The sequence below is a fragment of the Chanodichthys erythropterus genome, chromosome 12, assembly GCF_024489055.1.
Source record: "Chanodichthys erythropterus isolate Z2021 chromosome 12, ASM2448905v1, whole genome shotgun sequence".
NCBI classification, from domain to species: Eukaryota; Metazoa; Chordata; class Actinopteri; order Cypriniformes; family Xenocyprididae; genus Chanodichthys; species Chanodichthys erythropterus.
This window is the reverse complement of record NC_090232.1, coordinates 34,827,882-34,971,686: the sequence shown is the minus strand read 5'-3', so window position 1 is coordinate 34,971,686 and position 143,805 is coordinate 34,827,882. Positions and strand designations below refer to the sequence as shown.

General features: G+C 37.7%; 8 protein-coding genes across 22 annotated transcripts; 6 read left to right on the top strand and 2 right to left on the bottom strand.

Moving 5' to 3' along the window:
- The first annotated feature begins 19,709 nt into the window (after positions 1–19,709).
- cabp2a (calcium binding protein 2a) lies at positions 19,710–29,524 on the top strand. The gene is made up of 7 exons (XM_067403332.1): positions 19,710–19,751; positions 21,015–21,233; positions 24,348–24,378; positions 25,073–25,207; positions 25,332–25,441; positions 28,400–28,547; positions 29,293–29,524. Exons 1-7 carry the CDS (start codon positions 19,710–19,712, stop codon positions 29,316–29,318), a joined length of 711 nt encoding a protein of 236 aa, XP_067259433.1. The 3' UTR covers positions 29,319–29,524.
- A 561-nt stretch (positions 29,525–30,085) lies between these two features.
- On the bottom strand, positions 30,086–41,996 carry slc43a3a (solute carrier family 43 member 3a). Of its 2 annotated transcripts, none has more exons than XM_067403331.1 (13): positions 41,926–41,996; positions 38,629–39,326; positions 38,393–38,522; positions 35,749–35,795; positions 35,581–35,657; positions 35,418–35,510; positions 35,131–35,270; positions 34,054–34,193; positions 33,818–33,958; positions 31,957–32,064; positions 31,672–31,858; positions 31,471–31,591; positions 30,086–30,389 (listed from the first exon to the last, which is right to left on the bottom strand). In XM_067403331.1, exons 2-13 carry the CDS (start codon positions 38,819–38,821, stop codon positions 30,246–30,248), a joined length of 1,521 nt encoding a protein of 506 aa, XP_067259432.1. In that variant the 5' UTR covers positions 38,822–39,326; positions 41,926–41,996; the 3' UTR covers positions 30,086–30,245. The 2 variants fall into 2 exon arrangements, with proteins under 2 accessions (XP_067259432.1, XP_067259430.1); XM_067403329.1 differs by lacking the exon at positions 41,926–41,996 and adding an exon at positions 41,692–41,796.
- A 5,256-nt stretch (positions 41,997–47,252) lies between these two features.
- Positions 47,253–79,750, top strand: ctnnd1 (catenin (cadherin-associated protein), delta 1). 9 transcript variants are annotated; one of them, XM_067402571.1, is made up of 20 exons: positions 47,253–47,345; positions 59,579–59,730; positions 62,040–62,111; positions 63,226–63,351; positions 63,447–63,730; positions 64,023–64,298; positions 65,279–65,534; positions 65,710–65,932; positions 66,572–66,764; positions 67,569–67,686; positions 69,995–70,148; positions 70,544–70,561; positions 71,475–71,540; positions 71,620–71,747; positions 72,181–72,331; positions 72,482–72,677; positions 72,825–73,015; positions 73,128–73,181; positions 74,684–74,766; positions 75,062–75,160. In XM_067402571.1, the coding sequence occupies exons 2-20, from the start codon at positions 59,584–59,586 to the stop codon at positions 75,119–75,121; spliced, it is 2,796 nt and encodes a 931-aa protein (XP_067258672.1). In that variant the 5' UTR covers positions 47,253–47,345; positions 59,579–59,583; the 3' UTR covers positions 75,122–75,160. The 9 variants fall into 9 exon arrangements, with proteins under 9 accessions (XP_067258672.1, XP_067258674.1, XP_067258671.1 ...); XM_067402573.1 differs by lacking the exon at positions 75,062–75,160 and adding an exon at positions 77,643–79,750 and having other exon boundaries at positions 47,300–47,631; XM_067402570.1 differs by having other exon boundaries at positions 47,300–47,631.
- Positions 79,751–84,806: 5,056 nt separating this feature from the next.
- LOC137032880 (uncharacterized) lies at positions 84,807–90,852 on the top strand. Of its 3 annotated transcripts, XM_067404873.1 has the most exons (4): positions 84,807–85,330; positions 87,668–87,945; positions 88,023–90,224; positions 90,311–90,852. In XM_067404873.1, the coding sequence occupies exons 2-4, from the start codon at positions 87,705–87,707 to the stop codon at positions 90,619–90,621; spliced, it is 2,754 nt and encodes a 917-aa protein (XP_067260974.1). In that variant the 5' UTR covers positions 84,807–85,330; positions 87,668–87,704; the 3' UTR covers positions 90,622–90,852. The 3 variants fall into 3 exon arrangements, with proteins under 3 accessions (XP_067260974.1, XP_067260975.1, XP_067260973.1); XM_067404874.1 differs by lacking the exon at positions 84,807–85,330 and having other exon boundaries at positions 86,877–87,939; XM_067404872.1 differs by lacking the exon at positions 84,807–85,330 and having other exon boundaries at positions 86,877–87,945.
- A 596-nt stretch (positions 90,853–91,448) lies between these two features.
- timm10 (translocase of inner mitochondrial membrane 10 homolog (yeast)) lies at positions 91,449–95,253 on the top strand. Its single transcript, XM_067404875.1, has 2 exons — positions 91,449–91,684; positions 94,083–95,253. The coding sequence occupies exons 1-2, from the start codon at positions 91,614–91,616 to the stop codon at positions 94,276–94,278; spliced, it is 267 nt and encodes an 88-aa protein (XP_067260976.1). The 5' UTR covers positions 91,449–91,613; the 3' UTR covers positions 94,279–95,253.
- Positions 95,254–98,272: 3,019 nt separating this feature from the next.
- On the top strand, positions 98,273–114,592 carry unc93b1 (unc-93 homolog B1, TLR signaling regulator). 2 transcript variants are annotated; one of them, XM_067404782.1, is made up of 13 exons: positions 98,273–98,454; positions 98,804–98,954; positions 100,152–100,293; positions 100,700–100,853; positions 101,119–101,280; positions 102,694–102,823; positions 103,063–103,156; positions 104,882–105,006; positions 108,130–108,312; positions 109,220–109,493; positions 109,628–109,746; positions 111,254–111,376; positions 112,464–114,592. In XM_067404782.1, exons 2-13 carry the CDS (start codon positions 98,835–98,837, stop codon positions 112,716–112,718), a joined length of 1,881 nt encoding a protein of 626 aa, XP_067260883.1. In that variant the 5' UTR covers positions 98,273–98,454; positions 98,804–98,834; the 3' UTR covers positions 112,719–114,592. The 2 variants fall into 2 exon arrangements, with proteins under 2 accessions (XP_067260883.1, XP_067260882.1); XM_067404781.1 differs by having other exon boundaries at positions 98,274–98,454; positions 98,778–98,954; positions 112,464–114,588.
- Positions 114,593–115,495: 903 nt separating this feature from the next.
- On the bottom strand, positions 115,496–136,298 carry cryba1l2 (crystallin, beta A1, like 2). Of its 3 annotated transcripts, XR_010896695.1 has the most exons (7): positions 131,989–132,128; positions 130,865–130,941; positions 130,401–130,519; positions 129,681–129,822; positions 129,126–129,268; positions 115,895–116,135; positions 115,638–115,660 (listed from the first exon to the last, which is right to left on the bottom strand). XR_010896695.1 is itself a non-coding variant. In XM_067404301.1 (6 exons), the coding sequence occupies exons 2-6, from the start codon at positions 130,931–130,933 to the stop codon at positions 115,988–115,990; spliced, it is 621 nt and encodes a 206-aa protein (XP_067260402.1). In that variant the 5' UTR covers positions 130,934–130,941; positions 136,188–136,298; the 3' UTR covers positions 115,496–115,987. The 3 variants fall into 3 exon arrangements, 2 of the variants coding, with proteins under 2 accessions (XP_067260402.1, XP_067260401.1); XM_067404301.1 differs by lacking the exon at positions 131,989–132,128 and adding an exon at positions 136,188–136,298 and having other exon boundaries at positions 115,496–116,135; XM_067404300.1 differs by having other exon boundaries at positions 115,496–116,135.
- On the top strand, positions 130,464–138,293 carry crybb1l2 (crystallin, beta B1, like 2). Its single transcript, XM_067404299.1, has 7 exons — positions 130,464–130,469; positions 133,671–133,699; positions 134,861–134,964; positions 136,033–136,151; positions 136,247–136,379; positions 136,949–137,091; positions 138,071–138,293. Exons 3-7 carry the CDS (start codon positions 134,866–134,868, stop codon positions 138,240–138,242), a joined length of 666 nt encoding a protein of 221 aa, XP_067260400.1. The 5' UTR covers positions 130,464–130,469; positions 133,671–133,699; positions 134,861–134,865; the 3' UTR covers positions 138,243–138,293.
- The last annotated feature ends 5,512 nt before the right edge of the window (positions 138,294–143,805 follow it).

Genomic DNA, 143,805 nt, shown 5'->3' with positions numbered 1-143,805 from the left:
GTGCCGTAGAACGTCTTTTTAAGAGATGTAATACCCTGAATGGTGAGGTGTCCCCTGAATGTGTCTGTGAAGTTTCAGCTCAAAATACCCCATAGATTTTTTTTTATTAATTTTTTTAACTGCCTATTTTGGGGCATCATTAAATATGCACCGATTCAGCATGCGGCCCCTTTAAATTCTCGTGCTCCCTGCCCCCGGATCTCACGCTTGCCTTAAACAGCATAAACAAAGTTCACACAGCTAATATAACCCTCAAAATGATTCCTTACAAAGTGTTCATCATGCAGCATGTCTAATCGCGTAAGTATGGTATTTATTTGGATGTTTACATTTGATTCTGAATGAGTTTGATAGTGCTCCGTGGCTAACAGGCTAAAGCTAACATTACACACTGTTGGAGAGATTTATAAAGAATGAAGTTGTGTTTATGAATTATACAGACTGCAAGTGTTTAATAATGAAAATAACGACAGTCTTGTCTCCGTGAATACAGTAAGAAACGATGGTAACTTTAACCACATTTAACAGTACATTAGCAACATGCTAACAAAACATTTAGAAAGACAATTTACGAATATCACTAAAATATCATGATTTCATGGATCATGTCAGTTATTATTGCTCCATCTGCCATTGTTCGCTGTTGTTCTTGCTTGCTTACCTAGTCTGATGATTCAGCTGTGCACATCCATATGTTACTGGCTGCCCTTGTCTAATGCTTGAACATGAGCTGGCATATGCAAATATTGGGGGCGTACATATTAATGATACCGATTGTTACGTAACATTCAGTGTTATGTTGTGATTCGCCTGTTCGTCGGAGGTCTTTTAAACAAATGAGATTTATATAAGAAGGAGGAAACAATGGAGTTTGTGACTCACTGTATGTCATTTCCATGTACTGAACTCTTGTTATTTAACTATGCCAAGATAAATTTAATTTTTAATTCTAGGGCACCTTTAAAGAACATGAAAGTATGGATCTATCCTGCCTTGTATAAACAGTACATGCTGGTGCTGGTGGTATAATGGTGTGGGAAATATTTTCTTGGCACACGTTGGGCTCCTTAGTACCAACTGAGCATAGTTAAACATCACAGCCTATACCTGTAACTATTGTTGCTGAACATGCCCATCCCTTTATGCATGGATAACACATCATGCCACAAAGTTTAAATCATCTCAAACTAGTTTTTGAACATGACAATGAGTTCATTATACTCAGTGTCCTCCACATTCACCAGATCTTAATCAATAGAGCACCTTTGGGATGTGATGGAACAGGGGATTTGCATCATGGATGTGCAGCCGATAAATCTGCAGCAAATATGGACAAAAATATCTGAGGAGTGTTTACAGCACCTTGTTGAATGTATGCCAGGAAGAATTGAGGCAGTTCTGAAGGCAAAAGTGGTCCAACCTGGTACCAGCAAGGTGTACTTAATAAAGTGGCCAGTGAGTGTATATTATGTTATCCTCTTCCCAGACCCAGACTTGGAGACTTACACTATTAAAATTCAGCATAAAATATTAATTAAAAATGAATTAATCACATATAAAAGTACAATACTTTAAATTCAGTGTAAAATAATCATAAAATATTTAAATATAGGGTCAGATTTTAGAGGGGGGGGGGGGGGGGGGGTCAAGGAAAACACCATTCAAGCTATAATATTGTCAAACTATAAAGTAAAAATGAAATGAAAATAATATTTCTGTGAATTTAGGATACATCACATGCTAACAGCCACACAAACATTCAACCTTCAGTTGACATCCTTTTCCCTCCCTGCTTGTGTCTGCCTGTTGCGTGTCTCTACTCATGTTTTGGCCTTAATCCATCGACAGCCCACCAATATACAGCAGACAGCCCAAATCTCCTCTATAGCCCACACACATATACACACAATTACAGAGGCTGTTTGAATCAACCGAAACGAGACGCTCTACATTTCACCGTAGGTCAGTTGTCTGGCTGTCTTACAAATAAAATAATTTAATCCACCAATCAGAGGCCAGGTATCCATGGGTAACCCAATTAGGATCCGCTCTGTACAGGGTAGCCGACTGGTTCTTTATTACATGAAAAACAATTATGATTTAGGTAAATATATATATATATATATATATATATATATATATATATATATATATATATATATATATATATATATTTATATATTTTTATTTTTATTTTATTTATTTTTTTTGTAACCTATTCAAGCAATCAGCATCAAGTGCCATATATAATTTTTAACAGAACTTCTCTAGCTCATTTAAAGTCCTAGTTATATCTGAGAATAAATTACTTTACCAGAATTTTCAGAAAAATGCCAGCAACAATGTCCTAAGCCATTATAGCCATTTATTACAAGTGATTTTCAGTAATAATAATAAAAAAGAATAATTAAAAAAAAATAAATAAAAAAAAAAAATATATATATATATATATATATATATATATATATATATATATATATATATATATATATATATATATATATATATATATATATATATATATATATTTACTGACAATGTAGATGTCCAAAATAATTCAAGGAAAAAAAATAATACAAAGATTAAATCTGTAATAAAACATTTTCATTTGAACATGAAAAACAAACAGAGTAACAAGTAGTGAAAACTGTGTTGTGCAATATGTATGTGACATTTTACGGTCGAATGCCACTAAGAAGATACTAATCTGCATGTGTTTAATGCATGAAGATACTAATCTGTATATCCCCTTTACTCACCTTCATGTGTGAGTAAAGGGGATATACAGAAAGTGGGAGTTAGTGTATTAATTAATGTGCTAATTAGTGATGGACGGTATGACCAAAAAATGTTTATCTCTGTATTTTTTAAGATTCAGGTGGTTTCACAGTATATCACGTTTGAATAAATTTTCATATGTTCACGCCTCATTTCTTTACAGAGGATGATCATTTCTATTAATGTTCCACTAAATTATGCAAGATGTTTTGAGTGCTCTCTCCCATCTCACTGCCATCACACTAAAGTGGGGCAGAAATGTTCAAAAATATTAAAAAAATAATAATAATAAAGAAAAATATTCCCAACTAGTAAGCTATATCGCGTGTGTGGATGCTGCAGATGGCGGATCATTCATAGTAGATTGTATGGTATGACAAATTAACATTAGAGATTAGACTGTACAGAAACTGAAATCTACAGGTGATGTTAAAACACACAAAATACTGCGGCTCGTGACGACACATTGATGTCCTAAGACACGACAGTGTCTCAGTTTGTGTGAGAATGCGAACAGTATTTATATAATTTTTTACCTCTAAAACACCACTATGTTCAACTGCCCTGTGCATCCGGTGTGTGAGGTCAGAAAACGCATTCTGATGGCGGAAGTGCTCTCTCGCACTTTGCTTCAATGAGTGCGAGACATCACCTCCGTTGTCAGAGCGCGTTCAGACCTCACACACCGGATGTGCAGGGCAGTTGAACATAGTGGTGTTTTAGAGGTAAAGAATTATATAAATACTGTTTCATTTTTGGGTGAACTATGCCTTTAAGGATTTACTTACTCATTAAAACAGTGACTTACTGGCGGATATAGTTTTATATTTAAAAAAGTAGCCCTTATTCCATTTTTCCAATCATTTAATATTTCTACATTAAAATGTTATATTTAAAACATTTATCTCTTACAGGTCCCGTTTTTTGTGTTTTTTTGAAGCTTTGATTGTGTTTATAGTGTGCGATATAACATGTGTTCATCTTTCGCGTGTAAAAAAACGTACTCGGTTACTAACGTAACCTCGGTTCCCTGAGATACGGAACGAGTACTGCGTATGGGGAAAGGTCTCCCTTTTTCCCCGCTGCTGAAGCCTTTTTCAATAACGCAGTGTAACTGCACCGTCATTGGTTCACTCATAGACAAGTTGTTGAACCAATGACGGCGCGGCATAGCTGCGCGGCCTATGGCGACAAAGCGCGCGAATATTCCCGCCGAAATGGGCGGGGTTAAGGGCTATATAAGCAGGCGTTTCGCCATAGGATTTCAGTGTCATTCGACTGAAGCGACGACCCTGAGCCGCAGCCTCGTGGCACGGCAAGTATCGCAGTACTCGTTCCGTATCTCAGGGAACCGAGGTTACGTTAGTAACCGAGTACGTTCCCTTTCGATACTTCACTCGTACTGCGTATGGGGAACGAATTCAACCACGCCGTGCCACGGCTGGGAACGATATAGCTTGAAGTTTGGACACCTGAGAGGGGGCCAAAAAGACAAGCGAGAGGGCAAGCCCTTACCGAACCCTTGCGTTACACTTAGAGGAAATTTATTTCCATGATAGCGTGAGGCGGAGCTCATCTGAGGCCGCTAATCACACTGAAAGGACTCGAGCCTGTAAGGTCGGGACATCGAGAAACCTGACAAAGGTGGACGGCGAAGACCAGCCGGCCGCCACACAGATGTCTTGGATGGAAACTCCGTTGGACCAAGCCCATGAGGAGGCCATCCCTCTAGTGGAGTGGGCTCTGACTCCTATGGGGCATTTGGCTCCCAGTGAGGAGTAGCACAGCGTAATAGCGTCCACTATCCAACGAGAAATGCGCTGTTTTGAGACCGGAGATCCTTTGGTGCGGCCTCCAAAACAGACAAAGAGCTGATCTGACTGTCTGAAAGACTGCGATCGCTCTATGTAGGTCCTCAATGCCCTGACAGGGCAGAGTAACTCCAGCCCTTGCTCTTCCGTCGAAGGGGGCAGAGCAGAGAGCGAGATGACCTGAGCTCTAAACGGCGTTGAGAGCACCTTAGGGACGTAGCCATGCCTGGGTTTCAGAACGACCTTAGAGTCTCCAGGCCCGAATTCGAGGCATGCAGGGCTCACAGAGAGGGCCTGCAAATCGCCAACACGCTTAACCGAGGCCAGTGCTAACAGCAAGGCGGTTTTTAGCGTCAATGGCCTGAGGTCGACTGAGCCCATTGGTTCAAATGGGGCTCCTTTTAAGGCCCTGAGGACCAAAGACAGGTCCCAGGAGGGAACGGTGAGGGGGCGAGGAGGATTCAATCGCCTAGCGCCCCTCAGGAAACGGATGACAAGTCCGTTTCGTCCCACTGATTGGCCAGCAATAGGAGCATGGAACGCTGCAATGGCTGCTACGTAAACCTTGAGCGTGGAAGGGGTGCGCCCCATTTCCAAGCGTTCTTGGAGGAAAGACAGTATAGAAGATACTTCACTCTCCATTGGGTCTATGTTGCGTGACGAACACCAGTCAGCAAAGACCGACCATTTCTGGTCGTAGAGGCGTCTCGTGAACGGCGCTCTAGCCTGAGAAATGGTATTTAGGACGTCCCTGGGGAGGTTAGTAGGCTCCCATCGAGGGACCAGAGGTGCAGAGCCCAGAGCTCCGGCTGTGGGTGCCAGATTGCCCTGTTCGCCTGAGAGAGGAGGTCCCGTCTCAGGGGGATCGGCCACGGGGCTCTCAGAGAGAGCTTGAACAGCTCCGAGGACCAAATCTGGTTCCTCCAGAGCGGGGCCACTAGAAGGACTCTGTGTTGGTCTTTTCTGATGCGCCTGATGACCTGAGGGATCAGGGCGATCGGAGGAAAAGCGTAAAGGAGCGTGCTGGGCCATGAATGGGCCAGAGCGTCGACCTCCTTCGAGAAAAATGTTGGGCAATGAGAGTTGTCTTCTGAGGCGAAGAGGTCCATCTTTGCCTTCCCGAAGAGCTCCCAAATCCTGAGGACAACCTGGGGATGGAGCGTCCACTCGTCGGAGGGGACGTTGCTCCGTGACAGCATATCTGCACCCAGATTGTTCCTGCCAGGAACATGAGTCGCTCTGAGCGACTGAAGCCTCGGAAGAGCCCATTCCAGTAGACGTTTCGCCAGAGCGCATAAGCGGCTGGACGAGAGACCGCCCTGGTGGTTTAAATATGACACCACTGTCATACTGTCCGATTGGACTAGAACGTGACGCCCTGTCAAATGAGCCTGAAAGAACTGAAGGGCCTTCATCACTGCTAGCATCTCTAGACAGTTGATGTGCAGAAGGCTTTCCTCTTGGCTCCATGAGCCGAAGGCCGGTCTGCCGTCGCACACAGCGCCCCAACCCGAGTTGGAGGCGTCTGTTGCTAGCACCGTCCTTCGTGAGACCGCCTGTAAGGGCACTCCGCGCTTGAACCATACAGGGTTCGTCCAAGGTTTCAGGGCTAGAAGACAGGCCTGATTGACCTTGAGGCGAAGGCGGCCGTGCCGCCAAGCGCTGGGAGGAACCCGGAACTTCAACCAGTACTGAAGAGGCCGCATCCGAAGAAGGCCGAGCTGTAGTACCGGAGAGGCGGAAGCCATTAGCCCTAGCAGCCTCTGAAAAAACTTCAGAGGGAGGCAGGCTCTGTTCTTGACTGAGGCTGTGAGCTGCTGAATCGTCAGAGCGCGCTCTGGCGAGACTACTGCCGTCATATGGACTGAGTCGAAAACTGCTCCCAGAAATGATATTCGTTGAGTGGGGCACAGCAAGCTCTTGGTTGCGTTGACCCTGAGACCCAGGCATTGTAAATGGCTGAGGAGCACGGATCTGTGGTGTTCCAGCTCGACTCGCGAACGGGCTAGAATGAGCCAGTCGTCGAGATAATTCAGGACTCGAATTCCCGCCTGTCTGAGAGGGGAAAGTGCCGCGTCCATGCACTTGGTGAAAGTGCGAGGAGTCAGAGACAGCCCGAAGGGCAGGACCATATATTGGTATGCCACTCCCTCGCATGCGAATCTCAAGAATCGTCTGTGACAAGGGGCTATCTGGATGTGAAAATACGCATCCTTCAGGTCCAGTGAGCAGAACCAGTCCTCGGGGCAGATGTGCGCGAGGATCTGTTTCAGTGTCAGCATTTTGAACTTCCGTCTCATGAGGGAATGATTCAAAAGTCTGAGATCCAGGATGGGTCTGAGACCACCATCTTTCTTGGGGACCAGAAAATAGCGGCTGTAGAAGCCTGACTCGCTTTCCGCGGGGGGAACTATTTCCACAGCTCCTTTTCTTAGCAACGTCATGACTTCGGCTCGGAGGACATGGGCGTCGTCCGGATTGACCAAAGTTTGAAGCACCCCGCCGAAGCGAGGGGGCCGGCGTGCAAACTGGAGCGAGTAACCCTGAGTTACGATCCCCATGACCCAATCTGACACATCGGGGATGGCCTGCCAAGCCTCGGCCCGAGTGGCAAGGGGTTGAATGATATCGTGTGACAGACCGCCGCTGAGGGGGTTGTACACCGAGAGTAGCGGAAGAGGAAATTTGCTCCCTTTAGATGATATAAAAATTTGTTCGCCGTGAAACGCCGTTTGGAGTGGGCACAACAGTTGTGGGCCCAGTTGTCACTTGAAACATGTTTCCCACGCCCGGATATAAACGAGGCGGAGGGGAAAATGTTCGTGGGAGCTTTTGGGGTGGTCCGGTCGCGACGGGACGATTCCCCATCCTCTTCCTTCCTGGCAGATCAGGATGACTTCGGAGGCACCGGGTCCAGCACAATCTTGGGCCGGGTCCCTGGCATCTCGGGAAGGGATGGCGCTTGGCAGAGCGCGAGCGCTGGCGTTGCTCCTTAGGTGGCGCTGACTGCGGTGCTGCAGGTGGAGCGGGCTTGTGCTGCTGAGCCGACGCAGTCCTGGGGCGGCTGGAAGCAGAGCTGGAGCGCTTGGGCAGGAAATGTCTCATGGCCTGAGACGATTTCTGTGCCGCTGTGAAGCGTTCAGTAAAGCCATCCACTGCAGGGCCGAAGAGACCAGAGGGAGAGACCGGGGCGTCTAAGAAGGCCGTCTTGTCATTGTCCTTGATCTCCGTCAAGTTAAGCCACAGGTGGCGCTCCAACACTACCAGGCTGGCCATGGAACGGCCGATGGCCTGAGCCGTAGCCTTCGTGGCTCGCAGGGCAAGGTCAGTAGCGCTGCGAAGGTCCTTGAAAGCCGGCGCGTCAATCCCAGACTCGTCCAGAGAGCGGAGGAGTTTGGCCTGGAAGACTTGGAATATGGCCATGGAGTGTAGCGCAGAAGCGGCCTGTCCTGCCGAAGTGTAAGCTCGACCAGCTAAGGTGGAAGTAGTCCGGCAGGGCTTGGAAGGGAGTGACCTCTTAGCTTTCCATCCCACAGCCGCGGGAGGGCAGAGGTGAGCAGCCACTGCTTCGTCAAGGGGTGGCAGGTGCTCGTATCCCTTTTCCTCGGCGCCGTCGACGGCAGTGAGGGCGGAGCGGTGCGTGGTATGAAGGCGGGCGGAGTACGGAGCGCGCCACGACTTCGTCAGCTCCTCGTGGACCTCGGGAAAAAAGGGCGCTGCTTGCTGGCGAGGGGCTTGGCGGCGGCCAGGCAGGAACCACTCGTCAAGGCGACTGCGCGACGGCTCCTCAGGTGGGGCCCAGTCGAGGTCCAGCTCTTCTACGGCTCTGGATAGGATGCGGAAAAGCTCGGCATCCATGCCCTGGCCATGTTCAATGGGCTCCAAGGGAGGCGGGGGGGCGGGATCGTCCCATTCGCCAGCCCACACTTCTGCTTCGGAAGCCGCAAGAGACATGGAGTCGTCCTGCTCGTCGTCTGTTCCACCGAATGAGACGAGGTCACTCGCTTCCGCAGAGGGACGCTGCTCAGGCCGAGAGAACAGGACGGGAGAGGGTTCCCTCGGAGGAGAGGGCGAGGCACGCGGGAGCTGGGCCGGCGTGAGCTCGCCTATCTCCTGGCGCTGGGTCGCTCTGCCCCGCTGTCTCTTCCTAGCCGGCTCGCGGGAGGAAGGAGACGGGAGGGCGCGAGCGGCGAGATCACCCTCTGTGAAGAAGGCGACCCGCGAGCGCAGGGAACTGAGACTCATGCACTCGCAGTGCGGGCATGAGTCCCCAGCAAGCACGCTGTCCGCATGGGGCTTGCCCAGGCAAGCGACGCACTCGCTGTGACCATCACCGTCGTGCAGGGGGGCCCTGCACGTGCCACACGAGTGGCGGGGCATCTGAGAAGACGCCGTTGCCGTGAAAACTGCACTTGGGTGGCTCTTTTAGAGCGGCGAGGGCCGCGGAAGCTCTAGAAGCGGTGAAAACCGCTGAAATACGCTCTTTTAGAGCGGCGTTAAGCCGCGGTGAAGCTCTCAAGACGGCGCGCCGGATGGCGGCAGGGGACACACAGGAAGCGGCCGGGAGCGGGAAGCGGGAGGCGGCGACTCGGCGACGGCGCTGACGCTGCAGTCGGAGAGGGCGCCGGCGCTGTCCTCAGTCCGGCAAGTCCAGGCGAGTCCGCTGCGGGAGCCTCTTCAGACGGCAGCGAGAGCAGTCAGGAAGGCGGCGAGCTTCTCGGCTTCAGGCGGAGATCAGCGAGGAGATGATGAGGTCGTCGCTGAAGGAGAAAACACTGAAATCCTATGGCGAAACGCCTGCTTATATAGCCCTTAACCCCGCCCATTTCGGCGGGAATATTCGCGCGCTTTGTCGCCATAGGCCGCGCAGCTATGCCGCGCCGTCATTGGTTCAACAACTTGTCTATGAGTGAACCAATGACGGTGGAGTTACACTGCGTTATTGAAAAAGGCTTCAGCAGCGGGGAAAAAGGGAGACCTTTCCCCATACGCAGTACGAGTGAAGTATCGAAAGGGAACACAGTATTTTTCACATAATTTTTCACGCTCCTTGCCCGGAAAGGTCACGCTTCTTATCATAACGTGTGCTGCACATAGTTTTACATGTGGATTATTGTGGTGTTGTGCCGAATGAACACAAAAGACAATAATTCCCGAGAGACTGAACTCTTTAATCTCCACAAGCAGCGACAGAAAATGTACAACGTTAGCACTCACTCAGAAGAGTATCTCATACGGAAAACATATGGCATACATAAACATAGTCCCCTCTTGTGGCCATTATGTGCACTGCAGTCCAACATTAACTATTGCAGTAAGGATACCACAATTATAATTTTCGGGAACCGAGTTAAACATAAATTGTAACCATTGATCTCTAAGTACAGCGTCCCTGGGAAGGCCAAACAAAGGTGTTTGGACTTCGGGATGAAAATAACAGCGTTTCAACGACATGGTGACAAACACACTCTACAAACGCAACTCTTGTGTATTCCTGTTGGCGGAGGTTAGTCAAAAAACTGTTTTAGTGACGTCATTAAAGAAGAAAGTAGAGGGATGTAGTACAAACTGGCCGTTCGATGTAGGCACTTCTGTTAAATAAAATATCTCGCTTGGCATTGAACTTTGAGCTTTAAAATTTTACAGATTTTATTTACACTCTAACAACAACATTACACCCTAGCTAAAGTTTAAAACATGGGATCACGAAGAACGGGACCTTTAACATAATTTATGCAAAATCAATCTACTGATTTTGTTGATAGTGATTTCATTTGGTAATAGACATACTGTGTCTTTTTATTCAAATTTAATTGATTGATTGATTGTATGAATCAGACAGAAGAGGACAGATACGACGATACATTTAATACTACTCATTGCTCAGTGTTATTTCGGGGGTTGATCTTCTCTTAATTATAATGACTATTTAATATTACATAAACTTTGACTAGGCTAGGCATGTTACATATTAATTGTCCTATGAAAAGTAGGGCTGCACGATTTATCGCACCAAAAATAACATTATACTTACATCTGATTATCGCTTAAACACGATTCTTAGTGCAATTATGAAATCTAATCCATCTGTAAGCACTGTGTGTTTGAGTGGTTGAGAAGCATGAGAAGCATTTATTAACATCTTGTCCAACAAAAGACAACATTTAATAGCATGTTTTTACTCCAAACTCACTTCATAATGACAGTTGAGTGTCCTTCTGTGGGATGATGTGGCTTCTTACACAGAATAAGGCAGTTGTGTGTTTATTAGTCATGTTTAATCAAAGTGTTTCAATCTTCTGTGTTATCTTCTTCTGTGGCAGGGCATATTAAGAGTTTCTGTGCTAGAGCGCCCTCTGGCTTTCAGATGGAGAAGCATTTACTACTAATCACAGAGCTGTACAGCTCTGAAAAGCTATGCATAAAATAATTGCAGCCTTTGCCAAATCGTGCAGCCGTACCTCAAAGCAAATATTTTCATTTTTGTGTACTTTGTGCTACTCCACAATGATGTTCTAATAAGTCCATCTATTAGAGGTCATTTGTGTAGGTAGGGCCCAAACATAACCTCAAGTCCATCCCAGAGGCAATAAAGAGAGTTAGTTTTGTGGATTATTTGTGGGTTATTTAATGTTGTTTCATAAAGTTATAAACATTGGTAAGAAGGCTATGCCGTTAATAGAGGTCCCATCTCAATACACTCAATACGCTCTTTGTAGTTATTGAATAGATACAGCAGTTGTTTGGTGGAATGGTGGTATTTGAAAAATACATATCGTCCGTGAAACTGAAACCAGTATACCGGATGAACTGTTTTACCGCCCAGCACTAGTGTTAATGTACAATCATAGATGCCACAGAGTGAGAAATTGTACGCTTTGCAGATTAACCTCTGCTGATCCATTAATCTGAAAGTAGAGACGCATTAGTCCACTGATGATCAAAGCATATAAAGGTTTAGAGTTAAGTGCATTCTTTGATGCACCAGCACAGTAAATGTGGATCACATGCACATAAATGTATATGTTTACTAGAGCTGCGCGATTGATCATTAAAATATTGCAATCTCCATTCAAACATATGTGACCTGATCCAGCAAAATGAGTCACAGTGACCCAAATTTCAAAATTGAGATTTTGGTATCAATGGAAAGATGAGACAATACGCTTTAAAATGATATCCTAGTCAAAGTCATACCTTGAATGGTTTTAAAGATATACCCATTTTAATTATGGTCGTCTGCCCACTTTTTCAAATTGAAAACCTGAGAAAATCGCTTTTAAAGTGTTTTGCCTGTTTTTTTGTTGATATCTTTCAAAATCCATTGCATTTGGGATAAACTATTTATTTTACAGCTTAATTTGACCAAAGACATTTATATATATATATATAAATTCTACTAAGCCAGGCTGAAGCTCAAATTATTTTAAAGTATTTATTTGAATTAACCCTTTAAGACCTGAAGGCTTTTTTAGAGTTCTTTTTTTTTTTTTTTTTTTCCCTGAGCGACACACACAAAAGTAAAGACTCATAACTCCAAAACTCTAGCAAGGAGAGTCAAAAGGTGGGTATCATTTGATACAAAACATTTTAAATTTTAAGAAAATATAAATTATATTACATTTGGACATTTTCTTGCTGAGAAACAGCTGATAAAAGACAAAATATATATATAATTTAAAAAAAAAAATCTTTTTTTATTTGACATGGAATAACTCAGGAACACAATAAGATCGCTAAAAAAATATTTTTTGGTGATGCTCTCCTATATGTGACCTGCATCTGGTTCAAATTTCGTGGTGATATTATAAAGAATAGTTTGAAAAATTGTTGTTCATTTTTTCCGCAGCCAGGTGGCGCCAACGGGCGGTTAACTCCGGTTTAGAGGTGCTTCTCAGCACTCGTTAGGAGTTTTTCAAAATGGTTAGATGCATTAAAAAGATGAGATTCTAAGCTTTAAAATTATATATATTTTTATGTTATTCCACGTCTGAAAACGAACATGGATGGGTCCGGCATCATTGGATACACACCGCATCCCGGAGAGATGAGAGACATGTTTTTAGCCAAGTATGTTAAATCATTTCGTGAGAAATATCTTGTGATCAACGCAATATATTATATTGTATTATATTATATATTATATATATTTGCATTCATTTTAATCTTGAGAATCTGCTTTAAATATTGATGTGCGATTTTTATGATCTGTGCATTTTTCATGAAGTTATGAGCACGTGAAATACATACTTGTATTCAGTTAGCTGCTGTGCTATTTTTGTTGTAAACGCATATTACTCAGACTCATTAGAGGGTGAAAATAACGCAACAGAAGCATGTTTGGAGGCTTGATATGAAAGCTTAAAGTCTTTGGTTTTGTATGCAAAAAGACTTTTTGTGCTACCTATATGGATTAAATTTTTATTGGCTTTTAAAGAGAGACGCAAATGGGAGTTTCATTTTATAAGGCGCGCTAGTCTGACAGGAGGATGGCTGGACCGATCGCGTGCCTGTCAGTCGAAGCGGGGCTTCTCATTGTTAAAAATCAGCGTTTAGGTCAGTGTGTTTACATTTCTAAGCTGTTTGATTGGTTCTATACAACATCTAACGCCATATTTGTAGAGCAGAGATAATGACGTTTCAGGGGATACCGGGAAATACTCATAAGTGACGAGAGGAGTTGAGAAGTTCATTTCCAGCGAATTTAGTGAAACCATGTCAAATTTAATAGCCATTTAAATACCTTTACTCGATTATCTGGACTACGAAACTTTGGGAGATTATTTTTGAAAGTCTGTTCTTTGAAATTAGCTTAAAAAAAAAAAAATTATCGGCCCATATCTTAAAATAGAACGTTGCGACTTCCGACTCATTTCGCCAGAGCGGGTCACATATAATGCACTTGTAAACTTTCTTCACAACAGCTATTGTTTCTAGAGAGATGGAGAGAATGAGAATGGCAGACTGACTGGTATCTGTTTGGCTTTTCAAGAGGAAAGCCAAATGCTGCTGATGAATATATAACAGTCACATCATAATTCACAATTAATTGGTCTTCTCTGCTATAGTCAGGAATATTTACCAGATTTTTTCCTCAGAGACTGTGGGCTAGAATGGCCACCTGGTAATTGCTCTGTTGCAGGACTTAGATGTGATTTTGCGGGTCAATGCAGGACACATGTGAGATAAATGTACTACTTTATGTACTACAGTTTGAAGATCCAAATTGCAGTTTCAGTACAGCTTCAAAGGGCTCTACACAATCCTAGATGAGGAATAAGGGTCTTGAAATGATCTGTCAGAGAAAAATTAAAAAATTATATACTTTTTAACCACTACTGCTCGTCTTGCACTTGCTCTGCGATGCGCCACGCATTACATAATCACATTGAAAAAATCACGCGTGAAACAGCCACCTGTGTCCTGAAAATACCCCTAACTTGGCAGAATACTCAGTGGTTCACATGACTTTCTCCAATGCTCCTGGACCTTGTGACTGTTCTTAGTCATGTAGTAGGCAATAAGGCCTTCAAAACACATCTGGTTGTTATATTATTCAAACTATTTCTACAATGTTTTTTTTTTTTTTTTATATGATTGATAAAACTTTCCATAATTTTCTCTCCTTCGTAAAAAAGTAACTGTTGAAAAACATTTAAATTGAATGTTTAAAACATTTATTTAAAGCCTAAATTGTTCTGAGGGACAGGTGTCGTTTTTTTAACACATTCAATTACTGTAACAGTAAATATTAGAATTATGTATTAAAACATCTTGGTATAGGAAAAGGACAAAACAATACAATCTATAGGCTATGTGAAACGTTTCTCAAAAGTAACAAAAATAAAACATAAAGGTTTAAAAGTTTCCAATACAGTTTCAATGCGATCTTCATATAACCAAAAGAAAGATGTTTATAAGTTTTCATAAATACATCAACAGTTATATAAATACATCAACCCCTGGTATATAACAGTGCCTGAGGTTGAATTTTTCCAATGACCAATCAAACACTTGTCAAGCCAACACAGTGTGCCCCATACAGTCTATGCTCTACCAGACTATAGAATAACACAAGACGTGTCACTCGTATTGTTTTGAATGGGAGAAAGTGTAACGCGCAATATGGCGGAATAAGTCCCGCCTTCTAAAGCCAAGAGCCAATCGCCGACTGGTAAAGTCATCGCGTCACTCCGGTTTCTATAGAAACAGTCAGACGCGTGCCTCCGAAGAGACGCGCATTTAGGTCTGCGCATGCGCATTAGCTTGATCCAGCCTGAAAAAAATAGAGTTTTTTTGTCATGATTCGAGCGTTTAAAAGCTAAATTTATGAGTCGGTTGTTGTTAGATTTCATTGGTGATTTCAAATATCAAATTTAATCGTAAGGTTGACGAACAGTTTTGGAGAATCTGATGTTTCCCCATTCAAAGAGATAGGAGCTGCATGATGCCCAGGATGCCCGAGAGGCGTTTCAAAGATGGCCGCCGAGTGAAATGACTTGTCTTAAAGGGACTTTGGCTCTACTCACCTAAGTTACAGTATGACCATGTTTGTTCAGTCTTTTACCTTTTATGAGATTCAGTAATCTGGATTTCATTTGAAAGTCTTCACCTGGCGTTAAACACAAGCATGTTTTATGACTCAGTGAAGTAAGCTAAAAGCTAGTTAGCTTGACAGGTTAGCTCCATAGACAGTAAAAGAAATGGACACAGCGACCCCATTGGAACTCAATTGAGTCAAGTGAAGCCCATTTTTAGCGATTTTTAGCACTTCCGTTTCTGACGCGCAGACTCACACTAAGCTTGATGACGTCCGCAACCTGTCTGACAGATGTAAATCTTCTAGTAGCTGTGCGTGCAAACTGCCATCGTTAATCTTGCAGAGACGGCGAGCTTGAGCGGGGAGTTCTTTGGCGTGAGTGAGCAGGAGTAAGTATTCTGATTAATTATTTTGTATAGTATTTTAAAATGTAATGCCAGTACGCCATATTAAGATAATCTCCCCGATTGTCTGCGAGCTTCTCCTCCTGTCTGTACGGTAATTTCTCTACTATGCGACAGAGAGTCGAGTGGTTATGACGCAATCGTTAGCTTATTTTTTACAAAAACTGTTTCTACGGGGCCATAATGTAACATAGAAGGTAATGGAGCCCTTTATACATTGTCGTGTATCTTTGGAAATAAATAATGGACAAATGGAGTCTTAAACGCCTCAGATGTAAAGTTATTCACTGTCAAAGTGACGCCAAAATGAATGGGAGTCAATGGGATGCTAACGCAAGTGAAGTTCTGCTACAAGATGGCAGCACGCGGCCGACTTCAACTTCCGGTCGACTTCCTTGAGCACTGGTTCTGAACATAGACAGTAAAAGAAATGGACACAGCGACCCCATTGGAACTCAATTGAGTCAAGTGAAGCCCATCTTTAGCGATTTTTAGCACTTCCGTTTCTGGAGCGCAGACTCACACTATGCTTGATGACGTCCGCAACCTGTCTGACAGATGTAAATCTTCTAGTAGCTGTGCGTCAAAACTGCCATCGTTAATCTTGCAGAGACGGCGAGCTTGAGCGGGGAGTTCTTTGGCGTGAGTGAGCAGGAGTAAGTATTCTGATTAATTAGTTTGTGTAGTATTTTAAAATGTAACGCCAGTACGCCATATTAAGATAATCTCCCCGATTGTCTGCGAGCTTCTCCTCCAGTCTGTACGGAAATTTCTCTACTGTGCGACAGAGATTCGAGTGGTTATGACGCAATCATTAGCTTATTTTTACAAAAACTTTTTCTACGGGGCCATAATGTAACATAGAAGGTAAAGGAGCCCTTTATACATTGTTGTGTATCTTTGGAAATAAATAATGGACAAATGGAGTCTTTAAACGCCTCAGATGTAAAGTTATTCACTGTCAAAGTGACGCCAAAATGAATGGGAGTTAATGGGGATGCTAACGCAAGTGAAGTTCTGCTACAAGATGGCAGCACGCGGCCGACTTCAACTTCCGGTCGACTTCCTTGGGCACTGGTTAGCTCTGATAATGGTAGTTTTATATATATATAAAGGAAAGAGGCGAAATTCAGTTCTTCTCAGTTTTCAGGCTAGCATGGAAGCGAATGACGTTGCGCCATTTGAATATTTATTGTGATTGGTCAGTTTAAACTGAGCGTAGCATTTACACTATTATCATTAACATCCTCCTGATTCCGGTTGATGTGTGCAGTCAGTCAGTGCACTTATTGACTGTTTATCCTTCACTCCCTGCCCCTGGTGGACCAACTCATCCATTTTATCATCCGTTTTATTTCTGTACATACACAATTTGCATACGCCTACAAAACAAATTTTCTTGCTAAGAAAATGACAAACACGAGAAGTCAGGTGAGTCCAAACTATTGTCTTTTTTAAAATAAATCTAGTTCATTTGTGTATTATTATTATTAACTAATTTAATACTAAATTTCTCCCCACAACCACCTTTATGAAAAATAAACATTTGTGAAATATCCTCATGGATTTCTATCACTTTGTAAACATTAGTGATCAAAAATGCTTGTTTGGTGCCCCCTATTGGTTATCTTTAAATAATGCAGCTGCTGAAGCTGGATGCAAAGAATTCTGAAAAAAAGCTAAATATCTCTCTCTGGCTTTAGGTTATTCAAAAGGGATTTGAGAAATTCCTATTTTGTAAATAGCTCATAAATAATTCATATTTAAATAATTAATATTCTTATACAAGGGCATGATGCACAATTCACTGGATTAACACTGCCCTCTCATGGCGGGGGTGGGGGGGAGTGGTGGTTGTGAAAGCTATGTTAATAAACAATGTAAAATTATTGAAATGCCATACTGTTGTATTACATAACAGTCTTAAATCTCTGTCAATCCAATCAATCAATCAATCTGTAAATCTCTATCAATCCAATCTTTAATTTGATCTTGAAATATCTTAGTTATGGATAAAGAGACAGAGAGAGAAAATACTTTTTTAAAAATCTAGCATGAAATCTAGAGATTACATGGTAATATTGCATGTGGGATTGAATGCAGTAATACTTTGATCTCGGGGGGGTTCTTGAAATATGCCTGACTATAATCTCATAGTCAGGCATATTTTCTTTTCCACCAGTGTTCACTGGATATGATGTTTATCATAACAAGTAAGTCTGTAAGTCACTGTAAATGAGACCGCACAAGCCCCTCGTACTCTCGGATAGCCGTTGTCACAGGTTATGATCATGTTTGCCTTAAACTTTGGCACTGTTTGTCACCGCTGTGAAATGAAACCACATTTAAAACATCTCAATACAGCCAGCCTAACTTAGGCAAAAGCCCTTTAAGGAATAGTTCACCCAAAAATAAAAATTCTGTCATCATTTACTCACCCTCAAGTAGTTCCAAACCTGTATGAATTTCTTTCTTCTGCTGAACACAAAAGAAGATATTTTGAAGAATATGGGTAGCCAAACAGTTGATGGGCCCCATTGACTTCCATAGTATGGGGGGGAATACTATGGAAGTCAATGTATCTTCAATGTTGCTGAACACAAAATATCTCCTTTTGTGTTCAGCAAGAAAGAAGTTCATACAGGTTTAGAACAACTTGAGGTTGAGTAAATGATGACAGAATTTTCATTTTTGGGTGAACTATCCCTTTAAGCTTAACAACAAGCAATCTAGTCTGGCATTTACATAAAGTAGCGGCGTGCAAGGTCGGAAATGCCACCAAACTTATTAAAAATGCCAGTGAGAAGAATTGCAGTGAATGAGTTCTTGTATTTTGTGTTTATAACATAATATAGTTAAGCAATTTCGCAAGAGTGCTATTTTCTCGAATATCAGCACAATTACAAATGTGATATTCATTTTATACAACAGTTCATTACACTGTTATAATTATCAATTTGACTGTTTTTGCCAATGAAAATAGTAACAAAGCAGAAAAGTTGCATCTCCCAGCAGTACATAGTGGTGTTTCCTTTCCATTTTGTATTAATTGGATGAGTCAATGATTCAATGACTCATTCATAAAATCAGTGGACACTTGCTTTTTTCATTAATCAATCAGCAAGTTTTAACCAATCGGCTGAACGAATGATTCTATTATTATATTCATTTTTCCCTACATTTCATATTTCTATATTCAAAATGTTATGTTTAGAACATTAATCTCATAACTTTATTTAGGCAATTGTAATTGCAGTGTAAATGGATCTTAATAAATTTCAGAATTTCAAATAGTGTAATTAATTAAAAAAAGATTAACAGTATATACCTTTTTGTAACTTTTTTTTTTTTATAAAATGTCTGTGCATGGCCCTGGTGACAGCTGCACTTCATTTCTAGTGCTGTTTGCTAATATATTCTTGTCATTTTTCCTGTCCTTTTCACAGACATGTATAATAAGTACTGATTTGGCTTCATCTACCCGTCCTTTTGACCACTGACCCCTGACACTGGGGCTCATCCCCTTTCTTAAAACCATCTGATGGCTCTCTACCTGCTCTCTACAATCTTTCTACAATCCTACATTCCCTTATCAGCACTGCCAGCTGCAATGCACTCTCCATGTAATCTGCAATGCAGCGGATTATGAAGACCTTTCCCACCCCTGCCTGGCCCATCATTCGTTCTCTCTCTCTCCATTTCTCTCCTCATCCCTCCATCCCTTCCTATTTTGTACTGTGCCAGAACATTCATGCAGTGCGATTAAAGTCGGTCACAAGGCAAAATGAGGATGTCAAATAACATGGCAAAAGAAACAAAGGGCACGAAAGAACATGCAGTGAGAGAGAAAACAGACAACAGATGCAAGATTCGAGAGCATCAGGATTAGTGCGCTCAGAAAATCCTGGAAATACCGTTTCTGGCTGAGGGAACAGGTCTTACTGATCTCAAAACATGACGTGACTGTTTTTAACATCACTACCCATCACCTCTTGTTTAAGCAACTCCGCCCCCCCTCTTGGGATATTCTGAAAACGGGGATCGTATGTCGCAAAGTTTATGTAATAATCTGAGGACAGAAACCAAGAGTGAGTGATAAAGAGGGAGGGGGAGAGACAGAGGGAGGGACAGAGATGACAAGAAAGAGTTGGAGCAGTGAGAATTAGAGAAATACAAATGATGGGAGCAAAACCATCTAAAAGAAGCAGTATGAAGAAGGTAAGATATCTGTTTTTAAATTAACTTTTAAAAAGGATGTAGATGTAGTCTGTAGATTACTGTTTTTTGGAAGTTGTAGTTTAGTGAGACTGATTTATAAAAATTATTATTCATGCTTATTTGGCCTTTGGCATAAAGTGTGTGCGATAAATAAGCTATTTTTAATCAACTGTGTTAATTCAGCAATACTTAGTGTACAAACTTAAAGGGATAGTTCACCGAACTTAAACGTTTGGGGTTGGTAAGATTTTTTTTAATGTTTTTGATATAAATCTCTTATGCTCACCAAGGCTGCATTTATTTAATAAAAATACAGAAAAAATATTTTTATAATTTAAGACAACCGTTGTCTATTTTAATTTATTTTAACATTAACATATTTATGTGATGGCAAAGCTGAATTTTCAGCAACAATTACTCTCGCATTCAGTGTCACATGATCCTTCAGAAATAATTTTGCTGATTTAGTGCTCAGTAAATATTTCTTATTATATATTATCAATGTTGAAATGATTGTGGTACTTAATATTTTTGTGGAAGCCTTGATACTTTTTTTCAAGATTTCTCTCACTTTCACTTTTTTTCAACTTCTCTTGTTTAAAAATAGATTAATAATAATTCATAATATTATTTTTAATAATAATTCTGAATGTCTTTATTTTCGTCATTGTGATTAATTTAATGCATCCTTCCTGAATAAAAGTATTAATTCCTTAAAAAAAAACTAAAAATTTTAAACGATAGTATGAAGTGATAAATTGAAAATATTCAGTCAATATTTACTCACAATTCATGTTGTTCCAAATATGAATTTCTTTCATCCTTGCATATTTATAGCAGAATGTCCAAGCTGCACTATTACAAAGATGACCATGGCTTTCAATCTAGATTTTTAAGATTTCAAGTAAATACATTAGAATTCAAATAACTTAAAATTACTTTTTCTCTCATCACAAAGCAATCACGTGACTTTAGAAGGCTTGGAATATAGAGCACACTTCATATTGTCCATCCCTGGTCCCCATCCACTTTAATTACAGTACATGGAAGAGAACAGGTCGAACATTCTGCTAAACTTCTTTTCTGTTCCACAGAAGAAAGACGAAAGAAGCATTTTTCGGAGAACTATCCCTTTAACTTATTCTTTGGTGGGGGAGTGGGGGACTTAATGTAATTTATAGTATAGACATCAGCAGGATGCTGCAAGAACTTGTCAGAATGTGAATTTTTGTTTGGTGCATAATGAAATGGTTCCTTGGAAAGGGGAGCCAGCCCCTGGAAGGCAGCGGGCTGCCATTGGCAACCGCCATGTTAGGAGCCATCGGTGATGTGGCAGCGGAGGATGAGGATGATGAAGAGTTAGGGGAAGGTCAGCAGTTTGAGGAGCCGTTAAGTGCACTGGTTCAGAACTGTACCATGCTACACAACATTGTGGGCCCCGCCTGCATCTTCCTGCGACAGAGCTTCGCTCAGGCTCAACTCGTATGTACACACGCTTATAAACACACCTTTCTTAAACAATGCATAATGAGGAGAAAATCAGAGACAGAATTCCATCAAGGAATCATATAATTATTGTTTGTCTTTTCCATCTTCAGTCAAATCCATTTCTCCCCATTACTTCCATAATGACCCATCATATCACATTCCTGATTAGAGGAATTTCCATGTTTTACAGCGGATGTACCGAATGACATGATGTTTCGGGACATGCGTATGAGCGACTGAAAACATGAATTTTTTCAAATGGCTAAGAGAGAGTTAGTAACTTTGTTTCATATCCATGTGGTCCTTTGCAGGTGTCTGAATGATATCACATCCTGTCACATGATATTGAACGCATGACTTGATCCAAAATGGTTCCTCTATATTGGTTACTTCAAATGACATCACTGAAATTCTTTTTCCCGGACATTCTTTCTCATATCAAAGCAACGACTTCTACACAATTTACACAATACCATTTTGCATTGTTGATATATATATACACACTCTATATTGCCAAAAGTTTTGGGACACCTGCCTTTACGTGCACGTGAACTTTAATGATATCCCATTCTCCGTAGGGTTTAATATGGAGTTGGTCCACCCTTTGCAGCTATAACAGCCTCAACTCTTCTGGGAAGGCTTTCCACAAGGTTTAGGAGTGTGTTTATTGGAATTTTTGACCATTCTTCTAGAAGAGCATTTGTGAGGTCAGGCAGTGATGTTGGACGAGAAGGCCTGGCTCACAGTCTCCGCTCTAATTCATCCCAAAGGTGTTCTATCGGGTTGAAGTAAGGAGTCTGCGCAGGCCAATCAAGTTCCTCCACACCAAACTCGCTCATCCATGTCTTTATGAAACTTGCTTTGTGCGCTGGTGTGCTGTCATGTTGGAACAGGAAGGGGCCATCCCCAAACTGTTCCCACAAAGTTGGGAGCATGAAATTGTCCAAAATGCCCCTTTCTGTGATTTTACGTGGCCTACCACTTCGTGGCTGAGTTGCTGTTGTTCCCAATTGCTTCCACTTTGTGATGATACCTCTAACAGTTGACCGTGGAATATTTAGTAGTGAGGAAATTTCATAAATGGACTTACTGCACAGGTGGCAACCTATCACAGTACCGCACTTGAATTCACTGAGCTCCTGAGAGCGACCCATTCTTTCACAAATGTTTGTAGAAGCAGTCTGCATGCCTAGGTGCTTGATTTTATACACCTGTGGCCATGGAAGTGATTGGAACACCCGAATTCAATGATTTGGAGGGGTGTCCCAATATTTTTGACAATATAGTGTATATACCTGAATGTGAAAACCAGTAAAGTAGAAAAAGAAATAGGTAGTTTTGAAGATGGCAATTTAGATCCTGTACCCTACAGTATTGATTAATGGGACTGAGACACTGTAATATCCTTCTGCTGTCGATATGTATATATATATATATTCCATTAGCATAATGTTCTTTTTTACTTATGGGGGAATCTTGGTATAACGTCTTATGTCTTTGTTGGACCAGAAAACGACTATTATTATGCATGTCTTTGCAAAGAGAGGTCAAATTTAGATTTTTCACCTACCAATGGCAGTTGGTTCTATCGGATCCTTATGTTAGTCTGGTGGATGATGTGGATAAAAATACAAAAACACTTGGAGAAAAAGAACAACTGCATTGTTTCATAGTAGCTTAATGTTTCGTATCAATGTCTACAGCTGTCTGATAATCCCAGAATCCTTTTTGTGTGGATAGAAACTCTGGGCAGGGTGTAAGCTGCAGAAATTGCTACAAAGACAAAACTGATGGAAAATTTCCCTGAAATTGTTTTTGACAGATTTATTTATTTAGCTTAAGCCTTTTTTTCCCAAATAATATCACTAAGTAATATCACTATGTATTCTAAAGTCTTATCTGATTATAGTAGGCTGAGGATGTGCGACACTCAGTGAGGCTCTAGGGTGTGTGTTGAACAGGCTATGTAAAAACTATATATTGTATGTATGTTCAAATGACTGAGTGCATACCTGATTTTCACAAAATACAATATGTGAACTCCATTTGATGCCTGGCAACCTGGACTCTTGTAATCTGTTCACCATAGTGACCTTATCCTACTGCTGCTTTCATCATGCTTGCCAATTCATGGTAGTAATCAGCCTAAATACTCCCCAGCTGTGTGAATATGTTCTGGCTGGCCACTGCCAAAACACAGGCTCAGTCAATCAGATCAAAATCTAAATCACTCTACCATTTGTTATTATCTTACTTATGTAATGTGTAAATGTTGATTCAGATGAGATTTCATCGCTCTGCTTGTTCTTTTTTTAGGCTGATAATGTTTTAATGACTGAGTTTCTACATTTCCACAAACATGAATATCTGACGACACGCAATCCCATGTGTTTGTTTTTCTATCCTTGGATAACTTTATAACACTCAATATTATCAAGGGGTGATTAACAAACTGCACAAAATGAACCTTATTTATGCTAAGAAAAATATTAATTAGGAATATTTAGTTAAAATCTTAGAAGAACATTATATTAAATACATATTAATTATACATTTTCATATTGTGGTGAATGAGGGAGGCATATGTGACTGTATAGGTAAAACAGTGGCTAAGCCCAAAATGGGCTTTATACCTGCAGGGTTTTGTGGACTTTTTCAAGAAGAACATTTCAAAACAGTCATTCAGGATCAGATTAATCATTCCCAGGAAAGGAGAAGAGAAGATACTACATTAATATTATGTGTGAAGCTCATTTTATATGCAGGCGCTCCCTTTGTTTTTACTTGTGATTTTACCGGTAATCAGAGACTAATGCTCCATTCATTCACCCGCGTGTTCATGCAACGGTGTGCAGATGGTTGCCCTCGGCAACAATGACAGGTGTGCGCGAGGCTCGCTGGTACAATGTACTTTGAGTGACAGTTCAACAAGCACAGTCCAATGCATTTGTGTCCAATGTATTTGTGATGTGGATCCATAACATTGGATGAATAAATAATTGTGTGTGAGTGTGTGTGTTTATGTATATATGTGCCTGTCTACGTAATTATGTGTTTGTCCTAATAGTTTGTCTCTGCATGTCTCTTTGAAATCTGTACTCACTACAGGACAGAGATCTACGGCCAGAGGAAATTGAAGGTACAGAAATATCCAACATCACTGATACGCTTTATTTCATTAAGAGCGATAAACCCACCCACCAACCAAAGTAATACGATTCCTTCACTTCGTGACTTCTCTCCCTCTTTCCACATGGATTCTTACCATTACCTCTCTCTGTTTGTGTATAAAAATCTACCTTCAGTCTCCTCTAAATCCCTTGGTAAGATAAATTTAAAGGAATAATTCACTCAAATAAGGGAAATCATTTATTCACGCTCATGTCTTTCCAGGCCTTTTCTTTGTCCTGTGGAACACAAAAGGAGAAATTCAAAGAATGTTCCACACACATTTGCACATAAAAAAAAAAAAAAAAAAAGCAAGGTTTTTTACTGTCTTGAAAACAGCTGTGATTTAAATTTAATTTTTAGCCGAACTGATTACATTTCAGTCTGCTCTTACACCTTATAAAACTTATGGACCGCTGAGCCTGACAGACTCTTAGGTTTCATTTTCTCCTTTTGTGTTCTATGGAAGAAAAACATTGGCTACTGCTTTGCAATTGCATAAGTGTATAAGTAGTTTTGGATGAACTATTCCTTCAACAAACGATTGCCGTACCTTTATCCTTCAGAATCCTCTTACTGCCAGATTACATATTAATGTCAACAAAAAGTGAGGAAGATTCTCTCTCTCTCTCTCTCTCTCTCTCTCAACCTTTCTTTGCCTCCAGAGCTGAAAGAAGCCTTTAGAGAGTTTGACAAAGATAAGGACGGCTTCATCACCTGTAAGGATCTGGGCGAATGCATGAGGACGATGGGCTACATGCCCACAGAGATGGAGCTGATTGAACTCAGTCAGCAAATCTGTGAGTGGCAAACTTACTGTGTACTTAATTATCAAGAACAGACTCAGAGGAGCATAAATATCTGAACCACTCATATGGGCTCTATTCATGATACTTCTTACATGATTGTGTGTTTGTTCACTAGGTGGCGGTAGAGTGGACTTCGAGGACTTTGTAGACCTGATGGGCCCAAAGATGTTGGCTGAGACTGCAGACATGATTGGAGTGAAAGAACTGAGAGATGCTTTTAGAGAGGTTGGAGTTCCATACTTTTGAAAACAATAACTGTATTTACATATACCTTTATAATAACAGCATTAAAGTTCAGCATTAAAAAACAGTCTAAAAAAAAAAAAAAAAGTGTTTTTTTTTTTCCCCACTAAAAGTGGTTCTTGGCTCATAATCATAGGAGAACCACCCTATCTACAGTGGGTACGGAAAGTATTCAGGCCCCCTTAAATTTTTCACTCTTTGTTATATTGCAGCCATTTGCTAAAATCATTTGTTAATTTTTTTCCTCATTAATGTACACACAGCACCCCATATTGACAGAAAAACACAGAATTGTTGACATTTTTGCAGATTTATTAAAAAAGAAAAACTGAAATATCACATGGTCCTAACTATTCAGACCCTTTGCTCAGTATTTAGTAGAAGCACCCTTTTGATCTAATAAAGCTATGAGTCTTTTTGGGAAAGATGCAACAAGTTTTTCACACCTGGATTTGGGGATCCTCTGCCATTCCTTCTTGCAGACCCTCTCCAGTTCTGTCAGGTTGGATGGTAAACATTGGTGGACAGCCATTTTTAGGTCTCTCCAGGGATGCTCAATTGGGTTTAAGTCAGGGCTCTGGCTGGGCCATTCAAGAACAGTCACAGAGTTGTTGTGAAGCCACTCCTCCGTTATTTTAGCTGTGTGCTTAGGGTCATTATCTTGTTGGGAGGTAAACCTTTGGCCCAGTCTGAGGTCCTGAGCACTCTGGAGAAGGTTTTCGTCCAGGATATCCCTGTACTTGGCCGCATTCATCTTTCCCTCGATTGCAACCAGTCGTTCTGTCCCTGCAGCTGAAAAACACCCCCACAGCATGATGCTGCCACCACCATGCTTCACTGTTGGGACTGTATTGGACAGGTGATGAGCAGTGCCTGGTTTTCTCCACACATACCGCTAAGAATTAAGGCCAAAATGTTCTATCTTGGTCTCATCAGACCAGAGAATCTTATTTTTCACCATCTTGGCAAACTCCATGCAGGCTTTTATGTGTCTTGCAATGAGGAGAGGCTTCCGTCGGGCCACTCAGCCATAAAGCCCCGACTGGTGGAGGGCTGCAGTGATGGCTGACTTTCTAAAACTTTCTCCCATCTCCCAACTGCATCTCTGGAGCTCAGCCACAGTGATCTTTGTGTTCTTCTTTACCTCTCTCACCAAGGCTCTTCTCCCCCGATAGCTCAGTTTGGCCGGACGGCCAGCTCTAGGAAGGGTTCTGGTCATCCCAAACGTCTTCCATTTAAGGATTATGGAGGCCACTGTGCTCTTAGGAACCTTAAGTGCAGCAAAACATTTTTTGTAACCTTGGCCAGATCTGTGCCTTGCCACAATTCTGTCTCTGAGCTCTTCGGGCAGTTCCTTTGACCTCATGATTCTCATTTGCTCTGACATGCACTGTGAGCTGTAAGGTCTTATATAGACAGGTGTGTGGCTTTCCTAATCAAGTCCAATCAGTATAATCAAACACAGCTGGACTCAAATGAAGGTGTAGAACCATCTCAAGGATGATCAGAAGAAATGGACAGCACCTGAGTTAAATGTATGAGTGTCACAGCAAAGGGTCTGAATACTTAGGACCATGCGATATTTCAGTTTTTTTCTTTTTTAATAAATCTGCAAAAATGTCAACAATTCTGTGTTTTTCTGTCAATATGGGGTGCTGTGTGTACATTAATGAGGAAAAAAAATGAACTTAAATGATTTTAGCAAATAGCTGCAATATAACAAAGAGTGAAAGATTTAAGGGGGTCTGAATACTTTCCGTACCCACTGTATAAAGGTGCTCTACAGAACCTTTGTCAAATGGTGCTATGTAGAACCCATAAGAGATGCCATATCGCATTTTATTTCTTCAACAAAAATGGTGCTAAACAACACCAACGGTGGTTCTTTGGCTCATAAAGAACCTTTTAAAGGGGCTTAACAGGTTCTTTGTATGGCAGTAGTGCTACAGTAGTGTGAAAAAGTTTTTGCCCCCTTCCTGATTTTTTATTTTTTTGCATGTTTGTCACACTTTAATGTTTCAGATCATCAAACAAATTTAAATATTAATCAAAGATAACACCAGTTAACACAACATGCAGTTTTTAAATGAAGTTTTTTATTATGAAGGGAAAACAAAATCCAAACCCACATGGCCCTGTGTGAAAAAGTGCTTCATTTAAAAACTGCATTTTGTGTTATCTTTGATTAATATTTAAATTTGTTTGATGATCTGAAACATTAAAGTGTGACAAACATGCAAAAAAAAATAAAAAATCAGGAAAGGGGCAAACACTTTTTCACACCACTGTATAAAGCACCTTATCCACCCCAAAGAACCAGTGAAGACCCAAGATTTGGTGCTATACTGCACTTAAACTTTAACTATGATTACGAGCCAAAGAACCACTTTTAGTACAATATATCACCATTTAAAAAAAAAAAAAAAAAAAATATATATATATATATATATATATATATATATATATATATATATATATATATATATATATATATATATATATATATATTAATTTAACTGTTTTATATTTTAAATCGTAAGTAATTGCTCTGATGGCAAAGCAGAATTTTCAGTTACTGATCCTTCAGAAATCATTCTTTCTTATTATTAAAAATGTTGAAAACAGTTGTGATGCTTAATATTTTGGTGGAAATTGTAATAATTTTTTCATGATTCTTTGATGAATAAAAAGTTTAAGAAAAAAAAACAGCCTTTATTTAAGAATAACATTATAAATGTATTTCCTGTCCTTTTTTATTACTTTAATGCATACTAATGCTATTCACGTCCAGGTGTAGACATAGACTTTAAAATCTATAGCAGAAAATCACTAAAAAGCACCATAGTAGTCAATGATTTGTTTAGCCTACTGTATTCCCAAGTCTTCTGAAGTCACACAATTTTCTGTAAACTAATCTTTTAATTGATCTCTTTGTCTCAGTTTGATTCCAATGGTGATGGTCAGATCAGTCTGGCTGAACTGAGGGAAGCCATGAAGAAACTGATGGGAGAGCAGCTCAACCACAGAGAGATTGATGAGATCCTCAGGGATGTTGACCTCAATGGAGACGGGCTGGTTGACTTTGAAGGTTAGAACTGGAATTGTTATTATTATTATTATTATTTCTGTTTAGTACATGTTTTATGGATGGCACTGCATGCATTATTTTTAAATGAGAAAACACATTTCCCCTGATCTTATGATATAAAAAAGCACTTTTCATAAGTTTTCATAAAAAAACTTATGAAAAGTCCCCCCCCCAACAAAGTCCCTTTAAGACAAGTCATTTCACTCGGCGGCCATCTTTGAAACGCCTCTCGGGCATCCTGGGCATCATGCAGCTCCTATCCCTTTGAATGGATAGAATTCTCCAAAACTGTTCACCAACCTTACGATTACATTTCATATTTGAAATCACCAATGAAATCTGACAATAGCTGTCTTATAAATGTTTTATCCAAACGCTCGAATCATGACAAAAAAACTCTATTTTTTAGGCTGGATCAAACTAATGCGCATGCACAGACCTAAATGCGCGTCTCTTCTGCCATGTTTCAGAGGCGCGCGTCTGACTGTTTCTATAGAAACCGGTGCTTCTAACGGCTGCTGCAGTGACGCAATGACTTTACCAGTCGGTGATTGGCTCTTATTTAGAAGGCGGGACTTATTCCGCCATATTGCGCGTTACACTTTTTCCCATTCAAAACAATACGAGTGACACGTCTTGTATTATTTATTCTATAGTCTTTGCTTGCACATAATGTATAAAATAAAGTTTTGGTTTGTTTGTTTTGCATGGACAAACTAACTGTTTTTCACCTTACCCTCCACAGAGTTTGTCCGAATGATGTCTCGCTAACATGACAAAGGGAGAGAACAATCAGTTTGCCAACTCCTAATGTGGAAAGTGAAATACTATGCGTCTCCTTTAATTAAACACCTTATGTAATTAAACCATACTCTTTCTCCATATAGAGAACTTTATTTCACAGATTGGCTTGTTTTTATGATAAAAAAGAAAGGAAAAACTTAGTTCCAACCAACTAACCATGACCTAAAGTCAAATTATACAAAAGACCACAACAAATTAACTCATTTTTTAAAGAAGTTTCATCATCTGTTCAGAGTTGTAAGGGTAAAGACCATAGTCTGTAGCACACATTTTCTATAAAAGCATGCTATAAAAATTTTAACTACTGAAAATTGTATATGAGATGTATATGGTCATTGTGGACTGACAATGCAAAGGCAGATATAAATCAGTATTATGTGTGTTTTAGTAGGTAAACCACTGGCTAATGGGTCTAGAGTTCCTGTATGATGCTTTTAGGACTGTGTTAATGCAGGATTTTAGCATGCAAAACTGGATATCATAAAACTCTGGAAGTGTCTAGAATTATTGGACACAAATACCTGAAGATCCCTAGTAAAAACCTGTTTCTGACACCCATGTGATCTCTCTTTGCATATGTTTGTGTTTAAACCAATGTTTTTTTCTAACTATCTGTTCTTGCCAACAACACTATAAAAAAGTTAAATATTTTTATTGTTATTTTCTGTATTCATAAAGATTGTAAATATTCAATAACTAATACAATTAAATGGAATTCATTTAAATCTCTGACTGTTAACTCTTATTTCTGAACATTTGAATCTCTAAAATGGTGGTAAAAAGTTGAGAATATACAATCACAATGCTTATTACTATTCCCTTTGTCATTTACAAAAAGCTAAGGCCAGGACAGAGCTGCATAATCAAGTACTTCTGCAGATGAAGTTATTTAAATTAATACATTGATATTTCCTGTATCGAGGCTTCTAGAATGCTCTGTGAATTCTCTCTCTGTTTTGCCAGTTCTCTGCAGTGACGAAACACATAGACAGGATGAATGAAGGCCATTAGAGTCAGGAAGGTCAGGATGATGTTCACCTACAGAAATACAATATAATTTACTCAGTTAAAGTGGTGAAAAAGCAAGTTAATGATTATGTCCAGTGTTCACAGGAAGAATTCATACTATTTTAATATTTAAGCAAATGCTGCTGGAAATTGTTATGGGGATCTTTTGTATGGATTTCACATTTGATGTGAAGAACTCACTTTTTATATGCTTTTTTGGTATGTGAGTATTTAACCACATAATCTATTCACAGGTATTGTATGGAAGCCCATTTCTGACATGAAAAAAAAAAAAATAATAATCATGCTTTTGACATGAAGTCATAATTAATTACAAGATACCTAAAAAATTATGAGATACACTGAAAAAATATTGGTGTATAAACTATTTTAACTTAGAAATTGCTAGTAAATTTCACAAACTGCAAGTATAACACATTGAATTAAACGTAAAAATTAGAAAAACTGAAATGGTATTTTCTTGTAAAATGTACTTCAATAATCAATAATCATTATTTACAATTTTGAAAAATAATTTATGACAGCATACCAAGTCATAATTATGAAATAAAAAGTAGAAATTGAGATTAGCCATAATTCCAACATAAACAAAATCATAATTATGGCAGAAATTACTTTTTATGTCATGATTATGACTTTGTATGTCATAATTATGATTTACCAAAGCAATATTTTTAGCAGAAATTGGCTTCCATAGGCATCAACATCTAGTAGCCCCAAAAAGTATTTCAAACCTTAAATGGACACACTTATATTTATGAATTTCATTACATTAGACAACAAAATATCTGCAATCTGCAAAGAAATTATGCTAGACCTTTTCTCAAAACTAAGTTCACATCAACGGGCATGTTCCACTAAGATTTGTGAACCAGAAAGTGTGACAATACTTTTTGTCTTCAACAGTATCTCAGTATATTGTTTTACCATTTAAAACCTCTATTTGTGAAATGTTTTACTTGTGCTATACATTTATGTCACCTAATGACACTTGTTTTTATTTTTTCAGTGCAAGTGTCCAGATACTTTTGGGGCTGCTGTATGTATATGAGCTCTTTTCAAGTTGACATTGTGGAAATGAGAGATTTACATAGAAGGGGTCTCCTCCGAGAACTTTGTTGAGGGCGAAGCAGGGATACTGCAGCAATGACACCACAGCTGATAGAGACATCACTAGCCCATACAGCTTTCCAAAATGGCAGGCTGGAAACCTGTAGGAATTCAGATTCATTGCACTTAGTCTGCCAGTCTAGCAACAATCGAGATATTTATATATAACCTATTTACTTACGCTATGCTGAGGAATGCAGCATTTCCTCCATACAGAAAGGAGCGATTAAGGACCTGAAGGATGAATGTCATGTATTGGAGAGGGAGGAACGGAATGCTTGCACAGATGGAGAACAAGAGGCACTGCAGAGAGGTGAGGAGGAGAGACAGAACGGATGAGTGCATATCTGCTTCCCATTCAGACATGCCTGCAAAAAGATGTGGGAAGGGTGGGAATGAGAAAGAAAAATGGATCTCGGGTAAACGTTGTTAGAAGTCAAATCTTCACATTTCTCTGCCAACTAACCTGAACCTAGGGGTTTTCTTTTGTGTCTGTCCATTAGCAGGCCATTCCAGGGAGCACAGAGAACTCCACAGAGCTGGGTGAAAGCAAACGCATTGGTGTACTCGCTCACTGAGAAATAGAGATAAAGAAATCATAGTCATAACCTATAAGTTCTGCACCTATCACAGTAAGGCTTTTGAAAACTATCCTACCAGGTGTGTTACCATTCAAAATTGTATTTACAACCGAACGAAATCCAATTAAATTCTTGAATCTGAACTGGTGTATCAAAGAAGATGCAGAATTTTAATTAGATTTTGCCATTTAAGTAGAATTAAAATTAAATTAAATTAATTAAAACTGTTGTAAGTATAGATTTTAATGATACATTTCTTTTTTTCAGTAAAAAAGTGCCCATTAAAATGATCACACACAGCATATGGGATATTTCCAGAAATATTCATTGTTTGAAATGTCACTGACTGAAATTTGTATTTAAATTATATATATTACATTTTTTAACCAATTTAATATATACAGTATATCACAGTTTCCACAAAAACATTAAGCAGCAGTTTTCAACATTGATAATAACAAGAAATGTTTCTTGATCATAATGATTTTTGAAGTGTCATGTGACACTGAAGACTGAAGTAATAATGCTGAAAATTCAGCTTTACCATTAAAGGTGCCCTAGAACTTTTTTTAAAAAGATGTAATATAAGTCTAAGGTGTCTCCTGAATGTGTCTGTGAAGTTTCAGCTCAAAATACCCCATAGATTTTTTTTTTATTCATTTTTTTAACTGCCTATTTCGGGGCATCATTATAAATGAGCCGATTCAGGGCTACTGGCCCTTTAATTCTCATGCTCCACACCCACGGAGCTCGCGCTTACCTTGAACAGTGCATAAACAAAGTTTACAGGGCTAATATAACCCTCAAATGGATCTTTACAAAGTGTTCGTCATGCATGCGGCATGCATGTGTCGGATCATGTGAGTATACTGTTATATTGTTTACATTTGATTCTGAATGGATTTGAGGCTGTGCTCCATTTCTAACGGCTAAATGCTACACTGTTGGAGAGATTTATAATGAAGTTGTGTTTATGAATTATACAGACTGCAAGTGTTTAATAATGAAAATAGCGACAGCTCTTGTCTCTGTGAATACAGTAAGAAACGATGGTAACTTTAACCACATTTAACACTACATTAGCAACATGCTAATGAAACAATTAGAAAGACAATTTACAAATATCACTAAAAATATCATGTAATCATGGATCATGTCAGTTATTATTGCTCCATCTGCCATTTTTCGCTGTTGTCCTTGCTTGCTTACCTAGTCTGATGATTCACCTGTGCAGATCCAGACGTTAATACTGGCTGCCCTTGTGTAATGCCGAAATCATGGGCTGGCATATGCAAATATTGGGGCGTACACCCCGACTGTTACGTAACAGTTGGTGTTATGTTGAGGTTCGCCTGTTTTTCGGAGGTCTTTTAAACAAATGAGATTTATACAAGAAGGAGGAAACAATGGAGTTTGAGACTCACTGTATGTCTTTCCCATGTACTGAACTCTTGTTATTTAACTATGCCAAGATAAATTCAATTTTTCATTCGAGGGCACCTTTAAAGGATTATACAGTTATTTTAAATCGTAATAATATTTCACAATAATACTTTACTGTATTTTTGAACACATAAATAAGCAGCCTTTGTGAATATAAGAGACTTCTTTCAAAAATATTAAACATTTGAATGATTCCAAACTTTTGACCATTAGTGTATATACACAGATATTTAAAATGTATAAATATTTAATATATTAAAATATGATAGTTTATGGGCCATGGTGCAAAATCTATTTGTTTACCAATGACTGGGTCTTGGTTGGCCAGTCTGTTCAGCATTGGATTCAGAGTTCCAATGAAGAAATAATGGCGAAGCTGCATGACTGACAGCCATATGAGGTGCCACAGGAAGAGCCAAGAAAGAACACAGCTCTTAAAACTGTCTATAGGGGGAAAAAAAGAATATACTTAATTTCAGTCAGAAATCTTGTTCCACTCATTTTCTACCAAAGTAAGATCTATGGTGGCCAAGCGGCACCTTTCTCAGAGTTGTCTGTTAGCTGTAGTGAGTCAGTCTCCAGTGGCTCATCATCTACACCTCTGCCTCTGTCTGAACTCGGGTCTTGGTTTGCCTCGCACTGCTCAACGTTGTAGCTAGTTGATTTAGCACAGCTCATCCTGTAAATAAGGATTTGCATTTGAGTTATTATGGATTAAGATTAAGAGTATGAATTATGTACTATAAACTCTTAAAATAAAGCTTCTTTACTGGCATCAGTGGTTCCATGAATAAACTTTAACATCCATGGAACCTTTCTTTTGCACAAAAGGTTCTTTATAGTGAAAAGTTTCTTTAGATTATTAAAATGTTCTTCACACTAAGAAAAAATGGTTCTTTTAAGAACTGACCACTGAAAGGTTCTTTGGGGAACCAATTATGGTCGTTCTATGTCATTAATGTGAAAACCCTCTTTTGGAATCTTTATTTTTTAGAGTGTACATACACACTAAGTCTATTTTTATATCCTAAATATAGAGTGTATATATATACACACACACTATGTTTATTTTATCTACAATATAGTATCAAATTTATTTTACATATTGATTACATATAATTTTTTTTTTTTGTGCAAATAATATAAAAGTTTCATATAAACCGGATTTTGCTTATTGCTTACAGTTTGGGGTCAGTAATATTTCTAATGATTGTGAAAGACTATTATTCTCACCAAAATACAGTAAAAACAGTAATAGTGTGAAATATTGTGAAATATTACAAAAATGTGATTTATGTCAGTGATGGCAAAGCTGAAATTTCAGCATCATTACTCCAGTCTTCAGTGTTACATGATCCTTTAGAATCATTCTAATATGCTGATCTGCTGTTTAAGAAACATTATTATTATCAATGTTGAAAACAGTTGTGCTTCTTAATATAATTTTGATGAAAGTTAACAAGTCATACCATGAATAGAATGGCATATTATTTAAAATAAAAATCTTCTGTAACAATGTAAACGTCACTTTTGATATAATGCATCTTTGCTAAATAAAATAATTAATTTTACTGACTCCAAACCTTAATATATATTCCACTTAATATTTCACTCACCCATATTTGTAGCCCTCTGGGATGGGATAAGGAATGTGTGATTTTGGCATAAGGAAGAGAGTCCGAAGGAGATGAATAAGATTACAGGCCGAGAGGAAGAGGAATGAGGAGTGAAGAGAGACGCCTTTCTCATAAAGCACCTTCAGAAATGGTTATACAATGTTACAAAACATAGGACTAATGTATGTGTGTGTGTGTGTGTGTGTGTGTGTGTGTGTGTGTGTGTGTGTGTGTGTGTGTGTGTGTGTGTGTGTGTGTGTGTGTGTGTGTGTGTGTGTGCTTCTTACCTTAATGATAAGAAAGATAACTGATGAAGAGTCAAAGGCCCCATTATAAACTGTAATAATAGTTGATCTATGAGTGCCAAAGAGGTTCCCCACCTGTAATATAAGCAATTAAGCATACCCTTAATGTATTACATGTCTGAAATATTATCATTCATGAACATACCTGAATATTTGTCATCAGAAATAAAATACCCCCCACAGCTATGAAGGACAGAGCAGGAAAAAGCAAAAAAGAGAGAGCTGTTTGAGGAAAAAAAAAGAAAATTAATCATACCAAATAGACACATGTCATGTGTGATTATTAGTTAACTTTTTTCAGTCGGGTCTTTACCTTTACTGGACAATGCCACAATAAACGTGCCGGTGGTATAAAGAAATCTAAAAGAACAATGATCATACAGTTAACACTGGTATAAAAAAGGTACACAATTTCATTTAAAATGGTTTGCTTAACTTAAAATTTGGAACACAGCTTGCTTAGCAATTTTGAGTCCAAATTTTGTAGTATATACACTACATTGCCAAAAGTTTTGGGACGCCTGCCTTTACTTGCACATAAACATTAATGACATCCCATTCTTAATCTGTAGGGTTTAATATGGCGTTGGCACACCCTTTGCAGAGCTACAACAGCCTCAACTCTTCTGCGAAGGTTTTACACAATTTTTATTGGAGTGTTTATGGGAATTTTTGACCCTTCTTCTAGAATTGCATTTGTGAGGTCAGGCAGTGATGTTGGCGAGAAGGCCTGGCTCACAGTCTCCGCTCTAATTCATCCCAAAGGTGTTCTATCGGGTTGAGGTCAGGACTCTGTGCAGGCCAGTCAAGTTCCTCCACACCAAACTCGCTCATCCATGTCTTTATGGACCTTGCTTTGTGCACTGGTGCGCAGTCATGTTGGAACAGGAAGGGGCCATCCCCAAATTGTTCCCACAAAGTTGGAAGCATGAAATTGTCCAAAATATCTTGGAAAACTGAAGCATTAAGAGTTCCTTTCACTGGAATTAAGGGTCCAAGCCCAACCACTGAAAAACAACCCCACACCATAATCCCCCTCCACCAAACTTTACACTTGGCACAATGCAGTCAGGCAAGTACCATTCTCCTGGCAACCACCAAACCCAGACTCATCCATCAGATTGCCCGACAGAGAAGCGTGCTTTGTCACTCCAGAAAACACATCTCCACTGCTCTAGAGTCCAGTGGCGACGTGCTTTACATAGTGATGGCCGATTTCAAAACACTGCTTCATGAATCTTTTGTTTCGAATCAGTGATTCGGAGCGTGTATCAAACTGCTAAAGTCACGTGATTTTAGTAAACGAGGCTTCATCACGTCATCACTGTTTCGAAACAGTTCGAAATTTCAATGGTTCACCGATAGAGGGCGATGATAAAGTGAGCCCATGAATCATGCAGATACACTGAGAACTATTGAACAAGTGTCTAAGGCCTTACCCTATGGTTTTACCTGATCTCTGATCAGTTTTATACATTTGTAGATGTTTTAATTATACATTAGAATAATTAAAATGAATAATGGTAGTTATTAATCTCTTATTGGCCTGTTTAGCTTGAGCCATGGAACAAAGAAACAAGCCTTTAAAACTGATAAAAGGACACATATTATACAGACACTCTATATTTAATCTTATTAGATGATTAGTTAATTCCATTTCATTGATTTTACTTTCAATAAAACTTTTGCAATACATTTGTTAATGCATGTTTGGCCTGAGTTTTGTTGCATTTCCACTGTTCTGACCACTAGGGGTCACCGTGGAGACGGGTGTCAGATTGTTTCGAAGCCTCGAATCATTACGGCACATTTGCTTCAACTGTTTCAGTGTTTCACGAAGCCTCGATCTGCCCATCACTAGCTTTACACCACTGCATCCGACGCTTTGCATTGTACTTGGTGATGTAAGGCTTGGATGCAGCTGCTCGGCCATGGAAACCCATTCCATGAAGCTCTCTACACACTGTTCTTGAGCTAATCTGAAGGCCACACGAGGTTTGGAGGTCTGTAACTATTGACTCTGCAGAAAGTTGGCGACTTCTGCGCACTGTGAGTCTCAGCATGCGCTGACACCGCTCTGTGATTTTACGTGGCCTACCACTTCGTGGCTGAGTTGCTGTTGTTCCCAATTGCTTCCACTTTGTTATGATACCTCTAACAGTTGACTGTGGAATAGTTAGTAGAGAGGAAATTTCATGAATAAACTTATTGCACAGGTGGCAACCTATCACAGTACCGCACTTGAATTCACTGAGCTCCTGAGAGCGACCCATTCTTTCACAAATGTTTCTAGAAGCAGTCTGCTTGCCTAGGTGCTTGATTTTATACACCTGTGTCCATGGAAGTGATTGGAACACCCAAATTCAGTGATTTGGAGGGGTGTCCCAATACTTTTGGCAATATAGTGTATAATTTTTTGTATAATATATAAAAAAGGTCTTGTTCAGTAAATTTGCGTTACAGTAAACTTAAACTTCTATAAATTTTTTACACTATCATTTTTGAAGTGCTCTCAATTTTGCAATGATCTGCTGAGTTTAAAAAGAGACCAACCTGTATTCCAAAGCTTTCATGAATTTAAGTTCGGATCTATGCCAAAAAGGTGTGATATTTAACCCCCTTAACCCCTTTTATTGTTCAGATATTATTGTGGTGATTTAGTGTTTCCCTTTTTATAGGTTTTGTAGAGAACAAGTGGCAACTAACATTACACAACAGCTTACAAATATTTCTGGCAGTCTCAACAAATTTTACTTAGGGGCTGTTTTTTAATGGCTGCAATGCACAAAGCCCTGTTTTTGGAGTCCAGTCAAACGCCCACGATGATTTCAACTATCTGCTTAAAGCACACCCCACTCACAATCAGATAAACTTCTTGCCTCTGCTGCAGAGAGACACAGCATTTCTGTTAATTCTTGCCTGATCTCTTATTTACATGCTTCAAGAGACTAACTCACATTGCCAAAAATCGCGTTGCCATCGTGCCAAAGTGGTCGTAGACAAATCCATTGGGCAGAGTAAGAAAGTTGTTCATGAACGAGGCCACGGTAAAGACCAAAGAGAAATTCTCATCTTGCAGACTGCAATCTAAAGAGAAAAACAGATAAGCAGGTAAACACAGACCAAAAATGAAAAGCATAAAATGAAGTGAACCATCTAATACATTAAAAGCCACCGTTGTAAATGACCTCACCTGAGCCAAGTTCTCCACTAGCATCTGTCACATTTATGCATAGATCGCTGAAGTAGCCATCTGTCTTGAGGACAAACACGAGAGATGCCCAGCCAAACACCACTCCAGCAAAACACAAGCACTCCAGCAGTCCTGTAGCCAGAGTCAGCTTGTACCTCACCCCCGTCCCAGATGATCCCTTGCATCCCAGCATCCTCTGCGTCCAAACCGTCAGGTTCAGGAACACTTGTATAGGAAAGTACACTGTATATGCTTGCCAATATATCTATTTAGCTTAATTTTAATCTTGAATGCTTTGTCCTTTTTCACTAAACTAATCGTTAATCCATTTCTCTTGTTTGTGTGTTACAGCTTTGTCAAATTTGACCAGAAACACACCATGCAAGCCAATATATGGTGGTGGAGAATGGAGATAAAGCTTGAACACGTGTTTGAACTAAATTTAAGTTGTGCATGCTCTTCTCAAGAGACGGAGCTATAGATCTGCTGTTGAACACAACTTGACAACTTTTAAGGAGTATGCATAAAGATTCACTACAGGGAGGAATTTATTATGATTAATGCTAGCTATCTGTGTGATCCCATTCATGCATGTTTGTCCTCATCATCTCTGTATGCTACTATCCTTTGAGTTTGTATGCCTATCCCTTAAATTCTCACCCTCTTTAAAAGTGCATATGTCTGAAGTTTATGAAATACTGCAAGAAGAGACAGACAAAGCAATGTTTAAGTTAAATTTTACAGGTACTATTCCATGTAATCAATATAAAGAATTCACATATCTAATATCTAGTTTTATCTACCAATACCACACATCTCTAAAATTCTAATTGGTCAGCACTGAGTGGCAACCAAATATTTTTATATAGGCTAATGACCCCTAAACTGGACATTTATCTGTGCTACTTTCATATCACTTTGGTCTTTTGGGCATTGCAAATTACAGTCTGTAACTAGCACCATATTATGGTCACGAGACATATTCTCATAGGTAATTTAACTATGGCTAGCATTAAATATTAATAGATGGCTAGAGGCTCGGTAATTCCCAATCAAAACAATAACACAAGAATGTGAATGGATGCAAAGTTTACAAATTATCTTGAATTTCAGAATAATACAATAATAATAATAAATTAAAAGTGTAATTGGCTATTGTTTGTATGTCATTTCATGTTTTATGTTTTAAGAAATATATATAAAAAAAGAAAGAAATAGACCCATGTAATTTTAAATTAGGAATAGACATTTCATATGTTGTGATGTATATTCGAGTGAAACAGCTTTTCAAAGAAAAAATATGTAGGGCGGGACTTGAGTTTGTCCATTGTGAATTTATTGGATGGTTGTGGTTTGCTATAGAGTACCTCAGGGATGACGCGTTTTTGTAAGCAAAACCCGGAAGCGAGTTAGCATTTTAGGGCTTCTGGTTCCAATGCCGTAAAGTCTATGGTTTTTTTTGAATGGGTTTTTGGTAAATCGCCTGAAATAAGGTCTGTGGTTAACAAAGCCTCTAAATACTTTCACGTTTTGATCTATGACATAAAACACACCAGTTATTACCCGCTTGTGATTTTTTAAACCTTTACTGTGTCTTAAAAACGGCGGTTGCTAACAAATTGCTAAAAGGGACTACTTCCTCAGCATTTCTCATGAAAAAGTGGTTAAGTATTCATACACAGCGCAGATCATAATCAGTGAGCATGTTTTTAAATAAAGTTGTTTTCTAAATAAAGTTTGAGGAAGCTTGGTGGTGACGACGTTGATCCGCGACCATGGTGTGCTGTAGTCCGTTTATAGCCTACTGTTAGCCTTTTATATCTGACGACTTTATTTAGGCTTCAAAATCTATAAATGTTGTGTTAACTTGTAAAGATTATCTTGATAGACAAAACGTGTAAGTGTCATAACCCTTTGTTAAACACAGAGCTTATTTTCTGCGATTTTCCAAAAGTCTATGGGAAAAATGAATAGGCTTTCAACCGAGGGAACCCGTGTGCCGCTAACTTCCGGGTTGGCCTACAAAAACACGTCATCCCTGAGGTACTCTATTGCTGTGACCTCATGTGAGTGACAGTTTGTCCCGCCCTCACACCAGTAAACACGTCATCAGTAAGGGCTGTAACACGGAGTTGAAATGTTGTTGCCCAGAGAGAAAGACAAATGTGTAAGGAAAAGATGCATGTGAGGCGAGAGCTGGCGTATTTTCCCCGGGTTTAATAAAATGGCGTAGACATCGTGACACTCGTCCGCATACATGGGGATTGAGTGAGAGAAAATTATACAAATAAACATTCAACTAAGGTCACGAATAGAAAAAGGAAAATAAAAGAGAAAAGAGTACAAAGTCGGTAGAGCGGTTATCTCTTCTGCTGCCCTTTCACATTCTCTACACACATGCGCAGTTCTTATTCTACCTCGAATTACAGTGAATGCTCAAGTGACCGTTACAGGGCACATTAATTTCTTTTTCAATTATTTAATTTTAAAAGATGTGCACAGATAAATCATTTATAATAATATTTGATTTCATGGTGACTCAAATCATCTCATGCTAACCTTTAGCCAGATAGCAAAGAGACCCTTATGCAAACGGAGGTATTTGATCACCCCGATAATCACCGGCTGGCTGTACACTATCCCTTACATAATTGAGATTTAACAGTTAAGATATGCTGCTGCAGTGTCTAGTTTTCTTGAAATGTGACATTAGGGTAAAACTGAAGTTGATCACCGATGGCACACATGCGCGCGCTCTGTGTGGACAGTTGACTAATCCAGATTACCATGTCTGCGCGCTCTAATCTCTCTAACAAGAACAACAGTTTTCCTAGTCCACCGTTTTTTCGGATAATGTAAAACATATAACAGATGCAGGCGATATCCGGTATAATCATAAAATAGCATCACATTAAATTAAAACCATCTAAAATGAAATTAATTCTGTTGACTTTCCAGTCCAGTCGTGAGCAGTAGCCTAATACACAAAGTATGGGCATCAGTTAAGTAATTAAAATTAAAATGTAAATAATAGTTTCTCCATACAAAGTGACATCTACTCACAACGGTCTTCTGCCTCATTGATGTGAAGGACGGAATTGCTGAAGCGCTGTAAATTCCCGTTTCGATCTGAACAACAGTTTTTAACCTGTGCACGTTTGTGCGCGTTCATGAGCCTGACAATTTAGGGTAATCACAAGTGGACAAGAACGTTTAGCACAAACTAATATTACAGATTACAGATTTTTTTAGCAAAAAATATATTATATACAGGCTTGTATATACTGTATTTTGTACCTTTTTTCAGTGCAGAGTGTCAGATGTGTAAGGGAAAGAAGAGCATGTGAAAGCAAGGATATGACCAGGTAAGGTTGAATAATGGATTTAAAGTTCCTGACCTACATCTACCCTGTCTGGTTGAATAGATAATTAAATCTTGTGGCCATCTGGCTCCCTCTTGTGGATTGACATTAAGCCTTTGTGTGTTTGATCATGGGTCTCCTAAAATACACTTGTTTTTTGTAAATAACTGAAATAAATATATATATATATATATATATATATATATATATATATATATATATATATATATATATATATATATATATATATATAATTCAGACTGTTTGGCCCAAAATGTATGCCTTGATTAAATCATTATTTTCTTTGGGAAGAACAGAACACAAAAATATCCTTTGCTTTGTAACATTTTTCCATCAGACCATTCACTGTTGTATCCTCTGATGGACACTAGATGGAGCCAAGAGAGCCCTAACCAGCCCTCTCACGGCTCACCTGCTCTTCTCAACATCATGAGTCATCTGTTGTGCACCATGCAGTGTTTGATCAATTATTTCATACACTGCCACATTTGGCAGATATAAACAGTCTGCAACTGATCCTAACCTCTCTGGATTCTCCTCTTGTCAGCTCAGTGAAAAACTGGTGATCTGCTCTTTCTTGGTTTTGCCACCTAGTGTGTCAGCCCTTGCAGCTGAGTTCGCATTCATCTTGTGATGTAAATATAAACCTGTCTTACTTCAGTGCTGAGGCGTATGTCACCTGCCAGAAACTCTTCCTATTTATGTCCTGAGACATTATGAACAATGCTAGATGGTTTTATATTTTTGATCTGAGTCTCCTAGAGTATAACTCCTCATTGGTGACAATCTATTTGTATCTCAGATACTTTTAAAGAAAGGCTGCATTATGTGTGAAATGTGCCACAGCCAATTTATACAGCAGAAATGGTTCCTTATATGTGTTGAAGATTCTCCACTTAAAGAGTTAGTTCACCCACTGAAATTTCTGTCATTATTTACTCGCTCTCATGTCTTTCACACGTAAGACTTCATCTTTGGAACACAAATTAAGATATTTTTTTTTATAAAATCTGAGAGCTTTCTGAGCTCCCTATAGACATAACCAATTTCAAGGCTCAGAAAGCTACTAAAGACATTGTTACAATAGTCCATGTGACTACAGTGGTTCAACCTTAATTTTATGAAGTGACGAGAATATTTTTTGTGCTCAAAAATAATGACTTTATTCAATGGACTATATGCACGGGTTACTTCCTGGTTGTCGTTAAGCCAGCTTGAGCACTTCCGGTGAACTGTTAGCTGTTCATTCTGTAGTCGTTGTACATCGACACAAAACCATCTATGGTTGACTTTTTAATGTTGTATTTATATTTTAATGTAGTTATCACATTTACCTAATTTGCCAATAAACCAGTTTTATTGATTGCAATAAAGACGAAGCTATTGGGACTGTTTAAAAATGCCGTGTCTGTAATTAGACACGCACACACATTTTTCCCCCAGCACTTCAAATGTTATTTTTAATGCGATGACCACAAACATTATTTGTTCATCCTTCTGAGATTGTCCCCATTGTAAAACCGAACTTTTAAAAATATAGGAAATTTAACATTTGATAGAAAACACTTATCTAAAAATAAAAAAGACAGTAATTAGCATTTTAACCACCAGATGGCGGCAAAGTAACATTTATTTGCGCACATATCAGCCATTTCTTCTAAACGTTTTTCACTTCGTTTTTGACTAAATATTAAACATTATAAAATAACTAGGCTTAAAATACATTTTGTCAATGTGAAGTATGAAATACTCACAAAATCTTATGAATAACAATAACTTTTATTGTGAATTACACAGAAAGCGAGCACCGTGCTCTCCCTTTGTAATCACAGCAGCTGTCAGTCAGTGCAGTGCAAGATCAATGATTTCAGCACACTTGTGAAAACACACATTTATTCAATCAATCCAACTAAAGTGCACAATAAATATTTAATTTTTGAAGCTTTTTTTCCACATAAAAGTGTGAAAACTAATGGTCGAATTGAATTTAGCCGAGGAGGAACATTGAGGTACGTCTTTATTTATTTATTTTTTATGCTGTCTTACGTTTGAATAACTAAATTAATGCTATGCCACACTATTTAAGTGACTATATTCTGATTATAAACTAAGTATTACACTACTGATGCTCAACACACCAGCAAATGACATCTCACCGGAAGTTTTCGAGCTGGCTTATATTAATGCGGAAGTTCTAAAGAACGCTCCGTGCATATAGTCCATTTTTTCTCTTCCCTGTCAGACTGGGTCCTGCATCAGCAATACACGTATGCGTCATGCTGCTCACATGACCAGAGCCAGCCAATACCGAGCCCACGTTCGGACATAAACACAGAAGCTCTGCAAAAAAAATAGCATAGCAGTATGACAGGGGACAAACAAATTTGTTGAATAAATTGTTATTTTTGTTTTGTTTTTGCGCCCAAAAAGTATTCACTTCATAACATTAAGGTTGAACCACTGTAATCACGGTGACTATTTTAACGATGTCTTTAATACCTTTCTGGACCTCAAAAGGTGCAATGACGTTGCTGCCAATGTGTGGATCAGAAACCCTCGGATTATTTTTAAAAAATATCTTAATTTGTGTTCCAAAGACAAACAAAGGTTTGGGATGAGTACTTAATGACAGAAATTTCATTTTTGTTTGAACTAATCCTTTAAGGTTGAACCACTGTAGACACATGGACTATTTTAATGATGTCTTTACTACCCTTCTGGGCCTTGAAAGTGGTAATTATATTGCTGTCTATGAAGGGGTCAGAGAGCTCTTTCATCATTAATCTTAATTTGTGTTCTCAAGATGAACGAAGGTCTTACGGGTGTGGAACGACATGAGGATGAGTAATTAATGACAGAAATTTAATTTTTGGGTGAACTAACCCTTTAATGTTAAAAAAATCTCTCTGAGCATCAAACTAGTATAAGGCCTTGCCAGTACTTGCTTATTTGTTTTTTTTTTGTAAGTCCTTGAAATGGTCATGGATTCCTTTCTGACCTTTAATTGTGGCATTCCAAGAGAACATCGGGAACTATTCTAAGCAGACGCAGAATAAACAATTGACTCAAATTCACTACCATTCAAAAGTTTGAGGTGGGTAAGATTTTAAGCTCACAATGCTGCATTTATTTGAATACAGTATACAGAAATATTGTCTTACAATTTTAAAGAACAGTTTTCTATTTTTATATATTTTAACATGTGATTTAGTCCTTTGATGGCAAAGATGAATTTTCAGCAGTCTTCGGTGAAAAAATCTTTCTAATATGCTGATTTAGTGCTCAAGAAACATTATTGCTATCAGTGCTGAATTTTTTTTTGTGGAAACTGTAGTAGTTTTTTTCAGGATTCTTTGATGAGTAGGAAGTCTAAAATAACAGCATTTATCTGAAATAAAAATGTTTTGTAACAATATAAACGTCTTTGCCACTTTTAATCAATTTAATGCATCCTTGCTGAATAAAAGTATCTTTTATTTTTTTATTTTCAAAAGAAAAAAAATCATACTGACCCCAAAATTTTGAATGGTAGTATATGTTGAATGGTCTTAAACCGCTTTGGGGCCTAAAACTGAAGTATAAATAATGTATCAAGTATCAGTGTAAAGTGTGTCATAATAAAGAAAAGATATTTGTACTGTATATTACATGTTTGTTTTAGGGGGGTTTGGGTTACATACCTATATGCCTTACAATACATAATATATTAATCCTATCCAAAAGCATAAACTAAAAGAAAAATAGCAGCTTTGCATCATATTCTTTATTAATAAATATTTGATAAAGCCTGAGAAATGGACTAATAGGTGTTGCAGTGATCCTAACCTTCCTTTGATTTTCAGTTAAACTACTCCTTAAATTTCTATAGGGCTAGTTTTAGCAACAAACTGCCTGGTGGCTCACAATATGCCATGTGACCTTTAACCGACACCGATGTGCAATATCACATGGACAACCGTGGAATTCTTTACATTGTGGCTGTTGAAAGTTTTTTGCACCCTAGGGTCAAGGGAGTGACCTTTAAACCTGGAGCTATACTGTGTGCTCCTGTACTTGCTAGGACAACTCTGACTCAGCTACTGAATGCTTCAATGATCCACAAACTCCCATACGGTTGTGTCGAGGTCAGTTCTCATCATCAACTGAGATTTAATATCAGCTGAGCCTGATTTCCTGGGTGGGGAACTCAGTGTTCCTGTCATCTCCCACACTGAAATGAAAGTGGCCCACACAGACTGATCATGAGTCATTCTGCTTTAAGATGATAAATATAGGAAATTAGTTGATTATTTCTAACATTTAAACGTTTGCCTTCAGTATTTTAAGTTTAAAGAGCGACACAGACAATATTTTTATCCACAGATAATATTTCATTCCTTTGAAATGCTTATTTGAAAGCATGAACCGGCTATCAGAAATACCCAATATCATTATTTTGGTCTGTAACTTCTAAAATAGTCTGTTTCTCAAACATTCAAGTGACACATCCATCTGGTGACCTCAGGAAGTCTTCTGAGCAACAGACAGAAATGAGATGGACTATTAATAATTCATATGTTTTTGAATGCAATGTGAGTTCATGGTAACAAGTGAAGGTCCATCAAGATTTTAATCAAACAAAACGAAAATAACCACTAAATTCAATGGAGTCATATATTTTGTAGTTCATCTTGAAAATGCATGAATGTGAAATGAATACAAATTAAAAAAGACACTCGAGGCACCATTTACTGGTTAAACCCTTTGGAGAGCTTAAATCTGAGAGACCCTCAATAGATCTTCAAGTATTATTTGATTATACAAAATGCAGAAATAAATATGTATATGCAAATAATATATAGATAAATAAAAGAAATGTGACTGATTTTTTAATAAAGGAGTGGTTTAATAAACACATACAACTAAATTGTACGAGAAACGCATGGTTATTTACTTATTGTTGTTTATTTTATTTAAATTCCTTTTTTGTTCCCCATAAACTATTACTTTTTGGTGGAATTAACTCCCTTAACTCGATTCCAATCAATCCAACACGAGGTATCACAGGTGTCGCGAAAAGTCGTTGTCTCGTGGCATGGATATTAACAAAGCAGAGATGACTGATAATTCACACAGCAATGAATAACTGCGATGAAGCGCGTTATTACACCATGTTTTCCATGTAATATTGCATTTTTCTTTCGCTTGCATATTGAAAAGTCAGTCGTGTCCCCGCCCAAAAACCCAAGCGGTGTCGGTGAGCTGAACTCCTGTTTCACAGGGGAGGGGTCAGACGCTTCAGTGGGACGACGAGCAAAGAGAGGAGTGAACAAGGGGAGCGAGCGAGATAGATTGGTGGGTTTTTAAAAAGACTACTTAAATTTGTTCATCTCAGGTTTCTTCTTTGTTTTGCTTCATCCGAGGGAAACGCGTTACAGGCCACGCGTTAGAAAGCGAACTCATAAAATAGGGCAGATGAGTCTGGCGTAGCGTGGGGCTGAAACGCCCAAATATAGAGCAGCAAACGTTTGGAATTACCAATCACTTCCTACCGCTTGGAAAATCTGAAACTGGCCATAGTGAAGCCCGTTTCGATAGGCCACGACCTCACATCGGGACTTTAACGAAACCAAAAACAAAGGTAGACACTATGGAAACTCTTCTGTTTGTTCTGATCTCTGTGTTGGCTTTCTTTGTTGTCCTCTGGTTTTCCCTGTTTGGCCTCTTAATTGTGGAGTAGAACAAAGTTAGCCAGCTCTCCATGTTAGCAGGCTAGTGGAGTTAGCTGCCGTGCTAATCGAAATGGCACGAGCGTGAGGATCATCGGGACGAAGGGAGATTGTTTTCCTAAAATTCCTTAAAGTTCAATTTAAATCGGGTGCATAGTCTTTTCTTTATATTGTAATGCAGGCTTCGTGAAAGAAACCCTGCTAGCTGAGCGTTTCGGTGTTTTTTTTTTTCCCAACCTTGTTGCAGATAACCAGGATAAATAGTACAGATAAAGTTATTGGTTTGGAAAACTCTTTGTTTTATTCTCGTGAGTAAATATTATGATAATGTTCCTCTGTTTAATTATGCCCAAGCCATAATTTCTGCAAATGAATCCAGAAACTGATTTACATTTAGATTAGCTTCAGTGCCTCATCTATAATGTGACGATTTCAATAGTTTATGCACCTCCGTGAGACTTTTCCTCCTTTTTGCACTTTCAGGACTGTAATGTATTTTGATTTAATTGTAGGTGTTGTCATTATGACTTCCATGTGTTAATTCAAAGTGGATATTTGTGCATTTTTGGGCGAATTAATGGCAGTGAGTGTAAAGTGAAGTAAAACAGGTCGAGGCCCATTAACACACCTGAGTTTGCGGAAGTCACCTGACCATTTTAAAAAGCGTTATTTTTATTTTTTTTTATTGATAAAACAAGTTGCAAAATATAGTAGCCTTTGTATTTTATAGATTTTTAATTAGATCTAGTGCGACTCTTAATGAATTACTGGCTTCAATTGGAAAAAATAATTATGATTTACAGATGAGAATTAATGTATTTGAGTTTAAAATTGCGTTTTCTTATTAGCACAGTATATTGGCTCGATTCACTTGTTTTGGATTCAGATATGTAAGTTAATTCGCCACATACTGGTTCACCTGAACTCGTCGGAATCTCACAGGTGTAACAAGACGATTTCTCAGGTTTTACGTGACTTTGACTCCGAGCGTATTTTTTCCCAGAAGAGGGCGAAATTCGGTCAGTTAACTCATCGGGTACGTGCAATAATCATTAGGAAAAAAAGTCTGGGAACCTGTTGAGTTGGTATTTTATTGAAAGGGTGTGTGTATGTGGGGGAAGGGAAAGGCGCGGTTCAGTGTGTGTGTGTTAACAGTGACTCTCATTTACACACAACCCGTGTGAAGCAGCAGGTTAAACGGTGTGTGTGATTTTACCTCACGTCTAGTCTTGAGAAGCCCAGCGTGAGCCAGTGCCGCTCATGATGCTTATCAGACCCTGAGCAAAAAGCCTCAAAGCAGGAATGTTTGGGATTTTTCATACTCGTCTACCTTGACCTGAGAAGGCCGGTACATGTGTACACTCGCCCGATTTGGGAGCCCCCCACCCATGGAGGAAGCTCAACTCTCCCGTTACTGAAGAATTGCTCAAAGACTGTGAAGGGAGGTGTGTCTTTGAAGGCGACTCCTCAATGTCGGGTAACCAAATAGTTTGACCGCTGTAATGACCGGCTCTAATGTGAACACCAGGGTGTGTCTTTCAAGCACGGAAGGACACAGTGCTGTTATTAAAAACACTGTTTAATCATTTCTGAAGTAGCATAAAAACAATGTACAGTTAACACTACATACCTGTGGATATTAGAGCACTGAATTGTAGTGTGTCAATGCAAACAAAAATCAGTATAGTAACTTGCTAAGAGTTTTATTATTATTATTTTAAAAAAGAACAAACTCTAAAGAACAAATCTGAACCTTGCACATTGTGTAATTTTTTGCTTATGAAATTATTTATATATATATATATATATATATATATATATATATATATATATATATATATATATATAATAAATTATAATCTATATCTCTTTAAACGAAAATTATACAGTTATCATAACATACCAGTACATAATTACTGAGCATTGTATTGTATGAATCAATGCAAAAATTAGTGTTGTAACTTACAAATTTGAGTTGTTGTTGTTGTTGTTATTTTAAATGTTGAAAATTTTTAAACTCTAAAGGAACTGGGCATTAATTGTGCAAGTTTTTGTCTATGAAGTTTAGCTAAAATTCTAGATCTTGCATAATAAATTCCAGACCTTTTGTAATTTATTATATTGCTAACTTTTTAAATGCATATTCTCAATATTTTTAATATATCGTAACTAACAGTAAAGTGCTGTTTTAGTTCATGTTGGGACAGCGGCTATTCACAATATGCTATGGCATCTCATACCTTTTTGCTTAAAGGGATGGTTCACTGAAAAATGAAAATTGTCATTGTTTACTCACCCTGTATGACTCTTCTGCAGAAGATCATCTTTTATATTCCACAGAGGAAAAAGTCATAAAGATTTGAAATGACACAAGGGGGATTACAGGATGACAGTTTTCATTTTGGGTTAACTATTTAAACATTACTTGTTGTCAATGGTTATTTAGCAATTAAGGAACTGACAGGATAGATGGTGTGTAAAATATTTCCATGAGCCTCTTTTATCTTATTTTAATACAGTATTTCAAGTGAACCAACCAGCCAGTCTTCTGCTTATTACTAGCAACAGGAATCTCCAAAAAGTTTTCATTTTTTTTGGTCATTTAAAGTTGATCCCATCTAATCCAGCTTGGAAGAAATAACTGTTAAAGAGATATGGTTTTGATTACTTTTTTAAGAAGATGAAAAGGAGATAAAGGACTTTCTTTAATAACAGCATTATTCTTCCAAATGTATATACTTTTGGACTATTCTATAGAGAAGTCCTATGTAAATTGTTCACATTATAAAAAATTTCCAGTTCTATCAAATGGTCCACTCCAATATATGAATCATATCTCAGATTTGGCTAAATAAAAATGAATTAGCACTTGTTCTATTGCATTTCTTGCAAAGGAAAGTGCTGTGTGGAGAGAAATAGTGCATGGTTTAAAAAAAGCACATCCTCTTCTTTTCCCTTAGTGGTTACAGAACTATACTTTTCAAATTCCAGGCAGCGTCATTACAGGAAAAGAAAGGACGCTCCGCCCTTGGTTGTTACCTTTTACCTGCAGTAACGTTCTCAGGTTGATGTTTAAAAAGTATTACGTCACCGGCACTCCCATTTCCTGGTCTACGCTGTGTTGACTGCAAGCTGTCTGAATGAGAAGTAAAGGCTATAATGTGTAATGACTGATTGATATATCCGTGCTGAAAAGGTCAGTAGATGCTTCCCTAACGCTTTGAGACTTTAATATACGCTGGGCGCTGGCGGCAGTTAGAGTTATAGCGGATTAAAGTGCATGGCTGATCGTGGATCAGTTGGCTGCGTGTGTACCAAAGTTCACTGAGCATTAGTTTGGAGCCAGGCCAGTGCTGATGGTGTTGCTCTTTACATTTCTGCTTTGCCTGAGTCAGCAGGAACCAAGAAGCATGCTTGATGTTTGGTGAAATGGTACTACAAATGCTATTATTGGAATTTTCACATTGGTATGAGTATTTAAAAGGTGTTTTTCTAGTCAAGACACCTATATTGACTTTGTCTCAAAGTCACTCCATATAAAGGCACATTATAGTCCGCTTATTGTTTTTCCTCCCATAATCCACATATTTGGAGCAGAAGTCAGCAGCTGTTGTCTGAATTGCCTCCCACATGCATATGATGATCATTTTTGACTGCCTGCTGCAGCTGCAGTCTGCAGTTATACAGCGTGATCTCTTCACTGGTCCTTATTAATGTGTTTAAACTGTGTTTAACTGTGCCCTGTAATACTGTGTCTCACTATGAGCGTTATCTCGGCCCAAGGTGTTTAGAGTTGGGATGCTTACTGGCTTAGGTGTCTAATACCTCTGCTATCCCATTAGAGGACGCAAATGATTAAGCAGCTGACAAATTAAATTACTCAGGCAGGCTTATGTCCGATACTGCCAGAGTTCTCGAATCAGATGGTTTTGATGATGCGTTGATGATGTCACACAGGGTACTTTCTTTCTCTAATCCCAGCAGAGCTCAGGGCAGTGTTGGTGAGGTTTTGGTGCATGATGAATCACACTTTCTTAATATGGACTGGCATTTGACCAGATGTGTTTTTTGTGCCAGTGATGCTGGGTTTTTGTCGCATAGTTCAGCATGCTGAACTCTGCAGATATAGTGTACCTGTGGTGTTAAATCATGTTTTATGTGATTTTTGCCCAAGTTTCAGGGTGTTCTAGGTCAGGTCTATTTAAAGAGTCGTCCCATGACAATTTTCTCCTTAGAAGACGAGAACTCTTGCAGTTGGTATAGCGTCCTGTGGAGGCCTATTTGTAACGCACACAGGCTGTGTCCGAAACTTGAAAAATGAAGCATCTGTAGGTTGGAAGGCATCAAGGCCAAGTCCAGTTTTTGTGTATCCTGTCTGCTAGGAAGCCTTTAAGTTGATGTTTTTTATATGCTTTTTAAATATTTAACACCTTTTTTCCAATTTTAAATATTTGATTTGGATTAATTTTAGGTCTTTAGGTGTAGCATTAAGGTGCATCTCTTTGATCTGTGATTTGGATGCTCTGTTTCCTTATTCCTTCCCACCAAATTGCTGTCTGAGAAGTTATTGATTGACCAGTCAGCAAGACAGCTGCCTTCTGTTTCGGACACAGCCAAAGATTTTTTTATTTGTGTAAACAAATCCCAATCAACTAGACATTACACCTATAACACAACACTACTTGTTTTGTGGACTTTATAGCGTCTGAGTTTGCAATGAGTCACTTCCTTGTGTCATTACGGTTAAGGGGGTTAGTTCACCCAAAAATGAAAATTCTGTCATTTACTCGCCCTCAAGTTGTTCCAGACCCGTATGAATTTGTTTCTTCTGCTGAGCACATTTTTGAGAATGTTTGTAACCAAACAGTTGATTTGGTTCCATGTTTTTTTTTTTTGTTTTTTGTTTTTTCTTCCCCTCCATATTATGGAAGTCAATGGGTCCATCAACTGTTTGGTTACCCATATTATTCAAAATATCTTATTTTGTGTTCAGCAGAAGAAAGAAATTCATACAGGTTTTGAACAACTTGAGGGCGAGTAAATGATGACAGAATTTTCATTTTTGGGTGAACTAGAAAGGACTAGTTACATCAAAATTGGCAAGAAATGGATCTTCACCCCATTTTATATATGTATATTATGTATGTTTTCTAAATGCATCTTGATGTTCCTTATTGTGAACCATTCGTCCATGCATGTTTCATTTTTTTTTTTTACTTCTTTATTGGACCTCGTAATGTTTCATTAAAATGTCATAACTCAGTCATACTCATAATGTACACGGGCCGTTTCCTTTCAGTCGACCACATGGTCATGTTCAGATCTGCCTCCATCCAGTGAACAACCGATGCTTTGAACCAAACTGATGATAATTTTTACTCGGATGAACATCACAATACAGAAGAAATGATGTCGCTCCTTCTGTTACATCGTTACCTGTCTTTTTTTTTTTTTTTTGGCGGGAGCTTTCATTTGAGTTTACCATTTTTGGACACGGTTTTTGACACCGCTATCCAGATTTTTTTAATTCACGTTGATGTAACCAATATTATTGTAATATGTTTGTGTCAGGCTAGGCAATTTGTTCCAGAAACATTTTTTGTTATGCTGGCTGAAAGTCTTTTCACATCCTGATAGCAATCACTAAGTTAAGTGGTCTAAATGTATTTATATGTATATATATCTCATCTGTGGAAGGCATAGGACCATAAAATGTTCTTCCCAATCACTTGAATTTATGCCTTTCAATGGCAACGCTATCATCGCCGAAATGAATCTGCAGCAGTCAGGTGGTACAGGTCAGTGCACAGTTGAGTTCATTATTATTGTAATGTTGCGTGCTTTGAGACATGAGGTAGTTTAACGCCTTCTCTGATGACGCTTTTGTTTGCTCCCAGCTGTACCCGTTCATGTTTTCTGAAGAAGTGGCTTTTTAGACTCTGAAGGAAAGGTGGGATCCTATGCTTCTAAAGCTAGCTCGCTATTGCCAGCCTCCGAAAATTACCTACCCTACCTTTTAAGGAGTCTCATTAGTAGTAATGCGTTCAGGAAAAAACACGTCTTCTGTCATCCTAAATTGGGTTTATTTTGCGATAATGTCCCGCTGTACTGTACATTAGCACACAGATTACAGACTGCTTACTAAATGAACAAATGGACAGGAAATGATGTAAGTTGAAATGATAATGGACTGAGACCACAGAGTTATACAAAAGATGTGAAACTAACACTGTATAAATAAAAAAAATATTTGACCACAAAATGTTGGGATTGTCTTCAACAGAATCAAGTATTCCTAAGAGCAGTATAATAGATAAAGATTAGACACTCCCTTCTGTGTTGTACTCTATGAAGAGTGTATCAGAAGTCTTTGTTGTCTAAATGATACTTGCATCAGAGTGAAACGGTCTGAGATGTGAATGAGTCATCGGTTACACACTCTTCAATCAGATGCTTAGGAAAAGAATGAGGACATATGTCATAGAGAATGCAGCGAAAGAGCGACATATAAGGAAAAAGGAAGGGAAGTGTTTTCCAGTTATTTTCAAGCTGCCAGAGGAGCAGAGACAGGATCTGACATGCCACAATACAAGCTGGAATGTGTGTGTGTTCATTCCTCGCTTTCTACGAGAGTCTGTTTGCTTTGTGGGGAGGGAAGTCGAAGAGAGGTGGAAAAACAGTTTCAGTCCTAGTTGAAACTGCCTGCTGCGTCTGTGTTTTCAAGGACAATGCAATCACACCCACCCACACCCCCCTGCGAACTAAAGTCACCACGGCATATGCACACCCCACTGCTGTCCCTCTCTCAACTGATTCTCTGTAGTGGACACACATTTGCTATTGTTCTGTAAACCACTAAGCAGACAGCTGCAAATATTTCCTCTCTCTCTCTCTCTTTCGCTCACACTCCGTTGTGTGGCACGAGAGAGTGAGTGGTCGTGTGCTGGGTTGAGTTAGCTGCCTGAATCGTCAGTGGCTACAGCACTCGGTGAGGCGGAGCTTTTCCTATGCTGCTGTTTTGTACATTTTGGCCTTGACTCCTGCTTGCTGCCATTTCAATCCTGGTCTCATGATAGCCACTGTGTGTTTTGGTGATTGTTTTTTTTGCTTGTTGTGCTTTTGTGGTCTACTTAAAATAGTTTCCGACATGCACAGTAGTTTTTCTGTTTGTACTTTAGTGGATGCCTAGAAATTCTCAGTTGAGTTTGTACTTTATTTTTGCAGTGGCTTTGCAGATGGGATGGTTCGATCCCTGCAGATCTGTAGATAAAGATTCAAAAACAAGATTAAAGTCACCATAAAATCAAAATTGACAATTCTTCCAATACATTGACAATTTTTCCATACAAAAAAGCATCAAGCACACAAAACGACTAATGTACCTTAAAGGGTTAGTTGACCCAAAAATGAAATTTCTGTCATTACTCGCCCTCATGTCGTTCCAAACCCATAAGATCTTCAGAACACACATTAAGATATATTGATGAAATTCAAGAGCTCTCTGTCTCCTCCATAGACAGCAATTTAATTACCACTGTTAAGACCCAGAAAGGTAGAAAAGAAATTGTTAAATTAGTCCGACCTACAGCGGTTCAATCTTAATGTTATGAAGAGTTGAGAATACTTTTTGTGCGCTAAAACAAAACACAAATAATGACTTTATTCAACAATTTCGTCTCTACCCTGTCATTCTTCTCAGTGTTTGTTGTATAGACAGTGCAGCGTTTCCAGGTTCTGCATCAGAATGACGGCTCAGTATTAGCCGGCTCCTGTATCAGCATCACATGCGTGCGTCGTGCTGCTCACGTGAACAGCATCGGCCAATAGTGAGCCGGCGGTCTGAGTAAAACCTTGAAGTGCTGAATGTAAACGCCGTAGGAGAAGTTGAATAAAGTCGTAACTTTTTGTTTTTTGCACACAAAAAGTATTCTTGTCGCTTCATAAAATTAAGCTTTTAACTTTCTGGACCTTGAAAGTGGTGGTTAAATTACTGTCAATGGAGGGGTCAGAGAGCTCTCAGATTTCATCAAAAACATCTTAATTTGTGTTCTGAAGATGACCAAAGGTCTTACGGTTTAGAGCGACATGAGGGTGAGTAATGACAGAATTTTCATTTTTAGGTGAACTAACCCTTTAAAGTGTACCATATGGCTCATGCTTTATACATTTGTTTTATGAAACTGTCAATATTTACTCAACCTCACGTTGTTCCAAAGAGCTCTGAAGCCATAAATTTGAAGCTGAAATATAAGTCTTTTATTCACTGATAATCTTTCCATTATTCAAAGCTTTTGTCTCTCATTTGTGATCGCACATACTCAAGCTTAGTTCACTATTCTCTGTTAAGAGGCATGTGAAAACGCGAAAGTTGCAAGGTTGTGTGAGTTGGATGCAGACAGGAGAGACTGGCTATCACTGGACAAGCACTAACATGTCAAATCTTTAATTTTAAACTATTTTGCACTATATCCATCCTATTTTAGGGGGGCTATTTTAGGGTTAAATCCTCCCTAAATTAGGCCTAGCGCTGTCCCTGGTATTTATTGGATTGGTATCGGAGCTGTATCGGCTGATATTCAGAATTTGTGTATCGGAATTGGACCTGTTATGACACAATCTGTGCTGCTTTGTTTTTAAAAATACTTGGGTTAAAGAGTTAGCTCACCCAAAAATGAAAATTGGCATCATTGACATTTACTCACCCTCATGTCGTTTCAAACCCGTCAGACTTGCGTTCATCTTCGGAACACAAATGAATATGTTTTTAATGAAATCTAAAGGCTTTCTGTCCTTCCCATTGACTGCTAGACAACTACCGCTGCAGTCAGTTGAGGCTGCCAATGGAGGGACAGAAAGCTTTCAGATTTCATTAAAAACATCTTAATTTGTGTTATGAACAAAGGTTATGGGTTTGAAACGACATGAGGGTGAGTAAATGATGACAGTTTTCATTTTTGGGTGGACTAACCCTTTAACAGAATTAAGAAGTTCCTTTCTAAAGTATAAATGTTTATTTTACAATTCAAATTATTTTTAAATATAAATTGAAATATAAATGTCATTACCAAAATTATACATGTGTAATTTACATTATCCGAAGCATTTACTAAATAGTGTAAAATTATATAGGCTTATATCGGCCACCCTGCTCATCGCCATTGGCCATCAAAAAAAAAAAAAAAAAAAAATCCTTATCAGTCAACCACTGCCAGATACGACTTGGTCATGGTGCAATAGTAATAGCATGAGGATTAGTAAATGTTGACAATTTAATTTTTGGGGTGAACTTTATACCTGTAAACATAGTTATGTAGTTGTACTTTCATGCAGGTGAGTTTTGGGGAATTTGGTTATCATGTTTGCCTGTTTATCACTTTTTTGGTTGCGGTTTTGGATTTTTTTTTTTTTACTTTTGTCCCATTATTCTTGGTGCACAAACTCATGCTCTTGCATGTTTCTTTGTTTTGATTATCTTTTGTAATGATGCATAGTAAAGTTTCATGGACAAGGGCAGGTGCAGCTATGTGCTTGTTTCTCTTTCACTTTTGCTTATCTGTAATCTTGAGAATTTGGGAAGTTCAATTGTAAATGATCGGAAACCGTTCTTAGGTTCCCTAGAATAGCTTCTCACTTCCCTTTATTGCCATTATTGCAAGGTAAAATACATGGTGCAAAGCGGTCATGCCTTCTTTCTAGGTAGGTCTTCCAAGGAACCTTTTAAACGTCTCAACCTGTAGCTCAGATGCACCCAGCTTCCCGTACATGACATCAGTTATGATTCAGAGCGCATCACTGTGTTGAAATCAGTGCTCAGATCAGCTCTCCAGAGCTCACCGCTTTTTTCACCTGCTGTTCACGCACAGCATTTGCACCCCACCCAGATAACTGGTGCTAATGAGCAAATACAGCGTGAAGTCACAGAAGTGGTTATTTATACACTACGCTACTGATATCACGATTCCGTTTCAGTGAGAAGAACTTATAAGAGAGCTTCTATGTTTTAACAAGGAATAAAAAACGTCCTCTGAACTTTCAGAGTACCATCTCCAGTTGTTTTACAAAGCTCACTTTAGTTCTAAGGCATGAATAGTCTTCTTTCATTGCAAGTTCAGGGTGAAGTGAGATGCAATGACAAGATACTACTTACAAAGTACTAGTGGTCGAACGATATATCGTCTTAGCCAATATTTGGCATTTTCTGTTGTCTTTAGTTTATGGTCTCTGTTTAACAGTTCTGTCAAACACGTTATTATAACTGTTCAACTAAGAAAGTAAGCAGTATATGAAGAAGTACCATAGTGCCGTCTGCTTTTATATTGTTAGTAATAAAGGCAAACGCTAAAACACATTCTCATTTACTGTCAGCATTCAGCAAAACACATTTGTATTATTTAAACAAATCTTTGAATATCTAAAACATTTATTTTCACAAGCCTTGCAGACTTTGTCGAATTCAGTCGTCACTGTCAGATAATCTGAAGTGCGCATTTGTATGCATAAAATCGTGTTACTCTGTGTGTGACGGTCAGTCCGTGTGAACTGAATGCGGACAGAAGAGTTCAGATTTACTGGAGACGCACAACAAATCTTTGATTTTAAACTTTGCTGCGTTACATCCAGTTGCACAGTGTCATATTTGTGTCATATCTATAAAAATCTATAAAATCTATAAAAAATCTTCACAGTGCACACAAACCATATTCCTGAGTGCCCTTCTGGCTACAGTGTTTACTTCCTTTTCATTTTTTTTTTTTTTTTTTTTTTTTTTTAAAAATTTCTTTATTTCTGACATTGTTAGTCAACAGAATATTTTTTTAAATTCATTTTTATTAAATAAGTAAAATATAAATTCAACATTTTTTACATCAGCCACTCTGCTCTCCAAGATATTGGCATCGGCCATCAAAAATCAATATTGGTCGACCACTACAAAGTACCACAACAATGCCATGTTTTGTTTTATTATTATTATTATTATTATTATTATTATTATTATTATTATTAAACAAAAATACTTTATTGGTTTTATTATATTATCTTTGTTTTAATAGGAGTAGGTGAATCATGGTAATACCATAGTGTTCCTTGTTTAAATTATTCAATGTCATTGTATATAAATTTATTTAATATAAATTTATTTTTTTAACCTGCACCATAGCATTTTTAGTATCTTGAAGCATCATGGTATATAATTGCAGTGACCACATCACTTTTATATATAATATAATATATATATATATATATAATATTATTGATCCCATCACTGACTGTACTGTAAGAATTGTCAGTTTTCCTTGAGCATAAAAACACTGGGTTTGTTTGCAGTTGTCAGACAGTGAAATGGCCTCCAGAGAGGCCAGCACAGTAGAAAGGACGGTTTGCGGCTTTTATTTAGCTGTGTACGGTTTGATTTGAACAGACCTTGGCTCATTCCTTGTTGTGTCTGCACTCGTCTGCCTGCCTCCACACGATCTCTTCTTACAGCATCTGAATCACTCTCCTATCTGTGAGCTTCAAACCGGTCTGGTTTCCTCTGTGTGTTGTCACTCGGCGGTGGCAGCGTGATCACGCCTGCATCTGAAGCGCTTTGTTAGCACCTGTCTCGCTCGCGCTGTCTTTTCACGTTTTTTTGCTTTCTGTCTGTCATGTTCTCTCCTATCACATTTCTTTCTCTCCCTGTTACCGTTTCTTGATTTAGCTTGCCGCATGGGTCACATGGTGCACACCTTTCTTAAGCTATGTTTTTGTGTCAGTTTGACTTCGTGGAGCGCATGTTTCTTTGTTTTCAGGGCACTTACGGAGTGCGCAAGGCGCTCGATCTCATGATGCGAGTGTGTAACCCTGTCCTCTTTCTCTCAGTGTGTATGGAGCAGTGTGAGAATGCAGCATCTCTCCTGGCCTCCGTGCGAGAGCAGGAGATGCAGTTTGAGCGTCTGACTCGAGCTCTGGAGGAGGAGAGGAGGAGCGTGGGGCCCTCCGGTACCCTACCCCGCCCCCTCCCCACCCTGCAGGTAACGCCCTCCCAGCCAATCACGCAGCAGCAGGGTTCCCCGCATCATCACCCTGCAATATCTCACCCATGCCGCATCACTCTGCACCAATGCGTCCTAGTTGGCACCTCAAGGAGCATGGCGATTAACCCATCCTTCACCGTTGTTCAATGTCACCAGAACCCACCATTTGCATCCTTTCCTCTTGTCATCATTCACTGCCCATCCTTTGCGTCTGCATCATTCTGCAGTTAATGGCCTGTGGCATCACAGAAGCCATACTTTTTTTTTCTTTTCCTTTTTGTTTTTTTTAAGCCACGTTTCCTTTGCATGTTTCTTCTTTGTGCCCCAAATTTGTCTCTCACCACATCATTTATTTTTTTTGAATGTCAACCCCTGTCGGTTCTCACAAACGCATGTCTATACATCGTACATGTGTCATTAACCTGTCTGTTTGACTTAGTGGAATGATTGTTCTTCATCGAAGAGGAATTTCTATCCCGTTTACTCACTGTCCTCATGGTGAATGTCTCACTTATCACAGAAACTTTCTCAACACCCGAACCCCCTTCCGCTGATGTCTGTGAGCAGAGAGATAACAAACCGGTTTAGTAAGATGAGTCTCCCTTTTGTGTAGAGGATTTCAGAAAGCTCTATCTTTCGGTCGAAGTTGCTCAATGCAAACACATCAAGTATCGTCTTAAGCTCAGATTTCTCAGTTTACTTCACTGTTTAGACTAGAGGACTTCTTGGATTGGTTGCATGATCTACTTAGACACGCCCCCTCCTTCAAGGGCGTCGACTGTGTGAGCGAGTGAGTTAAAATACTGAAGTTTCACTCACAGCTAGATAGTTGCATACACAACTTTTGTTTCTTTTGGCTCTCAGATACATCAGACTAACACTATCTCTCAAAATTGAAAGGAATACTAAACCAAAAAAAGAACGCTTTCATTTATGCACTATTCTAGTTCTAATGCTATTATTGTATTTAATTTGCGCCTTTTAGATTTCCATTTTAGTTTTACCTTATGTTTTAGCTTCAATTAGTACTTGAACTTATTTCCGTTAGTTGCCAACATAGTTTTTAAATGTAAGTTTTATCTAATAATGTATATATTTTGTATATATTGTATATATTATGTATATATTTTATCTAATAATGTTTATGTAATATTTATATTTTTTCTTTTTCATTTACCAAAACCTATTTTTAATAGTTTTAGCTAGTAGTAACAACACTGTTTCCAAATCTATTGCTGTCTTACAGGGAACATGACAATGCAATGTCTAGGTTTCCCTTATTTATTCAATAATAATAATAAATAGGGACTTAAATGTCAAACTCATACAAAATTAAGTTAATCGAATAGCTTTCCTTCTGTCATAGCTCTCAAATGTCATTTGAATTTGTGTATATTTTAAATGCGGAGCATGAGAACCAGTGCCGTTTGACATCATTGACGTCAATCTTGGCACTTGGTCTTGATGCTCCGATTTTGAATGCATCATGCTCCACTTAAATGCGAATGATATTGAGAACTATGACAAAATGATTTGAAGTTTTGGTCTGTTAATCACACAGAGCTACCATGTGCTATAGAAGGAAGAAATGGCGAGTAACACTTTATTTGTTTTTGGAAGAACCATTCCTTCAGAAAAAATAATGTTTTCTGTTCTCCAGCACACGCACATATGTAAAGATAAGAAGCTGGTCAGCAGTGTTTGGAATGCCACCATCATATGTATATCTCCTCTCTGTTGACATAGTTGTGTAGATATTAACATGCTGAGCAGGCTTAGTTCCTACCTGCTGACGGGTTCCCACAAGCCCGACTGTCAGCTAAGATTACCGTCTACTTTCACGGCTCCCTCTGTGGACCGAGAATAGTACAGCAGCCCACATCCCCTGGTTTGCGCGTAGAGAATTTGTGCTTTAAGTATGAATGGTGCTGCATGCCGTTGTTGTGTAAAAGCATGAGTGTAATTATCTAGTAGCGGTCAACCCCCTTCTCATTCCTGGCGTTCGTTCATCCATCCATCATTCACTTCCGCAACACTGTCATGTTTCTCTTGTGCAATGGTCTCATTAACTTGAGCTGTTGTTTTTTTTAGTGTCCTCAGTGTTTATCCTTTGCATCCTTTGCATGGACGTTCATAAGATCATGTTTTTCATATGCTGTTGTATATACTCGAGGTTCTGCTGTGGACATTCTGAATGTTTAGCATTGTTCACCAGCGCCACAATCACTGGCTGGCCACTTTGACGCCTTCCTCATCTGTTTTGCATGCATGTTTTTGTGTCTGTCATAATTTTTCTGTTTCTCTAGAACGGCCGTGTCACTGGTGATGCAGAGTTAGAACGGCTCAAATTGAACGAGGGATACATAAACGGGACTCAGGTTAGTATGGGCTGCCCACAATGATTTTTTTTTTTCTTTTTTTTTTTGGATGGATTGATGGATGGATGGATGGATGGATGTTTATTATATTTTAAAATCAAAATTAAATTAATTCTCCTGCCACAAATTTAATAAAATGGGTATTTTGCAAACATGTTGGAGTCCGATATGATACTTTAATTTTTGGTACTCACTGATACCAATACAGATAAATGTATTTTAATTGCTTTTTTATTTTTTAAATATAAAATTTAGATATAAAAATTTCAATAAATATAATTTAAATATTATAATTTTCAATGAATAAATATAATTTAAATATATATATATATAATTTTTTTTTTTTTTTTAATTGGGTAGAGAAACCAAAAGCCTATGAATCATCATATTAGTTTGCTCAATTCGTTGAGCAAATGGTGTTTCCTTCCATTATTTTCATGCTTAATTACGCCTGTTAATCTATTGTATGAGATTCTGTTACTGTATAACAGAAGTAGTATAACTATCCCATAAAAAAAATCGCTTGGTGGAAAAGTTTTGTACTTGCAGCTATATGAGCACTGAATTCACTGAATGTATAAAGCTTTTTTTTTTTTTTTTTTTTTTGTGTATTTGTGTATTCGGTGTAATATGTGTATATTGTGTGTGTTGAATGTTGTTGGTACAGTCTGTGAAAACTATATTTTATACAGCGCACATTTAGAATAATCATAGTAAATCACAGTAATCACATGACATTTTCCTGTAATGATATAGGAAAGTTTCATTATTTCTTTGTCTGAACACAATTGCTGTACACACGATGCATGGTATTGGTATCGGAGCATTTTAATGTGTACAAGTACACGAGAGCGGCCTTCCTAATAAAAACAGTCGGTACAATGAACAGGATGTAGTGTCAACAGCACTGGTCCCAGGCTATCCTTAATGTTGAACCCTGGGTGTCTGATCTTGCATATATTTTTACACTTAATTCTTTTGCGTCTTTACGAACTTGCTGTTTTGTCGTCATTGTCGTACACCTGTGCCAGATGGCGTGTTTGTGTGAGTGGACACACTTCCTATTCTTGGCTTATGCTCACTATTGTTCTTTGTTTGTGTGGCTGTGCTACAGTACAGGATGTTGGACCCTGGTCATATGGTTGAGTCGGTCACAGTGGAGGAGGACCCACATGAAACGCTGCCGATTATTTCAGTTGAAACTAATGATGACGGCACCACACGTCGCACTGAGACCACAGTAAGTTTGCTCTAGCCATACAATAGAATTTAACTGGTGGCATCTTGTCAAGTATGGCCTCAAGTTGGTAAGATAATTGCACTTTCTCTTTTTAGGTAAAGAAGGTCACAAAGACGACCACCACACGAACAGTCATTCCCTCAGTCTCCGACACACTTTCCCTGGATGGCACTGGTTCAGTCACTGGGATACCCGGTTATAATACCCCAATGGACCGTGTGTACAGGCCTCCGGGTGGCCCCATGGACTACCCCACCGCTACTGTCCCCCGTAACTACCACTATGGACCTCCAGGTGGCTATGATGATTACCGCAGTGTCCCACCTGCTGACGCCTACACCAGCCTCAGCCGAGGGACACGTATGGATGACCGCTACAGGTCTGTGCCTTACAAATCAACATATTAGAAGGATTTCTGAAGAATCTTGTGCAACTGAAGACTAGAGAAAATTAAACTTTGCCTTCACAGAAATAAATTATATTTTGAAAGATTTAAAATGGTAACACTTATTGCAAAATATTAATTTTTTTCTGTATATTTTGATCAAATCAATGCAGCCTTACTGAGCATAAGAGACCTCTTTCAAATACATGAAAAAAACCTTAATTATTTCTCACTTTTGACCAGTTGTGTACATGTACAAATGAGCTCCCCCTTTCTTTTTCTTTAGGCCTGTGGATGGCTACCGGACTCTGGACTCCGCCTACCGCACACACAGCCGGCCACAGTTGGACCCATATTCGGCCCAGCCCCAGGTAGGACGTATGGGCAGTGCTTTGGAGATCTCTGGCTTGCAGCGCTTTGTCCCAGAGCCCTACGGTCTGGAGGATGATCAGAGGAGCCTAGGATATGATGAAGCCGATTACGGCATGGGGCCACCCATGCATTACAGCACAATGCCCCGGCTGGCACATGCACACCATGCCCCACCTCCACGCCGGACAGGGTTAGTTTATTCTGTTACACGTTAAGCAAATAATTTAAATTTGGACAATTTATTAAAGGGATAGTTCACCCAAAAATTCAAATTATCCCAATGACTTACTCACCCTCAAGCCATCCTAGGTGTATATCATTTCTTTAAGACCAATACAAAATATCCTGGCTCTTCCAAGCTTTATAATGAAGTGAATGGGGGTGCAATTTTGAAGCCCAAAAATTGCATCCATCCATCATAAATATAATCCATACAGCTCCAGGAGGCCTTCTTTTTTTCAGGAGGTTTTTATTTTAAGAGAAATATCCATATTTAAAACTTTATTAACTATAATATCTAGCTTCCGCCAGACAGCCGTACGCACTGATTTGTGGCAGAAGAGTAACCCCTGACCTGACAAGCGTGGAAGCTCAGAGGATGGAGCAAGACAGATCACCGTTCACGAATTAGAAGTCTACAATAAGAAATTTTAAAGTAAAATGTTGGTGGATTTTGATTCGTTTGAGTTCGTAGCACAGCTCTTTTTGTTTAAACAGCGAGAGGCGCCTAAGCTTACGATACTCCTACATTCTGCATTATACATCGCTTCAGGGGTTACTCTTGTGGTGCAAGTCTACTTGCGCAGTATGCGTACGGTCGTCCGCTGGAATCGAGTCATTTTACTTTATAAAGTTTTAAATATAATTATTTTTCTTTCAAAAACCAATCGCTTCACTTCAGATGGCCTTTATTAACACCCTGGGCCATATGGATTATATTTATGATGGATGCATTTTTTTGGGCTTCAAAATCCCCCCATTCATTACTATTATAAAGCTGGGAAGAGCCAGGACATTTTTAAATATATCTCAGATTGTGATTGTCTGAACAAAGATCCATGTACACCTAGGATGGCTTGAGAGTGAGTAAATCATGGGATAATTTAAATTTTTGGGTGAACTATCCTTTTAAGGTGGAAAATAATCACTTAAATATATTGTCTTGCATAGGTCATATGAGGGCACACTGGATGGTGATATGAGTGGAGCTGGTGATATGTATTATTGGGGAGGAGGAGCTCCACTGGCTCAGGGAGAGAGAGGCAGCATGGCATCATTGGACAGCACTCTTCGGAAAGGTCCCGCTCCCACAGCATGGAGGCAACCTGAACTTCCTGAAGTCATTGCTATGCTCAACTACCGCCTGGACCCTGTCAAAAGCAATGCTGCAGCTTACTTGCAACATCTTACTTTTAAGAATGATAAGGTTAGTGCACTTGCGCAGGATGCTCGTCACAGTTTGTTGGGTAGCCCCGCCTACATAGCAGGGATTTCATCACTTAGTGCAGGAATTTGACTTTCGGCGAGGATGGCAAAGTCACTCAAAGGACATTGTGTAACACGCATTCCATGCGCTCGCGCTTCTCCACCTATCTTTGCAGGTGAAGTCAGAAGTAAGACGACTGAAGGGGATCCCTGCCCTCGTGTCCATGCTGGATAATCCAAAGAAGGAGGTCCATTACGCAGCATGCGGAGCTCTCAAGAACATCTCATACGGACGAGATCCAGATAACAAGATAGCCATCAAGAACTGCGATGGAATTCCCGCTCTGGTGCGGCTACTGAGGAAGACGAGAGATCAGGACCTTACCGACACTATAACAGGTACGCATTCTTTAGTGCTGGAAATCAAGATTGTAAGGTAATTTTTATGCTATTAAATTCACAATTCGCTATCTTTGCTTCAGTGTTGTGACGTACAATTTAGTGAAACGCATAGAAATTAAGAAAAAAGAAATCTGGCATATGTCACCAGAGAGAAGTCTGTCATTTCTGTCATTTGGATGCATTAAATAGATTATGTGACGGTAAAGACATTTATAATGTTACAAAAGATTTATATTTCAAATAAATGTGGTTCTTTTGAGGTTTCTATTAATCAAAGAATCCAGAAAGTATCACAGTTTATAATCCAAATTTGAATATTAGAATGATTTCTGAAGGATCATGTGACGCTGAAGACTGATGGTAAAGCTGAATTTTCAGCAGCCACTAAAGGAATACATTAATATATTAAAATAGAAAAGTTATTTTAAATTGTAATATTTCACAATATTAATTGACTATTTGTGTTCAAATACATGCAGCCTTGTTGAGCACGAGACATCTTTCTTCTTCCAAAAAGATTAAAAAAATGTCCTTTTGAAATTTCTATTTCATCCCAATATTAACAACCGTTTTGTGATTCAAACAAGTGGTCAGACAAAATGGATTGTAGTAACTTGATGGTTCATCCTGTGTCAGGCACGCTGTGGAACCTGTCGTCTCACGACTCTGTAAAGATGGAGATCGTGGACCATGCGCTGCACGCCTTGTCCGATGAGGTGATGGTTCCGCACTCTGGCTGGGAGAGGGGGAACGAAGGGGGAGAGGAGAGCTGCAAACCCAGACACCTGGAGTGGGAGACTGCGCTCACCAACACCACCGGCTGCTTAAGGTACACAACGTTTATTTATTTTTTTATTTTGTGTTGTGAATCCAAGCACGATTGCCATATTCACATGTGCCTAAATGAACCGAAATAAGGGACAAAACGCACTACTTTCCGGAACAAATGCTCCAAACGAATCAGGTGTGAAAATGCCCTTAATCAGCCTGGGAATCAAACGCATGACTTTGGTGGTGCAGTTAAGCCACTGGAACACAGAGAGATGGGCGGAGGAAAGGATTAGCAGATGTCAGGAAGGGACACTTTCATGATTCAGATTAATGAAAGACATTCTAGGGACGAGGAGGGTGCTTTAATGCTGCTAAAGAATTTGTCAAGAAAGGGTTTGTGTGTTTGTGTGTGTAAGGAAACTGCATTTTTGTGTGGAAGAAAGAGGGGAAGTGCAAAGGAAATGCACTTGGATTGTGTGTGAGAGCAAGAACCTCTGAGGCTATGAAAGAACCAAGACAAAGTTTGGACAAAAAAGAGAAATGTGATCTTTGAATCCACTTATTTCCCTTGAGTGCTTCTCTTTGAAAGTGTCCCTCACTTCTCCCACTCGCCTATTAGGCTTTTAGAAAGAAGTCGGAGGAGTGGTTTTACACCGTGATTACATTTAAGTAGAGCTAACAGTCTCTTGCCTTTTAAGCCTCACTTTCTCTTTCATTGCTCAACTTTCCTGGTGCCATCTCTATACTCTTGGTTAATATATTTTAGGTGATGACCTGAAGCTAAAAGTTTCTGTGCGTGCCAAACGTTGCTAAACATTAAACAGGCAGTGTCCTAATTAGTTGCATGACGTTTCACACTCAGGAATGTGAGCTCGGAGCGGAGCGAGGCCAGGAGGAAGCTGAGGGAGTGCTCTGGACTGGTCGACTCGCTCATGTACATTGTTCAGTCACAGATCAACTGTAAAGATGTGGACAACAAGGTAACAACTGAACTTTAACTATTTAAGTTTTTGAAAACTGCACTTTCATATGCACTGCCCTTTTATCACAGGGGAAGCATGTTTTCAGGAAGAGCAAAGAGGGAAGAGAGCATTGCTGGTCATTTCTCTTATCACATACTTAATATTATTAATCGCTGTTATAATTAGGATTGGGAATCAGTTATTTAGAACCAGTTCCCTTTTTTAGCTGTTAGACAATTTGCACAGTAAATGTCTAAACGTTAACAACCCTTTTATAAAGGACTAGTTGTTTATCAAGTCATTTATTTTCAAAATTGACTAGTGTGGGCTGATTTAACAACAAATGTGGTACATGTATACTACCATTCAAATGTTTGGGGACAGTAGGAGTTTTTTTTTTTTTTTTTTCCAGAAATTTAATATTTTATTCAGCAAGAAAGAATTACTCAATATGATTGGCCAAACACCTCAAGCGTGTGTTGGAAATGTAACACCTATACCCTAATCCTGAGCTTTAGCTTCCAAGGCTTTAAGCAGTTGTAAACACAGTTAATAATAATGTAGTTTTTACCATATCAGTTCGAGCCCGAGTCAGATTCTGAATGATCAAGCCAATCGATCAGACCAACTTTGCAAACATGACTTGAGCAGAATGTTTGACGGTGGTAGGTAGTCTCCCATGTTCAGGAAACGGTCCTCTGTAAACTGTGCTGTGCACAAGCTAACTTTTGTACTGCTCAGGTACAGCTTTATAAATAAAACTTCTGGTTAATCTCTGACAGCTAAAGTGGTTTTGCTTTTGGATACAGTCACACAGCGTTTCCGCACCATGACGACAACACTACAATTCACTGAAGCCTTGTCCATTATGTGCTAATATTTTACATCGTGCTGTAGATATTTGCAGAAGTAATATCTGGAATTGGATCAAGGTGTTTTTAAGTAGTGTTCTGTTAGAATAAATCGATTTGTGGGAGACTGAGCTTTGTAACGTTGCAGATCTTATACATGCCCAGCTATGTTAAACAAAGAAAACATTAAAAAGCATCATATGACCCCTTTACATATTTCTAATGTTACATAAGTTTCCATTTCAAATAAATGCTGTCTTTTTAACCCTCCATTAATCAAAGAATCCTGAAAATATTAGGCAGTTCAACTGTTTTCAACATTGATATTAAATGTTTCTTGAGCAGCATAATAGGATAATTTCTGAAAGATCATGTGACACTAGCTGCTTTTCGAACCTAATAATCCGATAGTAATCGAACTAGTAGCACAATCGGAATGAAAAAGTCACAAGTAACCATGTCAATCGGAATGAATTGGCCAAATCTGATTACAATTTCATTTGGATTGTAAGGGGTGGTTTATTACTTTTGTAATCCGATTGAGAGAGGACATGTAAACACACAGTACTGGACAGTACTGCGCATGTGCAATGACGTAGAAATAGCATAATGACGTAAGACACGTGGAACAAGCTGTTTTTCCTGTTGAATAAAGTGTCATAAATGAGTGTCCCGTCATTCTGAAATTCTCTTTTCACTCATCGTCTATGAAGCAGACCAGGATAATGTCCCGCCAGTCCTTGTTATATACTCTCATCCACAGACCATTGGTTTTGGGCTGGGGAAAAGGCGCTTTTACCGCTTGATAAATACAAGCAGCACGACTCAATGGTTCATGTGCTAATTAGGACATACAAACACGCACATTAACCCGATCACTTTATATTGGCGTTGTAAACACTACGTTAAGATTCATGAATCGGAACGAATTAATTCAAGATTGAAGGAAAAAATGTCCATGTAAACGTAACTACTAAAGACTGGCGTAATGATGCTGAAAATTCACCTTTGCCATCACAGGAATAAATTACATTTTATACTAAAGTACATATATTGAAAGTTATATTAAGTTACAATGTTTCACAATAATACTATTTGTTTTTTTGTTGTTGTTTTTTTTTTTTTCAATCAAATAAATGTATACTCGGTGAGCACAGACTTTCAAAAAAAATCAATAAATCTTAACAGTATTTGAATTTGAACAGTAGTGTGAATGTCAAAAATGTTTGTATTTACTTTTTTAAAAATATTGGAAAAATATTGTCTGAACAGAGCAATATAGGCTCAAGCAAATGGCGTAATATTATTATGATAGTCGAAGATTTATGCTGCTAGTGGTGCAGAAAAGACATTAAGTGGATCATTGAGTGGAATAAGAATCAACAATTAAAAAAAAAAAACATTGCTGGTTGTCCTCCTTTCAATCTGTTACAAATGTTCTTTTAGTTTATCTTGTTTATTATGTCTGTGTGCAGCTGATTGAGAACAGCGTGTGTCTGCTGAGGAATCTGTCCTATCAAGTGCATCGGGAGATACCGGGCAGCGAGCGCTATCAGGAGATGACTCCTGTCAATCAAGGCCCCGCCTCTTCCCAAAAGGGCGGCTGCTTCAGCTCCCGAAAGGGCAAAGGTGCGTGTTTGATTCATTTAAAGTAAAACACAGGCACTGGCTGTAGGCCATAACCAATTAAAATAAGTTAACTTGCTATCTTTGCATTCCTGTGCATAATCTCTGTGTTTTTTAAACAAAGCCAAGAGGCCGTGTCTTTAAATCATAGTACACGCTTTGAAGTCTGTTAAGCCTGTGAGTTTGATTTGTGCCAGATCGAGTTTGTTTGCACATGAAGGAGATGAAGCGTGCATGAATTTCACACAAGTGTGTGCCTTGTTTAGGGGTTTGTTGCTAATTAATTGTATGGTGGCTGGGGCACTATTGCAATTTTTTTTATGCCAAAACAATCCTTTCCTCTCATTTTCTTCTGTCTCTTCTGCTCTCATTCCGTACATCTTTTTATCCTGTAACAGACGAGTGGTTTTCCAAAGGTAAGCTTTTCTCTCTTTTTTTTTTTTCTTTCTTTTTTTTTTAAAGTAAAGGCTTCGCTTTGCTTTTATGGGAATCACTTACATTTCACCTCATTGTAACCCATTATTAACCCCATTATTGTTCAAAGTTCAGAAAATGGATCTGAAATGGAAAATAATGCATTTATCCCATTTCACATTCGTTTTATGAGCTGCACTACTTTTGTAAAAGTAAGAAGGCCTATTAAGGGGACCAGTCACACAAAGAAGGTTTTTATTGATCTGAAGGAAGTAGATGTGGAATCAGTGACAAGTATCAGATTATGACACTGACTGGACACTATAGCTCTGTTTGAAAACCTAGTGAGATCCAAAAATAGCTGGCTGTTCTCTGAAAACTGAGAAAAGATTGCAAAAAATTGCTTTCTGCATTTGTCTTTTTTTTTTCTTTTTTTTTTTTCTTAATTGTGTGACTGGCCCTTGCAGCATTTAAAACATTTCATTATTAACCACCAGAGGGTGCCAGAGCACAGCATTTCTGATAAATCCACTCTTTATGCACCTTCACTTTTAAAGTTTAATCATGTAGACATATTAAATTAAATGACAATTGTCTAATTCTTTTAAACTTTCACTTTGTCATATACTACGGTGAAAAACAAGCCATCTGCATCAAGTCTTTAGTAATTAAATTGTCACATAATGTGGGGGTTTTCCCTCAGGGAATAAATGTAACCTTTGTCAGAACTGTGTCTAAAGAAAACTGTCTTTGTCTAAAGAAAATCCCCTTTTTAAATCTTTGAGGAAGAGGTTTTCTTCAGACTTTTGCTTCCAAATTGTCATAAATTACGTCACTATCATTAAATGGCAGATAAGATTTCTGTGTCACTTCATCTCTATTTCACTTGTTGCTCATTCCTTCTGCTTTGTTCAGGAAAAAAAGAGGATGATGGAACTTCAGACATGATTGACATTCCAAAGAGAAGCGCACCAGCCAAAGGTACAATGGCAGTCTTCTTGGATCTGAATACTTGGTTAGATTATAGATGAAATCGTGTAACAATTGTATCATTTTGTAGGTTATGAATTGCTGTTCCAGCCAGAGGTGGTGCGTGTGTACACTTCTCTCCTAAAAGAGAGTAAGAACCCATCGGTCCTGGAAGCCGCTGCGGGGGCCGTGCAGAACCTGTGTGCAGGCCGTTGGACTGTGAGTATGCACAAAAATGCTGATAGCTTCAGAATGATACTGCTATGGCTGTCCAATGCATATTAAACACACTTAACGTTAATTGGGTCATACATTTTATTATTAAAAAAAAAAAAGCTTGATTGACACTGAATGTACTGTAACTTTCAGAGCTCAAACTTAAATTAATTCCCAAAACAAACCAAAAAAAAAGCAGTTATGGAAATTATACATTTCATATCATACAGTAATATATCTGATGTTTCCAAAGTCAGTGAGTAATTATGTGAAATAATTGTGATTTTTTTTTTTCAGTATTGATCAGAATAATCATGCCATAATTGAGCAGCCCTAGGCAACTCCACCACCATTTATTCCTTAATATTTATGTGATTGGGTTCATGAGGAGGAAAAATCTGTTTCGTAATTTGACCTCGGTTCTTATTTTTGTCAGTATGGGCGGTACATTAGAGCAACGATGAGACAGGAACATGGGCTGCCGATGATGACGGAGCTGTTGTCTCATGGGAACGACCGTGTGGTCAGAGCCATGTCTGGAGCTTTAAGGAACCTGGCTATTGATGCTCGTAACCGTGAGCTTCTAGGTGTGTGAGCCAATAATACCCGTTTATGTGTGTTAGCCTTGGTAATATCACTGAATGGACACGAATAGAATCAAATTAGCCATATTTGTACAGTCCCAATGAATCAATCCCACCATATTTTACTCGATCTCTTTTTCTCTGTCTCTGTAGGGAAGCATTCTGTGCCCAACTTGGTGGCCAATCTGCCAGGAAGTGGTCAGAGTCAGCCTGTGCGCGGGCTCTCGGAGGAGACGGTGGTGTCTGTTCTCAGCACTATGGCGGAAGTGGTCGGCTCCAGCGTGGATGCGGCCAAATCCCTGCGCACCTCCCAGGGCATTGAGAGACTGGTTCTCATCAACAAAGACAGGTATGCATATATCAGTTTCTGTGTTAATAACTGGCTGGTCATATTGGAGGAACCTGGAAGAGGAATGTTTTTTTTTTTTTTTAATTAGCAAATGCTCTTTGAGGCGTAATTATATCGTTTGATAATCGTCTGTATTCCCCCATATAGCAACCGTTCAGATCGAGAGGTACGTGGCGCTGGGCTGGTGCTGCAGATCGTGTGGGGTTTCAAAGAGCTCCGCCGCACACTGGAGAAAGACGGATGGAAGAAAACTGACTTCATGGTCAACCTCAACCCTCCTAACAACTCTCGCAGCAATGGGGGATATGAGGACAGTACCCTGCCGCTAATAGACAGGGGTAAGAACACAATCCGTTCTTGCTGAATGGATTTGAATGCGTTTATCAGCCGAATGGACATGCAGGATATAACTTTGTGTCTGATCTGACTTTGTTTGGGTCTGTTTGTTAGGGGGCAAACAGGACAGAGACAGAGACATGATTCCACTAAATGACATGGGACCAGGTAAAATGCACATACTTTATTCTCATACTTTATAATGCATATACTCAAGGTCTAAAATGAGCTTTTAGCCACATTCGCAAGTTGGGTTTTCATGATTCCCATTTGTATCTGCTTTAATTTGCACTTTTAATATTTAATTGATTATTATAATATAATGTCCAAGGCTGCATTTATTTGACCCAAAATGCAGTAAAAACAGTAATACTGTGATGCATTGAAATTAAAATAATGGTTTTCTATTTTAATATATTTTAAAATGTAATTTTATTCCTGTGATGGCAAAGCCACATTTTCATCAGCCATTACTCCAGTCTTTAATGTCACATGATCCTTCAGAAATCAGTCTAAAGTCCTGTTCACACCGGGACGAATATCGCCGACGTTTAACGCCTCGTGACTAAACAACGGGCGCCAATGTGAGTGCGCACCGACGCGAAAAACGCGAGGCGTAAAAGCGACATTTTTTTTAAAAAACGCCTCGGGTTTGTTTTTTTTGGTTTGACGCGCCATGTTAAAAACTGGCCGACCAATGAGATTGGTGCTTTTGTTCACGTGCCTGGAGCTGCTGAAGTTACAGTAAAACAGGACTTGGTGGCGCTCAAGCACAAAATGGTCTTGCCGAGCACACAAGACGACAAAGAGAAAGTAAGGAAGGAAGGAAGACCCCTACAAACTATCCCTGCGTCTCAAACAGCTCCCTAGCTTCCTAGGTTGTGTATCAGTATACCATTTAAATGAATGTGGCTGACTCCCTGATCAGTGCCCTGACTAGTGAACTAGGGAGCTGATTGAGACGCACGCTATGGGTGCTTTGCCAGTTCTTGGCCATACCAATAGATGTGTATTATTTCTGTATTTTTGCTGTTTTTTTTTTTTTTTCTTTTACATTCAAGAAATATAGTTGAGAATGTCTATTATGTTTATTTGTACTGCTGTTTCTGACTACCATCTCTCATATATGCCATTTAATATCTGCTTTTTTATCTTCTTTAACTTTATGAATATCATAAATATTTATTTGCACTACCGTTAAGCACAAGCACCACATACTGTCAGGGAGTGAATTTGCACGTTCACTCTGCGCATCGCCAGTGAAAATCGCTTGGGTGTGAACACAAAAAAGTCTCGAAAAACGCTGGCGATAAACGTGTGTGATATTCGTCCCGGTGTGTACAGGCCTTAATATGCTGAATTAGAATTTGTGCTTAAACATTTATGTTGAAAATGGTTCTGTGAAAACAGTGATATACATGTTTAGCTGAATAGAAACAGAGGAACAGCATTTAATTGAGAAAGTAGATCTTTTGTAACATTATAAATGTTTTTACTGTCACTTCTGAACAGATTGCTTGTTGAATAAAAGTATCACTTTCCTGCAAAAATTCATATACAATGTGTATGTTTGCTCTGGAAAATAATTTTGAATTTACTATTTCCATGCAATCACTGTGCTGTGATTCACTGAGTTAAAAAATATCAATTCATTTTGTCCGTGGCACCAGACGCTTACTCTACGATAGACCAGAGAGGACGGAGAAACACTTTAGACGACACTCTGGATCGCTCTGACAGAGATACACCTCAGGTAACGTAAACGTCCCCTTCAAAGGGGAACGTCCACCCTTGTGCAGTTACAACAAACAACTTGTGTTCTCACCAACTTCCTTCACAAACAATTCAACACACCAGACATCCTAAAACCCACACACTACTCAACCTGAAACTTGTTAACCTACTGTAATTTCACTAATAGTACTAAGAGGGGTTCTCACCTCAACTAACTCTCTCTCACACTCACTCTCCTTCTGTTATCACTCACCTCTTCTTCGATGCCTTTCTCTCTCTTATCCTCTGTCAATCTCTTTCTCTTTGACTCTCAGGGAGGAATGTATGGGGAGAGACGGGGCTCTTTGCCTCTGTTGGACTCTTATGATGGTTAGGCCACTCCCCTCCCCCCACTCAGTGCATGAGCACGCATGGTATGTGTGTCCACCTTCTGCATGGGCTTCATGTGTACATTTAAGTGAATGTGTGCCGCTCAGTGTATTTGTGGTTCTAACCCTCATTAACAGTATTTTGTTATTCTGTACTTCAGTGGAAATGGGTTTACTAATTTCCAGTGTTGGGGAAGCTTTTTTTTTTTTTTTTTTAAACTAGCTTTCCAACTACAAGCTACTCCAAATTTACAGTAGTTAAATTAGTCAAGCTACAGGTACGTAAAAGTAGTTAGGAATACAAACTGCTAACAAAAACTTGTTTATTTTATGATTTTGATTTTTTTACAATTAGAGCCGTATTTATCTGGTGAAAAAACAAGGATCTGAAATGGGATGATGGCTTTAAATTAGGGCTGTTTTTAATCTAATTACATGATATGGTGATTAATTAATCGCAAATTAATCGCACATTAATTCTGGCTGAGAAATTGCTCCCAAAAGATAACTTGAAGTCATTATTGTGTAAAGCATCAAATAGACATTACAAAAAAGTAGCTTCAGAAGGAAATATTTTATTTGATTCAACATAGAATTTATTACACATGAACTTTTTTTTTTTTTTTTAATACAAAATATGAAATAAAAAAAAAAATGAATTAAATTAGACTCTAAATAAGAAACTAAAACTGCCAGTAGGTAACGGTAAATGTCTCAACGATTAAGTTCATTCATTCGATTCATTCAAACGGCTGATTCATTCAGGAGTGAATTAAATAGTTCTCTTGTTGGACTTGAAATGGTGCTACACAGACCGATCGGCGTATGACATCAAAGTACTGCGAGAGCAGATGGCTCCGTTTGCTTTTGAATTGCTCTCGCTGTACTTTCACTTCATAGTACAACGATCGGTCTGTGTAGCGCCGCTTCAAGTCCAACAGGTCTTTTATGAACAGTCTGTTGAATCATTAGTTTCACTAAGTTCGTTAAAAAAGCGGAAATAAATTCAGAAATAAAACTGCTGTGCATTGTGCGGAGACTAACAGTTCTGCTTGTCTTTATATTTTCATTGGCAAAATTGAACAAAATAGACAACAATGGGTCTCATTCATGAAACATTCATAAATATACGAGTAAATATGTGAGAGATTTGCGGGTAAAGAGACCTTCCCGAAAACTCTCCTCCTGATTCACAAATACTTCGTAAATGTCAGAAGTGATAGTGAAATGTGTGTGTGTGTGTGTGTGTGTTAATGAATTCCAATCAGTCGTAAATGGGACGCGCGTGCACGCCCATTCTCAATTACCATAAATCCTGCCCATTAAATCCGACTGACAACTATATATGGGCATCATATTATGACACCAAACGAAGGATTTTGGCCATTTTATAGGAAACAATTTCCATAATAATTAAGGGGCCATTAGTTTGCCCAGCCCTATTGAAATCAATTAATTATTTGATTAAAGTGCTCCGTTTGCGGATGCTATTACTGGCTCTCACAATAAAAGTAAAAAGAAAAAACGTATGTAATTACTATATATTTTTTTCAAAATGCTGTGTAAATGTGTACCTTAAGGTGAATTAAAATGCAGCCTTATTAATGAGCAAAACGTTCGGAATTTAAACGCACTATTTACGCGTGACTGGGAGCAGGTGTAGATTTCTTTCGTACCAACTAACATTTGGAAAATATGAACATTTTAATGAATCCGAAAATTTACCCCAGAACCACTTCACACACGATTTACACAAATTCGTTCTGCTCGTGTTTCATGAATGAGATTTCATGAATGCATTTGCATTTATCATATAGGGTTATGGGACAAAAACAGCACTCGTGTGATATTGCTTAACTCATGGTCTAAATGTGAGACAAAAACTCAAAACGGCTGCAATTTTGCCCCCATATCTTGAATTTTTGTGACTTTCTAACTGCATTCTGTAGGCTTCGTTGCGCAGTGAGATCAATCAACTGTATGAAATGTCAGATGATCTACGTAGGTCTGGGGCGGGGCAAGTGCGTTAAATGTGTTAAATTTTAACACGCTATTTTTTTTTTTTTTTTTTTACCGTAATTAATGTTTATTCTTTTTTTTTTTTTATCTGGTGCATTAAACTAGGATCTCATAGATCAAATTTAGTCAGCTAAAGTCAAAAACAAATGACTGAGAGGCCAATATTTCATATACTACACTGATTTACATTAAAATAAAATTGACAAATATTCAGGAAACAGCTCAGCCACTGTCATGTTCCATTAGTAGCGTCACTACTATCAGCTAGTTACTCCCCAACACTGATCACTCCCCCTCATGTGTCCAGTTTGGTCACATGACTGATGTTTCAGTGGTTCTATCTGTCATCACTTTGCCAGAAAATAGGCGATATTATTTGTGTAATATGCACAAATTTTCATCGCAGCTCTTTGATGACACATTACTGAATCACTTTCCCTCGTTATTAGTAAACTTAATGGAAGCGTACCACGCTTGACCTTCACGTCTCATCTGTTTCTCTCCACAGAAAAACTGATCGTGTGCATCACCCGCCGTGAGTTTCCTCCTCCTGCCTACTGTCCCTGCTGAGCCTCTGATCTCATCACTTACGGGACCATTGCCACTAATCGCAAAGACCCTTCCGTAGTTTTCAACATTCTCTAGTTGTCACTCTCCTACTCTTATTGAGATCAATGTGATTGAGAACAGCCACTACTTAAAATGGACACTACACAATGAATTCCTGTCTTGATTTTGGTCCATACCACTTTTTTGTTGTCAAATAATGGAAACACTAGGGACTAAAAGGTCTGTTTAGTCACATCCCCAGCTTATCAAGCTTTATAAACCATTTTTTTTTCTTTTTTGCTTAAGCATCTATTAGAACACTAGTATAGTATGGCAATGGTATTTTGATTCTTTTGCTTCATCCTGCTTTGTGGTTCACATTGATAAAAAGGTAATGCCAAATTGTGTCATTCATATGTGGCCTGCAGAAATTAATGTATATAAAATATCTCTAAGTTTCAACGCATCGTGACAGACATGAGGCCTATCTTTTTTTTTTTTTTTTTTTTGGGTCATGGTTTTCTAAAGCACTAGATGACCACCAATTCCCCTTAAGTTATCCATCTGTGGTTTTTGTGGATGGTCTCGTTGAGTGTTCAGTCTCTAGGAAGGGGTTGTTCTGACAGCGTTGATGAAGCATTACAAAAGAGGCAGAGGGATTTGGGAGATCATTTTTATTTTTTTAAACTGGTAGCATTCAAGAAAGACCTCTAGTGGTAGATGAGTACAGCTCTTTGGGACTCCTTAAATTGTAAACCTTGACAAGTTTGCGAAGCGCTCCAGAATGGGAGAGCTGATTTGGGATTTCTTTTATTCCCCCTTTGGTTTGGTCTTTGAAATTGTCACTGACGGTAATTATTTTCTGTGTGTTCCTCCCCCTTAATTTTTAATAAACAATTTAAGTAGCAAAAGAAGAGAACAGAAGAGCCTTTAACTCTCGGAGACGATTGGTAGCCCTGGTCTTAGATCAGTGCTCCCACTTTTCAATATTTTGTGAATCGGCCCTGCTGGTGGACCTAGTTCGGGTTTTTTTCACTTGTCTGAATATAAATGAATGTGTAAATATGACTGCATCTCACAAATCCACTCTGCATACTTGGAGTGCCTCACTTGCTCATCGCGTCGTGTGAGTGTGTGTTTGTGATAAGCGGTGAACAGGGACGTTCGGCCACCTTTCTGCCTCTTGGTTCCAGTGCCTGTCTGTGTAGAGAGTAAACGAGTGTACATTTGAGGATGTATATGCATTGTTTTTTTGTTTTTCTCTGAGATCCATAAGTACAGTGCTTGTTTCTTAGACTGCATATTAAAAATGCACAGTAAGTCTGTTGTAGATATTTACTGAATAGAGACTGAATAGCACTAGGGGTCAGTGGACTGATTTTTTTTTTTTTTAAGAATTTATTTTTTCCCCCAATGCCTTTTTAATCTCCTGTTTGCCAATTGTAATACAATGTTTCAAGACACTACAGTCGGTAAAGGAAAGGTTGGAGTCCGAAGACCAGAAGTCCGAATCCTGATAGGGGAGGCTGTTCACAAGCAAGTTTGAGGAATCAATCGATTGTTCAGTGTTGAGGGAGGCAGATAAATGAGTCTTTTAATTACAAAAAAATTGCATCTCTTTCAGGCAGGATTTAGCGAGAGCTCAGATCTTGATTCTAGCTTGATGAGAAAATAAGATAAAATAAAAGCACATTTAACTATATATACCAGAGAATATTTGTTAATTTTAATTATTTTTTTTTCCTTTTTGGTTTTTGTCCTGTTCTTTCTTTTCTATATTTTATGATTGGGGCTAATATTGTTTTTTCTGGGGTGTTGTGGGTGAATGCATATGCAATCAGTTTTATTTTTTAAATGAATGCATTACAGTTTATATCTTTTAATTCAAGACGAAAGGAAAATTTCTGTGTCGTGCTGTCAGTTGACATGCCGTTTCTCTGCAACACTAACAAGTGGATCTTGATTCATTATTCCTATATTTCAACACTTTACCTTTGGTCTTAAACATTGCACCTTTCTTTCATGAATTGAAACATGTAACTTAGCAATACTGTTTTTTTTAAATAAAAGAATGATTTTTTTTTCCAAGGTTCTGACAATGAATTATTGTGTGATTCACAGAGCATTTTTGTACATTAACACATTTAATACATAATACATTTAGAAATTCTTCACTTGAGAATGCAATGAAGTATGAGAGATATATTTGATCAATCAATTTTTAACACCTTAGAGTTCAGTGGCTTACTGGGAAATATGGTTGACGCACATGATATCATTATGGAATTGATTCAACTTTTTTTTTCCTTAAAAGTATAATTACAAACTATTGAAGACAGTGAACTTAAACGGTGTGAACTGCTATTTGTCAGCTTAAAAAGAATACTGGAAACTACTAAACTAGCGGTTCTCATCCTTTTTTGACTCTCATTGTCCACAAGAATATTTGAAGCCCTGACCGCACACTCCTATTTTCTGTAAAATAAATTTCAGGATTACAGAAATTTTAAGAGCTGAATGTTCTTTATGGTTTACACCCTTTTTAACCAATGAATTTACATGATGTTTCCAGTTTGGGATTTATTGGTCGAGGATTAAAGATAAGGTTTATATATACTCGATTTTTACTCGTCTTTTCTACCTGGTAAAATATTTTGGAGCTTGGCATAACTAGAAATATATATTCATTATAAAAATGCCCATGGAGTTTTAAGATTTTAATTTGCGTGTCTTTTCTAAGCCCCGAAATCACACACAAATTAGGCTATACCTCACATATTTGACAAGACTGGGAACCCCCATGACAACACTAACGAATTACAAAATTAGTTGTTAATTTAACAAATTTAACAACAGCAGAAACATTAATAACATTAACGGACAGAATTAAAATGAATTACAGTGTTGGTTTGGGTGACTTGCAACATAATGTTATCTGCTAACATGTAGGCCTTCTACATGTTCAAATAAAGTATTGACAAAAATGTTTTATAAAATAAGCCTCATTTTTCAGCTTTTAAACCATTTTGTAAACATAAATGATTATAGGTATTTTATCATCTCCCATGAACGATACCATATTCTTTGATTTTTTTTTTTTTTTTTTTTTTTTTTTAAATTATTTCCCATCAAGCGCATAAAAATGGTCTGATTTACACATACAGAGACATTTACACAAAAACACAGACAGGCCGAATAAAAATATAAATCCAGTTTCTGTCAGTAGGTGGCGCTTGCAGAGCTGTTTCCGCACTGTGAACAAAGCTTTTCGAAACCAGAGTTGCATGATGCGCCTTGCTAATTTTACTTAATTCTGGATAGTATTTACAGTGAGTTTTTCCCAAATCCTGGTAATCAAATAGATTTTTAATGATGATTAAAATATTAAACTGTGATACAAATCGTAGAACTGTATAGTAGTCAAACCGCAAACCATTGCATGTTCATTGGAAACCCTCAAACTAGAGTAAGCTGAATCTTTAACGACCCCTAGTGGGGGTTGGGAAACACTGCTCTAGACAAGGAAATATGAGACGGTGGTAAAACTATAAACTAGATGAGTAAAGTTCGTAGACAAACTTTAAGTTGGCTTGAAAAAGCCTAGCCAGAAAGTTTGGAGTTGTTTTAAAAGCTTGAAGCTTGAAATAGTTTTAGTTTAGTAGTTTAAAAGCTTGATAGTGTGCTGCAAAAAATAAAAGTCTGTTTATGTAATATGTGTTTGTTCTGTGTATAATAATTATGTATATATTAATACACACACATACATGTATATATTTAAGAAAAATGTTATATTTATATATAAAATATTTATATTTAAATATAAAATATATTTATTTATACATGCATATATTTCTTAAATGTATACATGTATGTGTGTATTTATATATAATTATTAATCGCAATTAATCGTTGTGCAGCCCTATGTGTGCGTGACAGATAGATAGATAGTAGATAGATAGTAAGTTAGATAGTCAGTAAGTTAGATAGATAGATAGTTAATTAGATAGTATTAGATAGATTGATTGATGGATAGTAAGTTAGATAGATAGATAGTTAGTTAGTAAGTTATATAGTTAATTAGTTAGATAGTTTATGAGTTTGAATGTCTCAGTAATGGTACATAGAATGGAAGCTTCATTGAGTTTAATGGGCTTCAGTGTGTTTAGATTTGAACTTGACAGCTGGAGATTGATGGAATGTTCAGATTTTCAATGTAGGTCAATGGGAGTTTTTCCAAGTTTAATCAGCATTTTTAGAAAAACTGTAAGTCGGATCAGTCTGAAAAGATATAGCAACCCGAGTCAGAACAGTCTGAAGGTCTGGGCCGAGTTTGGTGGTTGTAGCTTTAAACCTCTAGGAGGAGACACTGTTCAAATTTTTGGTCAGAAGAAGAATAATAATATTTTTATATAGCAGATCAGTAGGCTTTTCCAAGCCAACTTAATTACTATAAATAACTACTGATGATACTATTATGCTTAATTTCACTTTAAAGAAGCTTCCCTGAAATATTTAGAAAGCGTCTGATGTAGGGCTATACAAATGGCTTAATGTTCAAGAGGAAGTTTTATCAAGGAAATTTTTTATGACAGGAGAAAAAAAACAACAACAAAACCAAGACAAAACATTTTGACAAAATTTGTGCAGTTTAATAAATAATGTGTTTGTCACTTGTTAATAATAGTTCTTTATGTAAAATGAATATTTTGTTTTCACGCATGATATTAATATTAGCATGATCTTTTATTTTATTGATCTTTTGCCAGGCTTCTCAGTGGCCCAAAAAAAAATGGCTATACACAAAATAGTTTTAAGTGAATAATTCAACACTCGTTTCTCAAATGGCCGCCACCTATAATGTCTATGGTCGTAACGACGTGGGTTCACAAATCAGTGAATTAATCTTTTTGGTGAACCGATTCAAAATATTCGAATCACCGCGATCAAAACCTCACCTCTAGATGACGCTAGTGACTGACGAGTGGAGCGAGAGTCGGTTGACATGAGATTGTAATACAGCGACTCACGTGTCCTACAGATCACCTGTGTTTGCGTATGTAAAATTATCTTTGTTTATTTTGGATCGTAATATGTTTATCCTAGCAAGTATTAGTGAAGCACGTGCTCTTAGCGGATGAAAACGCGGTGGAAATACTATCGATATCAGGATCAGTTGACATTTTGCGACTTTCGAGATCGAGAGTATGACTGAACTCATACATTTATTTGCTATTTGATACAAAATAACATGAATGTTTTGAATTTAGTTTAAAATTGCCTGATCACTCCTCAAACTTTCAATCACAGCCTCTTTGTCTTCTCTATGTTTATAGGCCCATCAAAGCAATGTAAAAGCCTCTGTTTATCCTTTTTTTTTTTTTTAGTCTGCAGCTGTTGGATTTGAATTTATAACACAAAGTAAGTAAATATATACTCGCAAAATTGAAGAAAGTTGTATTTTTCTGGATCATTAACAGCTTTACCTTTTGTTTTGAAGTTTCTAAATGTATTTTAGACTGAAGTTGACGCCAGCATGTGGAAGTATCAGCATCCTGACTTTGCATTATTCCTACTTGGTGAACTTCAGAAGCAGCAGCAGGGAAGCATCTTCTGTGACACACTTCTGCAGACGGAGGGTAAGAGCAGAGATCTTCTGTGTTGGAGATTGTAAACTCATTGTCATTGGAAAAAAACTGTCAACTTTATTACTTGCATATTGTAAACAAATCATGAAGACCTGATGTGATGATTTCCAGTCAGTAAATGTTGACAGAGACCATATAAATGAATATCTACTGTTATAAATGAATCCTATGTGTCGTACAATTTTAAGTAAAAAAGTATTGTCTTGTTTTCAGAAAAAATAAGTAACAATTAAGTGAGTTTTTCCTTAAAACAAGTAAAATAATCTGCCTATGGGGTAAGCAATATAATCTTGTTTTCGATTTGAAATAAGATTTTTTTGCTTACCCCATTGGACCCCAATTTTGACTTATTATTTTTTTTTCTGAAAACAAGACAATAATTTTATACTTGTCTAGAAAATCCTTTTTCATTTAAGAATTTTTAGATATTTAGACTAGAAACAAGAAAAAAACTCAGTAAGAAAAGCATTTTTGCATTGTAGACTTCTGCTTCCTGTATTGTGGTACTTGAAAAATAATTTTTCCTATGCTTTGACATTTAGATTTATTCATTTAGCAGACGCTTTTATCCAAAGCGACTTACAATTGAGGAATACAACAATTGATTCATCTTATAGAGGCAATAAATACAAGAAGAGAGTAGATTAGCTTGTGTTTGCTAATTTCGCTTACAAAACAGGAGAATGTATTTTTAAGGATCAACCACCTGCTACAACATGAAAACAGATGCTACAGCGATAGAAAGTCAAACCGGCTATGAAATTCTGTGATCATTGGTAATTTACTCAGTGTAAGACTCATAACAAAGCTGACAGATGTTTTACTTCTTAATCTGAGAAAACAAGATTAGTTCATTATGCTATTAAATTATTCCCGCATTCTCCACCAATTTCTGGAGAAAAAAAACTTTATTGGTATTGGTTAACTGGTAATACAATGTTTCAGACATTGTTCAGACATCGCTGAAGAGATTAGTTTTCAGCTGAATATTGTCAGGGATTTGGCTGTCTGGATAGGATTGGAAAGAATATTCCACCAGCAAGTAACAGTGGAACGAAAACAATGCTTTTCCTATAATCTAAAATGACTTTTCAATTCTTCAGGTGTCTGTGTTCCAGCTCACAGTTGTGTGTTAGCTGCTCTAAGCCCCATCTTCTCAAGAATCCTGTCCATGTCCCCTGCTCCACAAGCAGGGCAGAACAGGCTTCTGAGCCTTGAGGCTGTAGGATCTCATGCATTACTGAAGCTAGTTGGGTTCCTGTACACGGGGGGAATGGAGATCGAGAGTCAAAGCGAACATGAGGAAATAATGGCTGCTGCCCACAGACTTGGACTCAAAAACCTTTTTGAAAAAAAGAGAGTGTGGGTGGGCAAAGGAGTTGTGGATGTTGGGAGATGCTGGAAAGAGACTGGTGTACAGACTGAAGACAACATGAAGAACCAGGAAAGTGAAATTGTGTCTGAACCTTTGAAGACACAAAGCACTGTATCTTCAGTGCAACCTTGTGGCTTGTTGGAGCCTGATTTGCCACCATCGCAGTTGTTTGATGAAGCCAATCCAACTAGAGGTTTTAATTTGATCAGTAACGTCACTGTTCCTTCCCTCGCTGATGTGACAGAAGCATCGGTATCGAACCATCATAAAACAAAAGCCATGAAAAGGTGGAAAATGGCAAAGAGAGAAAGCCAGTTAAAAAAATTAACTCAACAACAAAACCAGATAAAGATTCTTAATGTTGAAGGAACCAAATCAAACCAAACTGGAGTGGTGGAAAGGAGTAAGACTGTTTCAGGGAAGGACTTCCAGAAGCTTTTAGAGGCAGATAACGGACAAAAAAACACCACTGCTGAACAGAAAGAGGCCAAATTGGACCAGCTTAAAGTCAAGATAAAACTGAGGAGAATGAGTGGAGCTTTCTGGGAGAGTAACCTCCTCGTTTCCGTCCAAGGTGAGAGTGAGACGAAGCCAGAAGAAGTGAAAGAGTGTGGACCTCGAACTCAGGTAAAGATTTATATTCAAAATCTCTGTGCTATATTTGTTGCCATTTATAACAGAACTTAGACAAATAAAGCATTGTTTATATATTCCACACACACACACACACACACACACACACACACACACACACACACACACACACACACACACACACAGAATAGATTCTTTGATGAATGGAAAGTTTAAAAGAACAGCATTTATTTGATTGAAACAGAAATCTTTACTCTCACTTTTGATCAATTGAATGCATTACATTTTATCATACAACCTCTGCATGTTTGGCAAAATATATGACTAATATTAACATTAACATCAATATATACAGTACTGGTCAAATGTTTGGAGACATTACTATTTTTTAAAGGTGCCCTAGATTCAAAAATTTAAATTTACCTCGGCATAGTTAAATAACGAATTCAGTACATGGAAATGACATACAGTGAGTCTCAAACTCCATTTTTTCCTCCTCCTTATATAAATCTCATTTGTTTAAAAGACCTCCGAAGAATAGGCGAATCTCAACATAACACCGTTACGTAACAGTCGGGATCATTAATATGTACGCCCCCAATATTTGCATATACCAGCCCATGATCGAGGCATTACACAAGGGTAGGATGTCTGGATGTGCACAGGTGAATCATCAGACTAGGTAAGCAAGCAAGGAAAACAGTGAAAAATGGCAGATGGAGCAATAATAACTGACATGATCCATGATATCATGATATTTTTAGTGATATTTGTGAATTGTCTTTCTAAATGTTTCGTTAGCATGTTGCTAATGTACTGTTAAATGTGGTTAAAGCTACCATAATTTATTACTGTATTCACAGAGACGAGCCGTCGCTATTTACATTTTTAAACACTTTGTCTGTATAATTCATAAACACAACTTCATTCTTTATAAATCTCTCCAACAGTGTAGCATTTAGCCGTTAGCCATGGAGCACAGCCTCAAATTAATTCAGAATCAAATGTAAACATCCAAATAAATACTATACTCACATGACCCGAAGCATGCATGCAGCATACATGATGAACATCGTGTAAAGTTCCATTTGAGGGTTATATTAGCTGTTTGAACTTTGTAAATGCATTGTATTATAGAGTCGCGAGTTCGATGGGCAGGGAGCGCAAGATTTAAAGGGCCAGCAGCCCCTGAATCGGTGCATAGTTAATGATGCCCCAAAATAGGCAGTTAAAAAAATTAATAAAAAAAAAATGTATGGGGTATTTTGAGCTGAAACTTAAGACACATTCAGGGGACACCTTCGACTTATATTACATTAAAATTCAGCTTTGCATCAAAGTATATTAAAATAGAAATATATATCAAACCAAAAATTATTCAGACATTTTATATATTTTTACTAGTGGGTGCAGCACACTATAGTTAATTTATGTAAGTGAGGATAGCAAAATAAAGTAAACTGTGACATATTATACCCAAGAATTCTTCATACAGTGGACTACCAGTAAAATAAAAATAATAAAAAATTTGGAACCAAAACGTATTCAGACACTTTTACCTGACCATGTTTTGCTTAAATGTTATCTGACATAATTAAAAATATTTTTTTCTGACACAGTTTAACTGATGATCTGAGATCATATTTTATTACCAATTTTTTAAACGATAGTGAATAAACTGTATTAATGAATGAAATGTTCAAGGTGTCTGAATAAATTTTTGACTGTATATAAAAAAAAAAAAAAAAATAGATCAAAAGTGACACTAAGGACTCTTACATTACAATTCACCACAACAATACAATTTCCACAAAAATATTAAGCAACACAACTGTTATCAATGTTTTCAACACTGATAACAATAAGAAATTGAGCATTGAGTACCAAATCAGTATATTAGAATGATTTCTGAAGGATCATGTGACACTGAAGACTGAAAATTCATGAATAAATAAAAATAAATTTTAAACATTAAAACAGAAAACAATTACTTATATTACAGTATATTACAGTTTTTACCCTATATTTTTGATAAGTAAAAATGCACCGTTGGTAAGTATAAGCATGCTTTATTTGGTTAAATATATTACAGTACTTGTATAAAATTAAGTCCTACTTTTCTACAGCAAAATTTCCTTTCAATATGTTCTCCTATGTTCTTTTTATAATCTTATTTTTACTCTATATCTGACTAAAGAGCTTCCCATCTAATGTACTTCATGGTCAAAGTCTTGAAACTCTCACCCCACCAACGGACCTGCCTGTTTCACCCTCTAATTCCTCCACGCATGCCTCTTCAGATAAATGTCTTCATACTCCACATCACATTTCTGTCTCTTCCCCTTTGGAAATACCAACATTATCTTCCAGCCCTCCCCAAGCAGACGAATCTGATGAACATATTGCAATGCTCTTGGAGGATATGTTCATGATGGGTTTAAACATCCTGCCGTTGGAGCCATTAGACAGAAATCTGAATGAACAAGATCAGCTAGGTCCTCTTCAGGAACAAAAAGTTGGGCAAATGGGCGCTGAGGCTTCTACTCAAGATGCTTGTCTTTTTGTGCAAAGTTGTGAACCGGATCAAAGGGAATCTGATGTTAGCAAGACAGCAGCTCTAATTGGGTCTCCAGGACAAAGAGGTAAAGGTAAAGTATAATCTTGGAATGTCTTTGGTTCATGATACTTTGCATCCCTGACTTTACTAATTTTTTTTTTTTGTTAGACCACAATCAGTCAAGATCCAATACAGTCAAGCTCCTGAGTCAGTTAACTAAACAGGACCACTTGAACAAAGTTCAGAATCTGGCGACTGTGTCAAGAAACTCTACCCCCTCACTTACAGAAGGCTTGATTTTAACCCCAAAAGCCACAGCTGTCCCAGACTCTGTTGTAGAAGGTGAAATGCCAAGCCTTGTTATGACCAGCATACCTGATGACAGGCCAGATTTCAATCTGCAAAAATGCCTTTCTCCCCTTGAATCAGAAAAAGGAGACAGTGATGTTCCATCAAAACCGTCACACAGGCAGGATTCAGAAACACAAAACTTTCCCTCGTGGCTTTCTGAATCACCACTGATATTGGACTTCCCTCTAAGATCAATGATTGATTCCTCCTGCCCACGTCCACAGCGTGACCTCAACGCCTGCCAGAATCGATCATGCCTTGGCCCTGCAAACATGCAAGAATTAAAGACTTCCTTTTCACACAATGATTTAATCAGTGGGAGTAGCTCAAACATTGCTCAGCCTGATGTGAGCAATGCTAGTGAGCGTCCTAAGCAAAGAAAGACGAGAAAACGGAGGCGTACAGCTCAAAAGTCAAAAGTGAAAGGGGACACAAAGTGTCAAAACCTTGAAAATGAGGATCAACTTCAACCGAGGATATCCGAGTGTGATGAGCCTCATTGTGGAAACATTAAGCCATCAAATTCTGATACATATGAAGTCAGTACTCGAATTACTAGAAGAGTAGCTGCAGGAATGAAGAGAAGACAAGAAATTTCTTCACCTCTCAGTAACAAAATGCCAACGTTGAACACCACCAGTAAACAATATGAACATGTAGATGAACATGTAGTTTTACCTAAACCAACACGCACTCGTGTTGTAAAACGTCGTCGTGGCAGACCACCTAAACCCAAAACAACTCCTGTAGATCCCCTGTGTAACAACGCAAAGAAATTGCCCACTTCAGGCCAAGATGATTGTGAAGAGGAAAAAACTAAGACGGACAATGAGACTGAACACTGTAAAAAGCAAGAACCAAATATACAACCGGAGAAAGACTCGACAGAAATGGAAGAAATAGACATCAACAGCAATTTTGCACAGGCAACAACAAATTCTCATTTAAAGTTTGCCGACCAGACGAAGGGACCAAGTATTCTTGATCAGATTTTCCATCAGGCTCTTCCACGTGTTGGAAGTCCCGCATGTAGGAGTTCACTGAATATTGATCAGCAGCTAACATCAAGACTGCGAAACACATCTTTTAGCCTTCAAAAATTCCAAGGAGGGAAAAGTGAAGACGTCACTAATAGTAAATTAGTAATGAATCGCAGTGAACAGATCAATAAGGGCATTTGTGGGCAGAAAAAAAAGGCTGAGACGTCTATGCTGATAAACGGAAAGGAAGACGTGGAGCTATCTGACAATCAATCGAGGTCACCGTTGTCATGTGAAGACATGCCAGATAACATGAAATGTTCAGTTAAACATGGAGATTTTTCAATCGAGGAGAACTCAACTAGATCAGACACTGTTTTACAGAATAGTGATTTAGAAAGTGAGATTGGAACAGACATTCAGGACAATACAACTAAGATTTATGTCCTGTTAACATCTGAGGAGGACATAACGGAGGACATGATGACATCTGTTGAGGATATTGATGATGCTGATCATGATTTGTCACCCACAAAGATGGACTGTGTTGTTGCCACCAATAAAATGATAGTGATGGAGGGAGTACAAATTAATTTCTGTTTGAATCCTGATAGTGCTCAAGCAGAAGATCTTGGAGATGAACAAAACTCGGAAGCTACGGTTTCTAATGAGTGTTCAGTTGAGATGACATCAGATAGTGAAAATGTTGACACCCAGGACATTGGCTGGGTGGCCGATTGTATGGAGAACAATGAAAAAGAGGATTTAGGTAGGAACGAAGAGGATCAGATCAAAGAAAATATGGCGGCAGAAGAAACTGAAGTTCTGAGTGCACATGAATTTGTAGAGGAAAATGCTCAGCTTGATTTGAATGAGGGATGTTGGGAAACCAACAATGGATTGGATGATGATGGTATTGTTGTGGAGGAGGCCCAATACAGTGGTGAGATGATCGATGAACAGATCCTTCTGGTGGAAGACGAATTGAGTCAAGGACACATTGCAAGTTCTAAGATTGCAGATAATCCATCAAAAAGAGGTAAATTGTGATATTTAGGTCTATAATTTTTGCACATTGTAATATCAATAATCAATATTCCTGATGCTGCTGTTTTGTCCTCATAGCTTGTCCTCAAGAAATAAGCACAGATGCTCCTTCTGAAGTTTCAAACTTATGCAGCCCCAATGTGTGCAGTGAAGATGTCTCAATGGTTCTGTCTGTTGGGGCCGATTCAGAATCAAAAGAGGACTGCCACTCAGATGAAGAGGATATTGAAGTAGATGTTCTTGGGGAGTCTGTAGAAGAGTTTCCATTAGGGCTTTTGGCAGCTAGACAGGCCGTCACTCTGCCCATTGAGGATCTTTTGGACCAAGAGGATGAGTTGGATACCACTGAAGAAGAGGAGGTAGATGTCACTGGAGGAGAGACGGAGTAAAATTTTATGTTCATGTTAAGCATACATCTTTCACATTTTGAAGTCAATAGCAGATGTTTGAAAGTTCTTAAAACCCAAAGTTTAATATATCAAATGGTGAGAATTCCCTTTTTTTTGGTCAGTTTGATGTTACTAAAGTGAATTGGCCTATCAATTTATTTTTGATTGTCTCACATGTATAGTTTCATATAAAATTATGTATATAATTATAAATAAATTTATATATTAAATAAGTTCATATCACACTTTTGGATGTGTGCTTAATTATTTGATGTATAACTATTTGGTGTAATTATTGGGGTCTGATTTTATTTGGGTAACTTATCCTTTGATGTTATATGACATTTTTGATAAGAAATAAGTGTAAAATATAACACAGAATAAAATATAGCAATATAGGCAAAAGAAGGTCAAAATATCAGGTAATTTGAAAAAAAATGTGATAGCAAATATAATTTTTTTTTAGTTGTGCAGCTTAACTTTAAAACATTTTATCAGTTAGAATTTACTTTTTTGTGAGTGATTTATTTTTATTTTTAAAAATCTAGTAACCGGAAGTCATGGGAATTGGTAAAAAGATGCGAAAACACTTGTCTATTACTAAATAAAAGTTTATGTAGCACATTTAGTAACGCAAGGCCGACAAAAGTTCTGCACAAGCAAGTGAAAGTATAAAATACAGTTAAAATAAAGCAATAAAACAGTACAATATTAATAACGGCATCGTCATTAAAAAAAAAAATCTAAAAGCAGAGCGTAAATTCATGATCAACAGCAAGGAGCAATCGAGAAGCAGTGTTTTGAATAGAAAACTTTATTGTCAGCGGAAGTGCCAATTACAACGCTGGATGGAAAGGATCCACGTGGGTACTTCCTCCGGTCAAGCACACACACTGAAGGTTAAGCAGGCTGTCAGAGCCCTTTGTTGAACGGGACCCAGGCGCTGTCCGGTGGGTTTTGAGCGAGGGTGCAGGAAAAGGTCATTTGCAGAGATGGACCCCATGAAAGCGCAGCAGCTCGCCGCGGAGCTGGAGGTTGAAATGATGGCTGACATGTATAACCGGTATGAAGCTCTTATGGTTTGTATGTGTAGCAGCGTGCTCTCTGTAAGGATATCTGACGTTAGAAAGAGACAGACTTGTGTAATAGACTACGCAACTATTGAATAGTACATTGTAGATGCAGTGTTGTAGGTTACTACAATTAGCCTGACGGCTATATGCAGGCTCCAGGGAATACGTTTTATAATTTCAGTGTTAGATCTTATTTAGACACCAGGCCTTGTTTGAGAACACATCTGTGTATCTTTTAAACGATCAAACTTAAAACTTGCTGCGTAATATAATGTAACCTGCAGTAATGTTATCCAGTACTCCAGCCTGTACTGCTGTCGTCAGAGTTCATGTCGCTTTTGCAATGACAGTTTTAATGCATTCAGGTATTTCACAGTCTTACTAAATTTTTCTTAATTTTTGCTTCATCTGTCATATCAGTAAAGGTGAAATACTAGGATGTACTTACAACTCACATACAGTTTACAAATCTGTGTGTGTGTGTGTATATATATATATCTTTTTGATATATGATCTTATATGAATGATCTTTTCTGACCACAGTCAGATCAGTTACATCAATATTTTTGCCTGCATAAATGACAGAGGCCAAAAAGTATAAGGATTTTAAAAGAAGTATATACAAATGTATGCCCTTGACCTAAACACTGATATTTTAATTGATTCATATAGACTGTTTTTGCAATTAGCATTTTTGTATTACAATTAAAGTAGGTAATTTTTGTGTAATTATGTATTAGGACAAGGTTAGTTCACCCAAAAATGAAATTTCTGTCATTAATTACTCACCCTCATGTCGATCTACACCCATAAGACCTTCATTCATCTTCAGAACACAATTTAAGATATTTTTGATGAAATCCAAGAGGTTTTTTTAATCCCCCATAGAAAGCAATGTAATTACCTTCTTTCAAGGTCCAGAAAGGTACTAAAGACATCGTTAAAATAGTCAATGTGACTACAGTGGGTTCAACCTTAATGTTATGAAGCGACGAGAATCCTTTTTGTGCGCAAAAACAAAACAAAAATAACGACTTCATTCATTGTCAAATTTCCCCATGCATTGCATTCATTACTATTATGTACTGTATGTAGTAGGGCTGCAACTAACTATTATTTTAATAATTATCTGTCAATTATTATTTCTCTCTCTCTCTCCACACACACATATATATATAATATATATGAGGTACATTCACTTATCTGAACAAATTATATTTATACTCGATTACAATATTTCCTTAATAGTTACTGCTTTCATAAAAATACATTTTAAACCTACATTGAACACTGCAAAATGTATTTTAGTCAGAATTATAGCAGCTGTCTATGTTTTCCACTAATTTTCAGATGTATTTTTCCTTAATTAAGTTTGTCAGTTATTATTCTTAATAAGTATTCTTCATTTATTCGATTGGTTGTAGCAACCCTAGTATGTATTCTTTACAAAATAGTGGGACGAGTTAATGAAGATTATACTTGCCTAAATCGGTTGTAAAGGTGAATATTTCTATGTTTAATTGAGATAATACTTTATGTAACCGGGGTGACGGGTGTCAAACTGCTCCTGGAGAGCCATAGTCCTACAGAGTTTAGTTTCAGCCCTGCTACAACATACATACCTGTATAGTTTTCAAATAAGTCTGTAGGATCAGGTGCATTCAATTAAGGTTGAAGCTAAACTCTGAAGGACCGTGGCCCTCCAGGAACTGAGTTTTGCACCCCCGGGCCCAGTTGTTCAAAAAAATTAATCTGGATCAAAATTATCTAAATTTGGAAATCCCATGTTTTGCTCTCCAGGATAAGGTAATCCATTTTACTTTAGTGCTGTTTCTTCAACCGATTCATCTGTGATGATTGTGCATATGTTGTGATTTAAAGTGATTTTTTTTTTTATTATTATTATTATTATTGACAACTGTTTGAAGGATTATTTCAATGGTGCCAAAATCTCTTTTTGCTGAAAGGCTTCATAGGTATCTTAATGTCTACTTCTAATTCATTACTTTAATGGTTAAACTAATCAAGACCAAAATAAACATATAAATGTGTATATATTACATGATACAAATGTTGTGTTTTTTGGCCAGTTTTAAAGTTATTAAATTTTTGTACCTGAAATCCACCCTACAGCTGGGATCAGGATAATCCAGTTTGTTTTTAGTTCAAACTGAACAACACAAACTGACAATTTGATTCAGATTAAAAAAAAAAAAAAAAAAAAAAAAAGATTGGTTTTTCATGATCTAATCTGATTTCAGAATCCTTTTTTTTTTCTTTTGAACGAACCATTTTTCATGATTTGATCCAATCAGATTACTTTTGAATAACTGAGTCTTGGTCTGTCATCTCACCTCATCTCTCCTTTCCTTTTTTCCCCTTATGCAGAATGACCAATGCATGTCACAGGAAGTGTGTTCCACCTCATTACAAGGAAGCAGAACTTTCAAAAGGGGAAGCTGTGTGTTTGGACCGCTGTGTCGCCAAGTACTTGGACTTGCATGAGAGACTTGGCCGTAAACTCACTGAGCTTTCCGTTCAGGATGAGGAGGTGATGAGGAAGGCTGCTGCGGGCACTGGTTAAACCTGATACGGACTCCAAGGGTGGGGCTGAAGGCCTTGGATGGGGTTTGTGGGCACTTTGGACATCCATTATGGAGAAATCAGGCAGCGTGGACATGCATATAAATATTATAACATGAATATGAACAATATTGTGACAAATATTGATTCACTGTTAGACATGTCAAAAGGTTCAGACTTTTGGAAGGAGGTGGGATAGTTTGTCCCAGGAGTTGTGAATAGTTTGTTGGCATGAACATTATTGACATCACAGGAATTAAACGTTATCTGGTTGGGGGGATTCGTGGAGTGTTGTGAAATCGTGTCCTTGTGAAATTGTTGACTTTTTTTTTTTTTTTTAAATTACACTGGTCATTGTAATTTCTTACATTCTCTGAGTCATTTTACAAAATGTACCTTTATTGTGTAACAAAATTAAAATGTTTACCAATTGGTTTTTATCTGCTGACCCTTTATTTAAAATTATCAACAAAAAAAAGAAAAACAGATAAAAAGGTCAGGGTGGTTACTTGACGGTTGAGATTGTTTTTTTCTTTTTAAGTTTTAAGAGGATTCATTTCGAGTCTTGGCTCCCTAGAGACAGTTTTAGTGTGCTGACAGCATGTTAACACTAACTGTTGGACTGTCAGTACGCTAAAAAGTCTTTTCAGGGAGATGTCACTGAATTCATTTTCTTTAAGCACCACTTATTTAACAAATCTTCAGTTTTCAACGAGACATTTCCTGTTAATTTTTGGATTTTGACAGACATGGGCTTCATCCGAAATTGCATACTTCCCTATGATATACAGTCATGTGACAAAGAAAGTACACCCTTTTTAATTCTATGGTTTTACATATCAGGACATGAAAAAAAAAGTATAAATTTGTAAAAATAAAAATAAATTTGACCTTTAACAGGTCTTAAAATTAAGTAAATGCAATCTCATGAACAACAACACATGGAATACATGTAATAAACAAAAATAAAGCCAAAATGGAGAAGCCATGTGTGACAATTTTCTCTTCTTTACAACGCTTTATGCAGATTGTTTATGCACAGCTTACTTAAAGGATTAGTTCACTCTAAAATGAAAATTAGCCCCTCAAGGGTCACCGTGATTTTGCTAAGTAAGACATGGGGTATATTCTTCGTACGTCGCTAACTCACTTAGCTGGATTTGACTGATGGCGATTTGGCATGATCTTGGATTGTTCGGTTCTTCGACGCTCATCCTGGACTTGCTGTCATAGCAACAGGCCCGTAAACTCAAACCTGCTTGGGAGCAGGCTTATTTCATTTAAACAGGGTTAGATTGCATCTTTTTAAGCGGAGGTGAGCTTAAAGTCTGTCCCAGCCACTGCTACTTTCCCACAAGAGTACCCTAATGTACACCAGGGACAATATTATTTAAAAATAAATTTGCAAATAATACTTTAATGCCGTGTAGTGTCATAATATAGACACCGACAGTTTTACTCTTTGAGAGATTCATTCGAGAGGGAATAATTACGTAATAATTTGTATTGGAGTCTATTACACACATGATGTACAGATGTCTATGCCGTAACGTTACATGCATTTGTGCATTTGAACCGCGACAGATATTATGGGAGTGGCTTGATGAAGCGCAGGAGATGCAGATAACTTGATCCTGACCCTTAAGAAACTTTAATTAATAGCTGTCAAATATGCTTCAAAGGTAAATTAGTTGCTAATTACAACATAGAAATAAATAATTCCCTGTGCAAATACTAGAAATTGTGAATATAGCCTAAATAATTCAGTAATCATGTAAAAAAAAGTGCACATTTAATTTATCTAACATTTATGTCGTTCTTCTGTCATTTATTCGCTTGGCTGTTTCCTTATAAATGTCTAGAAATTCGTCAAGTTTTTCGTCAGGTGTCTTTTCTCATTCTATGATGTCATTACGTTGCCGTCTTGACTCCAGCCAATCGCTGCATTGCTGATCGTGGTTTCGTGTATCGATACATCTGCCGTGATTGGGATCATAGCAGTGATTGGGAACTTGAACAATAAGAGTCGAAAAAACTTCCATAGACAAATCCAAATTAAACCCTGCGGCTCGTGACGGCACATTGATGTCCTAAGACACGAAACGATCAGTTTGTGCGAGAAACCGAACAGTATTTATATAATTTTTTACCTCTAATACGCCACTATGTCCAACTGCGTTCAGCTTCCGGCTAGTAAGGTCTGATCGCGCTCTGACAACGGAAGTGATGTCTCGCGCTCATTGAAGTATATGAGCGAGACATCACTTACGTCACCAGAACGCGTTTTTTGACCTCACTAGCAGGAAGCTGAACGAAGTTGGACATAGTGGTGTATTAGAGGTAAAAATTATATAAATAATGTTCGGTTTCTCGCACAAACCGATCGTTTTGTGTCTTAGGCCATTAATGTGTCGTCACGAGCCGCAGGGTTTAATTTGGATTTGTCTAAGCAAGTTTTATATACTGTTATAGTTGAAGTTCCCATCTACTGCTATTATTTGACTGACAGACGGCAGCGGTTGCAGTTAAAAATCATAATTTTGCGTTCGACTGAAGAAACAAAGTCACCTACATCTTGGATGCACTGGGGGTAAGCAGATAAACATAAAATTTTCATTTTTGGGTGAACTATCCCTTTAATCCAGATATTTGAATCCAATTTGTAAATTTGTTTGAAGAACCAAATTAGCCAGAGTTCAGTTATCACGATTAGAAGATGTGGCATCTGTCAAATCATCTCAGATGTATTAAGCGAAGAATATGTACGAAGAATATGCCCCTGTTCCTGGATCAACATATTTTGTTGATCCTGGAACAACATTCCAGTCTGAAAATTTAGTCTTAACCCTATTCCTACCCCTAAACCTAATCCTACCCATAACTTGTCCCTAAAATCAGAGGGGAAAGATAAGTGAATAACATTGATGTAGAAGCACCTAACCCTGGTCGCAAGCCTAAACTTGACATAAACGGTAAACTTGTCCCTCAAATCTGATTGGTTGATTGGAATATGTTGATCCAGGAACAGACACATACTTGGCAAAATCACGGTGACCCACCCTCAAGCCATCATGGGTGTATATGACTTTCTTCATTCTGATGAACACAATCAGAGTTATATTAATATCCTGACACATCCAAGCTTTATAATGGCAGTGAGAGGGATCAACGAGGATGAGCTGAAGAAAGTGCTTCGATCCACATCTATCCATCATAACATATTCCACACTGCTCCAGGGGGTTAATGAAGCCCTTCTGAAGTGAAGTGATGCATTTGTGCAAAGAAAAAAAAAAAATCCATATTTAACAAGTTATGAAGTAAAATATCTAGCTTTCGCAAGTTCAATGCCAGTTCCGTTTTTGGACTTTGACTGGGCCAGTGCAACACCTTATTTTCTTTTTCAGCCTTTTTGAGTTCATGGTTGACTCAATGACTGCAAGGTGCCCAGGTCCTGTGGCTGCAAAACAAGCCCAAATCATTACCCTTCCACCAGCCTGCTTGACAGCTGGTATGAGGAGTTTGTGCTGATATGCTATGTTTAGTTTTCACCAAACTTGGCTCTGTGCATCATGGCCAAACATCTCCACTCTGGTCTCGTTTGTCCAAAAAAAAAAACTGTTCCAGAAGTCTTGTGGTTTGTTCGGATGCAACTTTGCAAACCAAAGCTGTGCTGCCATATTCTTTTTGCAGAGAAGAGGCTTTCTCTTGGCAACCCTTCCAAACAAGCCATACTTGTCCAGTCTTTTTCTAATTATACTCTTATGGTAATTGTCCTACTTACAAAGGCACATATATTTCAGGTTTTTTTCATTGTATATTAAAATGAAACAGCATGTAAAAGAGTTTGGTATGTTGATATGATGTTAGCTTTTCCTCAATAATTTCCTTTCACAAACATTGAGCAAGAGAAGCCAAGCAAGCTCTCCTCCAATTGGCTTGTTTGAGTCAAATACTGTATGTGCATAGCCAACGAGGCACTGTCCCTTTAAGAAAATGGGGAACTAGGGAGAAAACTTTCATTTCCTTCTCTGTTCTCTTAATAAATCCCCCAAGCAACTATTTATGAGGCGAGAGTTTCAGTAGAGGCTCGATATAAGTTTATTAACGTTGAGTTTTAATCATTTAAAATACTTTGCAGAGTTTGTCGCTATAGCGAAGTTCATCGTTACCACTCTGGTGAGTAATATTTGCTCTAGTTAATGTTTAATGATTGCTTCGTCCTGCGGCATCGTCAAGCTTCATTACATATACAACGTTACCTATAAATGTATTAAAATCTCTCGGTGTGGACATCGAATGAATTGGTTTTGTACATTTGTTTACACAAACCTTGTGTTTTAGTAACTACAAGAACAAATGTATGTATTATTTTATGTAACATTACAGCCACAGTGGCCATATTTTCATATTGTTATCCTTCTTTGCTTCACTTACATTTTTTTTTTTTTTTTTTTGATATTTTATTTTATGAAATCGCCATGTTTACCTCTCACACGCAGCGATCTACCTGTCCTGCATTACCCAGTCTTGTGTCTAGCGAGCATTGCGGCCGCCAGATGGCAGCAGTGATCACTGAAGATAACGTGTACAGCGAGGCTGAAGTGAACGACGCGCCCCCTGCTGGTGGAGATGATCAAGTGCAGCTGCCCGGGCCTGAAGGAAACATACAGGGACAGGTAGCCTCTACCAAAGCCTGTAGGCTAGGATATTTCTGGTACTTTTGCCGTAATGACCACAGAACTGATTGAAATTTTTGTTAACGGAAAAAAAAACTACAGGGTTAATATATAACCACTGTTGATAGAAGTTTCTAGAACCGTGTTTTTTAATAAAAACAACAGTTGTTTAAAGCAGGGGTCTCCAAACTCGATCCTGGAGGGCCACTGTCCTGCAGAGTTTAGCCTAAACCCCAATTAAACACACCTGAACCAGCTAATTAAGGTCTAACTAGGCGTGTGTGTGTGTGTGTGTGTGTGTGTGTCTGTGTGTGTGTGTGTGTGTGTGTGTGTGTGTGTGTGTGTTGTAGCAAGTTGGAGCTAAACTGCAGGACAGTGGCCTTCTAGGATCGAGTTTGGACATCCTTGGTTTAGAGGATAATAGAATATGAAATATGCTTTGTCTTTTAATTAAGTCAGATTATTTTAATATATTATTAAGTCTTCTTGCAGCCTCGTTTTTTTTTTTTTTTTTTTTAAATAGGTCTACTCAATATTTGTATGCATGAATCAAATATATTGATATATAGTGAATGTGAAAAGGTCTAACATAGTGGAAATTATTCTTATAAATGAACAATATTACAATATTTTTCTTTACAAATGGCTGAATCAAAGAGAATTGCAACTTTTACACTACCGGTCAAACGTTTGGAATAATTAAAATTTTTTAAATGCAGTAAAAACTGTAATACTGTTTAATATTATTACAATTTAAAATAACTGTTTTCTATTTGAATATATTTTAAAATGCAATTTATTCATGTGATGGGAAGCTGAATTTTCAGCATCATTACTCCAGTCTTCAATGTCACATGATCCTTCAGAAATCAAATATGCTGATTTGCTGCTCATGAAACATTTATTATTTTTATTATCAATGTTGAAAACAGTTGTGCTGATTAATATTTTTATGTAAACAAAACCATTTAAAAAAAAATAATTAAAAAACACTTGAGAAGTACTATATATTATCAGAAACAACTTGAGTGAAAAGTTGGGGTTGGGGGTCACATGTTCAATGTCATAAATGTGCTTAATACTGCAGAATCTTCACTTTACTTCAAAACTGTTCTTTGTTTAAAAAACCCTGACACTTTATTTCCAAGTATAAATGAAAAGAAGAGTTTTCAATGTGGACCTTTCTTGTACTAACAGGTGGAGGAGTTTCTGGGCCCACATCCTGACTACGACGAGGAGGAGGAGGAGCGCAAGTACTACAGACGGAAGAGGCTGGGAGTAGTGAAGAATGTGGTGGGGGCCAGTTGCGGAGGAATGATCATCTACAGTGTTTACATGGGTCAGCCATTGCGCAACACACACCACAGGCACATAATATGATTCAGTCCAGCAATGACCTCATACTCTTCAAAGTCTGCGCGCGCTGTTTTATAAAAAGATCCTACTGTAAATACGACATTGAGTAGGACTCTACTTGTGTCACACTGTTGTCTCAGTGAGATTTCATTATGCACTGTCTGCTCCCATGCACTGCCAATGAATATGACATGCTTTGTGGATGGCATACTTGACTGACTCTTCACTCATCTGGTCATTTTTAGCAAGTTCATTGGCATGCACACACTCAAAGATGTCTCATTTGGTCTGAGACTGTGAAATCGAGCAACAGCTGACAAATCTCTTGTCACATGCCAAAAGTAAAAGAGGGTTTTGTGCCTGCTTTTTCACAGATTGTTTCTCTGTAGGTCTGTTACAGATGCAGTTAATTCTGCACTACGATGAGACGTACCGAGAGGTCAAGTATGGCTCCTTAGGGCTAGAGGATATCGACAACAAAATGCTGATGGGCATCAACGTTACGCCTATCGTCGGCCTGCTCTACACACCGGTGCTCATTAGGTAGCATGCTAACTGTTGTCAATGTATTTCCTCGCATTTCTGTTTTGTTCTTGTTCTTTGGATGTGTGTTTGTCACCCACCAACACAGTTATTAGCAGCACTTCTTCATCTACTGTCCACTTAATGCTTGAGTTTTGGCACTAAAGGTCTTCTCACACCCATGGTGTGAAATAAAAATGACTTACAGTGATAATTACAGTCCAGTACGGCTGCTCTTTCACCATTAGTTTTCCAATTTAAGTGTATTTCTCAATTTCTTCCTCAGATTTCTGGGGACTAAATGGATGATGTTCCTGGCTTCAGGCATCTATGCTCTATTTGTTTCAACCAATTACTGGGAGCGATACTACACTCTTGTACCATCAGCTGTGGCCATTGGTGTTGTCATTGTTCCGCTGTGGGCATCCTTGGGAAATTACATTACCAGGTGAGCGTGTTCAAAAGCATCACACCATTGTTCAAAAGTTTGGGCTCAGAAAGAGTAATACTTTTATTTAGCAAGGATCAAAAGAACTGACTTCGATACCAATTCGGTACTGAAATTTTAATAATATGACACTTTGAGTGCTATTGAGTGGATTTGTAAATGCCTCTGATTGCTTATTGTGTTCACACGCTCAACATATATGTCTGTGATTGGCTACAATGATCAACACAATGATCTATTAGCGGACCGGTGTGCTGATAGACTCCTGCTTTCAAACACTCCCGTGAACACAATGGCCAATCAGAGGTGTTTACAAATCTGCTCAAAGCATCACATTTTTAAAATTTCAGTACCGACTTGGTATCGAAGTCGGTACTTTTGACAACACTAAATTGACCAAAAGTGACAGTAAAGACATTTATAATGTTACAAAAGATTTCTATTTAAAATAAATGCTGCTCTTTTGAACTTACATTAAGACATTAAGAAATGTTTCTTGAGCACCAAATCATCATATTCGAATGATTATTGAAGGATCATGTGACACTGAGGACTGAAGTAATGATGCTGGAAATTCAGCTTTGCATCACAGGAAAACATTTTAAAATATATTAAAATATCAAGCAGTTTTTTTAAATTGTAAATATATTTCACAATATTGCTGTTTTTATTGTATTTTTGATCTAATAAATTTGGTGAGCATAAGAGACTTCTTTCAAAAACATTAAAAAACCCTATCAACCCCAAACTTTTGAATGGTACTTTGTCAATCATTTTAAGTATATTGGTATGTTTCATTGAGGATCATGTGACACTGAAGACTGGAGTAACGATGCTGAAAATTCAGCTTTGCCAACACAGAAATAAATTGCATTTTAAAATATATTCAAATAGAAAACCGTTACTTTAAATTGTAAAAATATTTTTGCTGTATTTTGCATTATATAAATCAAGCCTAGTTGAGCAGATGAGACTTTAAAAAAAGAGAAACGTTACTGTCAAAAACTTTTGACCGGTAGTGTTTTTCTATCAGTTGATATTGAGTATATATATATATATATATATTTTGCAGTTACTGGCCATAACATGAAAATAATTACCGGTATTTGTTTATTGGTATCGTTAAGAAAAAATGATCCTAGTTTTTAGTATCTGCAGATACTGTAAGCCATTTTGTAGGTTGATTTCCAATAGTGCAACATCAACTCAGCCAATCAAATCTGTGAGTTGGTAGACAGGAAGTATTTGAGAAAGCTGCTTGGTCATTATTTTTTAGATTATTTAGCTGGTAATTCTCAGCTGTATCTCCTCGCATTGTCTTAGCATGACCAAAAGCTCACTACTCAGTTTTATACAGCTATTTTCTTTTGAGTCTTTTCATATATAACTTCCCTTCACTCGTGTGCTTATCAGAATGGCCCAGCAGTACTATGAGTATGTGAACTATAAAGATGAACATGTCCAGGAGCAGAAGAAGCCCCCCAAAGGAGCCTTCCATTCGTACATCATCATTTTTCAGTCCGTCTTCTACATTTTTTTCCATGTGAGTTAAGATAATCAGTTTCAAGGCACTCTTAAAATGTGTGAAAGGCTGTAAGCAGTAATAGTTAACCTGTGATTAGTTGTTTTCTCCCCTTTGCCATCATAACTGAAGTATTAATATGTATTCACAGCTGTGTGTGTGTATGTGTCAGATGTCGGCTGCATGTGGGTTTGTGCATTAACATGCGGCTATTTATAGTGTTCACTCTCTGTCTCTCTTCTTCTCTTCTCTCTCTGCAGCTGAGTTTCGTGTTTGCCGAGTTCCCCATGGTTCTGTTCCTCAATAACTACCTGAACGATTACAATCACACTCTCTACAAAGTCACTCAGTGTGGTAAAATCCTCTCTCTCTCAATCTTGTCCTCCTTTTTAGCTTTACACGCTGACATTTTAAAGGCTCATGAGCAGGTGCTCAGTATGACATTTGCGTAGTATTAGTTCTCACATCCTTTTGTGAAGTTTTGACATGCTCGATTCATGTAGAATTAGAACAGTCAAAAAGAACTTTATAAAGTACCCAAGACTTTCAGAACTGAAGTGCTGATGCTGGTTTGTCTGGAGAGACTTTAAAAAAAAAGTGTTCTCTTATTTGTTTTGTTGGATATTTCTGGAGGTTATAACAACTATAAAAATACCTATGAAACTACCACACCAAACATAAGGTATACATGGGTATATATATAAGGGAGCAAGAAAGCTTAAAAACAAGAACTTTGACACTGTTGAAAAACAATATCTCACCTCAACAGCTGTTGCTTGAACACCAACTCTACTAGACTTGCTAGGAAAATGAGTAACTCAATGACAGAAAAAGAACAATCTCCATGTGCGGTGGCCCCAAAAGGAATTGACACATCAGCCACTCTTTTAAATGTATGAAAATGTTGCATTACATAACAAAATATCATACCAAATGGTATTTATTTATACAATGGCATTCAAAAGTTTGTCAAAGTTATGCATGTATTTGATCAAAAAACAGTAATATTGTGAAATTATTTTAGAATTTTTAAAAAACCCTTCTCTATTTTAATATATTTGTAAACGTAATTTATTCCTGTGATGCAAAGCTGAATTTTCAGGATCATTACTCCAGTCTTCAGTGTCATATGATCCTTCAGAAATCATTCTAAAATGCTGATTTGGTGCTTCTTAATATTTTTGTGGAAACCAAAAAATTCAGCATTGTTTATACATAATATATATATATCAAAAGTTTGGGGTTAGTAAGATTAGTCAGTCAAAGTTTATTTATATATATATATATATATATATATATATATATATATATAACTTTGACTGACTAATCTTACTAACCCCAAACTTTTGAATGGTAGTGTATGTAGCCAAGTAAAACATTTCACAAAACAAGTTCTTTATAATAATTTGTTTGCAGATGCCAGTTGGTTTGATTTTTTTATTTATTTTTTTAATCAATTAAATTAATATATTATGTTAAGTATGGCCTAAAAGTGTCCAAATACTATAAATAAAGTGAGTAAACTCAAAGCGAATCCAATTAACACTAAAGAAAATCTTTTTAAAAAACTTATCAAAACCATCTTGAAAGCTTGTTAGTTCCATGTGTTAATAATGAGAACATATCTTGAAAATAAAATCGAATGTGTCAAGAATATTTACAGTCAGTTGGCTCTGATGGAAAAAAATTGGCAATTAGAAACTTCACACTTCTGACTTGCTGCAAACCAGGGCGTCAGCACATCTGCTCTTCAATGCTCTGCTGTGTCTGGCTCTTCCTGGCTCTCAGCAGAGATGACGATAAGACTTTTTTTAAACCAGTATTTGAAATTGCAAAATAGGCAATCACACCAAATCACCAGCATCACTGTTTAATGTGCATCACTGCTTAACGTGGAAAGTCGCCCACCTGCCATATTGTATAGTGTAAAACATGAAAGAAACAGCCTGAATTCTATACAACTTTATGCAACCAGATCAAACTCATTTAAAACATGTGCAGTCTTGTTAGATACATTATTTTCTCTTTTCTCATCTTATCCCCTCTCTCTCTCTCTCTCTCTCTCTCTCTCTCCCTCAGGAGCTGGTGGGAAAGGAGTGATAGAGAATTTCAATAAGACAGTTTTGCAGTCTTTGCCTCGCTCTCTGCTGCTCATCGAGGTGGAGAGTGTGCTCATGGGAGCAGCCTTTCTCGCCATGCTTATTGTAAGACTGTCATTTTCATTATCATCACTATTATGACATCTCTATTTTCCACATCATCTTAAATACCCCCCAAATTAGCAATAAATCAGTGACTAAAACACTAGTTTTTATAGCCAACAGCAATTTGACCTTGATAGTCCTCTCACATAGTCATTTCATATTAAACCAAAGTAGATTAAGGCCATTTTTTTAATTGAGTAATAATTAAAAGAAAAAAAATCACTCAAATCTTTCACTTAGAAATTCTATTACTATAGAATATTCACTTAGTTGTTTTAAAATCTTTTATTTAGCCTCAAGTTATTCTGAATCCATCTAGTAAAATAATAGTAAATTATGCATAATTACAAGCAACTAACACATTACCAACCAAATCCTGACCATAAACATAAAGTACATATTGTTAATTAATATTACACAGTACTTATTTGTGTAATTACACTGTAACAATAAGATGTAGTGAAAGTGAATGAGTCAATGACTATCAAGCTCCAAATTGAAAAAAAAAAAGCACCATAATTTTCATAAAATGGTCCATATGACTCATGTGGGATGAAATTTGATCATTGTTCACTTAAAAGCTGTAGCTTTCAAAAAAAATACACTAGCATTAGATGCATGTTTGACATCAATTATATTCGCTTTTGAATTAACTTTTGACAATTAACAACAATTTAGTATCGAGAAGCTATCCTATTTTTCATTAATATTTTTAACTTGTTTTTATTTTTATATTTTGCATTTTCATTTTTTGTTAAATTTTTAGTGTAACGTGTCAAATGCAGGGATAAGGAGAGGCTGGATCCAAATACAAGCAGAAATTTAATAAATCAAGAGATAATCCAAACAAGAAATCTGGAAAGCACAGGGCAAAACACGCTACATCCTCACTAAAGCCCTATTCGGACGGGATTAGTTTTACATGGGGAGGTGGGGGTAAAGTAATTATTACTAGAGCTTCTCAGTGATTTTAGTCCCGTCCGACTGTGCCATCTCGGTAATCATTACGGACAATGTCAGTAAAGATTACGGCGACTTTTACCTTCTGTAAAAAGGTCCAGAAAAATTACCTCAAGTAATACTAATCCCGTCCGAATAGACCCGCTGTAAATACAGTACAGTCCAAAAGTTTGGAACCACTAAGATTTTTAATGTTTTTAAAAGAAGTTTCGTCTGCTCACCAAGGTGACATTTATTTAATTAAAAATACAGTAAAAAATAGTAATATTGTGAAATATTATTACAATTTAAAATAACTGTGTACTATTTAAATATATTTGACAAAGTAATTTATTCCTGTGATGCAAAGCTGAATTTTCAGCATTGTTACTCCAGTCTTCAGTGTCACATGATCCTTCAGAAATCATTCTAATATGCTGATTTGCTGCTCAATAAACATTTATGATTATTTTCAATGTTGAAAACATTTGTGTACTTTTTTTTTTTCAGGATTCCTTGATGAATAGAAAGTTCAAAAGAACAGCATTTATCTGAAATACAAAGCTTCTGTAGCATTATACACTACCGTTCAAAAGTTTGGGGTCAGTAAGAATTTAAATTTTTTTGAAAAGAAATTAAAGAAATTAATACTTTTATTCAACAAGGATGCATTAAATCAATCAAAAGTGGCAGTAAAGACATTTATAATGTTACAAAAGATTAGATTTCAGATAAACACTGTTCTTTTGAACTTTCTATTCATCAAATAATCCTGAAAAAAATATATTGTACACAAATATTTTGTACAATTGTACACATTAAATGTTTCTTGAGCAGCAGATCAGCATATTAAAATGATTTCTTAAGGATCATGTGACACTGAAGACTGGAGTAATGATGCTGAAAATTCAGCTTTGCATCACAGGAATAAATTACTTTGTGAAATAAATTCAAATAGAAAGAGGGTTAGGGTTATTTTAAATTGTAATAATATTTCTCAATATTACTGTTTTTACTGATTTTTAATTAAATAAATGTCACCTTGGTGAGCAGACAAAACTTCTTTTAAAAACATTAAAAATCATCGTGGTTCCAAACTTTTGGACTGTACTGTATTTACAGTAAAATTCCATCATTTCCTTTTTAAAAGTAGTTTTCTGCGCATTTTTCAAGCATGGAAGCACTTGAAGAAACATCTTCATTTGTGTTGTAGGTGGTGGGACAAGTCTGTGGCAAACCTCGTATTTTCTACATACCATTCAGAGCAAAAAGAAGATCGAAGCAATTGTCAGAGGCACAAAATTAATTTTATCTTTAGCTAAGTGCCTATTACCATCATAATCCAATCAGAATTTAATTAATAAATCGGACCTAACTGTTATTTATAGTTTATATATTTAGATTATATGTTTGTATCAGGAAGCAACGTATACCCACATGACGACAGGGAGGTGACGGCGGTGTGTAAATCGAGTTACCCCTCCCACTTCTGCTAGTTTTACTGAGATGTCTTGTCCCGTGCGAATTGGCCAATTAATATTACAGACATCCTGAGGTAAAATTACTTTACTCCACCTCCCCACGTAAAACTAATCCGTCCGAATAGGGCTAAAGACAAAGACTGATTGGAAAGACACAAGCTTATATAGGCCAGGTTAACAATGTAATGATGCACAGGTGGATATGATCATTGATGATGAGTCCAGGCAAAGGATTATGGGGGGTGAAGTCCATGACTGAGTGGCAGTGGTCTGTGGTAGAGTGCCCTCCGGTGACTATCAAGGGCACTCCAGATGGTGATCGTGACATTTAGTTTTTTTTTTTGTTTGTTTGTTTTGTGTTTCTGTCATTTTTATATGTTTTTTTTTTTTAAATGTCTATATAGTTTTTAATAATAGTTATTTTTGTACATCAGGTTAAACTAAATGAAAATGAGAAACATTGCCTTGGCAATTAGCTTTTTTTTTTTTTTTTTTTTTACAGTTTTCGTTAACTATAATAACCCTGAATTAAGTAAAAAATCATGCCCTCATTTGATATCAGCAAAATATACAGTATTTTGGTATGTTCCTCACACAAACATGGTTTCAGAAGACTTTCACAAGTGTTCCACGTTAAAGAAGATTTTTTATTTTTGAGTGAACTATCGCTTTTAACAGTGAGCTGCCAATGTTCCCCTAATAGTTCCTGGTGTTGTGTGGAGCTGCATATCGGCCCACAGAGGAAATTGACCTTCGCAGTATCGGCTGGGGGAACATCTTTCAGTTGCCCTTCAAGCACTTACGTGACTACCGTCTCCGTCTGCTCTGTCCTTTCTTCATCTACTCCGGCTTTGAAGTGCTCTTCGCCGTGCAGGGACTCGTACTGGTGAGAAACTAGACTGTGAATCTGAACATTAATCAAATGTACAGGTAAAATCTGAATACCAAAAGTCACACAGTGTCAGCTCTCAGCACTGAATATTTTTTAGCTTTTTGTGTTACCGTGCTACAATATTATAGGGTTAGTTCACACAAAAATGAAAATTCTGTCATTATTTATATCTTCATGTCGTTCCAAACTTATAAGACTTTGGTTAATCTTCAAAACACAAATCAAGATAATCTGGGAGGTTTCTGTCCCTCCATTGAAAGTCCAGGTAACAAAAGGTAAAAGATTCAAAAAGGTCACACGGCATAATTAAATGAATCAAGCTGTTTAATCGAAGTCTTGAAGAGATATGAGCTTCATATGATGAACAGATTTAATTTAGGCTTTTATTCGCATATAAATACACACATAGAGCAAATCACATTTGGTTAACTAGGAAATTTTGTGTGTCACACAAGAACAAACCTCATTGGTTCTCATGCAAACCAATGACGCACACACACAATCTTCCACATTTACCGTATGTATATGTATGCGTCAATCATTTTTTAAATGTAAATAAAAGCCTAAATTAAATCGGTTGATCATATATCTTCACAAGACTAAACCACTCGATTTATATGGATTAATTTTATGACGCCTTTATGACCTTTTTTGGATCTCTGGACCATCAATGGAGGGACAGAAACCACACAGATTTCATCAAAAATATCTGAATTTGTGTTTCAAAGATTAACCAGTGACAGAATTTTCATTTTTGGGTGAACTATCCCTTTAAGCAACTGCGAAGAAGCAAGTAAACCAATTTGCCTGGTATTTAGGTTAATTATGCTATTAAAGTAACAGCGCACAATCACTCATTACCTAAACAGATTTTCTCCTTTTCTATCCCTGTCTTTCTCAGTCATATGGAGTATGTGCAGTCGGGATGGAGAAGCTGTGGTTGTTGGTTATGGTGTATGGTTTGTCATCCTCCATCTGTTCGGCCCTGGCCCTGACGCTGCTGCGTTTGCCCAGGCCGGTCATTCTTCTGGTGGGAGCTTGTGTGCACTTTGTGCTGATCATAACCCTTATGTGCTGGTCGCCCCAACCCAGAACACCTAACTATCTTCCATATCTGTTGGTGCTTTCTGCCCTCTGGGGTATGGGCACTGCTTTCAACAAGACTGGACTGAGCAGTGAGTACAAATGGCATTTATACACATAAAACATACAGTACATAGAAAAATATACAGCAAGTAGCCAACTAGACTGATTCTGGGAGTGGTTAGATTGCAGTCGCATCAATGATATGACATAACGTTGTTTGTAGCTCTGCTGGGGATGCTGTATGAAGACAAGGAACGACTAGATTTTGTTTATACAATCTATCACTGGTGCCAGGCCATTGCCATCTTCATCGTCTACCTTTGGTCTGCATTGCCTATGAGGGTAAGGCCTTTATTTCTGTAGGTTTTGATTGAATTTACTGTAATAGGGTGCCAGACAAACAAAAATAATAGGGGAACAAATGACTTGTTTAATTTACAGAATAACTTGATGAAGGTGGCTGTTCAGAAGTGATTTAGTTCAGTGTATTTAATATAAATTAGTCCAAATTAATGCTGTTTTTTTAAATACTATTTTAAATTGATCACTTAACCTACACATTACAGGTCCTGGTTCATTTCAAATGAGATATAAGTAACTTAGCAGTTTAGTGAGGAAGTTACTTGATTCTGAATGGTTCACTGAGTCTGATTCAAGGAGCAAGTTCAAAGCCATTTCCTGAAAGTTTCTGACTGAAGGCACAGTCACATTCACTGCTGTTTGAGATTGTCTAGTCATTTCAATAGTAATCCACGTGATCGGGAATTTCGCGCAAGGTTAAAAGGGTAAAATTTCCTCCTGCAGATTTGCACATCAGGTTCAGTCAGTCATACGAATTCGCAACACTGACCAACAGAAAGCTGCTTGCTTTGAAAATAAGTTCTGTGTTAGTTGTACTTCATACATCTCTACACTATTGATAATAGATAATGGAGGGTTTTTTTTTTTTCATGAAATTTCGCTAATGTGACCAGACCACACCTTAAAGGGATAGTTAACCCAAAAATGAAAATTATCCCACGATTTACTCACTCTCAAGCCATCCAGAGATATATTTTAAAATATCCTTGCTCCTCCAAGCTTTATAAGGGTTGTAAATGGGACCAGTGCACCAAAGTTTTTAGTTTGTGAATCGTACATCAGGCTGTGTTATTGCATAGAGAAAACACTGACATGCACTCTAAGAAGATGATATTTCATGAAACTGCATTAAACTATTGTCACACTTTTTTTGCAATTTGGTGGCCATTTGAGTCTGGAGTCCGGTCACATTAACAATATTTAAGCAAAATTTCATAGGCTAAAAGTCTATTGTTAGCCGTGTAGAAATGTATGAAGCACAACTCACACAGAAGCTACTTTCAAACCAAGAAGCTTTCTGTTGGTCATTCACATGACCAACGTGAATGACCAACGTGAAATATGTGATCCTAGACCACAAAACCAAATTTATTCAGCTTTCAGATGATATTTAAAAAAAAAAATAAAAAAAATTGAGAAAATCGCCTTTAAAGTTGTCCAAATGAACTCTTTAGCAATGCATATTACTTACAAAAATAACTTTTTTATATATTTATGGTAGGAAGTTTACAAAATATCTTCATGGAACATGATCTTTACTTAATATCCTAATGATTTTTGGCATAAAAGAAAAATCGATAATTTTGACCCATACAATGTATTGTTGGCTATTGCTATAAATATACCCGTGCGACTTATGACTGGTTTTGTGGTCCAGGGTCACATATGTGGAGATTTCTTATTTACATATTAACAGAGAATTAAAAATCAATGTTTAAAATAACGATTAAGTCAGCTGCTCATTTTCTCTGTCTGGTCCCTTTCTAAGGCCAAGCTCGGACTCCTGTTGTTTGCACTCATAGTAGCATCGTTCTGCTACGTGCAGATGGAGCGTCGCCTGGCAAAGAGAATTCCATTTAGGTTGCCACGGATTCCGCGTCCACGACACAAGGTAATTCAGCTATTGAAGAAGGCATGAAACGGAAGTTATGATACTAGTGTCTTTCCTATTGTGACGTATATCCAAGTGAAAAAAGTGTAGGGTGGGACTTGATTTCGTATTTGGGAACTGAATGGATCATAAGAAGTTGCCCGTTGCTAACTGAATAAAGGCAGATATGAATGCCAGTTTGCAGTCAGATGTGGATATTTAGTCCCACCCTCTGCCGAGATACACGAAATGAAATGAGTGGATAGCGAGGGGGAGGGGAGGTTAACATTTTTGATTAAAATGTTTGATTAAAATTTAAAAAAAATAATGATGTGCATGGATAAATCATTTATAATAAACTAGATTTATAGTGAGTTTATTAAAGAAACAACTTTTGCGTAGTACACATTGTTAGTAGGGGTGGGAATCGTACCTCATGATACACAATACATGGCTTGCGATTGCGATAAGATCACAATACAGTCAGCAATTCTGCGATAATCAATATGTTGCTTGACAAGCAGGTTTTTAGAGTGCCTTATTTTATTAATTAAAATATCGATATTTGGCGCCAGCATATCGATTCTCGTATCACACGGAGAAGGACAACGATATATTGCAATATCTATATTTTGTCCCACCCCTAATTGTAAGAAGTTTAATTAATTTATTTTGTAAAATACTGTAAGTTTCCAGGTTCAAAACAACTTTATTGACAGCACCTGTATTAAACCAATCATCCTTAATTTGTTTAAAAATATACACTATATACAAGTTTGTTGTACTTTTGTTGATGCACTTATGATTTTTTTTTTTTTTGTGTGTGTGTGTACAAAAATGTGTTATTAGAGGTTTATTAGAGACATTTGCAATGAGAGGAATTAGGAAGTATAATAATGACAAAAGCAGAATTCATAAGCAGATCATAAGTTTATCCAACAGGAACAATGTTCAAGCCACTAAAAAGGACAGCTTAGAAACTTAACTAAACTGTCCTTATAGTGGCTTGACTACTGTTCCAGATGGATAAACCTCAGCTTTTGTCATTATTATACTTCCATATCGCTCTCATTGCTAATGTCTTCCATTACTATCCTGTTCCTCAAAGGTCAAAGGTTACCGATACCTTGAGGAAGAAAATTCCGATGAATCAGACACGGACCTGAGTGATGCTGATGATGATGATGAGAAAGAAGAGGATGAGAGAATGTTGGTTGAGGAGGACAAAAATACAGACGGCGATTCCCAAGGTTCACCGGGACCAGAGAGGATCGGGGTTAGGGACCGCAGGAGGAGACAAGACAACGCTGCCTACGAGCAGGCAGGAGAGAGAGAGGACTATGTCCAACATATGAGGGACTAGAAAAGGAGAGGTGAAAGATGACGGGAAGTTGTAAAATACTGAATAGCCAGAATGAAAGAGAAGTATTGAAAACGTGTACTCACTTTTTTATTAAATAATATTTTTTTTCTTTAGAAAAAGGAAAAGGGTGGGTCAGCGATGAAAAAAATTAAGGTCAGAAAATAGTCCACGGTAAAAAAAAAAAAAAAAAAGTAGAAGTGACAAGTGTTTCATTGAAATGGGAAGTGAAAAGAGGAAACTGCTGATACCTTGTAAGGTTAGGTGGTTTGTTGCCATAGAAATGGATATTCTCCATTTTGGCCTTTGGTCATGGTGATGTGCTTGAGTTGTGTATTTCTTTCTAATTCACTTTTTTGTGTGTTTGCAGTGATTCTTTATCCATTTCATAGCTGTTTTCCTCATTGTAACAGATAAACAAATTGCTCTCCATTAAAAAAAGTGTTACATTTCATTTTCATATATGATGTTATAAAACTGTAATACTGTAATAAAGATGATAGAGAGAGATTCTATGTGATTTAAAATGCTGCTTTTATGTTTTACGCAAGGTATGATAAGCTATAATGTGAATGATAATACTTAATTTAGTGTACATTTATTCACGTGTGATATTTTGTTTCTCTTTCATTTGCATTAGATGTAGGTGCTTTATGCAGATATATTCTTAGCAGCTGTTAACAAAAAACATTTTGGCATTTCACTGCTGCTTTTCCATTGTGTTTCATGTAAACAAGGGCTAGATTTTGGCCATTGCTCTTTGGTCTCGCGTCTCGCATATGCATATACGCTCAAATTAAAAGAAGTTCAACAAAACACATTTGTTTTGCATTTAAAAACACGAAACGCAAGACTGCGGAATGAAAAAAATGTTAAAGGGCCTAGATATGTGTTTTTTTAGAAGCTGAACAAAACTTGAACTGTCTTTATAAAAAGTTGATGGGCCATTGACTTCCATAATATATATATATTTTTCACCATCCTATGGAAGTCAGTGGGGCCCATCAACTGTTTGGTTACCCATATTCTTCAAAATATCTTCTTTTGTGTTCATCAGAAGAAAGAAATTCATACAGGTTTGGAATCAACTTAAGGGTGAGTAACTATCCCTTTAAGAAAAATTAAATCCAAATGATGACAGCTAAATAAATGCTAAAAGTAATGCTCTGGAACCATCTAGCTGTCAGAAAAACTATAACAGCTGAAATTATTTGCCAAATGCGTGATATACTAATGAAACTAAAGCATGCTCTATCGTGCAATGAAATCCACAGCAGAACTACAACACAGCGGTAATTCGTGAACGAATCGGCAGCTTTGAACGAATCGTTTGTGAAAGTCATTTATAAATGATTAATTCATAAATACATCCACTTGCTTTGTTGAACAAATGACTCAATGACTCACGCATTAAGACAGTTACTTACTGCCATCTACTGGCAGTTTTAGTATTTAAAATAATAACTTTTCACGTTTTTGTCATTGCACATGTCTCTATTGAACTTTTTTATTTAAAACATTAATGTTGTAAAAGATATTTATAAAGATACACTGGAAAGTCAATTTAGGGGGCAAATATTGTGTCTTAATGGAAAGGGTGCAGTCTAAGCAGAAGAGAGGAGGTACGCAGAAGGATGGTAAATGGGGTACTCCACTCTAAAAAGTTTGGGAACCACTGCATTATACTGTTACACATGCATTTTCTTCCTTAACTGTTTATGTTCCCTTAAAACATAACTGACTGCGTTTACATGAATACTTGCCAAGATTGACATTATTTTGTGTGTATTTTACTGTTTAAGAGCAATAACTAGTAAAAAAGAACTAAATTTAATACTGAGAGGTGGCTTCATAATCTGCGGGAATAAATAAAATTATGTGCAATACATTTTGTGTGTCAACTCCCTGTCGGAGAGCTGAGAGAACGAGAAAGAGCAGCTGGTTTTGTGCATCTGTTCTGCAGAAAATGAGTATTGGAAGCATTTCAGATATTTGCGGGTTCGATCAATACTTGTAGGAAACAACTGAGGTGCCCTTGAGCAAGGCACCTAACCCCCAATCACTCCCCGGGCACCACAGTGAATGGCTGCCCACTGCTCTGAATGCGTGTGTCCACGGTTTGCAGTGTGTGTGTGTTCACTACTCACTGCTTCTAACTTGGATGCGTTAAATGCAGAGGATAAATTCTGAGTATGGTAGAGTATTCTTCACTTCACCTAGTTTGTGACTTCACCTTTAAATGCAAAAGACACCAGATGTGAGTGCAACAGTCAAACATATCCGTTTTGTGCATGTTTAAAAAAAAAAAAACAACAATGGAAAATTAGCAAGTTTCTTAGTTAGGATCTTGTACAAATGGAAATAATCAATCTCACGGACATGCTCTGAATGGTGGTGATCACCCTATTTTTTCCCAAAATTTTACAGTACTCTGACATATTTTTCCCTCGCCCCCAGCATTATTGTGTTTATAAAGCATTTACTAGATAATATATATATATGGAATATAATAAAATAATTGAAAATATTGAAAAGCCTGCATTGATTTGCAGGTGTTTCATGTCACAGCTTTTACAATATTGTGTTTTTAGCATGTATTGTATCCATTTTATAATAAGACTACATTATATAATATGTATATAATCATTTTTCTGATTTTTAAAAAAATACTAAAGACAATCACAATCATTTACAGTTGGTTAGTGTCCACTTACATGCCCTCAGATTACACACAAACAGACAAAAAGGCCAAACATGCTAGTTTGAGGTGAGTATGCATTTATTAGTCACCCATCATCCTCCTCTCTTCCAAACGGTCTAACACACACTCCCATCTGTCCCCTTATGGCACTCAAACGTCACACAGCATGACATGTTTGCATATAAAGATATACATCTTGCTTTGATTTACTTATCTTCACTCCCCGGTGTCCTCCACTGTGCTTCTGTTGAATAGAATATTGTATATGTATTGTATATATCTGCTACTGCTTTACCTTGGATCAAGTGTGGGGATGTGCAATTACGAATATGGGTTGGTGCCTTTTCACAAAAGAGCATTGATGTGTGTCTGTATATGCATGTCACTAGATTTTTTATTTGTGTGCGTGTTGTACTAGAGCACCACAAGTGGAAACTACTTGCAACCAGTGAAGGTTTTACAATTTGCCAAACTGCACCTCATAAAGTGACTGCTGCTAGAATGATTGATGCGGCTCCTCTGCTTCCTCACGCTCCACACCTTCTATTTCCCTCCATTTTTCCCTTAGGCATTAATGTTGGATTCTGCGGATGGACTGGATCTGAGGGGTCTGGCAGTGGGAGCCCCAGTCCTTCCAGTGCTGGTAGTCTCCGCTGTGCCTGTCACATTCCATAACGTACTGCTGTCCTCGATAGCCAGGGTACTCGTAACACACAAAGCTGCAGGGAAACAGAGGATGCCAGGAGTGTGAGGCAGATGGAGAGGTCAAAAAAGAAGAAAAAACGAGCAAGGAAATGAGATGTAGCGAAAATATGACAAGCTGTTTGGAAGGGAATGTAAAAAAGCATTTTAATAGAAGAAGAGTATCTTGTATCAAATTCAGCTGGATTCTAATGTCCATTAGAAATGTAATATTAGGGGTGGGCACTGACACAAATTTCATGATTCAATTCGATTTAATTTCGATTAATTGGGGCCTATCAGGCCCAGTACATGGCAAAAAAAAAAAAAAAAACACTAAACTATAACTATAAACTGTAAACTATACAGGGAAACACAGTTGGTACATCACTATAATATTAATTAAAGGTGCCCTAGAATGTTCTTTCACAAGATGTAATGTAAGTCTAAGGTGTCGCCTGAATGTGTCTGTGAAGTTTCAGCTCAAAATTCCCCATAGATTTTTTTAAATTAATTTTTTTAACGGCCTATTTTGGGGCATCATTAACTATGCACCGATTCAGGCTGCGGCCCCTTTAAATGCTCACGCTTCCTGCCCCCACCCCCTGAGCTCTCGACTAAAAATAAACAAAGTTCACACAGCTAATATAACCCTCAAATGGATCTTTACAAGATGTTCGTCATGCATACTGCATGCATGCATTAGATCACATGAGTATGGTATTTATTTGGATGTATTACATTTGATTCTGAATGAGTTTGAGGCTATGCTGCATGGCTAAAGCTAACATTACACACTGTTGGAGAGATTTATAAAGAATGAAGTTGTGTTTATGAATTATACATACAGCAAGTGTTTAATAATGAAAATAATGATGGCTCTCTTGTCTCCGTGAATACAGTAAGAAACGATGGTAACTTTTACCACATTTAACAGTACAATAGCAACATGCTAACGAAACATTTAGAAAGACAATTTACAAATATAGCTGCGAGCAGCGATGGCGGGCCCAAGCCCGGTGGCACCGCCACCCCGGTGGCTTCAGGGCAACTGTGCACAGCGGGCAATAGGCACTTAAAACGGTTAAACATCAAAGGACTATGTCAAATTCACTCCACATTTACTGCACTACAAGGTGCCGCTATAGACCCCTTCCTCCCTGCTCATTTTCAAAGGATTACATGTGCCAAGTTTTAACATTATTCTGATGAATTTTGAAGCAAATCAGGTAAAAATAAGAGGGCGATCTCAATGTATGCTGAAAGTGACACATTTTCTGCTTCCAGTTGGTGGCGCTATGACTTTGAATCACAATACTCAAATCCATGTGATCAGCCTTGTACAACGAAGACTAAGCCAAAGTTTCATCAAAATCAATTAAAGTATGCAGAAGTTATAACACTTTGTTTCCCTTTTCTTGCCATAAATTCGTTGCCTCGCCACGGCCAAACCGTTTGAGATATCCAAAATCCGTTTGCAATTAAACAACTTCAATGTGTTACCAACAAGTTTAAAAAAGCTTGGTGTAAATTGGATAAACCCTGTAGGAGTAGTAGTATAAAATTCATAGCCTGTTTTTTCAAAAAATTAACATTCAAACCAAAATAGCTGACTTCCTGTTGGTCGGAGCTAATGAATGTAAATTAGAAAATTGTCCGGCTTGATGAGAATAATATGTGTACCGAGTTTGGTGACTGTAGGAAAAACTAACCCCCCCACTTTTGTCAAAAGGTGGCGCTACTGAGCCCCTCCACCACGCCCATTTCTATGGCTTTGTCCATGTCTACTGGTTGACAATATTGATGTGTGTGTCGAGTTTCATGCAATTTGAAGCATGTTAAGAGCCTCAAAAACACTCAAGAATATTATTACAGTTTGACCTGTTGCCATGGCAACAATATTTCAAATATCAAAAATCCTGTCATAGGTCTACATCTGCTGTGTATTGACATTACACTGATGAAGTTTGAAGCAAATCAGGTAAAAATAAGAGGGTGATCTCAAAGCATTTTAAAAGTGATACACTTCTTGCTGCCATTTGGTGGCGCTATAACTTTGACTCACAATAGTTACATCCATGTGATCAGACTACTACAACCAACACACTCCTGAAGTTTCATAAACATCAATCAATGTATGCAGAAGTTATAACACATTTCCTGTTTCCCTTTTCTCGCCATAAATTCGTTGCCTCGCCACGGCCAAACCGTTTGAGATATCCAAAATCCGTTTGCAATTAAACAACTTCAATGTGTTCGCAACAAGTTAAAAAAAGCTTGGTGTAAATTGGATAAACCCTGTAGGAGTAGTAGTATAAAATTCATAGCCTGTTTTTTCAAAAATTAACATTCAAACCAAAATAGCTGACTTCCTGTTGGTCGGAGCTAATGAATGTAAATTAGAAAATTGTCCGGCTTGATGAGAATAATATGTGTACCGAGTTTGGTGACTGTAGGAAAAACTAACCCCCCCACTTTTGTCAAAAGGTGGCGCTACTGAGCCCCTCCACCACGCCCATTTCTATGGCTTTGTCCATGTCTACTGGTTGACAATATTGATGTGTGTGTCGAGTTTCATGCAATTTGAAGCATGTTAAGAGCCTCAAAAACACTCAAGAATATTATTACAGTTTGACCTGTTGCCATGGCAACAATATTTCAAATATCAAAAATCCTGTCATAGGTCTACATCTGCTGTGTATTGACATTACACTGATGAAGTTTGAAGCAAATCAGGTAAAAATAAGAGGGTGATCTCAAAACATTTCAAAAAGTGATACACTTCCTGCTGCCAGTTGGTGGCGCTATAACTTTGACTCACAATAGTCACATCCATGTGATCAGACTCCTATAACGAACACACTCGTGAAGTTTCATAAAGATCAATATATGTATTAAGACGTTATAACACATTTCCTGTTTCCTTTTTCTCGCCATAAATTCGTTGCCTCGCCACGGCCAAACCGTTCGAGATATCAAAAATCCCCTGGCAATTTTTAATCATCAGTGTCTTGACTTCATGCTGACCGAGTTTGGTGGCGATCGGATTAATCGTCTAGGAGGAGTATATCAAATTCCAGAGCATGCGTTTTTCAAACAACCCTTAATAGCTGACTTCCTGTTGGCGTGGCGATTAACTTAGAGCGCGAAAGTTGTTCGGCCCGATGAGGTCTATATGTGTACCGAGTTTCATACTAATACGTGCAAGCATGTTTAATATATGGACCAAATTTTCAGACTTTTTTCAAGGGGCGCTGTCGAGCCCCCTGCCACGCCCGGGTACCAGCCTCTCCGGCGTCCTAATGGCCGCGGATTCCAATGTGTGTGCCAATTTTCAAGAGTTTTTGAGCATGTTAAGGCCCCCAAAAAGCCCCGGAAGACGGAAAAAAAAAATAAATAAATAAATAAATAAATAAATATAGCTGCGAGCAGCGATGGCGGGCCCAAGCCCGGTGGCACCGCCACCCCGGTGGCTTCAGGGCAACTGTGCACAGCGGGCAATAGGCACTTAAAACGGTTAAACATCAAAGGACTATGTCAAATTCACTCCACATTTACTGCACTACAAGGTGCCGCTATAGAGCCCCTCCTCCCTGCCCATTTTCAAAGGATTACATGTGCCAAGTTTTAACATTATTCTGATGAATTTTGAAGCAAATCAGGTAAAAATAAGAGGGTGATCTCAATGTATGCTGAAAGTGACACATTTTCTGCTTCCAGTTGGTGGCGCTATGACTTTGAATCACAATACTCAAATCCATGTGATCAGCCTTGTACAACGAAGACTAAGCCAAAGTTTCATCAAAATCAATTAATGTATGCAGAAGTTATAACACTTTGTTTCCCTTTTCTTGCCATAAATTCGTTGCCTCGCCACGGCCAAACCGTTTGAGATATCCAAAATCCGTTTGCAATTAAACAACTTCAATGTGTTAGCAACAAGTTAAAAAAAGCTTGGTGTAAATTGGATAAACCCTGTAGGAGTAGTAGTATAAAATTCATAGCCTGTTTTTTCAAAAAATTAACATTCAAACCAAAATAGCTGACTTCCTGTTGGTCGGAGCTAATGAATGTAAATTAGAAAATTGTCCGGCTTGATGAGAATAATATGTGTACCGAGTTTGGTGTCTGTAGGAAAAACTAACCCCCACTTTTGTCAAAAGGTGGCGCTACTGAGCCCCTCCACCACGCCCATTTCTATGGCTTTGTCCATGTCTACTGGTTGACAATATTGATGTGTGTGTCGAGTTTCATGCAATTTGAAGCATGTTAAGAGCCTCAAAAACACTCAAGAATATTATTACAGTTTGACCTGTTGCCATGGCAACAATATTTCAAATATCAAAAATCCTGTCATAGGTCTACATCTGCTGTGTATTGACATTACACTGATGAAGTTTGAAGCAAATCAGGTAAAAATAAGAGGGTGATCTCAAAGCATTTTAAAAGTGATACACTTCTTGCTGCCATTTGGTGGCGCTATAACTTTGACTCACAATAGTTACATCCATGTGATCAGACTACTACAACCAACACACTCCTGAAGTTTCATAAACATCAATCAATGTATGCAGAAGTTATAACACATTTCCTGTTTCCTTTTTCTCGCCATAAATTCGTTGCCTCGCCACGGCCAAACCGTTTGAGATATCCAAAATCCGTTTGCAATTAAACAACTTCAATGTGTTCGCAACAAGTTAAAAAAAGCTTGGTGTAAATTGGATAAACCCTGTAGGAGTAGTAGTATAAAATTCATAGCCTGTTTTTTCAAAAAATTAACATTCAAACCAAAATAGCTGACTTCCTGTTGGTCGGAGCTAATGAATGTAAATTAGAAAATTGTCCGGCTTGATGAGAATAATATGTGTACCGAGTTTGGTGACTGTAGGAAAAACTAACCCCCACTTTTGTCAAAAGGTGGCGCTACTGAGCCTCTCCACCACGCCCATTTCTATGGCTTTGTCCATGTCTACTGGTTGACAATATTGATGTGTGTGTCGAGTTTCATGCAATTTGAAGCATGTTAAGAGCCTCAAAAACACTCAAGAATATTATTACAGTTTGACCTGTTGCCATGGCAACAATATTTCAAATATCAAAAATCCTGTCATAGGTCTACATCTGCTGTGTATTGACATTACACTGATGAAGTTTGAAGCAAATCAGGTAAAAATAAGAGGGTGATCTCAAAACATTTCAAAAAGTGATACACTTCCTGCTGCCAGTTGGTGGCGCTATAACTTTGACTCACAATAGTCACATCCATGTGATCAGACTCCTATAACGAACACACTCGTGAAGTTTCATAAAGATCAATATATGTATTAAGACGTTATAACACATTTCCTGTTTCCTTTTCTCGCCATAAATTCGTTGCCTCGCCACGGCCAAACCGTTCGAGATATCAAAAATCCCCTGGCAATTTTTAATCATCAGTGTCTTGACTTCATGCTGACCGAGTTTGGTGGCGATCGGATTAATCGTCTAGGAGGAGTATATCAAATTCCAGAGCATGCGTTTTTCAAACAACCCTTAATAGCTGACTTCCTGTTGGCGTGGCGATTAACTTAGAGCGCGAAAGTTGTTCGGCCCGATGAGGTCTATATGTGTACCGAGTTTCATACTAATACGTGCAAGCATGTTTAATATATGGACCAAATTTTCAGACTTTTTTCAAGGGGGCGCTGTCGAGCCCCCTGCCACGCTCGAATTACCAGCCTCTCCGGCGTCCTAATGGCCGCGGATTCCAATGTGTGTGCCAATTTTCAAGAGTTTTTGAGCATGTTAAGGCCCCCAAAAAGCCCCGGAAGACGGAAAAAAAAAAAAAAAAAAAAAAAAAATAATAATAATAATCCTTAGAAGAACAAGAGGGCCCTGCGCGAATTTTCGCTTGGGCCCTAATAATAATCCTTAGAAGAACAAGAGGGCCCTGCGCGAATTTTCGCTTGGGCCCTAAATATCACTAAAAATATCATGTTATCATGGATCATGTCAGTTATTATTGCTCCATCTGCCATTTTTTGCTATTGTTCTTGCTTGCTTACCTAGTCTGATGATTCAGCTGTGCACATCCAGACGTTAATACTGGCTGCCCTTGTGTAATGCCTTGAACATGAGCTGGCATATGCAAATATTGGGGTCATACATATTAATGATCCAGACTGTTACGTAACATTCAGTGTTATGTTGAAATTCGCCTGTTTTTCGGAGGTCTTTTAAACAAATGAGATTTATATAAGAAGGAGGAAACAATGATGTTTGAGACTCAATGTATGTAATTTCCATGTACTGAACTCAGTTATTCAACTATGCCAAAGTAAATTAAATTTTTGATTCTAGGGCACCTTTAAGTGTCATTAGTTGACAAACTAATAATGAACTTCTACATCATTTCTTAATCTTTGTTAATATTAATTTCAACATTTACTAATACATTATTAAAATCAAGAGTTGTATTTGTTAACATTTGTTAATGCACTGTGAACTAACATGAACAAACTATGAACTGCTGTTTTTTATTAACAAGGTTAACAAAGATTAACAAGCACAGTAACAAATGTATTCCTCGGGGTTAGTTAATGTTAGTTAATACATTAATGTTAACAAATTAACCTTATTGTAAAGTGTTACCCATATGTTTATAAAAAATTCTCTCAAGTCCATTTTTCTAGCAGACTATAACAAGTTTTAGTACAATGAACGACTTTTCTGAGGTAAATGTAACATTACGACAATGTAGGCCTACATAAATGAGAGATTGTGTGAAGTGGTAAGAAGGTAGCTCATTTGTACAGAAGAATACAAAGATGTTTATATGGGTTGTAACTCAATTTGTCGCAATGCACATGCGTCGAACACCTGTGTACACGTATGAGTTGAGTGAAGTATACTTTGCAAGGCTGAGCATTCGACTATGTGTACACGTAAAAAAAACCCGAAGTATTATGGCAAGCCGTTTTGACTTTTATTCATTCTGAGAATAAATAAAAGTCAAAACGGCTTGCCATAAACTATAAGGTGTTTCTCAATACCAAGTACGCGAAGTTCAGACTTGGCAAGTTCGACTGAGGAGAACAGACTCCCGAGGACGGGAGGATGGCACAGTGCATACTTGCAACACGTTCCCTCATTATCTTCACTGAATGTAGTATTTATAATAGGGGTCGACCAGTATATGTTTTTCAGGGCCGATGCCGATTATTACAGATGAAGTAGACCGATAACCGATATTTTGAACCGATATATATGTCTGGTGTAAAAATTAAAATTAATGTCAAAATTAAGAATAACAAGGGCTCTGGAAAAGAAAAAAAAAATCTTAAAAATGCTTTAAAACATATTTAACTCTGAGAACTGTTAATAATAATAATAATAATAATAATCTAATATAAATTAATTCTACATAGCCTTAACTCTATAAATTAAATATAGATTAATTCTTATTAAAGTTGTTTAATTTTGACAGGCAATAGCAGACAGTAGCAGGTTTAAGGGCTGCTGTCTCTTTAAGATCTAAAGCAGTATATTGTTACACATGCTGTTCACATTCACTGAAGACAATCTACTGTTCTTTCGTATATACTCGCCAAGACAGGCATTTTAACATAACTGTGTGTATCTAAACGTTTATGTGTAATAAGTCTTGAAAAATAACTCAATCTGACATTTGTTGCGAGCAGTTTGAGAGGTGGCTGTGTCCTGTGTGCGTGGCTGTGTCTGAGAGCGCACTGACTAAAGACCATCTCTTGAGAGCGCACGAGTAGTTTATGCTTTAAAATGGCTTGTATTTTTGAACTGGCATGAGTTAAAATGATGTGCAAGTGCCAATTCCGTCAACTGTCCGAAACGCGTGGATGTGGATACTATGGATGTGAAACCATTTGCACATTTTGAGAGAGAGGTAGACTCGGCAACGCTGAATCACTCAAACTGCTTTCGAAACAACGTCTTAAAGAAAGTTTTAAAATAACTGATCTGCTCTAATCTGTCTGGATTCAATATGCTATAGTGCATAAATGTTCATGGGAATTTCCCGCTTAATAATCACAAAACCTGGGGGAATGTGTAGAATTATGCGCAATACCCGCAATCCCGTGCCGTATTCAGGTCCTGATTATATTGAGGAGTTTTGCAACTTCAGTGTAATGGATTGTGATTTAACTTCAGCAACGTCTGCTGCTGCTGCTGCCTAACATTTGAGAGACAAGTGATGTGTGATCACTTAAACGTTCAGTGCCTTCAGCTTTCCGCGCTGATTGGCCGGATTCGTGACTTCCAACAAATCAGATGGGCAGTGGGCGGAGCTTGCTCTAGGCCACAGAGTGGTGCGTTCGGACCCGTCTATGGTTCGGACAGAGATGGCTGCATCAGAGCCAAATATCGCCTTTCAAAATTAAATTATTTTATCAGCAAATCGGTTTTGAAAATGGACGATACAATAACCATAAAAATGCTCAATATCGGCTAGGAGATAATCGGTCGACCCCTAATTTATAACAAAACAACATATAAAACATAACCCTGACTCTTTTCATTTACATTTTAAAAATATATACATATTAATATATGTGCATACTCTGATTATCTTCACTGTAATAAAATGAAATATAACTTAAAACACAACACTGTCTCTTTTTGTTAAATGTCAGTTTTAATGATCAATAATAGCAATTACAAAAGTATAAGTAATAGGTATAAGAAGCTAGACAATAAGAAATAAAGCAAACAATTCAGTCAAACATACAAAGTCAGAGCTCTGGTAGTCTACAACAGTGAAGTTAAATAGCATATTTATATAAAGTTATGAAACTTCACTTTGCCCTCAGCCAAAACGATTTGCCAGGGAACAAATTATAGATTCATGAGACCAAAGATCACCCGTTATATATACAAAAGATGAATCATCTCATGTTTAACCACTACACAGCCATCAGAGCCAGCGGCAAACGTCAGAAGGACTAGCCGGGGTAAGGCTGTTTTCAGCTGGGTACATGAGCGCTGAGCGCCCGGTGATCGCTTGGATCTCACAACTCCGACAACGTCAACAAATTTTCAAATAGGCACCATCTTTATCAATAAATCAAAAATTTGAGCTTTAAACTAGTATATTCTCGCCTGTAAAACGCTTAAAACTACATATCATGACAAAATAACAGTGGGATGTTTAAATTTCACAGGTTTTCTCCTTTAATATTGACACTTTCTGGTTAGTGCGAGATGCCTGGCTGTTTCAAGTCCGCACAAGTCACCTCTCAATGCATCCACGATAAAAGGAGCGGATCAAGAACACATCTGGGGATTTTAACTGTACTTGGCTAGATGTGAACTTTGAACTGGAAAAGTACTTATGGGCGTTTCACATGTCCACAAGAACATAAGTACAGACAAGAACGCATATTGAGAAACAGTCATAGAGAATGCGAATCTGACGTCACGCCGCATTGATTTCTGGGTAACTTCTTTGCTTATCTGCTGCTGGAAGGATCGCACAGCCTTTCCGTCATTGAGTTTAGTGCTGTAATTTGTTTTCTGTCAAGATTGTGAAAAATGTCACCATTGTATGTCATTAATCCTGCATCAATAATGGCGATAGTAGCCTAACTCAGATCATCGTTCTGAGAGAAAACTGGACAATGAAAAACATTTTTTTCGCCTTTTCTACTTGTAAAAACACTAAGGGAAGCAGGTCGAAGAGGTGACCAGAAGACGCCGGATGGAAAATCTTTTAATAATGGCACTGATTAAACCAACTGCTTATCACTCAATAAAATAATCACATTGTTAAGTGTTTTTGAAAGTTTTGATTTTGTTTGGTTTAGTGATTAACATTACCTTTGCAAGTCTGACTCTCACTCCGCTTGTGAATTAGCAAAACTTGAACGGGGACATTCAAATGCTTAACAAGAAAAACGCTTCATGTGGCTTAATGCCAAGACACATAAATTCTGTACATATCTATTAAAGCATACTGTGTGAGCTCATCCAAGATGTCCATGTCATTCTTTCTTCAGTCTTCAGTTCTTCATTCTTCAGTTTTCTTTTGATGAAAACATTCCAGGATTATTCTCCTTATAGTGGACTTCAATGGTCTCCAAACGATTGAAGGTCAAAATTACAGTTTCAGTGCAGCTACAAAGCGTTCTACACGATCCCAGATGAGAAATAAGGGTATTATCTAGACAAACCATTGCTCATTTTCTAAAAAAGTAAAAAATTATATAACATAATTATGTATATAATTATATGTTTTAACCATAAATGCTGAACTTGAACTAGCTCTCTTCTTCTTCTTGAAAAATGAACGATGGTTTCTCTAGATAAGACTCTTATTTCTCATCAGGGATCATTTAGAACGCTTTGAAGCTGCACTGAAACTGTAATTTTGACCTTCAACCGTTTGGAGGCCATTGAAGTCCACTATAAGGAGAATAATCCTGGAATGTTTTCATCAAAAACCTTAATTTCTTTTCGACTGAAGAAAGAAGGACATGGACATCTTGGATGACATGGGGGTGAGTAAATTATCAGGAAATTTTCATTTGAAAGTGAACAGATCCTTTAATACCACTTAATACATTAAGCCAGCATTTTAAAATGTCCCCTTGAAGGGAGACCCTACTAAACTTTTCACAAGCTCCTATGGTTTTGATTTTGGTTGTCATTTGTTGAAATAAATATAAAAATACAGTGTGTTCATGTCTGTCTGTCTGCCGAATGTGACCCATAATCTCTGATTCTCCTCCTCTGTGATCGTGGAAAAGGGGAATATTTACAATGACAACAGATGTATGCCTACACAATATGCTCGTTTAAGCATCATTTAAATGTTTCCAACAAATAAATGAACTGACTTCTCTAAGCGTGAACACATCGATTTATTTGGATATTCTACCATATGATGGCTGAAGCACCAGCGAGCATCCAGCGTGCGACACGGTAAAAAGATCAACATTGTAAACGAAATTCTACAAAACTTAAGCGAAAAAAAATCTAATTATTATGCAATGCAATAAAATCGCTTCTTTTCCCTGCAAACGATACCATGAAGAATGTGAATGTTCGACTTAATGGCAGAATCAAAACAAAAGGTAAGCAAGTATCCGTATTAATTTCAGTGTAAATAGTAGAGGGTGATCCTGCTATAATGGCGGCGCCACCCCGGCATGCAACGGGGCGCGACGTAGGTTCGCATTCTCTATACTTTCTGCTTCAGGCGATATATGAAAAGTTGCGCCACATGAAAATGCACTAAAACTGTAGTCATTGTTTGAATTCCATAATAAAATTAACAAAATTTTAAAGCTGAGAAGTTAAATATATGAAATAACAAAGCACAAAGCTTTTATTGCATTTATTAGGTGGGAGGTGCGACGTTTTGTTCTTTCATCAACTGAAAACAACATAGACTGAAAGATCTTTTCTTGGGATTTAAAGGGTTAGTTTAACCAAAAATAAAAATCGTGTCATTAATTACTCACCCTCATGTCGTTCTACACCCATAAGACCTTCATTCATCTTCGGAACACAAATTAAGATATTTTTGATGAAATCTGAGTGGTATATGACTCATCCATAGACAGCAATTTAACCACCACTTTCAAGACATGAAAGACATTGTTAAAACAGTCTATGTGATGACGAGAATACTTTTTGTGTGCAAAAACAAAACAAAAATAATGACTTTATTCAACAATATCTTCTCTTCTATGTCATTCTCATATGCTGTTTACGTTCAGCGCTTCCAGGTTGTAGGTCAGAACACCGACTCGGCCGACACTGTTCACATGAGCAGCACGATGCATGCATGTGATGCTGATGCAGGAGCCGGCCAATAATAAGTCGGCGTTCTGTCTGATGTAGAACCTGGAAATGCTGAATGTATAAAATGAATGAGAAGGACACAGAAGAGGAGATAATGTTGAATAAATTTGTTATTTTTGTTTTGTTTTTGCACACTAAAAGAATTCTCGTTGCTTCATAAAATTAAGGTTGAACCACTGCAGTCATGTCAACCTTTTTAACAACGTCTTTAGTACTTTTCTGGACCTCTAAAGTGCTGGTTAAATTGCTGTCTATGGACGAGTCATACACCTCTTGGATTTCGTCAAAAACATCTTAATTTGTTTTTCGAAGCTGAAGAAAGTTTTTACAGTTGTGGAAAGATATGAGGGTGAGTAATTAATGACAGAAATTTCATTTTTGGGTGAACTAACCCCTTAAGAATCGAATTGGTTCTTGAAAACGAGAATTGATTCAAACTGAAAAATCTGCCTTTTTTACCCAGCCCTTTGCAATATGTAAAAATAATCAATTAAACTTTTGCTTGGGAGTTTTGGGTAGTTTCTACTAGGACATTGCTAGGTGGTTGCAGGTGTTCTTTGTGGTTTCTTGGTGATTGCTACTGGTCTGGTCCAAGTCAATAAGCTCCTCCCTCACTGTCTGATACAGTATTTATCTCCTTTTTTATCATCTGACAGATGAAAATCAGATTGCTTCAAAAAGTATCAGAAATCATTATAATTAACAACAGTTTGCTTGTAATAACTGCAGGATTCTCATTTACTTAAGTAAAAATGTGTTGTTCTTGTTATTGATAAGTTGAAATAGTCCTTATTCCACGGTTTATGGAATTTTATTTCATCTGCCATATAAAAATGCTTATAAATTATCACTGTGTTAAATTATCAGTTTCTGTGATGTACTGAAATGTTGATATAACGTCATTACATAACAGATGCGGCGGTCACAGGTACAGTATTGCTGTTATGTGATGCATAATTTGTGTGTGACTGTTGATGCGGTCAAACAAAGATCTTTTATCTGACAGTATGTTGCACTCCACTGTTTTGTGAAAGCAAAATCATTAACACTTCACAAGTACAAGGACTGGATACTATGAAATGTGAGCTAATGACGCTGGTCTCATCTGTGTTGTGTGTATGTGTATTGTCAGCGCAGCTGTTGAGCATGAGAAATGTTCAGGAGAACAGTAGTTTGGCACTAATGGTGTTTTGTCGAGCGTTACTCACGCGCCACACTGCACATGCATGGAGCCCACTTGCTTGTCGCACCAGCCCATGGCCTGCAGAGACGGGTAATCATCAGACAGCTCTACACTGCGGCCCAGGAAGTTCTCCTTCTCATAGATGACCATGAGGCTGCTCTGGTGGGCCTACAAAATGGAGAGAGAGATTGGAAGGAAATGGGGGAAAGCTTAAATGAGAGACACTTGTTTGCTTGAATCAAGTTGAGCACTTCAAAACCATCTAAAACATCATCAATCTAAATGCTAATTTGGTGGTTTGCATGTTGTACAGGGGTTTATATACGGTTTTTAACATGTTCTGATTGGTTTCGGTGCATTGATATGCAGTTGCTAAGTTGTTTTTGCCTGTTGCTACGTGGTTGCTTATCCAAAAAAGTCCACATAGTCCCGAGATGTGGCTCAGCTCAGTCTATCACTGTGAGCCTATGAGACTTGCTCTTCTCGTTTTATTGTCAGTCATGCAAAACTCAGTCAAATTGCTTAGAAAAGTTTGAGAATAAAAGGCTTTCAAGGCATCAGTATGTGCTCACACACTCACAGCGCTGCAGATGGGGCGCAGGGACATCATCCTTTCCACATGGTAGCCCAGACTGCCGGTGTAGGCATCCCAATGGGGATATTCTCCTTTTTCCAGGACAAACTGCTGCCCTTGGAAGTCGTGGTGCTCGTATCCCACCCAGCTGCACAGATTTAAAGAGGATTAAAACATTTTCAGCAGTCATTACTCCAGTCTTCAGTATTACATGATCCTTCATAAATCATCCTAATAAGCTGATTTGGTGCTCAAGAAACATGTAACAGTTTTTGCTGCTTAATACCATTTAAAAGTAAATACAAATACATAACTTTCGACTGGATGCGTATAAAGTACTTATAATAGGTTTGGAGGAATATATGATGTTTCGTTTTCATTAAAAAATAAATTTCGGTGTAGGATGGTATTCTAATAAACACTGCGTCCATTTTGCTGGTATTTTTTGCTTTGTTAACTAGCAATTATTTTAAATTAAATTTTTAAGGTTATCTAGTTTTTCTTCTCTCCAAGGAAGCATGACAAAGACAATTCTATTACTACACAAGTAATGTTGAGTTATGGCAGCTCAGTCATACTCATAATTTATTATTTCCCAAATCATCATCACATTTTATAAATCATCTCCGGATGAAACACTTAAAAGCTTTAAAACACATTTAAACACAAACGCATCTTACTAACTGGCAAGATTTTGCAATCATTAACACAGAGTGGGCGACTCACGCGCCGCTCTCCACACGGATAGAGCGGATGTTGTCAAACCCACGCTCCTGGATGTTGCGGCACTCTGAGGTGAGTTCCTGACACTTGCCTTGGAAATGCTCCTGCTCGAACACGGTCACCTGACAAACACACACATGCACATGCCACAGTTACATATTCTAATTTGGTCAAACTTGAAATCTCTCTCCTATACACACACAACCAGAGGCCTCCTATCCTTTCACTATGTCCCGTATCTGTTAAATAATACAGAATTCTGCACTTCTTGGACAAGAAGAATCAGCAGTAACCGTCCACAGAGCATTCATCTATAAAGTCTCAAAATCAATACCTAAGAAGAAGCCTTTGTTAAATCATTGATGGTTTAGCGCCGTGTTTCTCACTTTCAGACAACGAATCGATACTTTGTTTCTCACTCTTTCATTGTGCTTTTCACATGAGAAAAAGAATGGAAAGGTTTTTACCTTAAAGCAAGGAGCCGTGTCTAAGCCAGACGTTGTAGGGTTTGTTTGGATCTTGGTAACTTTGTTCATCTTCTTTCCTGCACAAGAGGGAAAGCTGAAAACTTCTTCAAATGTATTTTACTACAGAACAAACTTTGGAACATGCACATTTCTGTTTCATATGACGAACATTTGGGCATTTTAGACAATTCCTATAAAGACTGCTAATGGCATTTTTATAATAACATAAATCCCTATTGAATTAAATTATTTATAATTTTTATAATATTTATGTGTAATTTTACATTGATTAAATGATATTACACAGCTCGCCAGAATACTTTATTCTGATAATGATTTCATGTCTGGGTAACACTTTACAATAAGGTTCATTACTTAAACAATAGTTAATGTATTAACTAACATGAACTAACCATGAGCAATACATTTGCTACTGTATTTACTAATCTTTGTTAAAGTTAGTTAATGGAAATACAGTTGTTCATTGTTTGTTCATGTTAGTTCACAGTGCATTAACTAATGTTAACAAGATTTTAATATAATATAATAGTATGAACAAATGCTGTTCATTATTAGTTCATGTTAACTAATGTAATTAACTAATGTTAACTAATGAACCTTCACTTTTGAGCAACCTTTGCAGTCAAAATTTGGCAATATAATGCTAGATGCTCAGCAGTTCCCAGGAAAGAAACAAGACAATTAGAGACACTAATTTGATTTATGTGAGAGAGAAGACATGTTACATTATAGCGCAATATTGTAATGAACTTGTCCATAGAAAATGTAACTTGGATTGTACTCGATTGGAAGAGTAATTATAGCCTTTTATTTAAATAATATATGAAATTTATATTATATTGTGTAACAGTAGACTATATTTTCCAGCGTTCTTTGCTTGGCTGATAGATAGGCTCTAGGCCTTTATTTGTGTATGAAGAACTTCAAATGGCAACTCATTTGATGTTGGCCTTTTAGGCTATTTTATTCTAGTCAATATCCCAAACGCGACAGTAAAGCTGACCAAGTTTGACTTAGTAGGTTACTAATAGCTATTAGTTGACAAATTTTCTTTTAATTTCCGTAAAACTCTGATACAATCTATTACTATAACATTATCTTACCTGAATCTCCACCTGTCCTATTTTACAGTGGTGCTCGTCAGTCCCGTTTTGCGAGGAGTTTTTTGATTATTTGGCGCTTCTATTTTATAGCGACCATCACAGCTGGGTGCACGTCGCGACGCTGAAACTGACAGAAGGACCTGTAATGGAGTGTGTGTGCGTGTTTGGGTGTGTTTGTGAGATCATTCTCTTTATTGTGAGTCCAGGGTAGTGGAGTATTTTGCACCGTCAGCGCATTGGATTTGATGAAGCCGTGAGCGCGCGCGCGCGCCCGCGCTGCGTTTGAATGCAGACACATTGAACCGCACAATGGAGCTCAAGCGGCTGTATTCCTATCGGTCAGCACTGTGCATCGTATGGTACACAATGAGCGGCCTATAGGTGGAGAATACAGGGATTTGACCCGCTGCATGGGTGGACGTCCTCTCTTTCTAACCTCCCAGAAACATATCTGTAGTTTGGCTGCTGTCTTAAGGTCACGACGGCTTAGAAATCTTCAGAAAGCTCAGTTTTGGCAAATTCATAATATAACAGATGCAACTATATTTGGGAATAGTCATACCCTACACAAAATACTGATTTATGCGGCTTTTATGTTTTAGGTTTAAAAGAATATATTGTAGGCCCTATTGTAAGTTTTAGGATTGTTTTTTTCTGTATTACAAAGACATCATACTGTTTAGTAACCATAGAAATTCACTTTCAGAAACTTTTTCAAATCTTAAGTGAAAATTAAGATAGGAAGTTTCGTAATACAGACAAATCCGCTTCCTTTATAATCAAGTTTACTTTAGTCTAAATTCATGAGAACTTCTCTCTCCAGACTGTATAGTATAGTGTATAGTGTTGATAACATGTGTCACATTATGGCTGCTTGTCCTCACCTTATATGACCCACAGAAGTGTTAAGGTGAGATGTCATTCATAATGCAGTTTATAATAGCTAGGCTACTATAAAAAAAAAATGTATAAAATAAAATAAAAATAGCAATTGAAACAGTAGGCCTTTAAGTTATCAACTTGGAAATGCAGATATTGACAGATATTGACATGTTGTGTAAAAGTATGTATTCCACATAGGATTTTTGTAACATTTTTTTAAGCTACGATTATTAGGACAGTAACAGTATCACTCAACCATGAAACTTCAGTTTTAATTGGTACAGTTTTGCTGGCATATTACTCAAAAAAAGAAAAGAAAAAAAAAGTTTGCAGCACGGTTGCCAGAGTTTTGACACAGCGTATGGACTGCATAAGCACTTGAGAAAAAACTAACTTCTATTGGCATCAAATTAACTTGCATTTAATGAAAAAAAATATATAAATGCAGTGTATGTTTGGAAATTCGCCAAGTCTTCAATTTGGTGCCAGGTTTGGCTTTGGTATTAAATGACATTGACAAATGCCATTTTGTTCTGTCAGTTTTAACACAACATAAGTGTACAGTGAAACCATAACGAACTTCTACTGGCACTAATTGAATTAGTCTTTTATGAAAAACATCATAGCATTATCCAATGAAAAATAGTGGAAAATATGCCAATCTAAGCATTCAAGCCTGGTATGTGAGAGTTTGGCTTGGTGTTCATCAAATGTGATTTTATCTTTCATCAGGTTTTATGTCCTTCATTTCACAGTCTGGAATTTGTCTAACAGCTTAATTTTGTTGTCACCTTGTAAAGTTTCAGAACTGGACACACACTGACACAAGGTAAGCTTATGAAAAAGACTTCTTGTGTTTGAGAAATAAGTGTACTCCTCTTTCCTCTTTCTGTCTGTCTGTCTCTCTCTCTCTCTCTCTCTCTCTCTCTCTCTCTGTGTTTGATGATGGGGTGATTTCTTTTCTGTGTGTGGGTTGGTGAGCTCAGCGAGTTTGTTTCTGTGGGCCTAATCCCCCCATGCTAGGCGCCAGCCTATAAAAGGGACACATGTTTGCTTTCAATACACACACTGACACACTGATTGAGACAGACAGCGGCTACTGACTAACACTCAGGTAAGAGACTGGGGTCTGTGAGCAAAAACAAACTAGGAGCAATTCATTCCCACATTTCAGTTGGTTGAATAGTCTACAGCAAAGATACTCCAGCAATGGCTTGAGTAAGAATATCTATAACAGCTTCGACACATTAGTCACCGGTAGAAAGCAATTAAAATGTTATACTTTTTTGAGCATAATACTTTATACATCGACAGAGTGAACTGTAACCTTTTAGTCATAACAGAAAAATTAATACAAAAAAGAAAAAAGCTGTGTCTATGCTGTGGATATGAAAAGGGTGAGAGAGACATAAGGTGAAAGTAAATTAAAAGGTAGTTTATAAAATATAAAAAAGCAGTACCAAGTGATGAGTTTTATATATTTATTAAAGACTGAGTGCGCATTTAAAAATGATTGTTAATTACTACTGGGGTGGCTGTTATTTTAGTTAAACAGCCTTGTGAGAATCTGGGGCCAGGCTAATTAAATATCTTACACAAATATTTTGTAAAAAAGGCAAGAATTATATTGGCATTTTGGCAATATTTCAACGGTATTCCATCAGATACCTTAGAGGTCCTGTTCCATGTTTCAGTTTTAATATTCAGCTTGAACTGCATTTTAATGTACCGTTTTGTCAAATATTTCTAAATTAGTAATCTCGGGCAAATCATGTTACGTATGAGCATTGCACATCTATGAGACTATTGTGAAATTATTTCAAGGTGAGTGGGTGAAGAATTCATCCATGGGCTATAAATGTACTCGATTTGAAAGAATGGGATTCACTAATTGCTTTGAGCAATATTTAGCACTTGACATCACTTTTCCAGAAAGGAGGCTGCAAATTATGCACGTTTCTCCACTCATACATATGCTCTCTTATTGTAGTCATCATGTCCACTGGTGGAGAGAAGTCCAAGCCCGCCTCTCAGCCTGATGGGAAGGCTGCTCAGACTCAAAAGAGAACCGAGATGGGCATGGGAAACTACAAGGTATGAACCAGTACCATATTTACAGATTTAAAGGGTTAGTTCACCCAAAAATGAAATTTCTGTCATTAATTACTCAGCCTCATGTCGTTCCACACCCACAAGTCCTTCATTCATCTTCTCAACACAAATTAAGATATTTCTGATAAAATCCACGAGATTTTTTAATCTCCCATAGAAAGCAACGAAATGACCACATTCAAGGTCCAGAGAAGTAAACCATTGTTAAAGCAGTTCATGTGACTGCAGTGGTTCAACCTTAATGTTATGAAGTAACGAGAATACTTTTTGTGCGCAAAAACAAAACAAAAATAACGACTTTATTCAACAAATTTTCCTCTTTCCTTGTCAGTCTTCTATGCAGTTGACGCAGTGAACGCAGTGCAGGTTTCCGTGTTCACGTTAGAACGGCGAATCTGTATTGGCCGCTCCTGCGTCAGCATCACACGCATGGTGCTCACGTGAACAGTGTCTGCCAAAACTGAGCGGGCGTTCGGATGTAAACACGGAAATGTTGAACTGCGTCAAATGTGTAGAAGACTGGCAGGGAAGAGAAAAAAAATGTTGAATAAAGTCGCTATTTTTGTTTTGTTTTTGCGCACAAAAAGTATTCTCGTCACTTTATAACATTAAGGTTGAAAAAAATAGTCTCGTTGACTATTTTAACAATGTTTCTTTACTACTTCTGTGGACCTTGAATGTGGTCATTTTGTTGCTTTTTATGGGAGATTAAAAAAAAAACTCTTGGATTTCATCAAAAATACCTTTATTTGTGTTCCGAAGATGAACGAAGGTCTTGCGGGTTTGGAACGACATGAGGGTGAGTACTTACTGACCAAAGTTTCATTTTGGGGTGAACTAACCCTTTAAAGTTGCATGTGATGACTGATTAAATTACAAACATGTATGATGACAAACATCTAAGCAAAACTCAGTTTCCATAGAAATAGATGTAGGTGTGTATGCATGCAGTATTTTTAAGCTAAGCTCAACTAAAACTGACAGCTTTAATTTATAGTTGCATAACAAACAAAAATGAACTTATTGTCTCCTCTTTTTCTTTTCTTTAAGATGTACGTGTTTGATCAGGAGAACTTTCAGGGCCGCATGATCGAGATCTCCAACGAGTGCATGAACGTGTGTGAAATGGGCATGGATAGAGTGCGTTCCCTCCGTGTGGAGTGTGGCCCGTAAGTCTTTCTGTGATATATATACGAGTGACTTACCAATTGTTCTGTTATTCAACACTTCCTCCGTTCTCTTTGTCCTTCTTTCTCTTATTTAGTTGGGTGGGTTGGGAACAGATGAACTTCTGTGGAGAGATGTATATCTTGGAGAAGGGTGAGTACCCCCGTTGGGACTGCTGGAGCAACTGCCACAGGAATGACTACCTGCTGTCCTTCAGACCTGTCAGAATGGTATTCATCCCTTATATTCATTATACATATGTTTGGAATCTTTTCATTTAGTTTTTTTTATTATTCCGTTTGGTTCAGTGAGCCATGGTGCTCATTTGGGCAATGCAAATTTGAATCCCATTCCTATTGAGTTCCTATCCATAAAAGTGGCTGAAAAAGGAAAAAATAATTTTTAAATCCATATTCATGGATGTATTCATTGCCACACTGAGTCATGCAAGCAATGCAAATTTGAATCTCGAAACTGGCTCCCAACATTTCCTAATTCCATCACACTCTTCTCCTACCATTTCCTGTTCAATCTCGCACTCACTGAATCCAAAAATATTTAAATCCATATTTATTGATATATTCACTAACACACTGAGCAATAGTGCTTGCTTTTGCAGGCAATGCAAGTTTGAATCTGGCTCCCCACATTTCCTAATCTCTTCCCACTCTTCTCCCATCATTTCCTGTCCTATCATACATCAAATTTAAACTAAAAAAAAGTAAAACTTTAAAAAAAAAGTTGAATCCATATTCATTTATTAATAAATATTATATCTTGGTTTTCTTGCTCCTCACAGGACCCAGAAAAGCATAAGATCTGTCTGTATGAAGTTGGTGAGTTCAAGGGCCGTAAAATGGAGATTATCGATGATGATGTGCCCAGTATGTACACCTTCGGCTTTACCGACCGCGTTGGCAGCATCATGGTCAGCTGTGGCACGTAAGTGGTCTTGCATCAAAGAAATGCAAGTAGACTGTGATATCTGCACATAAAAAATAGATCTGATAAGAGAAATTTGGTCTGTGATCTATAAGTCATGCACTCACTTCCAAAATCCACTGAGTTTAAAGCAGAAGTTTGTAGGTTTTTATGTTAAAACACTTTCTCTCAGCCCCCAAAATGTGTACAACATGTGGCACTATCAAAACATCTTTTGGCGGGACCAATCCAACATCACAGGAAAGTGTAATTATTTTACGAGATGGTGATTTCCTATGAAAATGTGCGATTTTAAAAAAGACATAACTGTCACTGGGGTGTAAGCAGATCATATGAATTAGCCAGCAGTTTGCCAAAACATAAAATTGTTACTAACTGCAATGAGATTATGTTTGGGAGGAATATCTGTTTGTCCAACTAATAGCAAAATTAGCATTACACACATCAGCTTTAAAGGGATAGTTCACCCAAAAATGAAAATTCTGTCATCATTTACTCACCCTCAAGTTGTTCCAAACTTGTATAAATTTCTTTGTTCTGCTGTACACATAGGAAGATATTTGGAAGAATGATTGTAAGCAAGCAAATCTCGCCCCCCATTGACTACCATAGTATTTTTTTTCTTATATGTTAGTCAATGGGGGGTGAGATTTGCTTGCTTACAATCATTCTTCCAAATATCTTCCTTTGTGTTCAGCAGAACAAAGAAATGTATACAGGTTTGGAACAACTTGAGGGGGAATAAATGAGAACAGAATTTTCATTTTTGGGTGAAGTATCCCTTGAACTCCCATTATAGTTACGCCACCTAGATAAACTAACAGTATTAATACTTCTAATAATTCAAACATTAAAATATGAAAAAAATCTAATGTGTTTTTACAATATATAAGTGATATATCTCAATTCTTTTCTTCACCTTTATTTATTCTCTCTGTTTGTGGTGTCTGTTTGTCTCTCCTCTCACCTCTTGTCTTAGTTGGGTGGGTTACCAGTATCCTGGTTACCGTGGCAGCCAGTACCTGCTGGAGAAGGGCGACTACCGTCACTTTAACGAGTATGGCGCTCGTCATCCCCAGTTTCAGTCCGTCAGGCGCATCCGTGACATGCAGTGGCACCCAGACGGCTGCTACACTATGGCCACCAAGTGAGGGCTAGGGAGGACGAGAAAGAGAGGGAACAGGGGAGAGAGAAAGAGAGGAGGAGGAGAAGATGAAGGAGGGGGAGGGGGGAGGGTCAAGAAGGAGAGGAGGAGCGTACCACCCGTATGAGTCATCCTGACAAGGGAAAGAAGGAGAGAGGGATAGAGGTTAGTCATGTATGGCCAACAGCTTAGCAAAAAAAAAAAAAGTGACAATAGAAAATGTGGTTGTTGATATCAGATGACTGCTTAGCTTTTTCTTTCCCAACCCTCTTTATTCTCTCTCTACTCTTCACCTTTTCTCCCATCTTTTTCTTTCTTCCCTCTTCCTCCTCTTCCTCATCCTCCATTCACTTTTCCCCTGAGGAAATCAGTCCATCACAACAAGCCTTAACTGATGCCTGACTCGTGTGGGTCAGGGATGATGATTGACAAGGGTGGGTTGGGGGCGGGGCACTGGGTGGCAGGGGGAGGGGTGTTTTGGCCTTTGGAGGCCATGTAAAACCTCCACATCCTTTTGGAACGGTAATAAAAGTGACACCTGTGACCATTGTTCTCTGTTATGACTGCTGATTGTCTCTGTCCATGCAGAGGGGGCATAAATGCAATGCAATAACTGGCTTTAATAGCAAACATCAGTAGGCCCACTAAACAAACAAAATGTGGTAACATATTTAAACCCCTAATATCTATTTAAATATTGATAAATCACATAATATCTTTATACACTGTTGTCATATGAACAACCAGTAACCATAAAACTGTGTGTTTGGCTCATTAAAAAAAAAAAAAAAAAAAACTGAATCATGAGAGTAATTCACACGGGAAACAGACGACACTGGTTGCGCTGTAGATTTAGCAAAAGTGATGCAGCGCTAGCATTGTTGGGAAGGTTACTTTGGAAATGTAATAGGTTACAGATTACAAGTTACCCTATTTAAAATGTAATAAGTAGTGTAACAATTTCAATTTACTCTACTAAAGTAATGAGATTAAATCCTAAATCCTTCATCAGCTGAATTAAGATTATAATCATTTAATTTTAAAGCCAACACAAAATCAGGCTTTAATGCCTCTTTTTACTTTTTAAATCATAAGATATAATTTAATAGCTGTGATACTGTTTTTGAAATCAAATCTTTGCATAGCTATGACAGGAAACACTGGCATCTATGCTTTGGGAAAAAACAGTTCATCTTAAAAAAAAATAAAGCATATACATGAATTTAAAATAAGAAATAAAACAGTTATCAAATAAGCATGCGCCCTATTATGTGTCCTAAACCCCTGAAATGCCTCATATTTTAGAGCAGTCAATGCAATTTGGGAAAGAAATCAATCAAATCTGTATCTGTGCGAAAATACCTTGTAATCGTCAACTTTTTCATAAGTAACTAATTTAATTACACTTTTTTTTCTCAGTAACTGTAACAGATTAGTTACATGTATTTTGTAATTAAGTTACATAATTCAGTAACTAATTACTCCCCAACACTAGTACAGGAAACTCTGACTCTGTCCGAAATTGCATACTTCTTTTGAAGTAGCGACGGTTAAAAAGTACATTCCATATAGAATGAAATGTATGAATATAATCTGGACATAATACATTTGTCATGTTGCCATTGTCATACATGCCTACACTGTCAGTTGCGTCGGCATTCACAAATCCTATGAATTCCTGGAATAGTAAAGTGTCCACTGGATGTGCACTTCAGAATCTCATGGTAAATAGTATCTTTTTGTCTATACTGTTTTTATGAAAACTGTGAATTCAGACATTGATTTCACATACACATAAGTGCATATTTAACCTATATGTCAGGGCTCCTAGCTTTCAGATGAATCTTTTTTTAGAGAAAGGTTACAAAGAAAGTTACAGCAAAAATACATTAATGTGTGTAAATATAAAATGTGATCCTAGAGAATATGGTCATAAAAACTAAACTATGACTCTTTTACACTCTAAAAAATGCTGGGTTAAAAACAACCCAAGCTGGGTAAAATATGGACAAACCCAGCAGGTTGGGTTAAAAGGCACCTATTATGACCTCTTTCACATGATGTAATATAAGTCTCTGGTCTGGTCAAGTTTCAGCTTAAAATACCCCACAAATTTGCCCCTATTTGGTGGTAAGCAAAAACATGCCTTTTACTATATTACTATATTGTTGTCTAAAAAAAAAAATCGAAAATTGGTTGAATTTGAGATTCAAAAATAGAATTTATCTTGGCATAGTTGAATAACAAAAGTTCAGTACATGGAAATGACATACAGTGAGTCTCAAACTCCATTGTTTCCTCCTTCTTATATAAATCTCATTTGTTTAAACGACCTCCGAAGAACAGGTGAATCTCAACATAACACCGACTGTTACGTAACAGTCGGGGTGTACGCCCCAATATTTGCATATGCCAGCCCATGATCGAGGCATTAGACAAGGGCAGGCAGTATTAACGTCTGGATCTGTGCACAGCTGAATCATCAGACTAGGTAAGCAAACAAGGACAACAGAGAAAAATGGCAGATGGAGCAATAATAACTGACATGATCTATGATATCATGATATTTTTAGTGACATTTGTGAATTGTCTTTCTAAATGTTTCGTTAGCATGTTGGTAATGTACTGTTAAATGTGGTTAAAGCACTGCGGAGCACTATCAAACTCATTCAGAATAAAATGTAAACATCAAAATAAACACTGTACGTACGCGATTAGACACGCTGCATGATGAACACTTTGTAAAGATCCATTTTGAGGGTTATATTAGCTGTGTAAACTTTGTTTATGCACTGTTCAAGGCAAGCGCGAGCTCTTGGGGCGTGGAGCACCAGATTTAAAGGGCCACACACCCTGAATCGGCTCATTTATAATGATGCCCCAAAATAGGCAGTTAAAAAAATGAATTAAAAAAAAAATCCATGGGGTATTTTGAGCTGAAACTTCACAGACACATTCCGGGGACTCCTTAGACTTATATTGCATCTTTTAAAAAAAAGTTCTAGGGCACCTTTAAAGGGGACATATGTCAGGGTTCTGTGTCTATTTTCTGTTTTGTTACATGTTTTGAGTTTGTTTTTGATCTGTTTCCCTGGGGCCTGTACCATGAAGCCGGATTAGCTGGCTAGCCAGGTAAGTTTCAGATTAGTTTGCCCCAATCCTGGGTTTTAGTTACCATGAAAGAGACATGACTTTTAGCGGTGTTCATCACAATAGTAACTTACGCTCCACAGCAAACCTGCTCCGGGGCAGGTTATGTTCTGGTTTAGAGATCTCAAACCGAAATTGGACCAATCAGATGTGAGCAAAGTGACACTGACACACCCAACACAATAAAGTCACTCCCCCAGTTTCTTCCAAATTAAAGGTCACTGTATAGCAAAAAATACATAAATAAATAAAATAAAAATATATATTTAACAACAAAATTGTCTGGCTTTAATGATAATTATTTAGAATTATTTTATGATTTATATATGATTTATAAAATTATTATATGATATATTATTATTAATCATTAAATACAAGCAATTTTAGTTTAGCAGTTATTATTAAAAAATTAGTTTTATTGAATATTAATATATACAGATCATATGTAATATAAATAAGATGTAAATAAACTAAATATGATGTGACCTTACATGTTTGAGTCTATATCGTTATATATTATCAGCTATATAAACTAACTTCACAAGTTTCATTTGCACTGATAGAGCAAGATCATTTATTTTATTTGTCCCCTTTCATGGACAAATATTTTCTTTAGTGTAAATGAGTTTAAATACTTAATTTTCTTCAAACTCTTAACCTTCAGCAAAAGAGTTTTAAATCACACTGGCTCTCTCGCAAGAAGTGAATCATAGTTTCTCTCTGTTGCAAGGCATGTGATTGGCTGTTTGCCACTGATGTCACTAATTTATGTGCACGCACTTCACAAACTTCGGTTCAAAGCCTGAGCTGACAGAGAAAGTTGATGATCAGCATCATGGTACCAACAAAGCCGGATTGGAGAGGTTTGGTTTTGTCAACACGAAACTAATCCTATAACCCTGAGTTTATTCCACTACCATCATAGTACAGGCCACCGTTCTGTTCATGTATTAGTTGGTTTGTCTTTAGTCACATGTTCATTTGTTCAGTTTTCCCACCACTAGTTTGTTTCCTTGGTTACTCTGATTTAAGTTTATTAGTCCCAGCTGTCTCACGTTTATTAGCCTTGTTTGCCCCTTTGTTTGTCATGTATATATTCCCTGTGTTCTCCTTCAGTCTTTGTCGGTTGTCGATAATGTTTTACGTTTGTGTTGATGGTGTTTCCCGGATTGTTCATTAAAGTCATCCGTTCTGCAATCCTCCTCATTGTTAGTGTTTGTCCACCATGACACGTGATAACATGACACAAATTTTTCCATTTTTAGTTTACTTTCGTGTAAATAGCCCCTTATATGAACCATGATGGAGTGTAAATAAGTCAGAATGCTTGAAATGTTATTAGACATCCCCTTTAAACTTATTAATAAATGTTCTTTTTTTTTTTTTTTTTTTTTTTTTTTTTACCCAGCAGGTTGGGCAAACATTTAACCCAACTGCTGGGTTAAAACAACCCAATTGCTGTGTTTGTCCATATTCAATTACCCACTTGGGTTTTTTATAACCCAGCATTTTTTTTTGTGTAGGATAATTATGCAAGCTGATTATTATTAACATTTTGGAGCATGTGCTGTGCGTGCACTGAATAAAAATCAGTGTTTATGTTGTCTGTCGGTTCTTGGAATTGGAATATAATTTAACAGCATCTAGAAATTAGAAAATAAGACAGATATAGGCTTCATGAACATCATCATGAACAGAATGATTGTGGGTTTATACAACACTTGACCAATTTCTCCATTTCTAAATCTTCCTGAATGAATTAATAATTTATTTGAAATTGACATCATCCTTCCCACAAGGCCAAAACAAATACAAAAACACAATTAAAATTCACCTCAGCTCCACACAAAATCCAGCCCTTTCATTGACGTCAGTAAACATCTACACAGACACAGACACACACACTCCAGGCACCATGGGAAATCTAGCAACTCCATATCCTAAGTGTCTGATCAGCCTATCCCTCACACATTTTTCCTCTAAACACTCCAAGAGGTAATGAAGGCAAGATAGAGGATGATTTGGGACAGAGGCTGCAATGATTTAGAGGGAAACTAGTTATCACACGGCTCAGTGGGATTCTGAGTTAATTATATCTCACTCTTGTAGTACTACACAGCCACCACAAGAAGGTACTAAAACAATTAGATTGTCAAAAAAGCTTGTGCATTGTCAGTCCTCTTTTGCTTGTTCTGTACTTTTCTATTGAAAATAATTGAAGTTGCTTGCTATTCGCACCAGTTGGGAAATACGTCAAGATGACGTCAACAACACCATGGCTTCACATCTACACACACATACAGTGCAGATGTGCAATTGTTACCTTAAGAAACTCTTTCTACCTGATCTGTCTTTTACAAATACCTTGTGTGACCTAATATAGTCAGGTTGATTCAGTAATTTAAAATCATCAAATTAGC

Bases quoted from the DNA above. Each gene is read 5' to 3' on its own strand.
- crybb1l2 (XM_067404299.1), top strand. From the start codon at position 134,866: ATGTCCACTGGTGGAGAGAAGTCCAAGCCCGCCTCTCAGCCTGATGGG. The intron at 134,965-136,032 runs GTATGAACCAGT...CTTTTCTTTAAG, and splicing joins TGGGCATGGGAAACTACAAG to ATGTACGTGTTTGATCAGGA. The intron at 137,092-138,070 runs GTAAGTGGTCTT...CTCTTGTCTTAG, and splicing joins ATCATGGTCAGCTGTGGCAC to TTGGGTGGGTTACCAGTATC.
- LOC137032880 (XM_067404873.1), top strand. From the start codon at position 87,705: ATGCTCTTGGAGGATATGTTCATGATGGGTTTAAACATCCTGCCGTTG. The intron at 87,946-88,022 runs GTAAAGTATAAT...TTTTTTTGTTAG, and splicing joins TCCAGGACAAAGAGGTAAAG to ACCACAATCAGTCAAGATCC. The intron at 90,225-90,310 runs GTAAATTGTGAT...TTGTCCTCATAG, and splicing joins AGATAATCCATCAAAAAGAG to CTTGTCCTCAAGAAATAAGC.
- cabp2a (XM_067403332.1), top strand. From the start codon at position 19,710: ATGATGGGAGCAAAACCATCTAAAAGAAGCAGTATGAAGAAG. The intron at 21,234-24,347 runs GTATGTACACAC...TACTCACTACAG, and splicing joins GCTTCGCTCAGGCTCAACTC to GACAGAGATCTACGGCCAGA. The intron at 28,548-29,292 runs GTTAGAACTGGA...TACCCTCCACAG, and splicing joins CGGGCTGGTTGACTTTGAAG to AGTTTGTCCGAATGATGTCT.
- slc43a3a (XM_067403331.1), bottom strand. From the start codon at position 38,821: ATGCTGGGATGCAAGGGATCATCTGGGACGGGGGTGAGGTACAAGCTG. The intron at 38,523-38,628 runs GTGAGGTCATTT...TTTTCTCTTTAG, and splicing joins TAGTGGAGAACTTGGCTCAG to ATTGCAGTCTGCAAGATGAG. The intron at 30,390-31,470 runs GTAAATCTCTCA...GTATTTCTGTAG, and splicing joins TCGGAGGAGACCCCTTCTAT to GTGAACATCATCCTGACCTT.
- unc93b1 (XM_067404782.1), top strand. From the start codon at position 98,835: ATGGCAGCAGTGATCACTGAAGATAACGTGTACAGCGAGGCTGAAGTG. The intron at 98,955-100,151 runs GTAGCCTCTACC...TTGTACTAACAG, and splicing joins AAGGAAACATACAGGGACAG to GTGGAGGAGTTTCTGGGCCC. The intron at 111,377-112,463 runs GTAATTCAGCTA...TGTTCCTCAAAG, and splicing joins TTCCGCGTCCACGACACAAG to GTCAAAGGTTACCGATACCT.
- cryba1l2 (XM_067404301.1), bottom strand. From the start codon at position 130,933: ATGAACAAAGTTACCAAGATCCAAACAAACCCTACAACGTCTGGCTTA. The intron at 130,520-130,864 runs GTAAAAACCTTT...TGTGTTTGTCAG, and splicing joins ACACGGCTCCTTGCTTTAAG to GTGACCGTGTTCGAGCAGGA. The intron at 129,269-129,680 runs GTGAGTGTGTGA...TCCATTTTGTAG, and splicing joins TGCGCCCCATCTGCAGCGCT to GCCCACCAGAGCAGCCTCAT.
- ctnnd1 (XM_067402571.1), top strand. From the start codon at position 59,584: ATGGAGCAGTGTGAGAATGCAGCATCTCTCCTGGCCTCCGTGCGAGAG. The intron at 63,731-64,022 runs GTCTGTGCCTTA...CTTTTTCTTTAG, and splicing joins CGTATGGATGACCGCTACAG to GCCTGTGGATGGCTACCGGA. The intron at 71,748-72,180 runs GTGAGTATGCAC...TATTTTTGTCAG, and splicing joins TGTGTGCAGGCCGTTGGACT to TATGGGCGGTACATTAGAGC.
- timm10 (XM_067404875.1), top strand. From the start codon at position 91,614: ATGGACCCCATGAAAGCGCAGCAGCTCGCCGCGGAGCTGGAGGTTGAA. The intron at 91,685-94,082 runs GTATGAAGCTCT...CCCCTTATGCAG, and splicing joins ATGGCTGACATGTATAACCG to AATGACCAATGCATGTCACA.